Source organism: Chelonia mydas, chromosome 3, assembly GCF_015237465.2.
Source record: "Chelonia mydas isolate rCheMyd1 chromosome 3, rCheMyd1.pri.v2, whole genome shotgun sequence".
Taxonomy (NCBI): Eukaryota; Metazoa; Chordata; order Testudines; family Cheloniidae; genus Chelonia; species Chelonia mydas.
The window spans coordinates 29,908,600-30,030,495 of record NC_057851.1 but is presented as its reverse complement, the minus strand read 5'-3'; the positions used below and the strand labels follow the sequence as shown (position 1 = coordinate 30,030,495).

The window sequence follows — 121,896 nt, the reverse complement described above, 5'->3', positions numbered from 1 at the left end:
CTGCAATGGTGGCTGGTGCCGCACTCTGATGTGCAGGGTGGAGAATCTCCTGTTTTTTTTCTGAAACAGCCAAATTACAGAATTAATCAAAGATAAAAGGGTAAAAGCAAAGAAGTATATCTCAAACTGTTTATAAAAGATGAGTTTACAGCGAAGAGAAAGATAGCTGATTCTACAGGTACGAGATTCAATGTTGCTGGTATGGGCACTAATAAGGAACTGAAGCAGGGTCATGACTGAGCCTTTGCACGGAAGCATAAGGAGGCACAGGGTGGATGCATGGCCTCAATGTAACTGCTATTCAAAAATGTGTTCATGTGTGTATTTTTGCTATCAGAATTGGGCTGCATGCCCAAAGTCCTGTTCAATATTTTCACTAATGACTTGGATAATGGGGTGTTGAATGTACTTATAAAAGTGGCAGAGGACACCAAGCTGGGAAGGGTTGAAAGCATGTTGCAGGACAGGATTAGAATTCAAAAGACTTTGACAAATTAGAGAATTGCTCTGAATTCAAAAAGATGAAATTCAATAAAGACAAGTGCAAAGTACTACTTTTAGGGGGAAAAAATCAAATGCACATTAAAAAATGGAGACTAACCAGCTAAGCAGCAGTACTGTTGAAAAGGATGAGGGGGTTATAGTGGATCACAAATTGAACATGAGTCAACAATATGATGAAGTTGCAAAAAAGGCTAATACCATGTGCAGTGAGTGCATTAACAGGATTGTTGTATGTAAGATTCTGCAGGTAACTGTCCTGCACTACGCAGCACTGGTGAGGTCTCATCTGGACCACCGTATCTTCAAGCATGTTAAAGGCTGTTATAAAGAGGACAGTGATCAGTTGTTCTCCATGCTTACAGAAGGTAGGACAAGAAGTAAGGGGCTTAACCTACAGGAACAGAGATTTAGGTGGGCTATTAGGAAAAACTTGCTAACTATAAGGGTAGTTAAGCTCTGCAATAGGTTTCCAAGGGAGGTTGTGGAATCTCCCTTATTGGAGGACTTTTAAGAACAACTTAGACAAACAGCTGCCAGAGACATCTGGTCACCCCAGTCTAGGTTTAGGTGGTACTCCTTCAGTGCAGGGGGCTAGACTGGATGACCTTGCAAGATCCCTTCCAATCCTACATGTCTGTAAGTCTGTGTAATGCAAACTCTCCCCTGAAGGGTTTCTAATCTACCTCCCCCCGCAACCCTGTCGCAGGTAGAAAGAGCATCTTTGACTGGGAAGCCATCGGCAGTGCAATAGGCCGTGAAAAGGGCTCATGAGCATTGCTTCCCCTGTGGGTGCAAACGCCAAGCACGGGGCAAGGGGCGGCTGCCAGCAGGAATCCCTGGCAATGCACTCAGCCCCGTGAGGGGGAGGCAGGGGCGATGCCTGGGCTCACCTGGGGGGCTGGTGCCCGGGCCTAGCTGCGCCCCACAGCGGCTGCCCCTTGGGGGGCGGGACGCTGACCCCTGTGGCGCCGGCTCGCGGGTCCCCCCCGTGAGAGGAACGGGTGCCGCCAAGGCGGGCGGTTGGGGCGGGGCGGGCGCGGCCCTGAGAGGGCGGTGAGGGGCCGGCGGGACGCAGCGGAGGGCGGGCCCGGGGGCGGAAGTCCGGCGGGCTCCCGCCTGTGGCCGGGGCAAGGCGTCGACGGCGGGGATGGCGCTGCGCAGCCCGCTGGTGTCCTGGCCCCGCATCGTGCTCTTCGGGGACTCCATCACCGAGGTACCGGGGCTGGCGGCCTCCCCCGCCCGTTCCCGCCACGCCGGGCGAGGGGGCCGGGCCTGGCGCAGGGCGGAGCTCGGAGGCTGCCGGGCCCGCTCCGCTGTGGGGTTCCCCGTGGCACTGACCAGCCGCAGCCCCAAGGGAGCCTGTGCCCCTGGCCCCATCGCCGTGTCCTGTAATCCGTACGGGCCTTTACACATCCCTGTCCACCCCCCCACACACACACACACCCACCCAATGGCCCCCTGTGGCCGTGTCCACACACCCACAATGGCCCCAAACACCCTCCCACACCCACAATGGCCCCAAACACCCTCCCACACACACAATGGCCCCATACACCTGGTGCCCCGTGTCCCATACAACCCCCCCCCACACCCAGTGGACCTGTGCACCTCTTGTCCATATCCCATACACACACCCCCCATCTAATGGCCCATACACCTCATATTCGTGTCCCATAGATGTCCCCCCACACACACCTACTGGCTCCATGGGTGCCAGGTTTGTATTGTTTTTGTTGGTGTCCAGAATGGGTCCAGCAGAGCCAGCCCAGCCATCAGACATAGCAGGCAACCACCCCACGATTTGGGGGGGGGTGGCTGTGCTTTAGGGGGATGTGGGGTCCAGGGCGGCCTGGTGGGGGGGCTGGCACCAGCGAGCAGCCCATCCCACCCGGCTGACTCCTGGCATCATTGCGGGGGGGTGGAGGCAGAAGCTGGAATGAGGCAGGGCAGGGGCTTGGGGGAAGGGGTGGCCTGGGTGCAGAGAGGGAGCACAGCAGGGATGGAAAGAGGGGCTTGGGGAAAGGGGTGGAGTGGGTGAGGGGGAGGAAGAGGCAGGGCAGGCTGGGGCAAGGTTGCTCGCTGCTGCCAGTGCCAGGTGCCCTGCTAACCCTCCAGGCTTCCTTGGAGCACACATGCCCCCCCAGAGTCTCCTGCACACCACAAAACAGATCAGGAGGTGTGGGGAGGGCTGCCGGTGGGTTGGAGGAAGCTGTTAGGGGGCTGCTGACGTATTACTGTGGCTCTTTGGCAATGTACATTGGTAAATTCTGGCTCCTTCTCAGGCTCAGGTTGGCCACCCCTGGCCTTGAGTATGTAGACTATAACCAATGTGCTCGTGCCCATGTCTGTTCTGCCTGGTAGCGTTTTCAGAGGCTACAAGCTCTCTGTATCGCTGTTGGCCTTAACTAGCAAATACAGCATTATTGAATACCACTATAGACTAGACCAAGCAAATTATTTGCCTTTTGTGTTCTGTCTATATTAACCACAAGATTAAGCACGTGTAGCGCCAATGTAAAACTGTAATTTTATCCACAGCATCACTGGTAGTTACTGTCAGTGGTTTGTCAGATTAGAATTGCTTCTCACCCAGGTGCAAGGCGAATATGTTTTCATTCGGGTCGGAATTTTCAGTGAAGCATTGGCCTGGGCTGTGTGTTAGATTGAACACCTGCCATTGGTTAAGGTTATTTTTTACTTTAAAAGAAAAAAATTTATACATATGTAATTGAGAGGGAGTTATGTTCTGATCACAAATCAGCCTGGCTACTGAATAGTTGTAGTTATGGCTCCCTGAACATGGCCCTCTAGGGGGCTGTGGGCAAAGTATTTTAGCTGCTGGTAGAATGTGCAGGGAGAATTCTGCTTTACCGTAAGAATCACTATAGTTCACATGTTGGGGCTGCAGTACATGTGGCCGTTGATGGTGTGGGTCCTCAGTGTTTATTTCTGGTTCAGTCTTCAATTATATAACTTTCCATCCAGGATTCTGTTATGAGCACTGCTTCATAGTTAAAACCAATATCGAGAGCTAGGTTTTAACAGGGAAAACAGGAAATCAGAGCTGCTTTCTACCCTCAGACAGGGTGAGGGTACATTTATCTGAGGTCAGAATTCAGTTCCTGATCCTTACCTACCCACTGAGTTTTTGTTCATTAGAGAAAGCATTTTAGAATCTGCATGCATGGTGGTACATTATGAGTGGATTTAGTCCCGCCTTGCAGCAATTCTGTAAGTTCACATGCTGGAAGTAGTTAACTGACAATGTCGCAGTCAGGAAAAATATGATTGGGACCAGAAAGAGAGCCGCAAAACAATACATTCTAATTGACCTAACTGCCTGATCAATAAAGGCATAAGTGGCAACCTGGCTCCTTACATATAAGCTGAACCGAACATACATGTAACAACCTACTGTGTACTCAAACTGATAATGAATGAATCACTATCCTAATTAGTAATGATTGTCTACTTGTGTCCAATTTGCCTGTGTTATCAGCTGGTAATTACTGTTTGGCTGTAAATTAAAGCTAATTAAAATTAGTTTAATATATAAAAGGATTTTACAGCCTAATGCAAAGAGATGTTTTCATTTTTTTAAATTTAAAGTTTGTTGTTTATTTCCATGCAAATTTTGAAAGGCAAAATGATGTGAGAATCAAAGTGAAAGGCCATAAACGGAAATGCAAGTGAACACTTGTCAAATTGAGCAGTAAAAAGTAAACAAATGACAAATAATAAAAACTAAAGGTGATTCTTTTGGTTTTAATCATCTAAGAAGTCATTAATAAAAGGTATAGAGGTTTGGGAGCATTTTTAAAAGATTCTTTAACAGTTGCGAGTGTCTCTTTAATTATGAGCAGGGGTGGCCAACCTGTGGCTCCAGAGCCACATGCGAGTCTTCAGAAGATAATATGCGGCTCCTGCTAGGAGCCGACTGTGGGGGGAAAATGGTGGATGCTCAGCACCCACTGGCAGCCCTATTAGTCGTCCCCCCCAGTGCCTCCTTCCTGCCCGCCCGCAACCCCGCAATCAGCACCTCCTCCTCTCTCCCCCGTGTCTCCTGCCCACTTCGAGCAGCTGTTTCATGGCACTGAGGCGGCGCTGGAAGGGGATGAGAGAGGATGTGGTCTGCAGCCTCACCCCTCCCTCCCCCAGCTTTTGAAGAGGTGGGGTGGAGGTGGGCACTGGGGAAAGCGGTGGAGTGGGGGGCAGGGACTGGGGAAAGGGGTGGAGTGAGGGGGCGGGGCCTGGGACAGAGCCAGGGGTCCAGCACCCCCTGGCCGGCACAAGTATCTCCTTGAATAAAGCACACAGTGACTAGCTGGTGTGGAAATTTTTAATCGAAATTTTTCTTACACCATCTAACAATGGAAGGCAAGTGCAAACAGAAAAGAAAATACACTGATGAAAATCGATGCTTCCAACAGGAGTGGGAGAATAAATACTTTTTTGTTGAACATAATGGTAAGGCCATGTATCTTCTTTGCCAGACATGTATCTCTCAGTTCAAATCTTCAAACTTGCAGCGTCATTTTGCTTTGAGCCATGCACATATGGATCAAGAAGTCCCACAAGGTGCTGAACACCGCACTTTAAAACTGAAAACTTCGAAAAAACAAACAGATGTAGAAGCCCAGTTCTTCACCAGATTTGCCAACCAATCGCAGACTGTAATGTTAGCCTCCTATTATGTGGCCTGGCACATAGCCTGGGCGAAAAAGCCCTACTCTGAAGGCGAGGTTGTAAAAACGTGCCTCACTGATGTGATTTCAATCCTGTCACCAGAGAACAAGAATCTACAGAAGAAAATTTCTGGCCTGCAGCTTTCACGCCACACAATAGAACGCAGAATCTCCAACCTGAACAGTGACATCAAATCGCAACTGCACGTGCAACTTCAGCAGTGTGAGTATTTGATCATCACTCTCAATGAGTCGTTCCATACACAGGATAAACCTCAGTTATTGGTATTTGTCCACACTGTGTCTGACAACTGTGTTGTAAGGGAAGAACTCCTCGATATGATGTCACTAAAGGACAGAACTCGTGGATGAGATCTAAAGGAGGTTGGTAGTTGATGTTGGTAGTTGTGAAAAGCCATTTGCCTTTACAGAATCTCACTGCCATTGCAACAGATGGGTCTCCATCCATGTGGGGATCTGTGAATGGATTAGTAGGGCTTTGTAAGATTGACAAGAGCTTTCCTGAATTTTGGACATTTCACTTTATTATTCATCAGGAACAACTGGTATCTAAAAATCTCAAATTTGATCACATCATGAAACCTGTCTTGCACATTGTGAATTTCATTCTCTCAAATGCACTCAATCACAGACAGATTCAAAATCTAATTGAAGAACTGGATGAAGACGACTCCCCTGCCAATTTCCCATTTCACTGCGCAGTTCGATGGCTCTTGAGAGGTAAAGTTATTTCCCATTTTTTCGAACTCCCGGAACCAGTACAGTACTGCAGTTGTTTCACAGACAAACGCTTGAGGGAGAACTGACACACTTTCCCTCAACATCACAACATCAAACCAGATCAAAAGAGAATGCAGCAGAACCCCTAAAATGGAGCACAACTAGATATGCGAGTGTGACTAAAGATCTTAAGGACAGTTTTGAGGAAAGATTCCAGGATTTGCAGCAGAAAAGACCTCAAATCAGATTTCTGACTGAACCTTTTAGTGCTGAAGCCAATTGTCTGAACCCCCCTTTGGTCACTGACAAAGCAACATCCCAGATGGAAATAATAGAACTTTTGAAAGATGAGAGATTAAAATCTGTTCAGAAGTCAGAGGGGACCCTTACTTTCTGGAAATCTGTACCAAAGGATAAATGCCGCAACATCAGAGGTGCAGCCCTAAAATTAATCTCAATGTTTGCCTTGACCTATCTTTGTGAGCCTGTTTTCTCGACACTCAAACATGTGAAATCCAAGCACCAATCCATTTTGACAGACAGCCACTTAAGAGAATTGCTATATGTGAGCACAACTGAACACAAACCAACTTCAAGGGAATTGTTGAAAGCAAAGATTGACAGAAGTCCCTCTAAGTAAAAGATTAAGTTGTTATCGTTAACTATACATTATTAATGTATAATAAATATGCATTATCAACTTATATAATGATTATGTGTGTGCATATATATATATACACACCTACACACACACACATATATAATCATTACATATTACTGTGGCTCTTTGGCAATGTACATTGGTAAATTTTGGCTCCTGCTCAGGCTTGCCACCCCTGAAGTATGAGGTAACAGATGCATAGTTCATTTATACGAGCTGCTCTGCAAACTGAAATTAAAGCTACAGGTCCACATTTAGAAATGATCAGAAAAAATCCTTGGCATCAATCAGTCACTTGTTACACACCTAGTTGATTTACTTATGTATGGCTTGATCCTACACAGTTCTTTGGCCCACAGCCTGAAATTAGTGATAGTTTGACTGTGGAAGGACAGTGCGATGTGCACTTCTCCTGTACTGTTCCCTAATGCGGTAACAAAATGTGTGGGGATTGGGCAGGGCCAACAGCAGCCTCAGGGACACACTAATGGCCTACCTTTTAGAAGATAAGAGAGGCCACATAAAAATAAAGGGCCGTTAAATTTGGTGGGTGAGGAGAAAGGACAATAAAAAATGCAGGAAGTAGAGTGACATGCTAAATTGTAATCCTAGATATGTTTTAGTTAATATCTAAACTGTGTCCCTTTCATTTAGTTTTCCTTTCAGGACAATGGTTGGGGAGTGTTGCTTGCTCAGAAATTGGTCAGGTGAGACTTGTCGAAGTTTGTATTTTAAATGTAATGTTTAGGATGAAAGAAGGCCAAGCAGTTTTTCTGTAGTAAATTATTTTAGCTTTTTTTAAAAATCAGCATTTACTTACTTATATTTGGAATTGTAAAAGGATCATATGGAATGCCTCAGTACTTTCTCTTTCAATATCTGTAAATCCTTATTAAAGGCTATTGCAAAGGTTGAGTAAATACTCTCTGATTCTGCAGTCAGAGCCATGCATATGGATCTTTGTGGCCATGTGAATCAGATTGCAGGATTGGCACCTATATATTTAGACAAACTCTACACATATACTTTATACAAACACTACATATATATTTAATTATCCCACTTGTCTACTGTGTAATCTAGTTGATTTTAGAGGGGTAGAGAGCCTTAAGGCAGGTATCCAGATGGAATGTTTTGAAATTTCTAAAATTTTGCTCTGTGAGGGGGATTTTCTTCTTGTTGTATGTGTTTGTTTCAGAAAATGTGATGTTTTAAATCGAGGACTGTCAGGTTACAATACCAGATGGGCTAACATAGTTCTTCCCAGATTGATCAGCAAAAGTTCTAATGTTGAAAATACTATTGCAATTACCATCTTCTTTGGTGCTAATGACAGTACTTTAAAAGGTAGGTTAATTTTCATTTTTTCTCTCTCAATTGTTCTCTTAAAACAAGTTTTAAGAAGTGTAATATGTCAGAGATTACCAAACAGAGTGGGACACAAAAGGATTAACATTTCTCCTGGTCCTGCTCTATCAGTTTTTTTTTTTAAATGTGTTTACTACATTACTGTACTGTTAATCATTTAAATCTCATGTGTACTTTTGGTTTTTGTTGCTCTTTCTCTGGCCAAATATTCATGTGTGAGACTATGGAGGAAATTTTCAAAAAGGCACAAATGGCTCTTAAGTGTCTAACACCCTTGGGACTTTCAGTTGGAGTTAGGTGCCTAACTCCCATTTGTGCCTTTGGAAATAGCCTTGTAATCCACTGGCTGATGGAAATTGTAGTCAGAATGTGAGAAAAGACAACAGAATGCCTTTCAGCCTCTGTTAAAGGTATGTATACTAATAAATATAAATATTCTGAGGATAATTATAAAGTCAACAGTTGGGACCAGCCCTCTGTAGGGTCCATGAACTTTTTGCAGCAATAAATTATTGTGGACTATTGTATTCTGTCCGCACATAGCATTCGTCTGTTTTCTCTCTAATGTTAGTGTGTTTTTTTTACTTTATTTTGTAACCCATTGTTCCATGATGACACTTATAGGGAGTGCTTAATCTCAGTCCTAAACTTCTCAACATTTCTTGTCTACTTGTACTGAATTGGCACTGTATGTATGACTTGAAATTTTTGTTTTAAATGTTTTTGGACATATTTTATGATGTCTTTTTCTGTTAATATTGAAAAATCCATTGTTTTTTCAGGCTATACTCAGGGCTTGTCTATAGGGAGCAGAAATGCATGCTATGGGAATGTGATTTCTAAAGCACGCTAATGTGTTGTGCACTAATTGGACTATACAGTATTATGTTAAAACACACTAGGGAACTTTTAGTGCACACCAACAGGGTCTACAGGGACAAACTGGTGTGTAATACATTTGTCCACTTTACAAATCACATCTTGTTGTGTGCATTGCTGCTCCATGTAGACAAGCCCTAAGAAGATAAATCTGCTAAATCTTTGTAATCATTTGATTTTCTATTAGGGAAGTGTACAAAAAAAAAAGAATTAATTACTCTGTTAGTGACCTTGGATCATTTTCTTTACAACATATTCCTCATTTATCAGGTTAAGCAGCAATATCCCACCTCATGCTTTATTTCTGAAAAGTACAGTTCTGAGATCAAGAAAATGTGTCTCTGTCTGAGGAAAAAACAAAAAAAAGTTTAATGCCATATCAGCTTCGCCCTGTACTGTTCAAGTCACCTTCTCTTCAGTTATTTTAAGTGGATAGGAAATTATTTACAGTACTTGCAGTTTTTCCTCTGTCTGGCTCTTATACCTTGGATTTTGCTGTATATCATTTTCCCACCACATCTGATGAATTCATGAATCATGTAGAACTTTATATTGAAAAGAAGCAAATTATCCACATTTGTATGCTGTGTAAATAAGTATTGTGTATAATTTACAATGGGCATCTTGGTTTTATATGAACAGTTGTTTCTTCCCTAAACAGATGTGAATTCCGACCAACACATTCCACTGAAGGAATATGCTGATAATTTAAAAAGCATGATACAATATCTGAAGTCCATAGATATTACTGAGGACAAAATTATTTTGATAACACCACCCCCTCTCTATGAACCAGCTTGGGAAAAAGAGTGCATTGCCAAAGGTAAAAGGAATTCTCCCAGTTTGGGGATTAAAAACAAGTAGAAAGGTTGTCAGTGTGGGTGTCCAAGTTGCTGACCTCCAGACTGACAAAGGATTTGCTCGGTATTTGTGCCAAACTGCACGTTTATTGTCTGAGCCAATGGAAAGAAGCTGCTGGTAGGTCTGCTAAACATCTGTGGAATATCCATGTGGACAAGCCGATAGCTAATTAATAACATTCTTTTAAAACTGCAGTTTTCATTGGGCTATTCATTAATGTAATTGGTAGGAAAAGCTGCACTTTAAAAACTTAGGGTTTGTCTCAGAACATTTTTTATTTATATAAAAGATGGTGACTGGATAATATTTAAGCTCTGGGCTCCTGTATTATTACATTATAGATGGTGTAGTCTGACCATGCTGTGCCTTAACACCCTTTGCAAAGCAGCCTCCAAAGTGGGTAGCAATGCAGCACGGTACACCTTGGATCATTTTCTTGCTGTTACAACATATTCCTCATTTATCAGGTTAAGCAGCAATATCCCACCTCATGCTTTATTTCTGAAAAGTACAGTTCTGAGATCAAGAAAATGTGTCTCTGAGGAAAAAACAAAAAAAAGTTTAATGCCTTATCAGCTTCTCCCTGTACTGTTCAAGTCACTCTTACAATGGAGACATAACACTGCCTAGTTCCTAGTGGGGAGCCTTCCTGACCTCAGCTGGTGTCAATTGTCATAGCTTCACTGACATCAGCTTTTACAGTTTGCACCAGCTGAATGGCTGCCCCCAGGTGCTCATATGTGTTTGGACAGCCTGTGCAGTGTCAAGGTATTTGCACTTCAAAAATAATCCTGACAATGTTATTAGTCCATTCCTTGATGGAAATGGTAGAATTATCCATCATAATGCAAAAAAGACAGAAGTGTTCAATAAATATTTGTTCTGTATTTGGGAAAAAAACAGATGATATCGTCTCATATAGGGTGATAACACTCTTTCCAGTCCACTGGTGTCTCTAGAAGATGTTAGAATCCACTAAAGTTAGACAGTTTTAAATTAGCAGGGCCAGATAGCTGGCTCTTTTAAAATTCTTGGATGCAAGTTAAGGACCAGTAATGTTGTGGACCAGTAATATTGATTTTCAATAAGTCTTGGAGCAATGGGGAAGTTTCAGAAGACTGGAAGAAAGCTAATGTTGTGCCAGTTTTTAAAAAGAATAAATAGAATGACCCAAGTAATTTTAGACCTGTCAGCCTGACATTGATACCAAGCAAAATAGTGGAGCAACAGATATAGGAGTCAATAAAGAATTAAAGGAGGGTAATGTAATTAATGCAAATGCGTTTATGGAGAATAGAGCCTGTCAGACTAACTTGGTATTAGATTATAGTTTGGTTGATAAAGGTAATAGTGATGACATAATATACTTAGATACCTGTAAGGCATTTGACGTAGTACTGCACGACATTTTGGTTAAAAAACTAGAATGATAAAAAATTGACATGGCACACATTAAACTGATGGATTTCACTGATTCAGATTAAGTGGAAGGGGTAACATCTTGGAGGTGGTCACTTGAAATGCAGGGGGCAGTTGGGGGTTAGATTGTTAGAGGGAAGTTTCATTGCATTGAAACAGGAGCTCGACTATAGGTTAATTGGTGCTCAAGGCACATGGAGCATCAATTTCTGTACAGTTGCATCTGACATGGGGCAACTGATTTCTAATAAATTTGCACTTTATATATACTCTTATCCCAGGTTTCAGTGGTAGCTGTGTTAGTCTGTATCAGCAAAAAAATAAAATAAACCGAGGAGTCCTTGTGGCACCTTAGAGGCTAACAGATTTATTTGGGCATAAACTTTCGTGGGCTAGAACCCACTTCATCAGATGTATGAAGTAAAAAATACAGGAGCAGGTATAAATACATGAAAGGACATGGATTGCTTTACCAAGTGTTAGATCAGACTAATGAGATAAATCAATTAACAGCAGGATACCAAGGGAGGAGAAATAACTTTTGAAGTGGTAAGAGAGTGGCCCATTACAGACAGTTGACAAGAGGGTGTGAGTAACAGTAGGGAGAAATTAGTATTGGGGAAATTACGTTTAGGTTTTGTAATGAGCCAACCACTCCCACTCTTTATGCAGGCCTAATCTGATGGCATCTAGTTTGCAAATTAATTCCAGTTCCTCAGCTTCACGTTGAAGTCTGTTTTTGAAGTTTTTTTGTTGAAGAATTGCCACTTTGAGGTCTGTTAATTGATTTATCTTGTTAGACTGACCTAACACTTGGTAAAGCAACCCACATCCTTTCATGTATTTATACCTGCTCCTGTATCTTTTACTTCATACATCTGATGAAGTGGGTTCTAGCCCATGAAAGCTTATGCCCAAATAAATTTGTTAGTCTCTTAGGTGCCCCAAGGACTCCTCGGTTTTTTTTTACTCTTATCCCAGGATCTCAAAACATTTTACCTAGACAGATAAGTAGTTTGCTTTAGTTTCTCCTCTGTAAAATAAGGCTAAGAGAAGTCCCGTGTCACCCAGAACACAGATGGACAGGCTTGTGATTAGACATCACCTCTCTTAACTCTCTTCTATCTGTTGGGGGCATAGGAGCATTGGAAGTTGTAAATACGTTATGCGGATAAGATGTACATAGGTGTTGGACAAAAAGCACTGGCTAAAGGCAAGCCTAACACAGAACAGAGGTGCTATGCTATGTTCTTACACAGCTCTGCCACTGCTTCTTAATTCTCACCAGCCACACTTCGTCTGAACCAAAGTTTATTTTCAAATTAATCTCAAAAAACAGCAAGCTACAACAGAAGGCTTTTAAGGAGACGGATTTAGCTCCCACTTGCTTTAAAATTTACAAGGTTCAAATTTTAGTTTGAAATGGTTTAACATTCAATGAAAATCACATACAGTAGATAGTGACATAGTCTGATTTAATTCCTGTGTTCTAGTTCATTTAATATTTTCTTAACTTCCAATAGGTGACAAATTAAACCGCTTCAATTCTACCACCGGAGAATATGCCAAGGCATGTGTTCAAGTAGCTAGCGATTGTGGGACTGAGGCTCTTGATCTGTGGACACTTATGCAAAAGAATAATCAGGTATGAGGTTCAGAAAAGAAGTTTGTGAAAATGCTGAAGTGTCTTGTGTAAAGCAATAGTTAGTACAGAGCTTGGGGAGGAACTGAATTGTCAATCTTGAAAAATAAAACAAGAAATCATGGGTTATAGTTTACCCTATTTGGGAGGAAACATGAATCCAGAATACTTCATGCTGGGCTAGGAAAACACTTAAGGTGATTTGTGTAAATACAACTGAATATTGTGTTTGGTTATCAGACAATAATATATGACTGCTCTAAATATAAGTAGTATGCCACTTCGCTGGAACTTCCTTTCTAAAGGCAGTCAGCAGTTGCATCGCAATATACTTTGTAAGAATATTTGCATAAGTCGCCTTCCTGAAGTGCAACTGGCTGACCATCACCAGAAGCTGAATTTAGGCCAGATTTTAAAGAAGTGCAGTGCACCCAGCAGCTCTTATTCTGACACTTTGAGCTCTTGAAAATCTGCCTCTGTTTTCCATCTGCTGAGCTTTTTTGAAAGTCTGATCATTTACTTTGATCACATTTGAGCTCTTTTGAAAAACTTGACCCTAGCAGGTAATTCAAGTTTGGCAAAGTAGATCTTTTGAGACAAATAGAGTAGATTCAATATTTTGGTTGCCCCGGTTCATCAATTGATAATTTTCTTATGGGTATCAGTGACATAAGAAATACAGTACATTTACCTGTCTTTCTATCCTTTCATAATCTTCGAAAAGTTTCTTAGAACTGAGATTGATTAAAAACTACATTTTGTGACTACAGTTTATCGCATGGTATTATGAAATTAGCTATTATGATCTTATATTTTTTGTTTCTTAAAGATTTATTTAAATTAACTTCCCCCCTCCCCCCATAGGACTTTTCTTCCTATCTATCGGATGGACTTCATTTATCAGTAGTGGGAAATAATTTTTTAGCAGCTCAGCTTTGGTCTCTGCTGGAGAAGAAGATTTCCACATTACCTATGCTGTTTCCTTACTGGCGTGACGTAGATAATCAGAATCCTGAAGTTAGCCTTCGTGGGAAATCCTGATCAGTAACATATTGACCAAGTCTGTTGATGGACAGGAGAAAATGTGTATTCAGCAAAATACTCCTAGTGTTTTTCTTAGAGAAAAGATAGTATTGATGCAAGTTCTCTCTCAAATGTTATGGTTTATGGAAAAATAAAGTTACCTTTAGACATTCCATGGTATGTTTTAAATAGGTTAATACAATTTTGTCAATGACTGAACGTATTAAAGCTCTGTTGGACAGTTGATTTCAAGTGTAAATTTCTGACCTTTGCCAACACAAACCAACATGCGGCTTCAATATTGTCATTATTACTGACAAAGGTTTTTAAAACTTTCACTAATGTGGAGTACAGGACATGTGCTCAAGGACTGTCAAAAACCTCCCTCAGCTTTGAATGGGCAAATTTCAAATTTTGAATTCTTTGTTCCTTTGGTTAGGAACCTCCCAGTCATGAGAGATTCTAAATATTTCAAATCATAGAGCACCAGCATCTACTACCTGCCAGAGTTTTCCACAAGCTCTGTCACTTCTTAATTGAGGTTGTGAAGCTAAGCAGCATTCAGCATGACTAAGTGTGTCATTAATACGAAATAATCCCAGCTCCTAGTGTCAAAGAATTTTAACATGTGGTGCTGCAAGCCAGGATTTAGGAAGCTGAAAATAATACAGCTGTAATGGGAACTTAAAGGACTTCAGGCTTTGGCTCATAGCAAAGACACACTTTCAGTAGTTTGAACATAAAAAGTACTTTACCTGGCTACGTCTTTAGCAGGATTGGTTTAGACCTCCAGTGTAATTGAAGGGATTTAGGTCAGAAATTACTTCCTGTGCTCTATGCATCCTTTTTTATACCTTGGGTGTTCTATCAATCAGTACACCCTAGTGTTAGTTAATGTTAGATCCTAATCACAATTGCTTGCTTGATCTACTACTCAACAAAAAAGATTGTCATTGCCTGAGGCAGGGTTCCCAAACTTTTTTCCTTGAGGCCCACCTGTGTAGCTGCAATAGGCACTCTGGCCCCCTGCTGCCTCCCTGGGCTCCCCACCCATCACCCATCCCTAGCTGCCCCCCATTGCCCAAGCACCTTGCTGTCTCTCCTCCGCTTTGCCCTGAGCTCCCTTCCAGGGCCTTGCACCCCAGGCCCGCCCCGCTCCTTGCCTCTTAACCACCTTGTCCGGAGAGTGGAGCCTGCTGTATGGGCACCAGCACTGAAGGCAGTGCTGCTGCCGGCAGCGGCGCAGCAATACGGATGGCATGCTAAGTATTTACATGCCGCACTTACTCCTATGCTGCTACTGGTGTTGGCACTGCTTTCAGAGTGGGGCACCCAACCAGCAGCCGCCACTCAATGGCTGAGCCTGCAGTCCAGGGACACCCCTTGGCCATACACCTCTATGGGAAGGGGGGGAACCTAGGGCGCACCTGTGAGTTCCGCAGGGGAAAGCCCTGCTGCATGTGCCTCCCTGCCAGGCTGGCAGCCTTGGCCCCCCAAGATAGCCAGGGGCTCCAGCCTCAGCCCCCCAAATAGCCACGGCTCATGGGGTGCAGCAGCAGGCAGTGGGAATGGCCATGAAACCTCCAGCCATCCTGGGAGCTGCCACTTCTAGGGTCGGCCCTGTCTCCTCACCCACTGCCTGGCAGCTCTGCTTCACCCTCTGCCACCCACCAGGGGCACTGTGTTCCTCCGGCCCTGGGCGGGGGCTGTTGCTGGCTGCCAGTCTGCCAACATAGTTTGGGGTGGCAAACCCCTCCCCCATACCCTCTCCTCAGCTCTGCCCATGGCAGACCACCCAGGACTGTGTCACACCCCATTTTTGGGCCACAGCCTAGGAACTCCTGGTTTAAGGTGATTCCACATCCTAATGAAGGGATTTCAAAACCACCAGTAATCACTGAATGAATGGTCAGCTCTGCATTCTCCAGAAGTAGCCCAGCCTGACCTAGTCAGAATGTAATTCCTTCAGTCATGCACCCTGAGGTATGGCACACACAAAACGGGGGTGAAAGACTTGCTCTTGGAAGTGCATAGAGCAGTGGTTCTCACTTTTTTTTTTGCGGACCACTTGAAAATTGCTGAGGGTCTCAGCGGACCACTTAATGATCTTTCCAAATGTTGTTTGTACCGTTAGCTAACTATTGTAAAGCGCTTGGGATAAAAGCGCTACATTAAAAAAACAATAAATAGATAAATTCTACAAATAAAAGCACACAACTCCTATTTTAATATCAGTCATCTTACCTCTCTAATGCGATGGACGTGCCCTCTCTCCCCCACCGCGGCAGCCCCCGAGCTGGGGCTGGGAAGCAGGACCATCTCTCCCCGGCAGCTGCAGCCTTGGAGTTGGGGAAAGTTGCCTCTTTCTCTGGCCACTGCAGCCCTGCACATCCCAATTCCTCCCATCCCCTCTTCTCACCCCACTGCCCCCTCCTACCTACCCCCTATTCCCCTGCAAGGCCACCTCACCTTACACATGCATCTTCTCCAGGGTCCAGGCACCTAATTAGTGGAGCCATGCTTGCGTGGCTCCACTAATTAGGTGGGAGGCCCTTCATTCTCTCGTGCAGCTGACCAGGCGCGCACCTTAGAAGGAACTACCTGTGGACCACCTGAATGGTGCTCACGGAGCACTGGTGGTCCACCGACCACAGTTTGAGAACCTCTGGCTTAGAGGGTTTAGATAAACGGGACCAAATGCCCACTCAAGAACCCTTACTCAAACTAGCTAGTTCCTTGCTGGAAATGAGCTGCTTTAATTTGTGTAGTCTAGGGTGAAAATATTCTATTTGCTTATGTGTCTCTAGAATTCAAGCAACAACCCCAAAATCACAGCAAAATTTAGAGATCCATTCCATTATCAACTCAGATCAGATACCTCAATTATTGTTCCCTTTGGGTCAAAAGGGGCTTGGCTAGAATGCAAATGATTGCTATCTGGAAGACACCTGAGGCCTAAACAAGCCTTGGGTTTGTCATCATTGCTATTAGTATTTAAAAAAAAAAAAAAAAAACCTTCAGTTTCCACATGCACAGGGATTCAGTCCTGCTGCTATTTATAAGCACAAATGCATTAGTTGCAGAAGTTATGGAATTTTTCACACACAAGTGAAGGTAGTAAGAAACATACTCAAAAATAAGAACGATCACTGGTTTTGTGCTGAAGGAATGGAGCAAAGTGTATCAAGATTGGAGCATGACGTTTTGCTGCTTACTAAAGATTTTGATTGAGGAGCACTAGTGTCTTAGGTAAAAATCCTATCTGTGAGAACTGGCAAGTCTTAGTTTCAATGAAAGAGTCATCATCCTATAAAAAGCTTTTATTATTCCGTTGTACTGAAAGTTAAATTTAACTCAAACAAATTTTATGGCTACACAAATCAAATCCAAAAACCAGTGTAACTAAAATAATGATTAGTTAGATATGAATACCATAAGGCACAAGTTCAAGTATTAGTGTAACAAGTATCCTGGGAAACACACAATTCTTTTGTCACAGGTTTGGTTAACTGCCATCAAATATTAAAAATACAAGTTCTCCCATAGTTAAGCTTTCCTGGCTGATGAACACATCTGCTTTCCAGTGGACATTTAAAACAGCTGCAAAACCATTCTAAACAAAGTTTATATAAATTAAAGTTACATTATGACATGATTATGGCGTAAGATAGATGAAGAGCGAACATCTTTCTGTAGGACCCAAGCAGTAAATAGTTGCCCTATGATTCTACTGTGACAGTCCATCTGTTAATACATACGAAAATAACTTTCATGTAACATTCATAGCAAACAGATTACACTATTCACATCTCTGCCTTTGGAAATAAGCTTATCAACTTAAAGGGGCACCACTCCATTAAGTTATAGGCTTTTTATATTACACTACTATAATACCCTCTTGGAAACCGTACAATTAAAAAGGTTTCCTTATTAATTTTGTCCTTTCATATTTGGCAAACCTTGATTTTTATCAGTATTTAGAAATGAGCTGAAATTAATCAGTGTTATTCATCAGTATCTGTGCAACTAAGAGTAGTATTTTTCACACAAACTGCTACTCTAGCAAGAGCTCATAAATTATATGTGGGTCCTATGAGTGGCTTTTCTTTTTAAAATTTCTTGGCAACAGTGTTATGTATATAAAAAAGTTGAATCACAGAAACCACTTCAGACTGAAACAACCATTGTAAAGGTCAAAACCTAAACTAATTAGGTCAAAATCTAAACTGTGTGTCCTTTCAACATAAGCAGCTGTTCTTTTCTTTCCACTCCCCCAGGCAGAGGTCTGTAATTATAAGGTGTTCTTTCAAGAAATGCTTCATTCAGAATGGGAAGACTTATACAAAAGCTATTTTTCAGCAATGTGGGTTATAAAATGTAGGGAAAAAAAATAATTGTGCGATTAAATTCAGATCTCAGCATCGGGGACCATTTTCAATGAACTATACGTGTGGCTTCCATTGATTTTAAAGGAAGTTTTAGAACTGAAACCCAGAGTAACTCTCAACGCGTATCACTTCATTGTATTTATCAGACTGTTTAAAATACAATTTGTACCTATCTCACTGCTCTGATCTTTGTTTGCAAATAAAATAATTGTATACTGTTTAGGATACCTAAACTGCTACATGCTCTAGTCTATGCAGAAAACTCACTACAGTTTGTTTTTTTAAAAACACCCAAAACCATGATTTTGTCTATCTGTGTTGTTCCAACTACAAAAAGTTGAGTTATAAAAATGCTAATATACACAACCTAATATTCAGCAGGATGTACCACTTTACACCACAGGTTGAAGGAAATAGTAAAGGTTAAGAAACTAGAAAAACCAAATCCAAAAGCTTCAAAACAAGCTAGTTTTAGTCTGGATGTTTTTCTTTGTTTTAAAAAGATGTAATTGTCTAATAAGCTAAGGAAGGTCATACACATGACCAGCATCTGCAGTAGGTCACTTCCTTATTTCCCCAGTCTTCCATCCCATCACAAAATATATCTCTATCTATCTATCTGTATTTATATAAACAAAATGGTTTTAGATCAAATCGATGAACATTTATTTTGCACACAGTCATGAGGTTGGAAGGCAGCGAGATGCTAGCATTCGGTTTCTTTGCTGTCCACTCGATTTTGGCGCTGTAGTTTAAAAGATGATGCTTTCTCACTCCTAGTGACAGGATGATCTGTAAGATCCTCAAAAGATTTAGCAGCTGAACTGCTATTTGGGAAAGGGTCCTTCTCAAAACAATCTTCATCAACATGAGAGTCAGTACTTGGGTCCTCCTGAATAGTGTCCATCCTTTGGTGGTCCAGTTTTGGTGCTGCAGCTACTACGGGCACTGCTGTGGTGGGCTGCAGGGGCTGGTGTCGGCTTGTCGACTGCGCGGTCGGAAAGGGCTTGACAATTCGAACAGACGCTGAGTCCATACTGCTGAGCATCTCAACATTCTGCAAGACACAACAGCTCAGTCAGGTGGGGGTTGGGGGGGATTTTTTTCTAATTTGGAATTCAACTTTTTTTCGCTGTCCTTTCACAAGGAGAGCAGACCAAACACCACATTCCTTTTGGGGTTTGGCTACTTGGGGAGGAGAAAGTTACAGTAATTCATAAATAAAAGTTGTCACCTGATGGCTTTGGGGAGCCTTCCAGAAAGAAGAGAAGCTTTAAAATTCAAGGCAAGACATTCTGATGTGACCTTACACTTGTCAAGTCTAAACCCAAACAGTTGGCCTTTTGTCTAGTTCAGCTGATCATTCTCGTATGTTATAAATTATGATGTGCTGGCACTGACTTTTAGAAGACTGGCTAAGTTAAACATCCTTACAGGGTGTCGTGGTTTGTGCAGGTTCTAGTCTGCTGCCACTCCTGTTCAATGTGAGGCAATTCAGGGCGGTGGGGTGAGCTGGTGTGTCTCCAATATGCAGTTTATGCCTATTTCACTGGAGCCAATTAATGCAACTACAAAGACTGACAGAAGTGATGCCAAATGCCCTCAGTTGATAGAATATGCCCCACCTTTTGTTAGTCAAGTTTACAATCTAGGGGGTTATCTTTGTATCTTAACTGTTCTGGTGTGTCCAGGGGCAGCCGTGGCTGCAGATTTATAGATGATTATCTAGATTGACCTCCTGCATAACACAGGCCACAGGACCTCCCTGAATTAAATCCTGCTTCAAGTCCAATAGCTGTAGCAGGAACAGCAGCATATCTTTTAGAAAAAATATGCAATCCTAATTTAAAGATTTCCAGTTACGGAGATGCTACCACAACCCCTGGTAAACTGTTCCAATGGTTAATAAAGAGGGAGGGGGCACAGAGAGGTGAAGAGATTTGCCCAAGGTCACACTGTAGATCAGCAGTAGAGTCAGGAAGAGAACCCAGATATCCAAGTCCTTGTCCAGTACCCTACGCACCGGCCATGAGTGCTTTTGATTTACTTTGGTTTAGACAAAAGATCGCGCCCTTGCAGTCTTGAGAGTGCAAGGTCACAATGTGTGCTACTGGGGCTGCAATTTAAGACCACTCCAATGGCAGTTGGTGCAGAATGTATCGCTTGTTAGGCAGTGTTTCTTGCAGGGGGCACATTACACCTCTGCTGTGCCATTGTACCAGCTTCTAAAGTGTCTCCAGAAAGAAGTTAAGGTACAAAGATGAGACGATTTTGGCGATGTTGTCTGAGACCGGCCGCTTTCACTATATGATACTTTGGCAGTTGAGATGCTCAAGCTAATAGCACCTTGGTTTACGTATAAGTGGGGCTAGAGGCAGGGATTTCTCAGTACGGAGTCCTTGATTCTGGCATATGCTTCCCCCACTGGTTTACAAGATCTCACATTTATTGACCCTCAGGATCATAGAATCATAGAATATCAGGGTTGGAAGGGACCCCAGAAGGTCATCTAGTCCAACCCCCTGCTCAAAGCAGGACCAAGTCCCAGTTAAATCATCCCAGCCAGGGCTTTGTCAAGCCTGACCTTAAAAACCTGTAAGGAAGGAGATTCTACCACCTCCCTAGGTAACGCATGGATCATTCTTCAAGGCCTCTTCTGCAGGTTAAATGAGTGGTGAAGAGGGTTTTTGTTGCATCTGGGAGGGTTCTAATGTTAACAGATCAGGTTGTCTGTTCGTTTTATTAATGAAGATTGTACATACGCCCAAAGCACTGAACATGTACATTTAATTACACTGAAATAAAAATGAAAGAGTCTTGGAATGGGCTACAACTATATAGGTACTTATATGGCCTGCTTCACCACAGTATGAACTAGCAGGAAGTGTCACTGCCTGAAAAGTGACAGATCCTTCAGCCCTGTGACAGAAATTCCAGTGACCAACTGGAAGCAGCCCAAGGATCACAGTGTGAGAATCTACAGTTTCAGCTGGAATATCCAGCTGCTAAAAGGATATTCTGTTACTAAAAGGCCACTTTGCAAGGAATAACTAATTCACTAGGTAGAGACTTTTCTGCAACTGCTGAAGTCATCAGATTAATACTTCTGCCTCTGGAAACTCAGTTTTATTTGCATCACTTGGCCTAGGGACAAGTGTTCAGTGGTTGAAACTTGCTGAGCACACACCCAGACAGGAACTTGAATGCAGACACTTGTCACAGGACACACAGCTTTGCAGAACAAAGCAGCTTCCTGCATAAGATGCCCTGGCCAGTGCTCGGGAGCGAGTGCACCTTCAGCGAGTTAAAGACGTCACCACTCACAGACGCAAAAAGCAAAAGCCACAATATTTCATTTAAGCAAAACTAACATTCCCTCTAGAAGAAAAAAACTCAACCACAAAACACCCAACTTCTGTTTCATCTGGCAGAGTTTCTGTGCAGAAGACACCATGGCTGGCTTTCATTTCTTTGAGGATTATTCCAAAAATGTCTATCAAGATCATTCTTTCTAATAAACATTACATTTCAAAGCTGTTAACATACAGTTAAAACAATTACTGCTCCTTGAAAGCAGCAAACTTACACTCGGACAAAATAGAGATTTTGTGTTCTCTTCATACTGCTTATCCAATTTTTTGTCCTATAAAGGAAACAAACCGAACAGTCAGTCCTATATTGTTTGCGGACCAGATGAAGACACATTCTTTTCCCCTCACAGCCCATTACACTCCCAGCCTTGAACTGCAGCCAGCTGATTCCCCTTCCATAGATAGCCAATATTACCTCAGCAGGGAAGAGAAAAAGTAGTAGAGAGAGGCTCCTTTGCAATTAACACATGCAGTGACTCCTGTACAAGAAACCATCCTTATTAGAGAACCTCCCACCTGGAGATACTATGTCAAAGTATCCATGAGTAGGGCTCCTAGGCACCACAAGAATACAAATCTCCTCCTCCTCCTCCTCCTCCCCCCCAACACAACCGAGTTGAGTACTGTTTAAGCAACTGATTTTTGTTGGTTCCTCGAGTGGTCAATTAAACCTGTAAATGTATCTGAAATACTAGAAAGGCTTGCAGCAAAACGTATACTTCTACAGTATTCACTGCTGCTTCCTCATAATAAGTGCAAATGCCCATTTCTGGGGGTTGTTTAATTAATTCCCTGCTGACGGCCAAGTTATTTCTCCCAGAGTGGGCTGACTTTCAGCGGTTCTGCTCTCTAATGTAAGCTAAAGGATTCTTAGGAAACTGTTGTTTTGGAGACTGAGGGCAGACTTTGCCACACCTGATGTGATCTGACAGACTCAGGGTTAAATTATTCTGTTTGCTACAACAGGCAACTTCCGCTTCTCTCCTGAGGATAGAGCCTGACTCCAAGCACAGTGTCAGCACTCGAAGTGAGGATCATCATCATCTATTATGTAATTCTAAGCAGCACTAGCTAGCCAAAATAAACAACCCCAAATTAACGTTTATCCACTGATGCAATCTTCTAATGTTAATAGGAAGTGTTTTGGTAACATTAGGGTTCATTACAAAGGGCCCTACAGAAGTTCGTGGAATGTTAAGTCCCAAATAGTAACAGTTTTACCTTCATGGGCTCTTATCTGCTAAAAACTTACCCCCTGGATCTTTGCCATTACATGTACGAATAAGTTCCGTCTACAATATGATCAAACTGTTCAGTCACCTTAAAGTAGGTTTACTCACCACAAAATGGACAAGAATACTGAGAGGAATCCAAAATAGCAAGGAAAACACAAGTACGGAGCCCACTATATTGTCTGCAAGGAATTTCCCTGTAAACAAGTCCAAACCAATTAGTTATATGCCAAAGACAACATACAAACCCTGCTTATGTACATAAATATAGGTCCTGATTCTGCCATCTTTACTCATGACGAACCCTACTAAAGGATTGGGCCCATATAAAATATCTGTTCAGAAACGTAAACCTCAAAGATGCTTAAAGTCACAAATCCTTTTCTCTGCCTCCTTTAACTCTTTAGTACTAGATGTTGCACAATATTTCACATTAGCAGGCTGGGATCCAGGTGCGCTTAGTTCTCCAAGGCAAATCTTTCATGACAGTGAGCCCCCTCTCATGCCAATTCACAACTCTGACCTCATGGGGTAAACAACAATTCACATGCCTACTCTAATACTATGCTTACTCCCAAATATCAAGAGACACACAATACTTCTGTTTGAAGTTACTAAGTAGTTTTAATATTATCATCTGGAAAACTGCACAGTTCTTAGATCTTATAAGACTTTAGTTCAGAAGACTGAAAGCCATTTAATTACCCTGCAGATAATATGGCATTTACCTTGAATTTACACTGTCTGTTACCCTATCATTACAGAATCCTGTAATTGATATCTTTTGATATGGTTACAACACAGTGAGGAGAGCTGTTATACCAGGACATAACTCCATGCTTTGTGTTGTAAGGTGCAAGATTAGTAACAACATACATTCAGCCACCTGAGGAGTGTGTGGATTCAGTATTACCCCCACCTTGCAGTGCATTACTTTACACTGTGATATTTATTAACTGAAAATTCCGCATGTCTGCCTTGAAATCCCTCTTTAAAGATCCATTTAACTGTGCTGCCTATAAGCAAGTCACCTATTGTTACTCCTTTTCCTCTGACTTCTGTCTACTGATTGGTCTTTAAATTAAAGGCTTCTTGGAGCAGAACCATCCTTCTTAAATGCTTGGAAAGTGCCTGGCAAATAATAACAATAGAGCAGGAAATGCAAGAATACTAACTGTAGCTTTAAAGATTTAGAAGGTGACATCAATATTTTCAGTTCTAACACGATGCACTAAGTTACATTAGAAAGACAACTTCTACCCAGTCCCACCTTCCGAGATATGAACAGTGATTTGTGGGAGGTCAAGCCACCCATGAGTCCCTACCTGGCCCGCACACAGTAAGAACAGTCAGCCGCCAATCTGATTCTTTGCACAGTGCCTTCAGGGTAGAAGTAACTGGGAATGTAGGTGCCTCAGCAAATTAAAAAAAAAAACAGTTGGATTACTTAACTTACCAAAAGTATTGATACTAAGCTGATCGATGAAATCCCAAAATCGTTCAATCACATCCTGCACTTGCTTCTCACATTTGCCCTGCAAAAGCAAACATTTATTTCAAAGAATGATCTTATATTACTTAAACCTTAACCATCCTGGTTGCAGAGCATGGAAAGGATGTAATATGAAACAACTACACAGTCAAAATGTATTTTGCATAGTTTATGGACATGTATTTACACCATTTTTCAATGACCGTGGTCCATTTCTGACTAGCTACAGTGACTGCTCTGAGGAAAGTCTCTGTTTTGATTTGCTTGTCTAAAAAGAGCTCTTAGAATCTAATTGTAACTTAAATCCATTAAAGCAGAGCAGTGTTTGACTGAGGTTTGTTAGTGCCTGTTCAAAGCTTAGGAGGCCTAGGAGGGTTAAATTTTCAAAAGTGACTTTGGCACTAGACAGCCTAATTCTCACTGAAAGTCAATGGGTCTAAAGAGCTTAGGCACCTAAGTCTCCTTGGAAAACGTTACCCCTTGAATTCTAGAACAATATGTAGTATTTATATACTCAGATCTTTGCATCATATGCATCTCCACCCATTTCCTCTCCAAAAACAGCTACTACATATGTATAGGGAGATTTCACTGTTCAGCAGCAGGTTAGGTCTTGGGCTATTCTGTTGTTGCAACTGACTTGGGAGAGGAAATGGGTGGTGACAAATTCCTCATTTGCTCATCTGTTTATCAATCCCCTCCACTGAAGCATCAAGCCATTGCCATCCTTACAGGGGAATGAAAACTCGTGTTGTTGGTCTTTTGAGGAAAAGCCAGGCCATGTTTGTGAAACTATTTAAAAAACAAAAACAAAACAAAAAAAAGGGGGACCTGATGCTGAGCACCCAGCTTTCCTAATGCCCTCGGGAAATGAGGGCACTCAGCTTTGTTTTTTGGTTTTTTTTCAGATCAGGAGCTTAAGCAAAAAAATATTGTTTCAAAATATTGAAAAAAACAAAAAACAAATAAAAGTACTCCAGAAGTCCAATGACTAACTTTTTCAACGACTGCTTCACAAACTTTAAATGGGATTCCCTGGGGCCCCTTCAGGTGTTGTATATTACTCCTGACCGTTACTCCTATGTTGGTTTCTTCGCTTTCCATAGTTTTTCTGTGTTACCAACCCTGATCCCCTCTACACACAGAGCTCACTCACAAAGTCACTTATTTTCTTTCTATTCAAACCACAGGCATGGTGAATCTTATCTCATCAGCTCCATTGATAAAGAAGCTCTGCTCTTGAAATACAAGGGTCATTAAAATGGGCTTCGCATTAAAAAATAAATAAATAAAAATCAAAACTCCAGTGTTACCCGTCTATATGGCAGGGTCCAAGAATGCAGAAACCCCTTGCACAGGGATTGCTTTCACGGATGTCACTGGGGAGTTTGTGCAACAACTGCAGAATCAATCCCACAACATGCAATGCTTAGGGAAAAACCAGGGCTGGCTTTTGGTAGTGTTACACTGTCAGCGGCACCATTACATCAGAGCAGTGCACAAGAGAAAGTCAATCCGGTACAAGTAAGAAGGGCATTTATGGAGATGCATGGTGCCCTGTACAAGGGATTTCCCCCTCCACTGCCCCTGAAAAAATGAGATTTCATTTCAGTGGCAAAAGGGCTGTTCAGCAGAACGGGTCTAGGGCTACTCTAATGTATGAACAAGCAAGAGGAAACCGGTTATATGAAGGGGAACGGCTCCTGGTGTTTTAGCTAGAAAGCCTAGTCCGTAAATAGAATGCTTGGGGCATCTGGCTCCCAGTAACACTCACATTCATGTCACAGAATCCCACAGTGCAGGGCTTTCCTTTCCTTAAGTACAGGAACTGCTGGGTAGCATCAACATACGGACTGCACTTGCCATACTCGTCCCGGCAGCAAACCTTGCAGGAATTGTCCGTTTCTAAAATAAAAGCAGCAAACTATTTTCCCCCTGACTCTTGTGGTTATTTTCAATCCATAAAAAGAGTTTCTGAGCACGGAGGGGATTGATTCCTGGTCCCCTTGATGACCATGCCCCTTCCCAACAAACAGTGTGTGGAACGGAGGATTGTGTAGTCTCTAGCCACACAAAGAAGCTTCTTGAGCTGCTCAGAATACACAGAGCCTGAAGCTTGGCAAGATGTTCCATGCAGCAGAGTGGGGGAAACACAGGAAGCTCTAGCCTTTTTCTGTTCAGCTCTGGAAGTTAAATTACTGCAGCCTTCAGCTGTCAAGGGCAGGTGAAGGGTTTCAAAGGCATCTGAGCCCTGGTTCATATCGATGTGCAAATGACATTTTAAAAGCTTCCTACTGGCCTTGTCAAACTTCTGAGCAGGCATCTGGAGATAGGAAGAGCAGCCACAGCCTGAACAATGAGGGAAGAGGTGCAGGGGTCTGAGCTACAGTGATTCTTTGATCTTTGCCCCTGGATTGTACAGAGCCTGGAAAGAGGGAGAGGAAAGTGGGCGTGGGTGTGTGGGTGGGGGGGAATGTATTTCTAAGAGTCTGTAACAGACACATGCATGAGGGAATTCCTCCTGTCACTAGCCCCTTTGTCTAGAACAGAGGCACATGTGGCAGTCGCTGATGGGCTGGGAAGAGCTGGCTGGTCACATAGTGCTATCTTTCCTTCTGGTTTCCAACTGCTACATCACATTAACGGCCTTTGATGGATCACTGGGCATGTCTACACTGCAAAAAAACCCCGCAGCACTGATTCTCAGAGCCCAGGTCAACTCACAAGATTCAGGTTGCAGGGTTTAAAACAGCAGTGTAGATGTCCAGTCTTGGGCTGGTGCACAGAATCTGAGACCCCACCCCTCTCACGGGAGCTCAGACTCCAGCCCTAGCCTGAATGTCTATACTGTAATTTTATAGCCCCGCAACCGAGCCCATGTCAGCTGATCTGGGCCAGCCACTGCTGGGCCATGGGGTCATTTACTGCAGTGTAGACATACCCTTAGTTACTTTCCTCAAGTGCTCTTTCTGTGTAGGCAACTGGTGTAGCTGGCACAGGATATGGCTTCTGCTGCAGCCCTCGGCTGGATCTGCACTGGCAATTCTGTTCTCAGTGCAGCTGGAGAAGCAGCCTCCCAGCTGCCTGTCAGACTTTCCTTCCCCAGCCTGCCTTGCTGAGGCCGAGGGGAAGTGTAGACATCTCTACCGCCCAGAGAGCCCCAGCCTATCAGCTTTATCTATAACCCTGTCTGTTTGCTGCTCTGATGGCTCCAGCCCAGATGTCAGAGCAGCTTCCTCAGCCCCTCCCCAAACAGGATACGAAATCAAGGGCTGAAAGACAAAAACTTCAGCCTGTGACTTTTTGAGGTGTGTGTTTGTTTGTTTGTCTGAAATCCTGATCTGGGGTCCAAGGGCCCATCCACTGATAACCTGTAACCTAGAGGAGAGCTGTGCTAACTGTGATCAGCAGGGCCTTAACAAGAGATGTCGCTTGGGGAAGCTGGCAATCCCGTTTTGCTCACCGTTACAGGCACACGATTGCAGGCTCTTCTCCCTCATGCAGAATGGAACACATTCTCCATCTTTGCACTTGCCCAAATCCACGCAGACCGTGTCATCTGGCGCATTCCCAGGGGGCGGACAATCACTGCTGTTCCCTACAGGCACATGCATTTAGAAAGGATGACTGCATTACTATACACAGGGTTGGTAAAGGCACACATCATTCTCCCTGTGCTGGAGAGGAGACTGAGCCACAGATGCTCATTATATTGTGACTCCCAATAGTCGATTCTTGGAGCGAGACTCTGGTCACCCTCAGTGGGCTACTGCCAAGCACCCTGAGGAGCAGCAGTACATCTGGCAGATGTCTAGAAGGAAGGGGACCATAGGCGGAAGGGGAATGAAAGAACTGGCTCACAGCATTCAGATACTGCGATAATTCTTAATTAGACAAAATGCACAAAATGGTGGGCAGCCCTGTCAGGATTAGCCAGCCTTCAGCCAGGAAAGGCGACTGTCTGGGCTGATTCCTCATCTTGAAGCAGAGTTGCTATCAGATGCTGGAAGAGGCAGAAAAGGGAAGTGAGCAGCTAGTGGGGAAGCAGAGGTTAAAGCAAAGTTACCCCGCCATAGCAAGATTCAGGAGCACACTTCATGCCTCACAATGACGCTTTTTTCTTTTCTTTATTTTTTTTTTTAATTTTAATTGAACTCTAAAAGTGAACATACAAGTTGCATAAAAGGTAGCAAAAGCTAGTAAAATGGACCCTGACTCTGCAGCATTCAGTTGCACATGTAAGGAAATGTAACAATGGCATACCAGTGCAATAGGACTCTCCTTTGCAAGTAGCATTTATGGCTTCCTGGCATTTCTTCTGAGCGCTTTCAAACTGGCAACCTTTACAACAGGGGCTGTTCCGATCACTGTGAGAAGAGTGGAGGGAGAGGATGAATATTAAGCTACTCAAGAAATAAATGACTCAAAAACATTAAGAGTGTGGCAAACCCATGGAAGCACATATACTTCTCCTATTAGAGCTCTGCCTATCAGATATACTTGTCCCCCATTTTCTGAAGTGTGCTGAAGAATGGGTTACATAAGCACATGTACTATATTACACATGGAGAGGGAGAGTGGGCCCCTCGACAAGGCACTGGACAGACTCAGGACATATGGGTTCTTTTCCTGCCTCTGCCACTGACCTGCTGGGTGACCCTGGTCAAGTCCCTTCACATCTCTCTGTGCCTGTTTCCCTTCCCACCCTTTGTCAGTCTTGTCTAGTTGGACTATGCTTTTCAGGACAAGGACCATTTCTTACGGTGTGTGTACAGCATGTAATACAAGGCACCCTAAGCACTACTGCAATGCAAATGTTTAAAAATCCACATTTGTAACTCCATGCTAGGAAAGGACTAAACATTCATGTCTCATCCAAAACCAAAATGACTAAAGCACAATTCCTCCAGAATAAATGGGAGCAGATCTGGACTCTGTGTGCAGATTGGACAGTAAAGACAGACCTCAGTTACCACAGTCACTGTCCAGCTTGCACACTAGGTGTTGCTAGGGTCTTGGATAACATATGACCATGGATTTAGACTGCCTTGCAATGCACATGCAGAAGGGGCAATGTTAAGGTTGCACAGGGAAACTTAATACTGGCACTTTCTGACTTTTGAGTGCTGCAATTGACATCTTTTTTTTGGTATAGAATTTACCATTACACTGCATTGATGTGCAGTTCCTAGCAAAGCAATGGAACAAAGTAGTCTCAATACTACTGCATGAATTTACACCAAGACTACCAAGTAATGGCATGCACCAAAGCTCTCTCCTGGAGTCCTTAACTCTCTCAAGGCTCATCTGCCCAGTAGAGAAAGTCTCAAAGTACTGGAGCCAGGGTCCAGAAGAGTGCATTTTGCTGCACTGCAAACAAGTTTTTGACCCAGCCCCATATTCCCTTCCCCTCCCAACCAAGGCTGTGGCTTTAACATCTCTTACCTGCACCTGGCATTTTGTTTCAGTTTACAGTCAGCAGAGCAGCAGGGATCAGCATGCCTGTGCAAAAGGCCAGGATCGCATTCCTCACCTTCATCCACTCTCGAGTTCCCACATACTTGGTTGTTGCGCTCTTTGAAACATTCCTGGGCCTTGCTCTGAATGGTCTTACAGATGGATTGTTTACTGCAGCTTGAGAACATCTAAAGAATCATGAGCGGAAAGTGCAGCACTGAGAAGGAATGCATCATTCCCTTTCACCAGAATACATCCAAGACTGACACCACCACCTACCTAACCAATTCTGATGTTTTAAGAAACATTTATTCCATTTACAATGCCACTGTGATATCTTGGGAAAACGTAACACAGAAAATAGTAGCTTGTGTTGAAAAACTGCTTTGTTGCATTGTGATTAACACATATCTGAACACATATGCACAGCGCTGCATGACCAACTCTTGGGAGGGGTGCCAAACCCAACCCTTCTGCCAGCATTGGGGGTTCAGGTGGAGCAATACATCCTAAGAAATAGTCACGAAGTTGCAAAAATGGGGACAGACTTTTCTGACCCTGGTTGTAAGCTTCTGCAGAGCTGCTAGTAACCTTAGGCTAATCATTCACTTGATATCTCAGTTTCTCCATTTGTAAAATAGGGATAATACCAAGTCCTCAAGGGTGTTATGACGTTTATAAGATGAATGGAGACGAGTATGTATTAACTTAGTGATTGGGCTAACCACTAGAGAGAGACATGACGGCAGTGAACAACTTACTATTTAGAAGCCTGTGTTCTGGTGCTAAAGATCCAAGCTGGATTCCTTCTGATAACAGTGATATCAGTAAGTGTAGGCAGCCACAGTCTGTTACAAAATATCACCCTAGTAGGGCTTGAATGCCTGTAGATCTCAGGGATTTGGGAGGAACTTATTTAACACTGGGACTAATAACAGTTAATGAGTATGTCTCCCTCTAGTGGCTGTTCCAGCAATTAACCACCTATTAAATACAGGCTAAAGGAGTGCACTTTAGCTAAGCAGACAGGGACTTGTGCTTTTGGGGTGGAAGGTTCTGGGTCAGTCTTTGTTGATTGTACTGATGTCTGTGGTGGGATAGTGGAAGTTAAAGTAAATTTACCTTATTGTTTTCATGATCGCCACTCACAGCAATTGGATACATAACATATTTCCCTCCTTGGTCTTCAGTGGGGGCACATTCCGGCAGACTGTCAGGATCATGCTCTGCTCCAAAGTTGTGTCCCAGTTCATGAGTAGTAACCAAGTCTGCTTCCTTGTTCGATACCAAAAAAACACATCTAAAGTCAATATCAACATGCAGTGGGGGTCTAAGTAATTCCAAATCATTAGATCTTTAGAGATACCCTTAATTAGGAAACAGTTCTTTGGTTAAACGTAAGTGCTAAACTGAAGTCAGGGCCTGTAAAATTACCAAACTCTTGAGAGGCAACTGCTAGAGCAGGGTTCAGATGTTGCAAGGGCATATAAGAGCTCAACATTTGACACGGTGAAGTCATTTAAGTCTAAGATTAACAAAATATTTTCTAAAGAAACCTCATGCCACAAAAATCACGCGTGTCACATTTTCATTTAATTCCCCTGGCAATTTGCCTTATTTTTATTGAATAGACAGCGGCTGTTAAGAGCCTTAACTAACTAAACTCACATTCAACTGGTTTGGTGCTAGAAAAAAGCCTAGAAATAATACAGGGTAGGGCTGTCAAGCGATTAAAATAATTAATCCCAATTAATTGAGCTGTTAAACAATAATAGAATACCATTTAAATATTTTTGGATATTTTCTACATTTTCAAATATATTGATTTCAATTACAACACAGAATAGAAAGTGTACAGTGATCACTTTATATTTCTTTTTATTACAAATATTTGCATTGTAAAAAACAAAAGAAATAATATTTTTCAATTCCCCCATTACAAGTACTATAGTGCAATCTCTATCATTAAAGTTGAATTTACAAATGTAGAATTATGTATATAAAAAACTGCATCCAAAATAAAACAATGTAAAACTTTAGAGCCTATAAGTCCACTCAGTCCTACCTCTTGTTCAGCCAATCGCTCAGATTGACTGAACAAATTTGTTTACATTCTCAGGAGATAATGCTGCCCGCTTCTTGTTTACAATGTAACCTGAAAGTGAAAACAGGCATTCACATGGCACTGCTGTAGCTCGCCTCACAAGATGCACTAAAGATTCACATGTCCCTTCATGCTTCAACCACCATTCCAGAGGACATGCTGATGACGGGTTCTGCTAGATAATGATCCAAAGCAGTGCAGACTGACACCAATTCATTTTTATCATCTGAGTCAAATGCCATCGGCAGGTGGTCAGTTCTCTTTTTTGATGGTTTGGGTTCTGTAGTTTCCGGATCAGAGTCTTGCTCTTTTAAGACTTCTGAAAACATGGTCCACACCTCGTCCCTCTCAGATTTTGGAAGGCACTTCAGACTCTTAAACCTTGGGTCGAGTGCTGTAGCTATCTTTAGAAATCTCACATTGGTACCGTCTTTGTATTTTGTCAAATGTGCAGTGAAAGTGCTCTTGAAATGAACAACATGTGCTAGGTCGTCATTCGAGACTGATGTAACATGAAATATATGACAGAATGCGGGTAAAACAGAGCAGGAGACATACAATTCTCCCCCAAGGAGTTCAGTCACAAATTTAGTTAATGCATTATTTTTTTAACGAGTGTCAGCTGGAACGGTGGCTGAAGCATGAAGGGGCATATGAATGTTTAGCATATCTGGCACGTAAATACCTTGCAATGCTGCTATGAAATGCCTGTTCTCACTTTCAGGTGATGTTGTAAATAAGAAGTGGGGCAGCATTATCTCCCGTAAAATATAAACAAACTTGTTTGTCTGAGCAATTGGCTGAACAAGAGTAGGACTGGGTGGACTTGTAGGCTCAAGTTTTACATTGGGTTGCTGTTATTTTTTTTAGTGCAGTTATGTAACAAAAAAACCTACATTTGTGAGTTGCACTTTCACGATAGAGACTGAATTACAGTACTTGTATGACATGAATTGAAAAATGCTATTTCTTTTATTCATCATTTTTACAGTGCAAATATTGGTAATAAAGAATAATATAAAGTGCCCACTGCACTCTTTGTATTCTGTGTTGTAATTGAAATCCATATATTTGAAAAAGAAGAAAAACATCCAAAAACATTTAATACATTTCAATTGGTATTCTATTGTTTAACAGTGTGATTAAAACTGTGACTAATTTTTTTTAATTATGATTACTTTTTTTGAGTTAATCACGTAAGTTAACTGCAATTAATCCACAGCCCTAACATAGGGTGGATTTCCAAAAGCCAAGAAGCAAGGCAGGACTCACTCAATATAAGTCTCCAAACCTGCTACTGGAAACCCTCCCTTTCCACCTCCCTCCCCCCAGCCTGTGCTTCCGATGTGACCTCCCCTCACTTGACCAGTAGGGCAAGTCAGAAACTCAGACTGACAAGGATACCAACAAAGAAACAATAGCTAAGTGCAGGGAAGATGGGCTGGACACAGCACGCCAGGGAAGGGGAAGCTAGGAAGTGGGCAGGAGAGAGAAGTTTGGCAGAATAGCTTTAACTTGTGCTACTCCACAGACATAGGAAGTTTTGAACACTGCAATGACAAGCCAAACTGGAGCTGGAACACTGGCACACATGCCTATGCATTACAGCACATATGGAGTGAAACATTTGAGCACTCCTTAGAGACCATGTGTGTGCTTGGTGGTATTTACTGTGTGAGTTTTAGTGCTCTTGGAAGCAAGGGATAGTCTGAGCAGACACCGTGCAAGATGCTCCACATAACGCTGATCTGTAATGTCCTGCCGTGCCAAGCCCTGGACTCATCTGCATGAACTGTGCCAACCAGTCTGGTGGTTTGGTGACTGAGATAGGAAGAGGCCAAACTCAATTTCATTTGTAACAAAGACAGAACTCTAATTCAGAAGCGAAAGACTAATGCGCTAGACAGTAGTGACAGCTAGAGCCCTATTAAAGCACTCCTCTAAGTTAGAGGTTCCATGACTACTTTTCTTTTTAACCTCTGAGAAGTTTAATTCTTCTTGAGAGTGTCTGTCAAGTATCAGCCCAGAGTAATTCTGATACCAATTATAAACGTCCTTTAAAATCAGGGTTTAACTAAGCAGTATTAAAGTCAGCATAAGAAAATATTTTACCCAAATGCAAAACTTTAGCAATTACTATACACATTATAATACTGAGACTGGTGGTGCTGGAACTAGGGGTGTTGGGGGTACTGCCACACCCCCTGGCTTGAAGCAGTATTGTAATAACAAACACCAGCTACATGGTTTCCATCATCAGCACCCCTACTATAAAAACTGTTCCAGCACCCCGACAAACTCCTAATGCTTTCAAAATTTGATGAATTCTGCATCCACGCCTCTCAATATTTACCACCAAACAGATGATGAACAAAAGATGTAAGACTGAAAAAAGCCCAGACAGTTTACATTAAGGGTAAGGCTAACAACTAACAGCCCAGTTCTACAAATAGTTACTCCTTCATGTAATACCACCAAACTCAGTTGTTTGCATGATTGGCCCATATGCCAGTGCAGTTTGAAGCTATTCTGTACCCATCCATTTTCTGAAGAGCAAAAACAAGACAGAGGACTTGGATTTAGGATCCAACTCAAGTCTGGTGATACGCCTGCACTGTGTAGCCCTGCAGGTAAAAATAGATTTCGTTTTGCTCAAGCCACAAAATGAAGCACATTGTAGAACAGTGGTCGATCCTGGAGACTCTCCCAGTCAATCACGATCTGTGGTGGTGTAGCGGGGCTGCCACTGAGGTAGGCTCCCTGCCTGTCCGGCCCCACGCCGCTCCCAGAATCAGCCAGTAGGCCTCTGCCGGGGGGGCCAGTCTGCACGCAGCTCCTGCCTGCAAGCACCGCCCCCCCCAGCTCCCATTGGCCAAGAACAAGGAACTGTGGCCAGTGGGAGCTATAGGGGCAGTGCCTACAGAGAGGGGCAGCGCGCAGAGCCTTCTGGGAGAGGCATGGGGCCGAGGCAGGCAGGCAACCTGACTTAGCCCTGTTGCGCCACCAACCGGGAGCCACTCGAGGTAAGTGCCACCCGGCGGGAGCCCGCACCCCATAACCTCTCCTGCACCCCCTAACCCCTCCTGCACACCAAACACCATCCCTGACCCCCCTCAAAGCCAGCACCCCATACCTCCTCCTGCACCATGCACCCCCTGCCCCAGAGCTGACCCCCGCTCCCAGAGCCAGCATCCCGTACCTCCTCCTGCACCCCAACACTGCCCCAGCCCAGAGCCCCCTTCTGCACCCAAACTCAGACCCCTAATCATTTTTGTTGCCCTTCGCTGGACTCTTTCCAATTTATCCACATCCTTCTTGTAGTGTGGGGCCCAAAACTGGACACAGTACTCCAGATGAGGCCTCACCAGTGTCGAATAGAGGGGAACGATCACGTCCCTCGATCTGCTCGCTATGCCCCTACTTATACATCCCAAAATGCCATTGGCCTTCTTGGCAACAAGGGCACACTGCTGACTCATATCCATCTTCTCGTCCACTGTCACCCCTAGGTCCTTTTCCGCAGAACTGCTGCCTAGCCATTCGGTCCCTAGTCTGTAGCGGTGCATTGGGTTCTTCCGTCCTAAGTGCAGGACCCTGCACTTATCCTTATTGAACCTCATCAGATTTCTTTTGGCCCAATCCTCCAATTTGTCTAGGTCCTTCTGTATCCTATCCCTCCCCTCCAGCGTATCTACCACTCCTCCCAGTTTAGTATCATCCGCAAATTTGCTGAGAGTGCAATCCACACCATCCTCCCTCCCAGAGCTTGCACTCCTCACCCCCTCCTGCACCCTCATCCCCTGTCCCAGGCTCAGCCTGGAGCCCCCTCCCACATTCCGAACCCCTCAGCCCCAGCCCAGAGCCTGTACCCCCTTCTGAGCCCCAACCCCCTGCCCCAGCCCAGTGAAAGTGAGTGAGGGTGGGGGAGGGAAATGAAGTGAGTGGGGTGGGACTTCGGGGAAGGAGAGGGGCAGATCCTGGGTTGCCCTTAAATTCAAAAAGTGATCTTGGGCATAAAAAGGTTGGAGAACTCTGTTGCAGAAGTATAAAAGGCCAGAGATGCATAATTTTTCTTACAACAATCAGCAGTTCAACTTTATTCCACTGCCAATCTACTAGTTTAGTCTTCAGGGTTATTTTGATTTTGGGGGTGGTTCTAAGCACACATTTGGTACGAATTTAGTGCTCTCATCTTTGGAGACATATAGTCTTATTTATCAATAGAAGAGGTCAGCACAATCAGAGGCAGAATGTTTCCTTCTCACTGCTCCACCAGTGTGTCTGATTAGTTCCATCTCCAGAGCCATTCAGTCCTGGCTTTCTCTGTCAACAAGGATGACAATTACGATGGCATTTTTTGCACCACAGATACCTGTCCGTAGGGACCTGGACTGAGAGCGAACGATTCTTTTCAGAGAGGCATCTAAGAGCCATTCATCTCACGGTAGTTTTTGCACTGAAGACTAACAGCAAAGCACATGTTTAACAAATACGTTCTGTATATCCACATTCACCTTACAGTACCTTTGTGAGGATAGTTTTGCCATAGTTCTTTGTGCTGGTTAAGCCGCTGTTCAAATAGATGTTTTTTTTGGCAGCTTGACTATAATAAGCTATAGAAAGGAAGATGAAAGAAAGTGAAATTCCTCATATAGCACAAGAAAAGTAACCGGGCGTTCTACAGACTTTTGTTTGTTTGTTTGTTTTTTAAAGAGAAAACCATGTTTAGGAAAACTGAAGATTCTCCCCAGTCTTTTTCTTTGACCTTGTAAATAAAGGATTATAACATTACAGCACTCACAGGCTTATAAATGAGTCCCCTTTCCCCAATTTTTGCAATGGGGAATCTGCAGTCAGAACTTAATAAATGCATGCATTAAAGACTGCGAGGCATTCAGATACTCAAGTAATGAGGGCCATATAAGTACTTAAGAGACAGATGTTGGATTCCCCCTCCCATTGCCAAATTTGGCAGGCCACACCTGTTCAGAGCTGCATCTTTCCAGAGCAGCACATGAAGATTTTCGCTGCTCCAAATGGGACCATGATGGCTTTCACTCAAACTATGAATTCAAGAAACCGAATTGTTTTACCCTATCCTATTCCTCTTTTTGTATGCAGCCTAGGACGCAGCCTTCAGTTCCATTCCTAACTCAGTCACTAGGGAATATTTAAGTGACACGCACTGTGCCCCGTTCAATCCTTCTACGATTTTCATAACAAAGAACAGATATTCAACCCACAACTAGAGGTCAGACAGTGTGTGTGTGTGTGGGGGGGGGGAAATCTTACCCTTTGGGCAAATGCCACCATGTGTGTTAGGCCTGGGAGATCCAACATAAGCTAGTCCAAGTGTTCCCATATCGAAATCCTGGTATGTAAAGAGATGAGCAAGGCACACGTGAGCTGCTTTCTCAGCTATATCAAAGCTAAATTGCTAAAAGGAAAAAAAACAAGTGTTAGAAAAATCTGTAATATGTACGGTGAAGAAATTCAAAGATGAAAAAATCATTTAACAAGCCAGGTATTTTCCAGCTCCAGTTTCTATTACACTAAATGAAGAAATCTGCTCCATCCCCAGATCAGAGTCGGATAGTCCCTTCATATATTCTAGCACTTAGTCTGGCCTAGTTTTAAATATCACCTCCTGCCAGAGTATAATCTACAGTGTTAAGATTCTCATTCATCAGCAACATCTCAAGGAAAGAAAAAACTATTATAAGGCCCATCTTTCAAAACAGCAAATTCTTGGTAACAGCCAGCATTACAAGATTTCACTACAGAATGCCTTTAATGACAGTAGGAATTTGCTGCTCCCATTCATGCTGCTGAAAAGGAGCAGAGCTGAATCCATACTCCAATGTTCTCCTTAGCTTCTCTGTTCAATGTAGGTGGTGACCCAGGGCACACTTTCACTTGTGTTTCAGCAATTTATTGAATCATTTTTCTGGCGTCCCAAAACATGCTAGATTATACTTCAGAAGAACAAGTATGGGAAGGAGCGCACAATCTTGTGTTGAAATGGCACTACCAACGAGGACAACAGATAGGTGAGGATAAGATCACAGGGATCCTCAGTAAGGCATGTCTACTTCTGGATGGTTGGTGTTTTCTGTTGATTCTCTTTCTTCCCCTAGAAGAACCTTGTAAGCATCATTGCAGAAGCAGGTTTTAAGAGGGATCTGAATGAGTCAACAATGCACATGCCTAACAAGTAGCTTCATAATCTTACTGCTAGCCCTGCTCTACCTCCCGTCTTTCCCATTTATAACCCCCTTCTGATGGAGTCATGTCAATAAAGTTGTGTGATCTTCTGGGAAGGGGACATGTCTTTATACTTTTGCAAGATGACTAGTGCATTCTGGGGGAACTCCAAATATAACACATTTTAACTTTACTAAAACAAATAAAACCTGTATGCTATCCAGAAAGGCCAAGACATTTGGTAAATCTGGTCAACTGGATGGCAACTTAGAAGACGAAATAGCATGGAGAATTTCAACATGTATGAAAGAACCAAGTTCAACTATACAGCCACACATTAAATTAGTATCTGGGCACTTCGCAAATATCAGTTTTCCTTTGTTGTGAGGTAGGAAAGTATTGTTAGCCCAATATTACAGGTAAGAAAATGAGACACAAAGATCAAATGTCTTGAGCCAGGTCATGCAGGGAGTCTGTGGCAGAGCCAGGAATGAACCCAGGCCTCCTGGGTCTCATGCCAGTGCTTTAATCACAGGGCTGCCTTCCTATCTCAATAACGATATGATCATTTCTATTTGTTTTGCACTTAATAATTGTATTCTGGAAGTAGATACTTTTTATAATGAAGCCTCTTGCCGTGAGCCTGGGTAGAAATATCCTAGTTTTGTATTCTTGTGATAACTACACATTGTGAAGAGGAAGAAAAGCAGTTTCATTTGCAATCAGAGACTGATCTTGGATGGCAAATAAGTAATTCTTGTATTTTCTTTTTAGATGGGACATTTTGTTTGAGAAACACAGCTTTACCTCCAGCAGTGTCTTCACCTCCCAAGCATCCTTCTCTTCATTTGGCTGATTTTTTGCCATGTTATAATGTTTTTCCCCAGGCTTCACAAGACTTGATTCATTGTGGACAATAATCTATATTCAAGGGTATAATATAATTAGAATAAGGAACTGTAAACAATTCAACAAGCTGAAGAAATAGGCAGTGAAACACCAAGTGCTGCAATTTTAAATTAAAATGTTTAGTCAAGGGAAATTTTTCACCCTCCTAAACGATGGCAAAAGCGCCTCATTAAAATGCCATCCTATTCATAGATTTAAACTTACAAATTCCTAATGGTGAACTCTTGACCTCTTAATTAAGATGATGCCATACACTTTGACCCATACAAATATAATTACACCTAAACATACTAGCATCCTTACACTTAAGGATGTTAAGTAGCACATCACAAGTTTCCATTAAGATATTCGTTTCCCACTAAGATATTCATTACTCAGTCATAAAAATTCAGGGTTCAAATCTGGTAGAAAAGATCCCCAGTGCACCTCTGATTTTATTTAACCAAAGCAAATTTACAAGGATACCTATCTTTTAGGAATCTAGATGCGAAAAAAGAAAAACTGAAAAGTTTTATGACTAAAAGCACATTTGTCATATTTAGGCTTTTCTGACTAAAGAGGTAGTTAGCTTGCAGTGTGGCATATGTTTAGTTATGTTATAGTAAACGGGAGTAACACTGCTTTTAGAGTTTATGCTGTAAATAATGGCCATCAGAACTTTTATTACTCAAGATGACGACAAGAAAAGAACATAGCTTGACTCTCAGCTCCCAAAAAGAACTTTAAGAGCTGGTTGATGGAAATAGCTTGTAAACTGCATTTGATATGGAAATCATCAACACACAAAGCCGGGCCCCAGAGAACCATTTTTACAGTCACTTTTCCAAATAAAAATGCATTTTACATTTGAGATAAGTCCCAAAAGATTCCAGGAATTGAGAATTAAGGTTCCAGCAACAACATAAAACCTACTTTATAGCATTTTTGCCTCATCTTTTGTCACGTGATTACTAAGGCTGCTGAGGTCACAAGTAATTTCCCACAAAGTCATGGAAGGGGGAAAACATGGGGGACCCCCCCAACTCTGTTTCCACCCTTAGAGAAAACTGCAGCCACCTAAGACAACATTGCCTGGTTGGCTGAAGGAAACAACGTGCTGACTACCTGATTGCATTGACCTTCCCAATTGTGGCCCGTTTCCACACCCGACATTTTCAGGCTTTGGGCACGGTACTTTGAGATTAGCAAACAGAGAACTGTGTCAAAACAGCCCTTCCCCCCCAGGTTTGAACATCTAGTTAGGTTATGCTTAAAGCGGCACTCTGAGACCAGATTTGTCTAAGTTAGGCAAGACCACAAGTAACCAGGTCAAAAAAAGTGAGCCAGATGTCATGACTCCTTATGAAAAATCCTCTGCTTCAGCGTACACAACACAGCATGCATGCCCTCTGTAAAACCCACTTTTATCATGCCTACAAGAAATTAGCCCACTAAGATTTCCATTTATTTTAAATACATTATTCCACCACTCGGAGCTCTAATTTTCAAGAGTTACTACATAAACTCATTGTTGTCACCCATCTCCTCCAACCCCCACAGTTGCTTGTTACCCCCAGCACCATTCATTACATCATGTCTGAAATTAATTGCTACTTTTCAGAGGAGGAATTGTGGCTTTTTATCTGTATTGTGGGTCACTTTGAACGCTCTGGGCTCTGTCAGACAAACACCAGCACTACTGGGATATGTGACAATATTTGAACAATAGTATGTTTATGGAAGAACCATACATTTTTCAAATTTAGCAGAAACAAAAAAAAAAGTTCTCCAACAGAGATCAAGTGTGCCAAGTCTCAGCCTGAAATCTTCTCCAACAGCTGTAAGTGTCTGATAAAAGATGGGCCAAAACAAACTTAGCTATGAAAATCCCTAGCATGATGCTTTTAAGGGGTTACTTATTATGATGGAAGTAAACAATTTAATAAGTTTTGATTATTGGTATTCTGATTATTTGTATTCTGATTCCAGACGCCACCCTCCAAATGCATTATATATGTCTTTTTTAAAAAATCAGAACTTATAACATCCAGAACATGCTCTAATGCCAAAGATTCACAACCCTTTGCATTGAATCCGTGAATACCTGCTCTATTTGTATGCCGTATCCTTTCAAGTTTCCGTTGTCCCAAGAGGTATTTCGATAGATGTCATCCACTCTGTCTATTAATTCAATCTATGCATGGAAGGGGAAAATAAACCATTATTTAGATCCAAATTTTTATCGTGTAACATAGTCCAAAATATCCAAAAAAAGTTGCAGCATATGTATCTATGAACACTCATTTCAAGTCAAAACTGCACCTCACAAAACACAATGGACAAATGTATTGTTCCAAAAACATCAGAGCAGTGTGGTCCAAGGTGTTTTACAATGTTTTCCTGAACGTTTTCCATCGTCAAACTATAGCAGACTCTGCCATTTACCATTATTTTGTATAGTGCAGTGGAAAAGCAACATAAGGTTAAGAATAAATCATCCTGGTAAATACTTTATGCGTATGGTAGCATTCCACTATCGCCTTTTTAAAAAAACTAGTACAGTACTGAGCGATCCTGGTGTTCAGGCTCTCTCTGCTGTCCAATAAGCTATTGCTGTCCTCCTCACTACATTTGGTGCTGGGGCTCCAGAGCATCTGCTCCTCTCTCCTGGCTCTTTTGTTTTTTATAGCCCAGGCCACCCCTTCCAAGCAACATCCTCCATCCAGAAATTTGCATGTCTGTTTATACTGAACAGCACCTCCAAATTCACTCAGGATGAATAGCAGGGTTGTTGGCTGGTTTTGGGATTAGGAGGGTAGGGGAAGAATAGAATCAAGGGGGGGTTCAAATTCTTCTAACAGTAAAACTGAAAAAAGAAACACCTAGCGATAGGGATACTTGAAATGTCCCTCTCTTCCTCCTAGCCGAGTTTAGATTTTAACGCATTTTGTTTGTAAACAGTTATAATGTCATTCTTTAAGATCCATTTAACCAAATTTTGCTGACATATTAGAAGCAGATGTTTCCCTATTCATAGAGACTGTTCCAAGCGGGCTTCTTCTAGAGAAATAGACTTCTTCCCCACACATAAGGCCAGCCCATTTGTAATCGCATGTGTCATTTATTTTGGCCACAGAAGGAATCAAAGAAGCTAACAGGAGCAGACCTTTCCTCCTGCACACATTATCTAAGCATTTCTACAGCACCTATCTTTAAAAAGAACAAAGAGGATCTGGGGAATTATAGAACAGTCAGCCTAACTGGAAAAGATATCATAACTAATATTTGTAAGCACTTAGAGGAGAGCAGAGTTATAGGGAATGGCCAGCATGAATTTATCAAGAGCAAATCATGTCAAACCAACCTCATTTCCTTCTCTGACAGGGTTACTGGCCTAGCAGATAGGGGGAAGCCATAGATGTGATTTATCTTCAGTAAAGCTTTTGACACTCTCATAAGCAAACTAGGAAAATGTGGTCTAGATGAAACTACTACGAAGTGGGTGCACAACTGGTTGAAAAACTTTACTCAGAGAGTAATTATCCATGGTTCACTGTCATACTGGGATTACATATCAAGTGGAGTTCTGCAGGGGTCTGTACTGGGTTCCATACTATTCAATATTTTCATTAATGACTTGAGTAACGGAATGGAGAGTTTGCTTATAAAATTTGTGAATGACACCAAGCTGGATGGGGTGGCAAGAACTTTGGAGGACAGGATTAGAATTCAAAATGACTTTGACAAACTGGAGAAATAGAAACTTGATTCTATTTCATCCTGAAATCAACAAAAATCAATAAAGACTAAACAAAATGGGGAGTAGTACTGCAGATCTGGATGTTACAGTGGATCAGAAAATTAAATATGAGCCAACAATGTGATGCAATTGTGAAAAAGGCTAATATAATTCGGGAGTGTATTAATAGGAGTTTTGCATGGTAATCAGTTTCTCTTCATGTCCACTGAAGGTAGGACCAGTAATAATAGGCTTAATCTGCAGCAAGGAAGATTTAGGTTAGATTATAGTTAGCAAGCTTTTCCTAATACGGATAGTTAAGCACTAGAATAGGCTTCCAAGGAGCATTGGGGAATTCCTGTCACTGGAAGTTTTTAAGAACAGGTTAGACAAGCAAGTGCCAGGGGTGATCTAAGTATATTTGGTGCTGCTTCAGCGCAGGAGAATGGATTAGATGACCTCTCGAGGTTCCTTAGGGCCCTCCATTTCTATTATTCTATCTAGGCACCATTCATGGATTATAAAAACAGTGAGGACTGTCCAGAAGGTCAGTACACGGAACTTGAGTGGATCCATTAGTAATAAGGAGCCAGTCTAGGTTGCAAAGCCTGGACACTAACATGTTCTCTCTCATCTCACAGCATCTTTAGTCTCAGGTAGAGCAAGTTACAACAGTTCAGCCTAAAGGTGACATTTGTCTGTTCTACTTACCTTAACTACAAAGTCGCAAATGGCAACTCCATACTAAGCTACTGTGATATTATCTGAAAGAATGTGCTAATTGTGCACTAAGACCGAGGGGAGAATATGGTACATTCTGTAATATACTAGCAGCCAGCCAGCCAGCCAGTTAGGCAGGTAAGAAATGTTAGAAGTTACACACTTTGTACAGTAATGATAGTTCTTTGAGATGGGTGTCCCTATGGGTGCTCCACTCTAGGTGTGCTTGTGTCCCTGTACTGCTGATCGGAGAACTTTGGTTGCAGTGTCTATTAGGCTCGCAGATGCGCTGTCTCCCCTTGTGCCCCGCCACGAAGCTAGTCAATGTGCACTGGCTAACCCCCCCTCAGTTCCTTCTCTACTGCAGAATCATTGACAAGAACTCCAAAGTAGAGGGGAGGTGGGTGGGTTGTGGAGCACCCATAGGGGCACACATCTCAAAGACCCATTGTTACTACACAAGGCGTGTAACTTCTTCAAGTAGTGTCCTTCTGGGTGCTCTACTGCAGGTGACTCCCGAGCAGCATCCCCACAGGAGAGCTGGGACTTTGGAGTCGGGTCAGTTACAGATGACAGCACAGTCGAGCCGAAGATGGCACTGGAGGCGGAGTCCCCAGTGATCACATAATGTTCTGTGAAAGTGTCGACTGACGCCCATGTCACCACTCTACAGATCTCGGAGACAGGGACATTCTTGAAAAGGCAATGGATGAGGAGATCGACCTTGTGGAGTGTATACAAATAGTATCGGGAGGGGTTATACTGCTAACTTGGTAACATTGTCTGATGCAGCTGGAGACCCACTTGAAGAGTCTTTGGGCTGATACTGCTGAGCCCTTCAATCTTTCCGCAATAGAGAGGAAAAGTCTTGGGGACTTCCTGAAAAATCTTCATCCTGTCCAGATAGAAGGCTCGGACTCTCCTGACACCTAGACCCTGACCCTGTTGTGTCAGTGAGGCTTGGGATAAAAGGTTGGAAGGTAAAGTATTGATTCATGTGAAATAGGGAGATTACCCTGGGAGTGACTTTCACGTGTGGTCTGAATGCGAGCTTGTCACGAAAGAATACCACGTGGGGGGGGGATGTGCCATCAGAGCCGCTAATTCTCCTAGCTGAGGTGATTGCCATCAGGAAGGCTGTTTTCACTGAGAGCTATGTAAGCAAACAGGTGGCCGTGGGTTCAAAGGGAGGCCTAGAAGTCAGTCCTTTCAAATACCAGGTTGAGGTCCCATGTGGGAGTAGGAAGTCGAGGTTAGGGGAAGAGGTTAACTATACCCTTGAGGAATCTTTTGATGGTTGGGTATGACTGCACTGAATATCCCTCTACTGGTTGGTTGAAGGCTGTTATAGCCACTAGGTGCGCTCAGAGAGCCCTGATCTTTTTAGGGTCAGTGCATAGTCTAAGATATGAGGAAGAGTCATGGAGTTGGAGGCAGCGTTTGGCTGATATTTGTAGGCTGTTTGGAATGGTCTCTACGAGTGTGGCCAGGGAGAGAAATCTGTTTTGAGGTAGGACAGCTCTGGCCTGTAGCAAGTTGAGGTCAGCCCCTATGAATTCCAGGTGTTGTACTGGATTTTTGGGCATTGATCTGTAAACCCAGTTCTACAATGCATTTGTTTACAGGTTTGGTGATTTGGTGAACCTCTTGGAGAGACCAGGCTCTGAGGAGGCAGTTGCCCAGATAAAAGTAAATTATGATCCATAGGGAGTGTAAGTGTGCAGCCACTACTGAGAGAACCTTGGAAAATATTCTCAGGGCCGATAATAGACTGAAGCTGAGTACCCTGTACTGGTAATGGTCTTGTCCTAGAATGAATCTGAGAAATCATCTGAGAGTCAGTAGAATTGAAATATGAAAATAGGGGTCCTGAAGGTTAAGAGCCGAAAACCAGTCTCCCTGTTCCAACCCTGGAATGATCGTTGCTAGAGTGACCATCTTGAATTTTTGAGCTTTGACAAACTTATTGAGAGCTCTGAGGTCTAGTATAGGTCTCCAACCTCCTTTCCTCTTGGGTATTGGGAAATAGCAAGAGTAAAATTCTTTACTCCGTAGATGTAGTTCTAGCTGAAGGAGACTACCTACCTCTGGTTGTAGTAAACTCTTGTGAGAAGGGTTCCTGAAGCGGGACAGGGAAGGTTGTTGTGGAGGGGGCAAGGAGGTAAAATGGATAGAGTACCCTTTGTGAATGATCTCAAGGACCCATTGGTCCGACGTTGCACGTTTCCAGGTGCTGTTGAACACTGCCAACTGGTGGCCAAATGGGTGGATCGTGGTGGTTGGTTGTAGCAGTCGCGGGAAGTGGTCTATTGATGCCTCGACCAACATGGTAAAATTTGTTATTGGACATAGATGGCTAGGATGAGGAAGGCTGCGGGCCAAATGGTTTACACCTCGAAAATTTATCCTTTTTCTTCTGCAGCTCATAGTAGTATTGACCTGGATATTGGGAGGTGTGTGGTTTGTGCTGCGGCAGTGGACTAAACTTCCTCTTTTGCCCTGGCATGTAGATGCCCAGCGAATGGAGAGTGGCTCAAGAATCTTTCAGGATGTGAAAAGAAGCATCAGTCTTTACCGCGAAGAGTTAAGACCTTCCCTTTGAAGGCACTAGATGGCTGACTGTACCTCCTTCGGGAAGCCCAAGAGACAGAGCCATGATGCACGTCACATCATTACTGCCGTGGAGATGGACCTCACCACTGTATTGGCTGCATCGAGGGCAGATTGTAGCATTGTTTTTGCTACTAACTGTCCCTCCTGAATAACGGATTTGAATTGATCACAGCTGCTCAATAAAATTGTTCGGTTTCAAATAATTTATGTAGTCTTATTTCGCTGTCAGGACTTGGTATTTGGTGATTTGAAACTGAAGTGTGGCAGAGGAGTACACCTTCATCCCCAAAAAAATCCAAAACACTTCCAGTCCCTATCGTAGAGAGTGGGGGATTCCCACTCATCAGTGGGAATTAACAGCGTCCACCACGATGAAGTTGGGTGGATGGTGGGAGAAGAGGAACTCAGTCTCCCATGCTGGGACATAATATTTTCTGTCTGCTCACCTGCAGGTCAGTGCCACCGATGTTGGGGTCTGCCAGATGGTTCTTGCTGGGTCCAGAATGGCTTTGTTAATGGATAGGGTGATCTTTGAGGAAAAGGATGAGTGGAGTATGTCAAGACGACAATGGTGGGTGTCCTTGACTTCTTCTAGTGATATTTGGAGAGTGTCCGCCACTCTTTGGCCAGGTCCTGGAAGAGGCAAAAGTAATTTGCCAGAGATGGAGGAGAATGCATGACGGCCTCATCCAGGGAGGAGGAGGATATGGTCCTTGGGGTCACTTCTTGCTCAACAGTTCTCTTATGTTCCTCCATGATTTCTTCCGGAGGTTCCAAAGCTCTGGAAGCTGCGGCTGAAGGGATGTGCCTCAAGGGTTCTTGGATGGGACTGGAAGCTTGAGAGGCATGGTGGCAATATGCAGCCCAAGGGTCCCAGTATAGTCACTGGAGTGCTGGTGACATAGAGGTCAGTGATGGTTCCCAAGGGTGGTGAGGCCATGAGGGTATGCTCGAGGACCCTGTTGTTACCAGCTACTGTAAAGGAGCCTGGGAGTACTGTCGTGCCAGCTCATCAGGTTTGCTATGCAAGCCCTGACTGAACAGCGGGAGAGCATGTGAGGGCAGTGGGGAAGACTCCCATGGCGGTTGAAGACTCGCTGCAGAGGTTCCAGCACTGAGGAGATGAGACTCCAGTACATCCGATACATGGAGATCCCTAAAGTCTCAGAATACTGGCGGTACCAACTGACTTGATGCCGGGGGGAATGGAGATCTTGTCCATATCGGTCGCTCTCGTGCTGAATGAGGCATCAATGGTGGTACTGATGTAGTATTGCATACCAGCAGTATCTTTTTAAAGGAGTGCTTACTCCTATCCTTATCCCTTAGTGCCGTTGACTTGATGCCCATGCCCATCGGGTACATGGACTTGTCAACAGTACATGCCACAGAGGACTTTCATGAGTCATGGGTACTGGTCTGAGAAGGTCTTGGTGCCGAGAGTACCAAGGATACAGAGCACCCTGAAAAGTGTTTGTGGCTATCTCGGGGCTCAATGTAGGGACTTCCCGCTCTCTTTTTCAAGGATAAGTAAGAGGGGTCAGTGGGGCTTATTTCTTCAACCCATAGCTTTTAGATATTGAGGGCTGTGTGGAAGACTCACGTCTGCCAGGTGACTCGTGGTGTGGATCTGGAGAGCCGCCTCCATGAAAATAATCTTCTGTCTGAGCTCTCTGTCTTTATGAGACCAGGGTCTATAAGCTGGCAGAGATCACACTGTTGTCGAATGTGGCCTTCCCCAAGGCAACAAATGCACGGGCAGTGCTTGTCTGGGACAGGGATAGCCTCTTTGCAAGAGAGGAACTTCTTGAAGCCCGATGAACCAGACATACCCCATTGGGGGAAGGGTCCCCAACGAGGGGGGAAAAAGTGGGGAAAAAAAATACCGTATATACTCATTCATAAGCTGAATATTTTTGGTAAAAAAAAATGGACGCATCAAAGAGCGGGGGTCAGCTTACAAATGGGTCTACACCAAAATTTGATGATTTTAAACTCAATGAACTCATTGAGTTGAATATCTAATACATTTTCGTTTTGTTTACCTGGAGCGTCTGAAGGCATGGAGCCCCTCAGTTCCCTCTGCCTGCGGTTTGCCGTTCCCAGCCAATGGGAACTGCGGGAAGTAGCACCACTTCCCGCAGCTCCCATTGGCTGGGAACGGCAAACCACGGCCACTGGGAGCTGAGGGGCTCCATGCCTGCGAACGCTCCAGGTAAACAAAACGTCCCGACCCGCCAGCAGCTTACCCTGATGGGGCTTGTCATAAATATAAAGGGAAGGGTAAACCCCTGTAAAATCCCTCCTGGCCAGAGGAAATCTCCTCTCACCTGTAAAGGGTTAAGAAGCTAAAAGTAACCTCGCTGGCACCTGACCAAAATGACCAATGAGGAGACAAGATAATTTCAAAAGCTGGGAGGAGGGAGAGAAACAAAGGGTATGTGTGTCTGTCTATATTTTGTCTTTGCCGGGGATAGACCAGGAATGAAGCCTTAGAACTTTTAGTAAGTAATCTAGCTAGGTACGTGTTAGATTATGATTTCTTTAAATGGCTGAGAAAAGAATTGTGCTGAATAGAATAACTATTTCTGTCTGTGTATCTTTTTTGTAACTTAAGGTTTTGCCTAGAGGGGTTCTCTATGTTTTGAATCTAATTACCCTGTAAAGTATTTACCATCCTGATTTTACAGGGGGGATTTTTTTTTATTTCTATTTACTTCTATTTCTATTAAAAGTCTTCTTGTAAGAAAACTGAATGCTTTTTCATTGTTCTCAGATCCAAGGGTTTGGGTCTGTGGTCACCTATGCAAATTGGTGAGGCTTTTTATCCAACATTTCCCTGGAAAGGGGGGGTGCAAGTGTTGGGAGGATTGTTCATTGTTCTTAAGATCCAAGGGTCTGGGTCTGTAGTCACCTAGGCAAATTGGTGAGGCTTTTTACCAAACCTTGTCCAGGAAGTGGGGTGCAAGGTTTTGGGAAGTATTTTGGGGGGAAAGACGTGTCCAAACAGCTCTTCCCCAGTAACCAGTATTTGTTTGGTGGTGGTAGCGGCCAATCCAAGGACAAAGGGTGGAATATTTTGTACCTTGGGGAAGTTTTGACCTAAGCTGGTAAAGATAAGCTTAGGAGGTTTTTTTCATGCAGGTCCCCACATCTGTACCCTAGAGTTCAGAGTGGGGGAGGAATATATAAATATGACATGGTGGCAGAGTGGTGGGATTAACCTGAAATCATTTTGAGATCCAGTTGAGATTTTTTTGAATTAGAAATACAGATTTTAAAAAGAGATTTTTTTTTCCTTTGGAAAGGAAGTCCAGAAAGCAGCTTGTTTTTCTCTGCTTTGTGGCCAAGCAGAGACAAAAGGGGATTATCTTTGTGAATTGCAGGTTTTCTTTGCCTGGAGGCAGGGTACTTAACTCCTGCAGGGAAATTCACAGTCTTCCAACCCAGAGTTTTTTGTTTCTCTAAAAGTAAATAGAAGGAGGGGTGTTCTACCCATTTGCCTGGAGACAAAAGTGGCAAGGGTTTTTTTTTTTATTTTGATTTTTTACAAGGAGCACAAGTTTAAAAAGGAAACTTGGTTTTTCTTTGGGCTGGGTAAACAGGTTTCAAAGTAGCTGAAAGTTTTTGCTTTGATTTGGGCCCAGAGCAGAGACAAGGGAATTGTTTTTTTTTTTTTTTTTTTTTTTTGTAGGCTGACAATCACTATCAGAGAATAGGTATTCTATTCCAGCACAGCAAAATTTTACAGCCAAGTTTTTTTTGTTTGTTTATTTCTAAACCTCGGGTGTAAAGTTAGTTAAAAACAGAGAGGTTAGAATGACAAAATCTGCGGCTCGACTACGGCTGGAATTAGCCAGATTTCAGGCTGAGGAAAGACAAAGGGAACATGAAAGACAGATAGAACTCATGCGGCTGAAGAAGGAGGAGAAGGAACAAGAAAGGGAGGCAGCGAAAGAGGCAGCGAAAGAGGCAGAACAACACCAAGCGGCTGCTCACAGGAGAGCTATGGAAGCAAGGGACAAAGAGCTGGAGGAGAAGGAAAAAGAGAGGAAGTATGTGGAGGAGATAGAGAAGATAAAGGCTCAGGAGAATATCCCAACAAACCCTAGCTATCCTTCTCCAAGTACCACTTCCCATCCCAGAAAGTTCCCCACCTACAAAGCAGGCGATGATACTGAGGCCTTCCTAGAAAACTTCGAAAGGGCCTGCCTTGGGTACAACATCTCTACTGACCAATACATGGTAGAGCTGAGGCCGCAGCTCAGTGGACCCTTAGCTGAGGTGGCAGCTGAAATGCCTAAAGAACACATGAACAAGTATGAACTGTTTAAATCCAAGGCGAGAGTCAGAATGGGGATAACACCCGAGCAGTCTCGTCGGAGGTTCAGAGCCCTAAGGTGGAAACCAGATGTGTCATTTACCCGACATGCCTACCACATTGTGAAGCATTGGGAGGCCTGGATATCCGGAGCAAGTGTTGAATCTCCAGTAAATTTGCCCTTCCTAATGCAAATGGAACAATTCTTAGAGGGTGTTCCTGAGGAAATAGAAAGATACATCCTAGATGGGAAGCCCAAAACTGTAATCGAGGCAGGAGAGATTGGAGCCAGATGGGTGGAGGTGGCAGAGAAGAAGAAAACTGGTCGCAGTTGGAGCGGAGACCAGAAGGGACAACCCCAGACCACACCCTATTACCGGGGGCCGCCCAAAGCCCCACCTACCTCCCAAAGAACCCTCCAGACCCCTTATCGTCCCTCCACCCCGTTCTCCAGCAACCCTCCTCGCCCCAGTGACCAGTCAGCTGGACGATGTTTTAAATGTAACGAGCTGGGGCATGTAAAGGCCAACTGCCCCAAGAACCCCAACAGATTACAGTTCATTGCACCGGAATCGCACCAGAGGTCCACAGGCCCAGATACCTCCCAGATACCCTTGGAGCGGAGGGAAACTGTGAGTGTGGGCGGGAAGAAGGTCACCGCGTGGAGGGACACCGGAGCACAAGTGTCAGCTATCCATGCTTCCTTAGTGGACCCCAGTTTAATCAACCCAGAGATCCAAGTGACGATTCAACCCTTCAAGTCCAACTCTTTCGATTTGCCTACAGCCAAGTTGCCTGTCCAGTACAAGGGCTGGTCCGGAACGTGGACTTTTGCAGTCTATGATGATTATCCCATCCCCCTGCTGTTGGGGGAAGACTTGGCCAATCATGTGAAGCAGGCCAAGAGGGTGGGAACGGTCACCCGCAGCCAGGCTAACCAAGCCGTGAGGCCTAGCTCTGTTCCGGAAACTTCTATCAGGACCCGGTCAGAGGTGATGGATCCGGACCCCAGACCAATGTCTGCAACAGCAGTAGTGGATCCAGTCCCAGAGACCCAGACGGAACCAGTCCCAGAACCGGAACCAGCCGAACAACCAACACCAGACCCATTGCCAGCACTGAATCCAGTACTTGCAACCTCAACACCAGAGGGCCCCACCGACCCTGAACCGACAGCAGCCGATAACCCGACACAAGAGGCTCAGCCGGAGCCTGAATCCCAACATAGTTCACCAGCGGAGAGCGGTTCACAGTCAACAGAAACAGCCCCATCCCCTATATCGCTTCCAGAGGGACCAAGCCTAGGTCCACAATCCAATAAGGAACTGATGTCTCCAGCATCAAGGGAACAGTTCCAGACCGAACAGGAAGCAGATGAAAGCCTCCAGAGAGCTTGGACGGCGGCACAGAGCCACCCACCGCCTCTCAGCTCTTCTAATCGATCCAGGTTTGTTGTAGAAAGAGGACTTTTATACAAGGAAACTCTTTCTGGTGGACACCAGGAAGACTGGCATCCTCAGAGACAGTTGGTAGTTCCAACTAAATACCGGGCCAAGCTCTTGAGCTTAGCCCATGATCACCCTAGTGGCCATGCTGGGGTGAACAGGACCAAAGACCGTTTGGGGGGGTCATTCCACTGGGAGGGAATGGGCAAGGATGTTTCTACCTATGTCCAGTCTTGTGAGGTGTGCCAAAGAGTGGGAAAGCCCCAAGACCAGGTCAAAGCCCCTCTCCAGCCACTCCCCATCATTGAAGTTCCATTTCAGCGAGTAGCTGTGGATATTCTGGGTCCTTTTCCGAAAAAGACACCCAGAGGAAAGCAGTACATACTGACTTTCATGGATTTTGCCACCCGATGGCCGGAAGCAGTAGCTCTAAGCAACACCAGGGCTAAAAGTGTGTGCCAGGCACTAGCAGACATTTTTGCCAGGGTAGGTTGGCCCTCCGACATCCTCACAGATGCAGGGACTAATTTCCTGGCAGGAACTATGAAAAACCTTTGGGAAGCTCATGGGGTAAATCACTTGGTTGCCACTCCTTACCACCATCAAACAAATGGCATGGTGGAGAAGTTTAATGGAACTTTGGGGGCCATGATACGTAAATTCGTAAATGAGCACTCCAATGATTGGGACCTAGTGTTGCAGCAGTTGCTCTTTGCCTACAGAGCTGTACCACACCCCAGTTTAGGGTTTTCCCCATTTGAACTTGTATATGGCCGTGAGGTTAAGGGGCCATTGCAGTTGGTGAAGCAGCAATGGGAGGGATTTACACCTTCTCCAGGAACTAACATTCTGGACTTTGTAACCAACCTACAAAACACCCTCCGAACCTCTTTAGCCCTTGCTAAAGAAAACTTACAGGATGCTCAAAAAGAGCAAAAAGCCTGGTATGATAAACATGCCAGAGAGCGTTCCTTCAAAGTAGGGGACCAGGTCATGGTCTTAAAGGCGCTCCAGGCCCATAAAATGGAAGCATCGTGGGAAGGGCCATTCACGGTCCAGGAGCGCCTGGGAGCTGTTAATTATCTCATAGCATTCCCCACCTCCAACCGAAAGCCTAAGGTGTACCATATTAATTCTCTAAAGCCCTTTTATTCCAGAGAATTAAAGGTTTGTCAGTTTACAGCCCAGGGAGGAGACGACGCTGAGTGGCCTGAAGGTGTCTACTACGAAGGGAAATGTGCTGGTGGTGTGGAAGAGGTGAACCTCTCCATGACCCTTGGGCGTATGCAGCGACAGCAGATCCAGGAGCTGTGCACTAGCTACGCGCCAACGTTCTCAGCCACCCCAGGACTGACTGAACGGGCATACCACTCCATTGACACAGGTAATGCTCGCCCAATTAGAGTCCAACCTTACCGGGTGTCTCCTCAAGCTAAAACTGCTATAGAACGGGAGATCCGGGATATGTTACAGATGGGTGTAATCCGCCCCTCTGAAAGTGCATGGGCATCTCCAGTGGTTCTAGTTCCCAAACCAGATGGGGAAATACGTTTTTGCGTGGACTACCGTAAGCTAAATGCTGTAACTCGCCCAGACAACTATCCAATGCCACGCACAGATGAACTATTAGAGAAACTGGGACGGGCCCAGTTCATCTCTACCTTGGACTTAACCAAGGGGTACTGGCAGGTACCGCTAGATGAATCTGCCAAGGAAAGGTCAGCCTTCACCACACATCTCGGCCTGTATGAATTTAATGTACTCCCTTTCGGGCTGCGAAATGCACCCGCCACCTTCCAAAGACTTGTAGATGGTCTCCTAGCAGGATTAGGAGAATATGCAGTCGCCTACCTTGACGATGTGGCCATATTTTCGGATTCCTGGGCAGACCACCTGGAACATCTACAAAAAGTCCTTGAGCGCATAAGGGAGGCAGGACTAACTGTTAAGGCTAAGAAGTGTCAAATAGGCCTAAACAGAGTGACTTACCTTGGACACCAGGTGGGTCAAGGAACTATCAGCCCCCTACAGGCCAAAGTGGATGCTATCCAAAAGTGGCCTGTCCCAAAGTCAAAGAAACAGGTTCAATCCTTCTTAGGCTTGGCCGGTTATTACAGACGATTTGTACCGCACTACAGCCAAATCGCCGCCCCACTGACAGACCTAACCAAAAAGAAACAGCCAAATGCGGTTCAGTGGACCGAAAAGTGTCAGAAGGCCTTTAACAAGCTTAAAGCGACACTCATGTCTGACCCTGTACTAAGGGCCCCAGACTTTGACAAACCGTTCCTAGTAACCACAGATGCGTCCGAGCGTGGTGTGGGAGCAGTTTTAATGCAGAAAGGACCTGATCAAGAATTCCACCCTGTAGTGTTTCTCAGCAAAAAACTGTCTGAGAGGGAAAGCCACTGGTCAGTCACTGAAAAAGAATGTTACGCCATTGTCTACGCTCTGGAAAAGCTACGCCCATATGTTTGGGGACGGCGTTTCCACCTGCAAACCGACCATGCTGCACTGAAGTGGCTTCACACGGTCAAAGAAAATAGCAAAAAACTTCTTCGGTGGAGTTTAGCTCTCCAAGATTTTGATTTTGACATCCAACACATCTCAGGAGCTTCTAACAAAGTGGCTGATGCACTCTCCCGTGAAAGTTTCCCAGAATCAACTGGTTAAAATCGTCCTTGAGATGTAGAAAATATTGTTAGTCTTTATGTACTTGGTAGTATATTTAGAGATGCATGTGTCTTATTAACTCTGTTTTTCCTAGAGCTCCAGGAAGAAATCCCAGCCAGTGTTTCACCCTAGCTGAGATTTGGGGGGCGTGTCATAAATATAAAGGGAAGGGTAAACCCCTGTAAAATCCCTCCTGGCCAGAGGAAATCTCCTCTCACCTGTAAAGGGTTAAGAAGCTAAAGGTAACCTCGCTGGCACCTGACCAAAATGACCAATGAGGAGACAAGATAATTTCAAAAGCTGGGAGGAGGGAGAGAAACAAAGGGTATGTGTGTCTGTCTATATTTTGTCTTTGCCGGGGATAGACCAGGAATGAAGCCTTAGAACTTTTAGTAAGTAATCTAGCTAGGTACGTGTTAGATTATGATTTCTTTAAATGGCTGAGAAAAGAATTGTGCTGAATAGAATAACTATTTCTGTCTGTGTATCTTTTTTGTAACTTAAGGTTTTGCCTAGAGGGGTTCTCTATGTTTTGAATCTAATTACCCTGTAAAGTATTTACCATCCTGATTTTACAGGGGGGATTTTTTTTTATTTCTATTTACTTCTATTTCTATTAAAAGTCTTCTTGTAAGAAAACTGAATGCTTTTTCATTGTTCTCAGATCCAAGGGTTTGGGTCTGTGGTCACCTATGCAAATTGGTGAGGCTTTTTATCCAACATTTCCCTGGAAAGGGGGGGTGCAAGTGTTGGGAGGATTGTTCATTGTTCTTAAGATCCAAGGGTCTGGGTCTGTAGTCACCTAGGCAAATTGGTGAGGCTTTTTACCAAACCTTGTCCAGGAAGTGGGGTGCAAGGTTTTGGGAAGTATTTTGGGGGGAAAGACGTGTCCAAACAGCTCTTCCCCAGTAACCAGTATTTGTTTGGTGGTGGTAGCGGCCAATCCAAGGACAAAGGGTGGAATATTTTGTACCTTGGGGAAGTTTTGACCTAAGCTGGTAAAGATAAGCTTAGGAGGTTTTTTTCATGCAGGTCCCCACATCTGTACCCTAGAGTTCAGAGTGGGGGAGGAACCTTGACAGGGCTGGAAGCCAAAGTTTGCCAACCCCTGAAATATAGGGTCGGCTTATGAAAGGGTCATACAGTTTTTACCATTTTTACTTAGCCATCTTGGGGGGTCGACTTATAAACGAACTGGCTTATGATTGCGTATATACGGTAGTCTTTTTTTATTTTATTTTTTAAATTTTCAGGGGAAAAAGATAAGAAAAAGGGAAAAGGCTACAACTACAACTCAGAACTAGGGGGCTAACTACAGAGATGCAAATCAAAAGTAATGGTCCCAATAGACTGCAAATAGCTCCGTCTCTAGCCAGGGGCAGTTGAGAAGGAACTGAGGGGGGTTAGCCAGCGCACACTCACTAGCTTTGTGACAGGGCATGAAGGGAGACAGCACATGTGCGGGCCTAACAGACGCTGCTACCGAAGTTCTCCGGTCAGCAGCACAGAGACGCAAGCTCGACACTACTCAAAGAAGAATCATCTGTTGCACTCATGTTTATTCATACAATGAACGTGGGTGATCTTATTTTGATATTTCTTTAAGAACTGCATATTTTTCTTATCACAGAGGTTTATCAGGTTCTTCCTGATATTTCTGGCTGGTTAGAAGGGAGAGATGTTCTAGATTTGCTATAAATAACTATGCAGTAGGCTGGCTGTGAACTACTTATCCTTTTGGACAGAAGTGTTACACAATTGGAAAAATATCCTGTACTCAAATAGTCACTGTTAGTAGATTTTAAATGAAGAGCTTCACACTAAACAAGCCAAACAACAACATAAATTAATGCATCTATATGATTCTAGAAACTTAAAGTTAAAAAAGACAATTCTTAGAGAAAATCTTAATATGTAACCCAATTGGGGGGACGGGGATGAAAGAAGTTAGAAGAGCTGCTTAAAAATATTCTGCTCAAAGATTTATTTAATTGCAGCATTAGCCACCAGTGCAAAATAATTTCTTTTAAAAAAAACCTTAATTTAACACCCCTTCAGGTAAACCGCACTCAGAGTTCACCATTAAATACAGCATTGGATAACATATAGGTCATGATAGCTTTCTAACTACTATAGCAGCAGCTTCCAGCTGCAGTGCATCTGCTTGCGTGACTTCTTCTAGCAAACAATAACAGACTGTCATGTACTTACGAGGTAATTAATAGTTGTGCTTTCCTCCCCACGGCCCATATACTTGAAGAAGCGATGATCTGCCACCACTAATATCTTGCATGTGTTCTTGGAATGGTCTGCAATGGCTCTTTTCTCCCGAAGGATGTTCACTGATTTGAATGTTTAAGTGAAATCAAATACATGAGAGACACACATTCCTTGACAATTTATAACATCTTTAGTTTCAATTTAATAACGTGATTAGGTTTTCGGGGGTTTTTTTTGAGTAACCCCTCTGAAAGCATAAAAAGTCCTCCTAATACTCCTCCAACCTATTTGTTCTAGGAAAGTAGTGGAGAACAGTGAAACTGTACAGTGAAACTGTACAGTGAAAGAGCAAGTAAAACTAGCTTTATTTCTCCAGCCAGTCTACTAAGCCTTTCACATCACTTCCCCCTTAACCAAACCTCCCATCTACATCCCCTGTGTTCTACCAACCTCCCTGCTGACAGAGAAGGGCTAGATCCAACTCTACACAGAGTCAATCATGGCTCAAAAGACGCTCTAGAGAAGAGCACTAGATGCCATACAGCCTCTCTTTGTACATCATAAAGAGACAAAAGCAAGGCACAATCCCATAAAACCATTTTCAGGTCACCTTTAAAGCAAAACGGGTTAACTATTAAGTCATTGTAAAGGTGAGGGACTTGTATTGGTCAGTTCTGTGCTTTGGAGGAGCACAATGTCCTTTCTGAGCATCCTCCTTCCCCCAAATTGGTAAAGACCTTTGGTGGTGTGTTTGCCCTCCCCTGCCACGATGAGTTTTAAAAGTTATAAAGTGATAAGAGAGAGACAGCAAAGTAGACAGTTTTCCAGACATGAAAGCCTCATGGCCAGATACTAGTCTTACATTACTACGTAGCTATATGAATAGGTTTCAAACATTTCATTCTAAATAGCAGGATGCTCACCTTCATCTAAATGGCTGCCCTCTAGACCTTCGGGCAGTAATTCTTCCTCCTCATGTTTTAAATAGCCACATACTTTGGGGGACTGTAACCGTGAGAAATCCTTAATATCTTCAGATTTGTAGACCAAGAGTCTTTCGTCTTGAGTATTATCTATATACCTCCAAAGTGGCTAAAAGTAATACAAGAAATGCAAGTGATTTAGGTATAGTGTGCATGCAAGGGCTTCTAGGATTATACATATTAAATAAATATGGCCAAAAAGTCCCACTAAAAATAGCCACAGCTGTGTACATAGAACTTAGGGCCACATCCCACCTACTTTACTCTCACAAATAGTTCTACTGATTTCAGGAGGACTATTTGCATGAACAGAACAAGCAGGATTCAACCCCTTATATTGAGAAATGGTCAACAGATAAAATAGACAGACATCAAGAATTCTTAGACCTCCTTAACTGCTCCTCCTTAACGGCAAAGCAGCAGCAGCAGCCATCTACATCTTCATCAAAAGGAGGGGGACTACACAGTTACTTTTGAAGCCTTAAAACAGCACTTTCAAAAAAGTTTATTTGGAAGAAAAGAAAGCTGAGAGGTCTCTTCTCCCATGATGGTCCTAAGAAGTGCAGGGTTGGGTACAGGTAGGAAATTTACTACTTAGAACCCTGCCTCATTCAGTACAAGCCATAACAGATAATATGGAATACATCTGTTTATATTTGCATATTTCATGACTCCGCAGGTACTTCATGTGCAAGTTCAGCCCCCCTTCCCAGTAGCACACTGTGAGATTAAAACCCCTTTTAGTAACAATACATTAGTGAGCCTGCATAAAGTATAGTTTGTTAAACCCTCATAATTCAGCCAAATTAATCCCAAATTTTCACAGGACATATTGAGGAAAAAAGAAAAATGTGTTAAAAAATCAGTAATCTAATTTGGGACCACAAACACTAAAATGTCTTAATCATAATCACATGGTGTCACTGCAGGGCAATGTTAAGGTTGTTTGGCTGCCCTAACTGTGCACTTCTCTACCTTAACATGATAGGATTTCTTTCAAGTTTAACTTTAACAGTGAATTCATGGGTTTATAAACTCTTGGTTTTGAGATAACGACAATATCCTTAGAATGTGTTTTACCCCAATTTACTAATATGTATGGTCAGCCTCCACTCTTAACATAGTTTTTGTCTGGAAATATACTGCATAGAAACAATTCTTTATGGTAGTATTTAATAGTCTATTTGTGAGATATTTATAGATATTCCCAGCTTTCTGTTAGACGCTCAAAACAGTACAAGAATGATAAAAAACAAGAATGAAATACTAGATTTTCAAACTAACCCTGGAGAAAAAAAAAAAGTTTAAGAAGTGCCAAATCCAAAATGTAAAAAGCTCCCCAAGTTCCTTCTTATGTAGGAAGACAGGCACAGTATCTTACTCTAGAAGACATTGGTTTGTTGCTAATGTTACAAATGTTACCCATCTTACTTTTTAAAAGCTTTTTCTTGTTTGTCAGATATAAATCTTTACTATGGAGGTGAAAAGCCTCAGAGCTTTAGCAAATGTTCTTTTACATTTAGATGCAGAAATAACTTATCAAGGCTCATCTCTAAGAATCTGACAAACTTTTATTGTAAGGTGTAACTGGAATGACACCAGAAATATATATAGATGCAGAGAAGTCTATATAAGGAATAAGTTTATATTAAAAGAATGAAATTAAAATTTAGTATTCTGAAGTAAATTTAGTCAGTCCATATTACATAGATGACGGGTTACATTGCTGTTCTTCAACCACTTTTCCTTGGTTGACACAAATGTCATTTTAACTGACATATCTTAAGAGGGCACTAGGAGCATAAAGAGTATAAAAAGAATGTACTTAATTTTGACACCTCCTACTTCTGCATTAGTGAACAAAGCAAACAGCATATTAGAAAACATTCATTGTTCAAAAATGCTTCCCCAATACAAAAAACAAAACTTTAAAGTAGGTACTCACTCTTCTGCATAAATTAATCCAAGACAGTAATTCCTAAGGTGGTTTTACCAGATGCCCTGGACCTTGTAGTTACCCCACACTTTTAAAGTGCTGGCATTACACACACTGAGCAAACAGTGAGCTAGAAGGAATTCATGCACATCAAAGGATTCCACTGAGGATAGGGTTTATTGATTATTGTGGAAGAAAACGAACTCCATTCTCAGGTTGGAAGCAACAAAATCAGAGACAGCTTTATTCGAGCAATTGCAAGGGAAGAATACAGTTGGCAGAGAACATCTCTGCCTCAGTTTCTTCAAAGTACAAGCAATATCGCACAAGCATTTATACATTTTAGTGGCATGCATTAATTAAAAACATCTGCAATTTGTTTATGTTATGTCCTGCCCATTCCTGTATTTTCTCACTTCTGTTCTCAAAACATCGCTATCTCAAGGCTGGGTCACGCTGACTATTCTGCTATTTCCCACTAGCTTCTGACGTGAGCCCTGCTTCTACAGGTCTCGCGATATTAGGCTAAGACTTAGCACAACAGTTGTTCTGTCTCCAACACTTAAATGGCTGCACTTAAACCCTCTCTTTCTTTCCCTACTTCCAAACTATGTTCAAGTGGTTTGAAGTACAGTAGAACCTCAGAGTTACGAACTGACCAGTCAACCACACTCCTCATTTGGAACCGGAAGTACACAATCAGGCAGCAGCAGCGACCAAAAAAAATAAAATAAAATATAACGCAAATACAGTATAATACTGTTAAATGTAAACTACTAAAAAAAAAAAGGAAAGCAGCACTTTTTTTCATCATAGTTAAGTTTCAAAGCTGTATAAGTCAGTGTTCAGTTGTAAAATTTTGAAAGAACCACCATAACGTTTTGTTCAGAGTTACGAACAACCTCCATTCCTAAGGTGTTCATAACTCTGAGGTTCTACTGTAACGACAAGTTGTTTGTTACACCATCAGATTGCCAAGATGCCTGTATGGCCATACTTTCAGTATTCCTGTGGTGTAGTCTACACATTTAATGGCTCACAAATTTTAATAAGGGAACATTCTGCTCTCCTAGAAACAATTTTTCTCACTGTATATGTATTTACATAAACATGCCACTTTCAGTATGGAACAACAATCTGTTGCTTCTGCCAGTGCTTAGAACCATGCATGTTTTTGATACAACTGTGTGGAAAAGTAACACTTACAAAAATCAGTCAGACCCCATCCCTCCAAAAAATGTTTTTTCAGCTACAGACGTGTAGGGGGCTGGGGTGGCAACAGGGAAATAGTATTGTTTTTCATCAAAGATGTTCCTATTGTCGCAATCTTGTTTTCAACAGCAAAAACAGTACCTCTACATTGTATTCTTCGCCATCAGTGTTGATTCTTACAGTAAAGTCTTCATCAGCTATGTGCGCTATAACCTTGGAATTATGTTCACCTTTAAATGTAGAAAAGAAAAGGTAAGCTAACTGATGTGACAACTGACTGATCCATTTAGCAAATGGCATCTCCTCTTCTTAAATCAACACTGCTTTCTCTGTAAATACCAGAGAGTAGTTTTCACTCTAAAGCCAGACTATTTCCCTGTGCTATGCTATCAGGAATTCCAGGGAGACATGTTAAAACACAGTCTCCAATTCTGTAAAAGTTATATGCACTAGGATGCTATTTATTTTTTTTATTTTTTTGCAAAGGTGGTCCAGGGTGTCCCAGGGGATTAGTAATACGATATGGAGCCTTTTACCAACATAAACAATTATCAATCACCATATTCAATGGAGGTGCCAAGGTTTGGAGACTGGGCAACACTCTCACCCAGAAGAGGTGTCTATCCAGACCTGATTTGAGGCATTTTATCATGATAGCGAGGCTGCACTGCCACTAGCTGGGCTGCTCCCGTTTTGTAAAGAGGACTTCAGTTCCTAGTACTGTAAAATCCAGGCTCTCAATGGGAATTAAAGTCAACACTCATTTTTAAAAGAGCAGACGCCACAGTGGCCATAGTGTGTATTTTTGTAAAATACATCTTGATGATTTTCAAAGCCAGATTGTAAACCCTTACTTATCTCAGTACCTGCAGCACCAGCCTCACAAAGTTGTCAAGAAAATTGACCAGCGCAGGAACAAAATCTACCATGTTGACCACGCTTGAGGAAAATGAAAAAGCAATGACACACGATTCACCGTGGGCCAGCAGATTTTGACGCTGTGCTACTCCCCAACAATGATGTGTAGTCTAGCCCATACTAACCAACTACATGTCCAGTGAAGAATTCTTGCCATTGTACAGGATACTCCTTTTCCTTGCCTTTACCATCCACTATTAGTGCTTGAAAGTTTTCAGAAAAGTGTTCAGCCGTTGACGTTAGGTATAATTTAAAGTGCCTGTAAAATAATTTACTTCCATTTAGTTTTAAGTGAACCACACAGAAGGAAACAGACATCAGCTTCTTGTTCTACTGAAACCTCTTTTATGTTAGACGAGGATGACTCTTCAATTAATAAGATACAAAAATATGTGTTATTTCTCAGAATTACTTATGACAGTACTTTTTAAGAGCCATTTATAACCTTTGTAAAGTAGTCAGAATGTTTATTAACATGAAAAAAACTTTTTCTTTTTTTTTTTTTAAAGTTAATCTTGCCAAAAGGTATTCAAACAAGGCTAATTTCTTCTGCATTGCTGGTCTTTGGCGAAAGCCAGACCAGAAGATTTAACAAAACAGGTCAATGGTAAGTAATAAGATATACCCCAATGATCTCATTTCCTGAAATATGTCCAGAAAACCTTGACAAAACTTGGCATCTGTAGCCCTTAATGGAAAATCTACAGCACATGGAGTTTTATCTTGTCTGCCACCGGTGTAACAGATTTTGGGGCACATATCAGCAATTATCCTTGGGATAGAACTGGCAGTATTTTGAAGTGTTTGTTACAATGGAAGTGGAAAAGGGACAAGGTATCAAGCAATATAAAATAGGAAATGGCAGATTTTTATCTATTTATTCTATTATTTTGCTCTCATTCATGTTCTGTACCTCCTACCTCAGATGGAGGTAAAAAACATGCATACCAACTTATGTGATGCTTTATATCATGATAAGTAGTAGTTCTCTATTTCTGGAGGGGTTGGGGGAGGGGAAGGCACTTGGAAAGAGGTGAGATGAGACTGCCTGACTGAATATGACCAGTCTACACATTTTAGCAGGAGATGATTCTCGCTGCATTTCAAGTTCAGAATTTCAGTGTTTAGAAAGCTATGAGTGATTTTTCCTTGGATGGTCAAATTACTATCCCCAGCGCCCTTGTTCCTGGCCTCATGCCATCTCTCTTCTCCCCGCGCCCCCCGCATCTTTTGATCAAACTCCAGTCCCCACCAGAGCCCAGAATGTCTTCCCAACATTTCTGTAACAAACTGAGAAATGCTTTGTGGAATGGGGACGTCTACACACAATGTGAGCAAGTGGACTAAGTCCCCATAAACACCAACTCTCAGGCAGCACAACATGGTAGCCACAGACCAAAATACACAAGGAGACTTTCAAGAAATGTAAGGGAGGCAAGCCAGAATTTGAAGAAAAAGCAGGATCCAACCCAATTAATGAAAAACTAAGGTCAACAATAAAATGAAGGCAATCTCAATCACTGCTTCTTTAACAGAGAAATACAATATAGTTAGTCTTCCATTCTCTTTGTCTCTGTGAAGCAAATCACATAACCATGCATACCGCTGACCCATAAGAATTAGCCAATCATGACAGCAAATGCAACAGGCATTTCTGTTTTGGCACTTATACAGTATTCATTTCAAAAGATTAAAAAAAAAAATCACATAGAATAGAAGAATAATATTAAACCAGTATTTGCCAGTGATGATTTCATTACCTACGCAAGGCTGAAAAACTTAAGAGTCTCTCTATATGCGTTTCTGGCTGGAGGTCCCTTTTCCTTAATGAGTGTTGCTGGATATTCGACAGAGAGAGGATGTCATAATCTGAGAGCACGGATTCAAGCCTCTCTGAAATAGATATGGAGACAGTTTATAAGAGTTTCAAGAGGAAAATACACATTAAAATTAAACAAATATTATAGCATCCAGCTGTAACATACATTACAGATGTTCCAAACTCTGCAATCCACTTTAATTTTATAATAATTATAGGGCATTCCTGTAAAGGTGGTTTTTATACAGTCAGTGAGATGTTACAGTATGTGACAGGCACAGATAAATTCTCAGTTAATGAAATGTATTCTAGTGGGAAACTTTTTAGCCCACAGCTAGCGTCACAGTTTTACTGTGACCCAAGCAATAATTTTTTAAATTGCTGTTGCGTTGCATATGCACTCTCCCATCCATTGAATCAGTTCAATAGCTTCTACTCTTCTCTGGAGTGGGCCAGAATAATTCATCAGGTCCCTGTGTCATCTAATACAGTCGTTATCAACCGGGGGTACATGTACCCCTGGCAGTACTCAAAAGTCTTCCAGAGGGTGCTCATCTAGATCAGTGTTTCTCAACCTGGGAGCTGCAGCCCTCAGTGGGGGGTGGGGTGGAGTGGGGGGGGTGTTTACAGGATGGATTTAGGCAGGGTTGCAAGTGCATGGCCGGCATTAGGGGGTGGCAAGGCTTCGGCTTCAGACAAGCCTCAGAAGTGAAAAAGACGCTCAAGTATCACACTGAAATGTAAGTAAAATATTTATATTCCAATTGATTTAATTTATAATTATATGGTAAAAATGATAAAGTAAGCAATTTTTCAGTAATAGTAGGTTGTGACACTTTTGTATTTGTATGTCTGATTTGTTAGCAAATAGTTTTTAAGCGAGGTGAAACTTGGGGTATGGAAGACAAATCAGACTCCTAAAAGGGGTAGAGTACTCTGGAAAGGTTGAGAACCACTGATCTAATACATCCCAAACAGTCTTCTGTTCTCCTCCTCCTTTTGGTGGAGGGCAGAAAATTTTCTCAAATGAATGTGTTTTCTTCAGGCATTCCCTTTCCCCCCACAACTTCCTGCAATAGTTAGAGAATGGATGGCCCTGCACTGGGACTCCAGAAATTTGAGAGGAAATCCAAGCTCTGCCACAGACTTCCAGTGTAACCTTGGGCAAATCACTTAGGGCCCACTGGGAGTTAGGTGCTTTTGAAAAACCCATTAGGTTCTATCTGCATTTTCAGGTGCCTAGGTACCTTTAGAAATGTGGCTTTAGTCTCTCTGTACCTCTGCTCCCCATATGCAAAATGTAGAAAATACTTCCTTTGATTTCTCTATTTATACGATAAGCTCTTCAAGTGGACAAATAACAGGGTACACAATAAAAGTATATAAAATAATGATCTAGAGAAGGGAGAATAGGAAATTCTGTTCTTCCTGTCTATAGCACAGAACAAGGGGATGTTCAATGAAATTAAAAGATGGAAAATTCAAAACCGATAAAAGGAAATACTTTTTCACAGAACACGCGATTCAGTTGTGGAACTTACTGCCAAAGAATGTTGCTGAGATCAAGAAGTTAAGATTTCAAAAGTGATTGGATATTTATACAGAGATCAATAATATCCAGAGCTATAATTAATGATAATTTTGAAGGGATATTAAACCCCATGCTTCAGGGCTTATCCTAACCTCTAACAGAGATCAGGAGGAGACCCATCAGGGGCAGATTATCCGACATCTACTACCCTGGTGTTCTTACACCTTCCTCTGAAACACCTGGTGTTGGTACTTGTCAGAGACAGGCTAGATGGACCTTGGGTCTGAACCAGTGTGGCAGTTCCACATACCTCAATATGGATACATTCAATGCCTAGGCACAGTGGGACCCCTTCTCTTCCCCCACACCCAAGCTGGAGTCTCTAAGTGCTACTGTAATATTTATTTATTTTACAGTAGAACTCTGATAGCCACACTAATGGCCCAACCACAAAACCACAGTCTTAAGAAATTGCTTATCTAAAGATTCTAAGATTTCTAATTTTACAGGCCTGTTAGTTAAATAGGCAACACTGCTAGCCAACTGATTTTTCCTGAGCTCTTAGGTAATCGGTTAAGACTGTCAGCTTGAAAAAAATGAATTAGGAGCAGCTTCAGGAACCACACTTGACCCTCAGTGTCTTCTCCCCCGCCCTCCATCAACATATGTCCCTGGGCCGCAGATGCAGAGCAACAACTACAGTGTAGCATTGTAACTGGAAAGAAGGGGGGACACTCAGACTTAATCGTCAAGGAAGGTGAACCAATCTCTGTGTGTACTGGGTCAGAGGGAGCTTCAGGAATCTAATATGGGGGAAATTAGGGCAGGGACCACTCCCTCCTTCTGGCACTGCACAAGAAACCCTGGCAGGGGCACAGACACCTCCACCCCCAAACCCAACTGAAATATGGAATACCTGTGTTTTGTTGCATCATGAACAGATCAGTGATTCTCAAGCAATTCCATACTTAGACCCCCGACACCATCCCACGTTCCCATTTAGCAATATGAGAAAGGCCATGTGGTTGCATCTTCCTAACAACTGTTTGCCATTCGCAGATTTAAAGAACCCACAACAGATTATAATGGTTTTCAAGTAGAAAAACCTGTTAAGGATGTTTTCTCACCTGTGCAAAACTGGTTTAGGTGATTCACATGGCCGCAGTTAACTTATTTCCAAATGCAAAACTGGTTTGATTCGCACAATGAGAAAAAAATCCTTAAAGTCAAATTTCATACTTCAAAACCATTTTAATCGGTTGCTTAGGGTGCAGTAAGCAATAAAACATAGGTGTTCCACAATTCAGTCATTTGTCACACATCTAGATGGCTCCTGTCACACACTGAACTCACTGAAGGCTGAGAGGTATGGGATTCTGCCTTCCTTTTGACACTCGTTGCCCTATGTCAGCTTCTCATATGCAGCAGTTTGGGGAAAATTAAAAACTAGCAGAGGGAGCAATTAGATCACCCAATGAGTCTTTTCCATCTCTAGATTCTGTGCAGTAAATCTCAGCCTCTTTCAATGATCTCAGCTAAGGAGAATAGTCTCTTTTGTTAGGCAAATGGCTTCAAGAGGCCAGCCCCCATCTTCTCTGGTAGCATCTCTGGAGTTACCTTATTGACACACAAGGAAATATTAAAAGAAACTAGGACTGTAGAGTTGATATAGTAGTTGAATAATAAGACTTAGAGATATGTAAAGTAATAAATGACACAACCTGCTACTTTGACACTCCTACTACATGAACAAGAAGGCATTTGTTAACTTAAATGCAAACACATTTACAATGGATAAAAAAAAATATTTCTTGCAATATATGAGACATGCTGCTGCCAGGTATTATTCAGTCAATTAGCTCAGATATCAAAAGGGAAAAAAAGAATCCAACAGTATCTGCTAAACACTGGTGCCAGAATCCTTATCTGTAAAATATGTTTAAAAATCTACAGACAAGAGAAACTCCAGTTCCTTGTTTATCCAACCTTTGTTAAAGATGAACTGTAAGCAGTTCAACAAAATAAACTCCAATCCTGCACCAGGGTCCAACTGTACAGAACTCAGTAAAAGGATTGAGACCACAGTAAGCAAATGTATTTTGGCCAAGTTTAACCATCTCTTCCGCCTTCATTCTCCACTAGCCTTCCACTGCCTTTAACATGGTCAGCCCTTCCAACTCCTCCATCCCCAGCTTCTCTCCTCTGGGCTTCCATGAACTGTGCTGGCATCTTCCCTTTCTGCTCCCTTGTAGTTTCTTTCCAAGGCTCTACCTTCTCTTTCTGATAGAGTCCAGCTTGGCTCAATCCGTGGCCCTCTTCTATTCTTCCTCTGTAATCTCTCCTTGGGAAGTGTCATACACTCCTCTGGTTTCAGCTATGAACACATTTATACTGATGAGTCCCAAATCTATAACCCAACCCCCGGACTCTCTCCCTCTATATAGTTCCACATCTATAACTCACTTTCTCTTTCCTTTGATATTTTGCTGCCACAAAGATGACTACAATCCCCAAGGCCCTCTCCCCAAAACTGAAACCACCACCACACTTATCTCCCATGTTCATCACTTTGAGGTCACCTTTGATTCTGCCCTCTCTCTCCTCTTTAATATCCACACCATGTGGGACATTAGGCAGGTTAAAATATTTTTATTTCAATGGGGTTAAGACTTTGCAGATCCCACTTGAGCACAGACAAACATTTTCTTTTTAAAAAAAGTTACATGTTAACAAGCACTGCATCAGATCTAATATATGATCATAGAACTATGGTCTTTATTATTGCAGGGGCCGCACATCCTTAATCAGAAGTGGAGGTAACTACATATTTTTAGAAAAGAGAAGGATGTCCAATGTTCAGCTACCAATTAAAGTGCTACTAACATCTTTCAACTCCCTTAATTTCTATGATTAACAAAATAAGTTCCCATATCCAATTTATAACCCCGAAAGCAATAAATAAAATGTAGCAAAAAAAAAAAAAAAATCAAGTCAGCCATTTTATAAACATGCTTTTGAATTCTATCACTTACACATAAAGGTCAAACTTGTCAAAAAACAGAATTTTAACCTAGATGTAATTAACATTTTTAAAATCCCACCTAGGGTTATCTAATGGTACATAAACTCTAGTCAAATCACAAGGTCTGTCAGTATTAAAATATGTACTTTCAAGGAATTTTTGAAAAATCCTAAACACACAAGAGTATCAAATGAGAGCCTCTAGGACTAAATTACTATAATTTCTAATTTTTTCAGTGCCTCAATTTAATTGATTATTCTACCTGAATTCTGAGTATATTCTCCTAGGATAAAAACCCCCAGGTACTCTTTAGTTGCACCTTTAAACAGTAGCAATGTTTTGATAAAAGACCTAATTTCATTCCAAATATAATTCATGATCTGAAATCTGAATCCAATCCAGGAAACACAAATGAAAGTCTTTGATACAAGTTAAGTGACTGTATAGGTGACACAAAACACCACTGCATCACAACACCACTTCACCTGGTCTTATATTGAGAATGGTAACAACCCATTAATAAGCCGTCCAGTTAGATATACAAATGGATTTCACAGATGAGGTAGTAACATAGCGAGGCCTTTGAGAAGCATGCTCATGAACATTCATAACAGAGTATACTGTTATTAGAAAGCCATTAACTAGGGATAAGTCATACAACACAGCTAAGAGGTGTCATTATCAGACTCACACTAGGTCCCCTTAAGCTATCGTGCTAAAAATAGCAGTATAGACACTATAGCACGGGCGACAGCACAGGCTAGCTGCCTGAGTTCAGATGGACTTGGACTCAGGTGGCTAGCTCAAACCACCTCCAGGGTCACAATGTCCACACCACTATTTTTAGTATGCTAGCTCAAGCTGAGATAGTGCACTGGGAACCACACCTCCAAGCTGCAGTGTAGACATACCCTAAACAAGTTTGGAAAGAAAGCTCCCTTGTGGGTTGTTTCATAATTGTTCATTACAGATGCTCTCGCGCCTTCCTCTGGTACGTCTGGTGCTGACCTCTGTTAGAAAGGGGACACCAGGCTAGATAGACCAATGGTCTTACCTAGGGTTGCCAGTTTCGGTTGGATGTATTCACAGACATACAGACTGCAGAACAAATTTGCAGACCAAATTTGCATCGTCTGTGGCATGCTGAATGATGGCGTAATGGGAGGAGAACATGTGCATCAATGACCAGGTCACTGCTTTACAAATGTCCAGAATAGGGATCTGCGCTAATGCTGCTGAGGATGCTTGAGACCTTGTGCAATGAGCAGTCAAGTTAGCTGGTGGCAAAACACCTGCCTGATTATAACAAGGCCGTATACATGAAAATACATAAAGTGATCCAGGACGAAATTGTTTGTGAAGAGATTGGGAGACCCTTAATCCTGTCAAATACAGCTAACAACAGTTGGGTGGACCTTTGGAATTTTTTAGTTTTCTCTATGTAGAAAGCTAGGGCTTGCCTAACATCCAATGAGTGAAGACATTCATTCCTATTTGCGTGTGGCTTCGTGTAGAAGACAGGTAGGTGTATTGCCTGATTGCTATGAAATTAGAAAACCACTTTTTGGAGGAAACTGGGGTGAGGATGTAAATACACTTTGCCTTTAAAGAAAACTGTATGGAGGCTCTGATGTGAGGGCACAGAGCTTGAAGATCCTTCTGACCAAAGTGATGGCCACTAAGAAAACCATTTTCTGGGAGGGGTATACTAAAGAGCAAGTTGCCAAAAGTTCAGACGTTGGTCCCATAAGTTTTTGAAAAGACCAACTTCAGTTCCCAGCGGGAACAGACTCTATTACTTGAGGGTATAACCTTTCTAGGCCTTTGAGGAATTGGACAGACATGTCATTTGAAAAAATGGACCAATTCTTCACCAGAGAATGAAAGTGATATCGCTGCAAGGTGAACCTTGATAGAGGAAAGGAGTACTTGTGGCACCTTAGAGACTAACAAATTTATTAGAGCATAAGCCATCCGATGAAGTGAGCTGTAGCTCACGAAAGCTTATGCTCTAATAAATTTGTTAGTCTCTACGGTGCCACAAGTACTCCTTTTCTTTTTACGGATACAGACTAACATGGCTGCTACTCTGAAACTTGATAGAGGAGATTGCTAAGCCTTCTTGTTTCAGTGCAATAGATATTCAAGTATGTTTTGTGTGGATGTACGCATGGGCGAAACTTCGTGTTGGGACACCCATAGAGAAAACCCACCTCCATTCTGAGAAGTAAGTAGCACTAGTGGAGGGCTTTCTACAACTTAGGAGGATCTAATGAACTTGTGCTGAGCAAGTCTGCTCTCTGGCAGTTAGCCATGGAGCTTCCAGGCTGCCAGATGAAGGGAGCTCAGGTTCAGGTGAAGCAGCCAACCATGGTCCCAGGAAACAGCTCTGGGTGCAACCACAGCAAGATTGCAGTCGCCACAGAGATCTAGTAGAGTGGAGAACCAGTTTTTGGTGAGCCCATGCTCGAGCTATCAGAATAATCCGGTCCCTCTTGATCTTTTGCACTGCTCTGTGCATGAGCAGAAAAGGGGGGAAAAGCATAATTAAGATATCCCATCAAAGGTAGTAGGAAGGCATCTGTGATACCTGGACTGTGGCCTCGTAGGGAGTAGAACTGGTGACACTTTCTCTTCTACCTGTTCGCAAATAGGTCTATCCAGGGAGCTCCCCACTGCTGGAAAATGTCTCTTACCACATCTGGATGAAGGGACCACTCGTGGTGACTGGAGAAAGACCTGCTGAGGCAATCTGCCAGCATGGGATCCAGGGAGGGGATAATAGATGCCAGGGTAACCATGCTGAACTTTATTTTGTTAAGATAGTTATTGAGCTGACGCAGCTCTAAAATCGTTCTGAGAGCTCCCTTGGCTTTTGGGATTATGAAATAACATGAGTAGAATCCCTTCCCTCTTAAATTCTGCAGAACCTCTTCCATGGCTCCCACCAAAAGAGAGATTGAACCTCCTGGGGCAGAAGTTCTTCATGAGAGGGGTCCCTGAAGAGGGAGGATCAGAAGGAGGGGAAGAAATAAACAGGAGGGTGTATCCCACTTCCTTCATGCTTAATATCCAACTGTCCACAGTGATATGGGACCAAATACTGAGGAAATGAGAAAGGCAGTTTGCAAATAAAGGAGACACAGGGTCTGGCATCACAGGAATTGGTATAGCCTCCTCGAGTGTCCCATCAAAATGCCTGCTTAGAACCGCCTAGATGTCTGTGTAGGGCAGGCATTGATGCTGAGATAGAAGGAAGTGATGGCCTATGCCTAAAACCCCTGCTTCTCTTTCTCTGCAGATCCTGACGCGGAGTTGGGGCAGAGTATCAGATGGGCTGTTGAGGTCCGTAGTGCTTCTTTGAAGGAGCTGGTGTGTACAACCCAATGGACTTAAGGGTTGCCGTGGAGTCTTTTAGACCATGAAGCTTTGCATCAGTCTGCTCTAAAAAGAGCAAAGCTCCTTCGAAAGGTAGGTCCTGAAGGGTTTGTTGGACCTCCTGCAGGATTCCAAGCACTGTAGCCATGAACTGCTGCACTTGTAATGAGGCCCTTGCCACTGATTTTCTCTCGTCCACAAGAGAGAAGAATTCTTGTCTAATCTCTTGTGGAAGCAAGTCCTTGAATTTCCCGTCCCACGTGTTAAAATCATACCTGTCCTGCAGCACCTGCTGGTTTGCAATTCTGAGTTATAACCGCCCGGTAGAATAAACTTCCCTACGGAACAAGTCTAATTTGAGTCTTTTGCATTTTGGGTTGCAACCTGATGACCCTGTCTTTCTCATTGGCAGCAAATACCAGCAGGGATCCTGGGGGGTAATGGGTGCACAGGAACTCATAACCCTAGCTAGGAACAAAGTACTTTCATTTGGCCCTTTTTGATCTTTTGTGGGGGAAGGGATGCAGGGATCTGCCAAAAGGTCTTAACAAGGCCCATAATGGCCTCACTGAGAGGCAGAGCTACTTTTGAAGGGCCTGCAGTGGCTAAAATGTCAACTAGGCTATGGGAAGATTCTTTCACTATTTCCACCTGTATGCCCAGATTCAAGGCCACCGTCTTCAACAACTCTTGGTGAGCCTTATAGTCATTCAGGGAGGCAACATGCCCCGTCCTGAGACTGCCTCATCGAGGGAGGAGATTGCCAGCATTGGCCGCAGAAGCTCTGCCTCTCTATCTGCCTCAGGAGGATCCCATTGAGGTGGCTCTTGTAGCTTGGTACTGGGCTCGGTACCGGAGTCCATGGTTGGGGTGCTACTCCATGGGATGATATCACCCTTCTTTTCGAGGCCACCAAATAGGAGTGCCTGGAATAAGCCCTGGAAACTGGGGAAAATTCCTACAGGTTCCAAAAGGGCTACTGGACCAGCGTAGGTCCCCAGTGACCTGGCCATGCACTCAATGGTAGTCTTGTGCCCAGGTCCACTGAAGGATAGACATGCCTGGAGGAGTAGTGAGAATGGTTCCTATCTCTGTCCAGTGACCACAGTGTTGCTGTTCCCACCGGTGCCAGAGACCAGTGCCACGGTGGAGACACTCACACCGAGGCAAGCATAGCCAGTTTCCCTTTTGACGGTACTGAAGGGCATGGTACCGAACAATTATACAATCCAGCAGGGTCCCTCCTGTTCGCTGGCACCGATAACTTCAACTCTTGAACTGTCGATCATACCAGTACCAACAGAGTGAGGTCTCTGACAGCGGCAAACACCTCCGATATGGTCAGTACCAAGACAGTATCGATACCACACCGCGCTGCAGATGTAAATGGCTCTTCCAGTACCAGACTCGACGGTGCTTGCGTCAGCAGTGCCGAGTTCTGCAGTACCAAGGCAGAGGGGTGCATTCGTTTAGATTTCACTCTACTCTGATCCCCATGCCTGGCCATCTTTGGGACCAAGGATTGCCCCCTCTCGGCCACCTGTTTCTTATGCCTTTTCCTAGGTACTGGGGATGGTGATAGGTGCCAGGATTCCGGTATGGTAGGAGGAGCACTTTTTACTGATGCCGTGGCACTAAGTGCAGAGTCTGACTGAACTAGGTCAGATGGAGGTCTCAGAGACACCTCCATGAGCAAAAACTTCAGCCTGGCCTCCCAGTCCTTCTCCATGCGAGGCTTAAAGCCCTGCAGATCTGGCAATGGTCCCCAGTGTGAGCTTTTCCTAGACATTTCAGGCAGCTTGAGTGTGGGTCGCTCAGAGGCATAGCTTTGTTGCAGGAGGCGCAGGGCTTAAAGCCTGGTGACCAAGGCATGCTTTGGCACGGGGAATGGACAAAAACTCTCCTAAAACATAAAGTGACAGAACTTCACTACAATTAACTAAAACTGACTACAACTAACTAACTATGTACAGAAAGAAGAAGATGACAACCACTGAGAGAGCTTGCAAAAGCACGGATAGTAGTTCCAGTGACCATCCCAGGTGGTAAGAAGGAACTGAGGGGTTTGTGGGGTCCGCTGGGCGCTTCATACCAGCACTGTTGGCTTGGGGCAGTAGAGGGCTCTCAAGCCGCCTGACAGGTAACACTGGCGGGGTGGGGGGAAGGGGGAGAACGGACAAGGAGTACTTGTGGCACCTTAGAGACTAACAAATTTATTTGGGCATAAGCTTTCGTGGGTTAAAACCCACTTCATCGGATGCATGCAGTGGGAAATTTCCAGCATCTGTGCTCAGGGCATGCACACACCTGGAGTTGAATGCACATGTGTAATCACTCAAAGAGGCAAACAAAAGTTCCTAAACTTTCAATTAGATCCCAGACCAGTGTAGACAGGGCTTCACATTACTATAAAATTCCACCTCCGGAGGTTATTTTTATTGATTTTGCTAACAGGAAATACTATAGGGATCTTTTCTTGATGGGGTTCCTGCTAGAGACTGCAAAAACACTGGTCTGCTCTCTGGACACTGTGAATGTTACTCTGAAAGCATAAACTTCCCCAGTAGCAGTTTAATTAATTAAAAATAGCCAAAAATCATTCAGAGGTTTTGTAAGAAGTGTAAGTATTACCTCACTCACAACATCCTTCAACTTTTCTCCCCCATTCAGAACACCAATAATGTCCCAAACAGTCAACACCGATGAGCAACATATATTCAGTTTAATACAGTAGGTGTCAGAAATCAGTCTGCCTGTTATCAGTAGACTATGATACAACACAGTAATTTCTGAACACTGCATCCAGTCAATTCCAAAATTTCAGGGAATGTTCTAGGCATCAATGGACAGAACCCTATTGATATTTGGTGAAAAAGGTGAAAGTTAGAAATGGTGGATACACAGAAACCCTTGAATTTGCTGAGCAGAGCTCTCAGCTTTAGCCACCTTAGTAATTGTCTACAGATCAAAGAAATGGTTGATAGCAGCCATTAACATATTTCAGCATAATACCCCTCATTTTAGCTCTACCTATCTTTCCAATACAGTTTAAAAACACTGACAACCTGAAAGAGAATGAGACAAAGGTCATGTTTATGTGAGGAGTAACTATACCACCAAAACTGGGCTTTTGGCAGTAGAGTTTATTCCAGGCCCTCTTCCCCCCCGGAACAAAATAAGCTATAGCAATATCCCAGTTTTGGTATAACTACATTAACATTAGGGGCATCTATCAGCGGTTTTGTGGGTCAGGGATCACATCTCTTCACATCCCTGACCAACACTATGCCATCAGAAGCCTATAGTGTAAACGGGGGGACGGGGAGAGAGAGAATAAGAATGGTGGGGGTTCAATGGAGGAACACATATCACTCCTAACATGCTGGGAGGGGCAATGGAATCCCTGAAACATAAGGGGATAGGAAAGGCACAAAGGGAGGTTGTGGGGGAGACTGAAGAGATGGACACAATGAACCCCTGATGTGTGCAGTGAGTGTGTTTTACAGAAGCAATAAGGTGTGGGACCCCCAAGTCAAAAGTTAGTCAAGAACCAAGTTCTGTATGACAGAGGAGTTCCTTGAGATTTCATTGGTTGATGCTTCGAAGACTTTCTTGAAAAAGAAAGTTGTGATAAACTTAGATACACAATCTGTAAATCAATAAAGACTTTTCCAGACAACCAAGGCTATACAACTCCTTTACATCAATATCCTACTGAAATTAAATGTTTGATGTTAAGTTCTTTGGGCCACAGCCATACCTGATAAACTGCATTAAAGTTACACCAGGAATGAATCTGGATCTTAATGTTTAATAGAGGTTCACATTTGGGACAGAAGTTTACATTTGTCTAACCCCCACCCATCCCAACCTTCCCCCAAAGGTGGGTCATATTTGTTGTGCTTCCTGCATACACAAGATAAACTCCACAGCAGCAGCAATGTAAAGCTGTTTCTGTGAGCTATTAACGGCGGCAGCAGCATCAGTCGTCTGCTGCCACTACTGTATGAGGAGTGGAGCAGGAAAGAGGAGAGAAACAAACCATCATGGAGAATAAAATCTCAGATTTGTTTTGGATTGCTCACAACTCAGGCTGGAGTTGTAACAGAGGAAAGAAAGTCTTGCCATAGGGGAACACACTCAACTTGAAACCTAATCAACTGTTTTTTTAAGTGTCAGAAGTAATTTTAAGTACTCTGACTCTGAGTCCCCAATCAACTATTGTGATTTTACAAACATTTACTTACTTTTGAAAATCCCCTCCACCCAACATTGTGAGAGACACACAGTCAAACAAACAAACATCTGGCCAAACAGTAAAACACACCAAACAACCAACAACAAAATCCACAAAGTTATTGAATTACTAAGACCTTACCTACATGGGAAAGTTTTTCAGTATGTTTTTCTGCTAGACCTATACCAAAAGAGTGCATCCACACCACTTGGCTTATGTCAACTTAAGCTACTTCCAATGCAAATCATAGCACAGAGCTGTGTGGATACATTTTTGAAATAGTAGAATTCTGGGACTTTGGGTCATATTAACAAACTCCCATGACGGCTGATAATTCATCTGGTTTTAGTGATTCAGTGACATTTTCAAACTGCTGTCAGGCAGCATGGGTAGTACCACATCCTGAGAGTAATTAATATGAACAGGGTGCCACAGATGCATTCGCAGTCATGCGGATGGATGGCTTTGTTTGAGTTGGGAGACAGCCTTCAGCACAGCTGCCATGATGCCGTGCAGATACTGCTAGAGGAGGAGGTCGTCAAACAGTTACTTCTGCACAACATCTGCCTGAAGCAGCTTCACTCAGTGAAGTTCAGCCAGCACCGACTGATGGAACAGGTGCTACAGAAATGGGCTGACCAGCAGTACTGGCACAACTTCTGAATATAAAAGGCTGCTTTCCTCAAGACCAACGCAAAGCTCACCCTAGAGCTGCAGTGGCAGAACACCCACATGAGTGTTCCCTTCAGCATGGAGAAGCACGTGGAACCATCTGGAAGCTCACCATCCCCAACTGCTAACAGTCAGTACCTGACCAGTTTAATGGTGGTAGATCAGCTGTCAGGGCTGTTGTCACAGAGGTTTGTGCCGCTATTAAAAGGGTGCTGCTGCGTTGGGTCATAAAGCTGGGCAACACACAGGAGATTATGGATGGATTTGCATGTTGGGGGTTTCTGAATTATATAAAGGGCCACTGATGGGACCCATGTCTATTATTTGCCCCCGCTGCTCCAGGCCTCAGAATTTATCAACCACAGTGCTGTTCCATAGTGCTACGAGATCTGGCTGATCACTGTGGTAGGTTCACCAACATTAATGTGGTGGTGATCTGGAAAGCTTGACGACACCAGGATCTTTAAAAACTCACTCATTTTATGCAATGAAAAAATGGAACTTTTGCTCCCAAGACCACTGTGGATTTGAATGGTGTTGCAACTCCTATCATTCTGGAAGTCTCAGCTTACTTTCTGTTTCCCTGGCTTATGAAGCCCTTTACTGGGCACTTGGATAGGAGAAAGAAGTGGTTTAACTATATCCTGAATAGCCGCAGAACAGTGGATTGTGCACATTTGGATGACTAAAGGGAAGGGGGAGGAGGTTCATAACAAGGCCAGATGATTCTGAGAAGCACCTGCCTCATGTTATAGCTGCTTGCTGTTGTGCAGAACATCTGTGGGAGCAAGGGAGAGTGTCTCACACCAAGGTCTGAGAGGCAGAGGTGAAGAGACTTGCTGAACTTTATAAACAGCCAAAAAGGATGCATCTGCAAAATGACCTAACTCGTCAGGGAAACACTGTGCTCGTACTTTGATGTCAGGATGCAGTAGAGGAAAAGGAATGTAATGTAACCAAGGAAATAAATAAAGTGAATACACTTTGTGTGGCACTTTTATGGAACTGTATCTCAACAAAATCTTTCAGCAAAATTGTAATTAATAAAAAAAATATTTGATTTAACAACATAGCACAAAGTTAAAGCCAATGGAAATGAGGCACTCAGGCCCAAAAAGCTGATGCACACATCATTGTGCAGATGAGGTAACAAAAGTATGTAGGTGAATGTGTAGCTGATCTCCTTGTTTTGGGGGTGTTTGTTTTTTGGGGTACACATGGAATGGAACGGAACTGTGGGAAGGGCCTCTCTCGTGTACTTGGTGGAGTAAAAGGGTGTCCTAATCTCCTATGTTTTTGACAGGTTGCAGGACATGGTTATGTTGGTGTCCTGGGCATGGGGAAAGAGCAACACCATTCTCCAGAAAGTTGGTCTGTTTCTGTATCACATCCAGTATCTTTTCCCGAAGGTCCCTTTCTCTGTCAATGTATTCCCTTGACTGCTCGCTGACATTCTCTCTCATTCTGATACTAGAGCATGAAATTTTCTCTCCATTTTTCTGTCTTTATGCCCTTCTGCTCGGATGCTGTCATGAGGTCAGCAAACATATCCTCCATCATCCTCTCTCCCTTCTTGTCTGCCAAGCCTTCGGACACTGATAATGCCCCTCTCCATTAGGGTTCTGACATGTACAGTGTCTAGCACCTGATGAGTGCCTCACATTCACACACTACAATACCATGCAAGTATTTATTGTCCTATTACTAGTTTCATGTCAATGGTGATAAAATGTGGCTTTTCTTCCCTCCTCAATTTTAGCATACTCTTCTTCTACTTTTACCAGTCTGGAGTACTTTTGGAGATGGCAAGATGTTTTCCACCTTATTTCTCCCTTACACAGGACCAATATTGGAAGGAGGGCGTCCCAAAGGGCTGGTTATTAACTCTATATGCACATCTCCAGGCTGTCCTTACACTGGAGGATGTTATCCTAAGGTCGGGGTAGTCAACAGGTGGCCCGCAGGCCAAATCCGGACCACCAGACGCTTTTGAACGGACCCCCAAAATCTTATTTACTTATTATCATTCTTGTTTTCTATGGAGTTGATGTGTGTTATTTTCTATGGAGGAGTCTGGATCTTGACTATACCTTGACCAAGAAATTTGGACCCTGACAAAAAATAATTGACTACCCCTGCCCTAAGGCATGTTCTCAAGAGGAGGGTCCTGTTCAAAAAAGCAATGGGCAAACCTGAAAGATATGCAGCACTTCTATTAACAAGGATGGTGCCCCACATCTGGAACAGGGGTAAAAGAAAAACACTATCTATAGGGGATGCCCAAGTAAGCTTCATTGCCTTGCAACATGTATTCAACACAGAGCAAGATCTCTCTCTTTAATTCTATTTTATAATGCTTGCCGATCAGTACAAAGTACATTGTAAGATTGTTTTTCAGTCAAGGGTATGAACCCTTTTTTCTGGAAAGGGATTAACAGCGCTGTGGGGCTGAATGAAAATAACCATGATCATCTGTAACTTGTGTATCCACAAATGCCTTATCTCTGCACATTATGTAGCCTCATTTGGACAATTCACATCATATTCTAATGCGTGTTTAATAATGTAAAGGTGATCAGCAGCTCAGGGCACTGATCAAACTGTGACCCAAAGTACTTTGTTTTTTTTAATTGTTTTTTCTCTTTCTGTATCTGCTGCTACAGTTCCTCCCATGAAATGTGTATGGTTTTTTAACTGCTGTGGTGCCACTACCTTGAGCAGGGAGGGGGGCCCATAGTTGACTGGGAGGGAGAAGAAGCACGTTTGGTCCATGGTTGTGGGATTTGGTATTTCAGTGAAATAAACTCTTGCACTTCTGAGGCTGTTGCTATTTTGAACACATGGGAGGTGGGGGGGAGGGCAGGGAAGATGAGACAATAAAAGCTAAGTAGGCAGAAAGGCACATCTGTCCATTCATATATAGCTCACATCTGCCCAGCGTTGCAGTGCCCAGCCAGTATCCAGAACAAAGTTGTTTAAATTTCCGTATTCAGCTAGTACCAGGACAGTTTACAGTGGAGTCGCAACTTACGCGGGGGTTAGGTTCTAAAGTCAGCGCATAAGGCTAAAATCAAGAATAGTCAAAATTACCTTTGAAAATCCCTTAAATCGCCCATAAAGTATACTGTACATGGTTTTGTGTATACAACCCTGTACACAGTAATGTATAAATGTATAATGTACAGTATATAATAAAGAGTACATATGCAAAACATAATTTTACAGTACCGTATTTTTAATTACAGGGGGTAATTACAGAGGGTCGTCAGGGCTTGATGTCGATCCAGGAGACGGAGGTGACGGACAGCTTGGGTGATGGAGAATGACTCGTAGACGAAGTGGTCGGCTCTGGTTCAGCTCAAGAAGTTGATTGCATAGGCTCATCTGCTGCTGGTTGTTTTTCCTTGAAAAACATGGTGATTGGCAACTGTCGCTGTTGTCTCTTGAGATGCTCAAACATTTCTTGATACCGTCTCAAATTGCCCATAATACTACGTGAGATTTTGAGGCTTCATTCCATAGAGGGATTGTATTCAGAAATTAAATCATTCTTCATTGGCAGATGCAGCTTCACCAGTAGTCTGCACGTTTTTGAGGTTGAAGCAGTTCCTAAAACTGTTAAGCCAACCTTGGCTGGCTTTGAATTCTTCCTCCTCAGAAGGCTGTCCCTCTTCGGCGGGAGGTTTCAACAGCGTGTAGAGGCTAAGAGCCTTTTCTCGCAACGTGTTGCCATCGATAGGCACACGTTTACGGTTCATGTCTTCCAGCCATAAGTTTAATGCCTTTTCAGTCTTTACTAAAGTCTTATCACGCACCTGGCTCGTCACCTTAGCAGTTATTGGAGCACTTGATGTCAAGGCTTGACGAATTTCTCTCTCTCGAATCTTGATGGCACGGATGCTAGATCTGTTGCAGCCATATTTACGCGCCATGTTGGAGACCGACATACCGTCTCTCAGTAAGTCCAACACAGCCAGTTTTTCCTCCAGCGTTGGAATAGATCACTGTTTTTTCAGTTGAGCACAGATGAAGTAGTTGGTTTGCATTTAGGGGCCATGTTGTATGAAAAAAACGTATCTTTAAATACTAGAATCACACACAGCGTGGCAAGATGCTTACACTATGAGAGATATGCAGGAACTGAGACCGACTGAGGGAACAGCAGATTCACATCTCCCATCTCACACTCACTCCGGGGCATACGCTCATTGAGTGGAATGGTGGACAGAATCGCCCGCACTATTTACACGTATCTTGTTATTTTTCTTGCCGAGCGCATATAGTTGAATTCGTGTAAGTTAAATGCGCATATGATGTGACTCACCAGTATTGCAATACAACACATAATACTAACTAATTGAGATCCCCTCTGCAATACTATCAGGCGGGCTCCCTGCCTGGGTCTCGGGGCCTATCTCCAATGCAGTCTCTACTTGGGGTCAATCTCTAGCTCAGGGTTAGGTATGCCAAAGAGATCTTGGTTGTCTGAAGGAACCTCTTTCTTGCTGGGTTCTGAAGTTGGCTGGGTGCCCTATAAACTGCCACAATTTAGCAGAATTCGACAGTGGCCTACTTGCAAAAATCCAATCCAGTTCCTCATTCTATCCACATGTACTGGGAACATTAACGGAGATTTATTTTTGTGTCTGCTGAGAAATGAGTTCTTCTACGAAACAGAAATTGATACGTGAAAGATTCTGACTGGGCAAACACTGCGGCACTTCTGAAGTGTAATAAAAATAGTCTAGAACATATGAAAGTACATACAGTGTTGGAAAGAGCTTGAAATTCGTTTAATGAAAGGGAAAACAATTGATCCTTAAGAAATGTATCTTACTGAAGACTAAAAAAAGTACTGGTGAAATGTTTTGATGCACCTGATTTCAATCATGCAGTCATTTGCAGAAAGAAATCTTACTTTCCATTGTTCTTCTGGCTCAGAGAATTTATACAAGCCAAACAGTGGAAACTTCTTGAAAGAAGTGGATCAAGTAATGGAACAACATGTAGGATGTGTTCAAAGGGGTATGACCCAGACTCACTATTTAGGGAAAAGACATTTAGAATGAATTGATTGAATAAGTCAGCAAGACATTGCGGCAGAAAATAGTGTAAAGTGAAGGATTCAAAATATTACTCTATCATTTTAGACTGCAACCCCAAGGTTATCCATCAAGAACCGATGTATGTAATCATTAGAACAGTTGCAGTTGACAGAAAGCCAGAAATTAAAGAACCATTCCTACGTCATGCATGAAATAATTGGTCTCAGTTTCTCAAACATAATTTTAGAAAAGCTTGACAACTGCAGAGATCATTCCTATGATAATGGGGCAAACAGGCAAGGCATTCAAGCTTGACTGCTACACACAAAAGAATACCCAAGCTGTTTATGTTCCTTGTGGGTCGCATACATTGCATTTGGTTATTGTAGATGCTAAAAAATCATCACACGATGGTGCTAGTTTCCTGGGATACCTTCAGAAACTCTACAATTATTTTCTGCTACCACACAGCATTGGGGTGTTTTGTGCCATCAAGTTAATGTGAAGTTGAAATCTTGAAATGAAACAAAATGGGAAAGCTGAGTTAAAAAAGCAATAAGATTAAAAGCTGCTGAAGTCACAAGGAGGCTCTGTTGGAGGTAAGAGAAACATACTGAGGTCATGGCAAAAACAGAGCCTTGGATGAGCAAATTGGATCATACCGTTTACTGATATGCTCAATTGTGTGGAAAGACATTTTGATTAACATCAATCATTTCAGCAAGCTTCTACAATCCTCTTCTGTGCAAACTGATCTGGCTACAAATGTGCTAGAAAGCACTTCTGATGTATTATAGGTAAAATGGATTTGCTGGTGCTCAAATAAAAGCCAAGAAGATCTGTGAGCAAATGAATACACCGCACATCTCAAAGAGAAACATCTTACAAGTGCAAAACCTCCCCACTTTACCTATGAAACACCTGACAAACTATATGAAGACATACTTAATCAGTGAGAGGCCAATTTTTTATTTTTTATTTTTAAACAGAGCAGTGGATTCAGCCATCACATCAGTTGAAAACATATTTCAAACTATGAGAAGTGTGAAAGACGAGTTTGGACTTTTTTGGGATTTGAAACAGACAACTGAAAAGCCTAAGGAATTGTTAAGCAAATGCTGCAATAACTTACAAAACAATTCGAGCTCCAAACATAAATTAGATTGCAGATTCTTTTTCAATAAATTGTAACATGCAGTTTGCTTCCAAAGAAAATGACACTTTTTGAAGTTCTCTCCTTTATACATGAAAGCCAAATTAAAGAGATATATCCCAAGCTTTGGATCACACTGAGAGTTGATGGAAGATTCGCAGCCATGGCAGCATCTTCTGAGAATAGTTTTTCAAAGTTAGAGCTGATAAAAACGTTCTTGTGATCATCAACAGCTCAGGATTGTCTGTCTGGATTGGCAATTATAAACATGAATAATGATTTAGGAAGAGACCAGACACACCATGACATAACTAATGACTTTGCCTCAGAAAAGTGTAGGAGAAAAAGCTTTCAATGAAGGCAAGGTGCCGTTTTTTGTATTTTAGTATTACCCCCAAAATACCATTCATCTTATTTAATATGGACTTTTAACAAGTGTATTAGTATGTGTTGTGTTGGTTTTTGTTTGTTTGTTTGTAGAAATAATGCAATTTGTATTTTAGCGAGGAGCAAGGGGGGACCCCAAAATATTCCTTTTTAGGGCCCTCACTGGGCTAGCAACAGCTCTGAGGACATAGCTGTTATATGGACTTGTGGTATGTGAACTTGTCATGAGCTGGAATCACTAAGGGGAACATTTAAATAAGGAGGCATTACCCAGTCCAGATGACCTTGGAGCAGTGGAGGGCACACAGTTAACAGACAAGCTGGTCTAGGTGTGAAGCAATATAATGTGTGATATAAATAGGAGCACTGCCTGAAACAGTACAGTACACTCAAAATACATACACACAATCCTTATGCTGGTGTAACTCATTTCATAACAGTTATATCACTTCCAAAGCAAATTAAAATGAGATAATATGCCAGATAAACTGAAAAAATAACTTGTGTCCACACAAGAGAGTTTGTCAGAAAAACTAAAGTTATACCAAAAAACAAAACAAAGCTTTCCTGTGTAAAAAAAGCTTAAGTCAATCTCATACTTATTATCTGTAATAGCAATTGGTACAAAAATTCAGATAAATATGAAACCATCTTCTCCTCGGGTCATAATTATTTTTATAGGCATGGTGACAGACAGGTTGAAGGAAAGCAAAAGCTACATATGAAAATAATTTGAATGAGTACCTTGCTCTTATTCTTCTGCTAACCTGCATGATGTTTGCAATTTGTAATGACTAACAAAGCATATATAATTTAAGAAAAATATTAAACCTACTTGTAACTACTTCCTATTGTATGCATTATTCAAAATCAGTGAGCCTGTTCAAAGCAATAAAAACAATGATGGGTAACTCAGAAGGAGTAATATGTTTGAAAAGTTTCAGTTCTCTGTAAGGACAGTCACTGACAAACTATATCTCAGTCCCATAAACAATTATCCACACAAGTAGTGCCATCGAAGTCACTGGGATTACTTTTGTGAGGAAGGGTCGTAGGGATGAGCCCTATACTCTCAGCATCCCACAAGGAAGGTGGAATTTGGCTGCTCCATGACACTTTTATGAAGCCAGTTTTTAGATAACAGTTTACTGGTTTTTGAGTACTGATTTGTTAAAGGACTTTTAAATGTTCTCCTTCCAGGCAGTTTTTTCATAGGAACATAGGAATTGCCACCTTGGATCAGACCCAAGGCCCATCTAGTCCAATAATCTCTCTCTCATAGTGGTCAGTGCCAGATGCATTAGAGCAGTGTTTCCCAAACTTGGGAAGCCGCTTGTTCAGTGAAAGCCCCTGGCGGGCCGGGCCGGTTTGTTTACCTGCCGCGTCCGCAGGTTCGGCCGATCGCGGCTCCCACTGGCCGCGGTTCGCTGTGCCCGGCCAATGGGGCTGCGGGAAGCAGCGCGGGCCGAGGGACATACTGGCCGCTGCTTCCCGCAGCCCCCATTGGCCAGGCACAGCGAACCGCGGCCAGTGGGAGCCGCGATCGGCCGAACCTGCGGACGCGGCAGGTAAACAAACCGGCCCGGCCCGCCAGGGGCTTTCCCTGAACAAACAGCGTCCCAAGTTTGGGAAACACTGCATTAGAGGTAGGTGTAAGAACCCTCTAGTAGGAGTAGCTGTGGGATAATCTCTCCCCCACTGCCCCCGACACATACCCCGCCCCTCACATACTGGTGAGTTAGGCAATGTCTACAGCTCAGGTAGGCATACCTGTATTAGCTGTATTCTAGCTAGCACAGTTAAAATAGTAACAAACATGTGGCGACACTGGACAGGTTACCAACATGAGTACGTACGTACCCAGGGTTCCAGGTGATCTTCTACAGTCCACACTACTGCCAGTGCCGCCCTGTCTTCACTGATATCTTTAGCCATGCTAGCTAAATTAAGTGCAGTAATGTCTTCCTGAGCTGCAACCACAGCTTCAATTGTATATCTACTGCAGCGTAAACATAGCCTTTGAAATTGGCCTATGCCCTGAAGCACAATATTCTTTACGAACATTCTGTTGTCATTAATTAAGACAATTCTCAATATTCTTGAATTCATACAAATATCCAAAATGTTTTACAACCTGAAGTGAAGAACTTAACAATGACTTCCTGTAGTAATAGGTTCTGCAGTCTAATCGCATGTTGTGTGCAAAAGTATTTCCTTGTATCAGTTTTGAAATTTCCACCTTTTTATTTCATTGAATGTCCACTTGTTATTCTGTCATGAGACAGGAATTCCTAATCTACTTTTCCTGTACCAATCATTATTTTAAATTTTATCTGGTCTTCTTTCTACAGTAAACAATCCCCAACTTTTCAATCTCTCTTCATAGGCGTGTGTGGCCTTGCTCAGATAACGTAATTTACCCTGCACTTCTGTTCCCCCCGCATTTCTGTAAAATGGCGATAGTAGCTCTTCCCTGCCTCACAATGGGGTAGTGAGGAAAAACTCACTATTGCTTGTGAGGTGCTGAAAGGCTACGAAGCGAAACAGAACATTGAGAATCATTAAGAAAGGGATAGATAATAAGACAGAAAATATCATATGGTCTCTATATAAATCCATGGTACGCCCAAATCTTGAACACTGCGTGCAGGTGTGGTCGCCCCATCTCAAAAAAGATATACTGGAATTGGAAAAAGTTCAGAAAGGGACAACAAAAATGATTAGGGGCATTGATCATCTGCCATATTAGGAGAGATTAATAAGACCGGGACTTTTCAGCTTGGAAAAGAGACGACTAAGGGGGGATATGAGAGGTCTATAAAATAATGACTGGTGTGGAGAAAGTAAATAAGGAAGTGTTATTTACTCCTTCTCATAACACAAGAACTAAAGGTCACCAAACAAAATTACTAGGCAGCAGATTTAAACACACAAAAGGAAGTATTTTTTCACACAGTGCACAGACAACCTGTGGAATTCCTTGCAAGAGGATGTTGTGAAGGCCAAGACTATAACAGGGTTCAGAAAAGAACACATAAATTCATGGAGGATAGGTCCATCAATGGTTACTAGCTAAGATGGGCGGGGATGGTGTCCCTAGCCTCCGTTTGCCAGAAGCTGAGAATGGGAGACAGGGGATGGATCACTTTATTACCACCTGTTCTGTACATTCCCCTCAGGGACACCTGGCTTTGGCCACTGTCGGAAGACAGGATACTGGATCTTTGGTCTTGACCCAGTATGGCTCTTGACCCAGTATAGCCGCTCTTATGTACGGCAATTAGAGCCATGTAAACACCCTCTGTATGGCGTGCCCACCCATTAAAGTAGGCATTAGTAACAAATATGAAGCGTGCACAGTGGCTATTGTGATAGCAAGAGGTATGCATGAATTGATTTCTCTCAATGCAGAGGAGACATTCACTTTCATGGAGGCTTCATTAATGATGAAGTTTCCCACCTGGCAGCTTAAGTTGTCTGCTATGAATGGATAGTCCTACAAACACTGACCATTTAACAGTACTGGTTAAAGAATCAGTGTCATGGAGATAGATCCCAAAGTTAAGTTTTGTTTAAACACAATGTCTAATTTGGTGGAAAATTGATATTTTGTTTAAATGTAGTAAACTCAGTTTTGAATTTAAACATTTGATTTGGAATAGAGACACCATCAAAACAACAGTCAGGAATTTGCTTTCTGTTTGTAGCGTTCGTCACTAGTCCGCCGAAGCTACCATAATAAACATGATTAATAACACCACAAAGTCTGTGGCAGAGCCAGGAACTGCCCCCAAACATCCTGAGAACCAGTCCAGTTCTTCCTTGCCCAGTCCCCAACAGGGTGAGTTTATGTACATATGTACACAAGCACAAACACCCCAGCCCAAAATACATCGATCTCTCCTCCCCTTCCCCCCAGCAGTGGTCTCTTGCACAATTCTTCCCTCCCTCACTCCCAAACAATGATCTCTCCTATCCTCTACCCCATACTGTGATCACTCCTCCCCTTCCCCATACTGTGATCACTCCTTCCCTTATCTCCCCCCCCCCCCCCAAACTACAGTCACTCCTCCCCTTACCTGTCCCCATACTATGGTCATTCCTCCCCTTATTCCCCACAAACTATGGTCACTCCTCCTCCCCCTCCTCCCTCCCCAGCAGTAGTCTCCCCTCCCACACAGTGTGACCATTCCTCCCCCCTCCCCCGGCAGTGGTCTCTCCCGCCCCGCCCCCCCTACTGATCACTCCTCTCCTTACCCACCCCTCATGCTAGGTCATTCCTTCCCCCCCCTCCATAGAGTGACCACCCCTCCCTTTCTCCCCGCCCCCCCAGCGGTGGTCACGCCTCCCCTTGTCGTCATCCCCCGCCCCCAGCAGTGATAACTTCTCCCCCCCTCCCGCAACAGAAGTCTCCCCGCCTCACTTTCCCCTCCCCCCAACCAGCGGTCAGTCCCCTCCCCCAAGCCCTGCCCCCCCCCTTACCGAGGCGCTGCTCCGCGGGGCGCGGCGGGTGTCTGAGCGCCCCGAGTGCGGGCGCCCGCAGCAGCAGCAGGAGCGCAGGGACCAGCGCACAGAGCCGGAGCCTCATGGTCCGAGCGTGGCTCCCGCTCACATCGGTCCGGGAAGCCTCCTCTGCACCCCCTGACAGGCTCCGCCGCAAGGCGCCTCCCTCCGCTCTCCGCCGGCTGCTACAGTGCGCCCGACCCGCCGCCCCCAGCGCCCACACCCGGAAACCCAGCTGCTCGCGGAGCATTGTGGGGGCGGCGGGGCCGCCGCCATCTTGTTCCCGGGTCGGGTCGGGGGGCGAGCCCGGCGTGGGCGGGGAGCGGGTCGCAGCCCCCGCCAGGGCCGGGCCGCGCGCGGGGGAATCTGACGCCGACGGGAAGGGGACACCCCGCCAGCCAGCGAGGGAGCGAGGCCGCTGCCGGCCCCAGCCCGGAGAGAGCGGCTGACTCAAGGGGGATCCGGTCCCTCCTCCCGTGGGAGGAGCCTCACCCCCGAGTGCCTCGGCGTCCGCGCCGCAGCCCTGGCGCCGAGCCCCGCGCTGGCCCCCGACGCGCCCCTTTCGGGGGGAGGCTCCGACCGGGCACAAAATGAGCTGCCGGCGTCACGGCGGGCGGCTCGGTTTCAGGGACCCCAACAGTGTGGTTGTGCTCCCGAGGGCTAGCGCGCCGTGCCCTCTGCGGGGCCCGGGTCGCGGTGCGTGTTGCTGGGCATATTGTGCCTAGACCAAGGGGCCCTGATTGAGGCCTGTAGGCGCTGCCCAATATAAATAAATAACCATATATAATGTGTTAAGTCTCTTCCCAAGTCATGGTCCAGTATTGGGGTTAAAACATGTTGGTGTCATCTGCACTGCAAGCCTCAATCAGGATTTGGGGACATAGGACCTGCTCTACTAGATGGGAACAACAGTCCATCTAGTCTGGTACCACCTCTCCAGCAGTGATGAGTAGGATGGGATGTGGGGTAAAAAATGAAAGCCAAGGGACAGGAGGGCAATATGATAGCGTGCTGCCTTCCAGGAGCCAAGACATGATGTCATGCTAACATGGGATAGACTTCTGAAGTCAATGAGGAAGGATCCATTGGTGATAGTTAAGGATACGATTCTGTCACGGATTCCGTGTCGTTCTGGGACCTCCCTCCCACTCTGCCTTGAAGCCGTGGGGACTCGACTCCAGCTAGTGGCCTGGAGTTCTGGCCCACTGGCAGCTGGGGTGGCGCTCAGTTCACCCTGTGAGGGAAGGTCATGTGCTGGGGCTGGCTGGGGCACGGGATTGGACAAGCAGCACTGGGGCCAGTTCACCTTGGGGAGGGAGACAGCGGCCTGGAAGTGGCCAGCTCAGCCCAGCACTGGGGGCCAGCCCGGAGCCTCAGGCAGAAGGGGCGGGGCCGGCAGGCTATCCTCCCTGAGGGGGGGCTTCCCACCCAGTGCCCATGAAGTCTTTGTGTGTGTGTCTCCTATCACCTTCGTAATTAATCTCTGAGTAGAATCATAGGACATTGATTTGGTCTAAGTTTGGACAATAAAACTGAATAAAAGAGACTGTGGGCTCTCCTTTGCAAGCTGGGGAGAAGCCCTGCCTTGCTAAAAGGGTGCAAATAGAAGAGAGGGAAGAATTATTTAGGGCAGTGGTGGGCAACCTGCGGCTTGCACGCGGCCCGTCAGGATAATCCACTGGCAGGCCGCGAGACTGTTTACATTGACCATCCGCAGGCATGGCCGCCTGCAGCCGCCAATTGGAGCTGCGGGGGGCCATGCCTGCAGACAGTCAATGTAAATAAACTGTCTCGTGGCCCGCCAGCAGATTACCCTGACAGGCTGCAGGTTGCCCACCAATGATTTAGGGTATGTCTACACTACAAAATTATATCGACCTAAGTTACCTCGACGTACAGCCACCACAGTAATTAAATCAGTTCTGCATGTCCACATTACACTCCTTGTGCTGGCGTCCTCACCAGGAGCACTTGCACCAATTGAACTGCCAGTGTAGGGCATTGTGGGAAGGCTTCTGAAAGCCAGCAACAGTCAATGTAAGCAATGGCGTGTCTACACTGACACTGCGTTGACCTAAGCACTACGCCTTTCTTGGAGGTGGAGTTATTAAATTGGCATAGCAGGCATGTTACATCGGTGGGAGCAACATTTTAGTGTAATCACTTACAGAGTTAGGTCATAAGCTCCCTTGCATCAACCTATCTCTGTAGTGTAGACCAGGGCATGAGTACCTGAGTAGTACGTGATGAGTGTATAAATTGGAGTAGTAGAATGAAACTAAGGGAAAATATAGGATGAATAGTAGGAAAAACAACACAATTTAATTAGTTGTTTTCCTATCTAAAAAAATGCAAGGCTGCATAATAATCTTCATGGGGAAGTGGTAGAACTCCCATTGTATATGACTTCTGAAACTAGACTGGACAAAGCATTAGGTAGTGTCCTGTAAGGAACAATCCTGTACTCCCAGGAAGATGGACTGAATGAGCTCATTGGCATAGGTGCTGGAACTAGCAGTGCTGGGGCCCCTGGGTTGAAGTGGTTTCCATTATATACAGGGTATACAATTTGGTTCAATGGCTCTCAGCACCCCCACTATAAAAATTGTTCCAAGACCCCTGCTCACTGGTCTTTTCCATTTTAACTTCTGTGATATTCTACAAAGTATTCTACCCCTACATTGATTTAGGAATTTCTCAAAACAAAATCACTCATATAGGGAAGGCTTCACGTTTGCACAACATAAGGGAAAATTGGACACAGTGCTGAGAACAATTTTAGAGAATTAAAGTATATGATGAGATTAGCAGGTCAGTATATTCACATCTCATAAATATAAAGGGAAGGGTAAACACCTTTAAAATCCCTCCTGGCCAGAGGAAATACCCTTTCACTGGTAAAGGGTTAAGAAGCTAGGATAACCTCGCTGGCACCTGACCAAAATGACCAATGAGGAGACAAGATACTTTCAAAACTGGACGGGGGGAGAAAGAAATGTTCTCTCTGTCTGTGTGATGCTTTTCCCGGGAACAGAAAAGGAATGGATTCTTAGAACTTTGTAAGTAATCTAGCTAGATATGCATTAGATTCTGTTTTGTTTAAATAGCTGATAAAATAAGCTGTGATGAATGGAATGGATATTCCTGCTTTTGTGTCTTTTTGTAACTTAAGGTTTTGCCTAGAGGGATTCTCTATGTTTTGAATCTGATTACCCTGTAAGGTATTTACCATCCTGATTTTACAGAGGTGATTCTTTTGTTTTTTCTTCAATTAAAATTCTTCTTTTAAGAACCTGATTGCTTCTTCATTGTTCTTAAGATCTAAGGGTTTGTGTCTGTGTTCACCTATGCAAATTGGTGAGGATTTTTATTAAGCCTTCCCCAGGGAAGGGGGTGTAGGGTTTGGGAGGCTTTTGGGGGGAAAGACGTTTCCAAGCAGGCTCTTTCCCTGTTATATATTTGTTAGATGCTTGGTGGTGGCAGCAGTAAAGTCCAAGGGCAAAAAGTAAAATAGTTTGTACCTTGGGGAAGTTTTAACCTAAGCTGGTAAAAATAAGCTTAGGGGGTTTTCATGCAGGTCCCCACATCTGTACCCTAGAGTTCAGATTGGGGAAGGAACCTTGACAACATCTCTTGATTGTATTAGACAAGTTCAGTCCTTCTCTTTATTGATCTGGACTTGGCCTACTATGGACTAATGAGATCTGGAGTCTCTGTAAACTAGCAATCCCTAATTGCTAAAGGATACACAAGGAAGTTTTCCAGAATGTGTCTGTTTCTTTCCTGCGTCCTCTTCTGCTCTCCTCATTACTGAAAGTAAAGACTCTAAAGCTAATGGAGTTACAAAGTTATAGTAAAACCTGGAAACTTGAGTTACCTTCTTGTTAACTAGTACTTCCCTCGATCCTGTTTTCCTGAACATTATAAGTGGTCCAACATTTTACAATGTTAATTTTGCACTATTTGGGGTATTGTTTCTATAAGGATATATATACTCGTTTCCCCTCAGTTTCCTCCTCTCTGACCAGCAAGACAGAAATTTGGTCATAATCCATTAAATCTACTTATTCCTTATTTTCTAACCCCAGAGGACTTCCATGATCTTCGAGGACCAAGTTGATGCATTGCAACTGGCTTACCTAGCCTACCAAGGCAAGCCTGAAACACCAGTACTACTATAATACATGCAGGAGCACAGAGAAGTGGGCTGATGTGACAGGGCTACTAAAAATAACAGCCTGAAATTGTGACTTGAAGAAAATATAGTGATGCTTCTGGGAAGTTTGACTGAAACTATAGCCACATGCTCTACAGCGTCTTCAAAGCTCTTCTGAATTAATCTGCCTGGAGAGTAAGTACATTACTGTGAAGTTATTGTCCCGCTAGGATCTTTTCAAGGGACAAAGTAATTCTTAATGTCCATACTTGTTGTCCTAAGGAGGTCCCTATTTTCCACATCAACCAGAAGACAATGCTGCCATCGTTCTGTCTGTTCCTTTCCTACTCCAAAGAAAGATGACTGCACCTTTGTTTAGAAGGCCATAAATATATACAGTAATTAGCAAGGACCAACGCCTCTCTCTGTCCGATAGACTTTTGTGCTGCTGGGAATTTATTAAAAAAGCCTGACTTCCCAAAGCTGTTAGAGCAGATCAAGTATTAAAGACATCTACCATTTAGGGGTTAAAGGCAGGTCTAGTCCAGGAGTGCTGGAGCAGTTTTTATAGTGGGGGTGCTGCTGATGGAAACCATATATTTGGTGTTTGTTATTATTACTTCAAATCAGGGGGTGCAGCAGCACCCCTAGTTCCAGCACCACTGGTCCAGGCTTGAGTTTTCCAGGCTTGTTCTCCTGTTTGGCAGTGATGTAAATTTAAAAAGCTTGAGATTTGTCCTAGAACTCCCTTTCACACCTTCTTTGCAGACATCCCTTAGAACATGGTTCATGTTTTGACTGTCCTCCTTCCAGCCTTATTTAGATCTTGACCCTGATGTCATGAACACCACAGGGCATTTTGCCATTGATTTCAATGGGAGCAGGATTGGGCCCTTAATAAACATTGCCTTAGAAGGCTCTGTGGTCAGGGATAGTATGCAAGGATGAAATATACATATTTTACCTGATAATTATAATTTTATTATTCCAACTATCCTAAGGTCAAATGTTATATATATTAAAATATAGTAAACCAACACATCTCCCCCTCTGTTAGAGGGATCTGTCTGTTTTTTGGGGGGGTTTCTGCTAGCACAAATTTGTGGTCATTCTTTTTGTGGCTGCAAATGCTTTAAAACAGAAAAGGACTGAAAATTATTTTCATGATTTTTTGAATATATTCCAGTGGTTTCTTTTACCCCTAGGACAGACATCAGTGCCACTGGAAAATGTTTACACTCTTGGCACCAATGCCCTTGCCTTCAAGGTGACATCACCAGAGTTTTGATTGGTTCTATTTTCTCTGCAAGAAGAATATTCCTATCATCTGAGATAATGTGGAAGGAAACAGAATCTAATTATCAGGAAAGACATACGTACCTCTTCTGGATGAAAGCCTTTGAGCAGGCTAATGTATCTTCAGAAGATGTTGATGATGATCTGAAGACCAACAAGGAGCTATGGAAAGAGATATGTGGGCTAGGCACCAGCTGTACTGTTTTGAGGTATGGGGAGAGGAGGGAATTAACTGATAGCCACTACACTCCAGCAATCCATATGAAACCTGGCAACGAGGCATCGGAACATGGGACTGTTGAATTGCAAAAAGCATTAGCAAAGAACTTAATTGATGGATTTGCTCACATGAAGATATCAAAAGAGCTCAGGAATCTACCCTACACAGCATGTTTTTGCCATTTATTATGTTTCCAGCACATGACTGAAAGTATAATGGAAGCTTTATAAACAGCAAATGCAGCCTTATAGGCCAAATCCTGAAATCTTTACTCATTGACTTCCCCGAGACTTCAGAAGTGAGGTTTATTTGCGTGAGTAGGGTTGCAGGGATGAACTCTTGAATTTTTTTCCCAACAGGATGCACTGACAAAATGGGATGTAAGTGTAAATGGAGACTTAAAAATGCCATGAAAAATTCATTTATTGAATGGTAGGCAACCTAGATTGCTAAGAAAAAGAAAAGAGTGAGCTAAAAAAGGGCTCTGTCAGAATGGAGGCATGTTAAAGTTTCATAACGTACTAGTGAAAAGATACCAGAATTGTTGAGGCTGTGAATTAAAAACCTCTGAAGTGAGGAGAGATTTCCAATATGGAATATAGATTGTCAGTCTTAGAGTTCTGTGTTTTATGTTATTCTTTGTTAGAGTTATAGTAGATTTTGTAAACTCAAATATACTATTACAAAGTCTTTAATGGTAACTTTAAAACAATTGTTTTAAGATGCTAGTCAGCATGCTACCTTTTCCACATAACTGAGATTCTACTCTAATGGTTGTAGATTTCTTTTTAAGTTAAATAAATTCTTAATGATTGTAAGAACACACAAATAAAAAGGAATACGGACCAAATAGAATGTGAGTACAACATATTACAACAAATCTGAGAACAAAAAGGGGAAAAGTAAGCTTAAAATATGGAAGGAAAAACATAAATTAATATGAAAAAGAAAGATATAAGATGCAACTAACTGGCTGAGGTAGGGCAGGAAGCAGGAGCCAAAACCTTATGCTCCTTGCTAAGGGCCCAATTCTGCATGCCCTGCTCAGACCTGAGTTCTTATCAATTAGTAGGACTACTTAAGTGAAAAAGAACTACGGAACATAAGGACTGCAGAATGGTGTCCTCAGTTTTTACACTGCGATCCATGGGAGTTTGCCTAAATAAGGACTTATGCCCCAATCCTGCAAGCAACTCCATTCGGATGGACTGTGGTCTCTCCATGAATGTATGCTGTATACTTGAAGCGGCTGAAGAGATCCACCTGTGCCGAGTTCTGTGCAGGATCGGGGCCTTAGTCTGGGCTTAAAAAATATTCTGCTGTGCTGGTGTGAACAGGCTGCAGGGGAATACACCTGCACAAGAGGCCAGCTGCACAGCAGGATTTGTGCCTCTCAATCCAACATGGGTAACAAGTATAATAGTCCAGGGGAGGCTAAGCCTTCCCAACCCAGGCCAAGTCCCTGCCCTCACTCCCCCTCTCCTCTGAAGCCGGCAGGGTCTCAGCTCCAGCAGGTAGCCTGGAGCTTGGGGGCTCTGCCAGCTGGCAGCTCTGGCTGGCGGGTGGCTTGGGCCAGTGCTCAGGCTGGCTGACGCAGCTGGGACGGCCTGGCCAGCATCCCGAGGCAGCTGAGATGGGCGGGCTGGTGCTTGGGTTGGCTGACGTGGCTGGGGCAGGCTGGCCAGCAGCATGGGGCTCGGGGCTGTTCATCCACGGCTCCTCTGGCCATGGGGGAACGCTCAGGGCCCAGCAGGCAAGGGGGGCGGAAGGAGTGGGGCAGGGCATTGGCGGAACCAGACCCTGGTAGCCCTAGAATTGGAGAAACACAAGCCACTTCTCCTCTGACCCTGTGTTGGCCCAGGGATGAATCTGTCACTGAGGCCTTGATTCTTCACTGTTTTCTACCTTGTGGAGTCATTCACATCTGAACAAAGTGAATGTCAACCAGAGCTATTCTGGCCTGGTAATAAATGGTGTAAATGACTGCACAAAGTGGGGAATCAGGACTCAGGGCCAAATCCTACTTGCCTTTCTTATACAAGTAGTCCTGTGGACTGCAATGGAGGGTCGCACCTGAGTAAGACAAACAGGACATAGTCCATTTTGAGGACTTCCTCAATAGTTTTGGGTGGTATCCTGACCCTATGGAAGTCAATGGCAAAACTCCCATTTTGACTTCAGTGGGGCCAACTTGTGTGTAAACCTTCTGCAGAAAGTCTCCACTCAGACATCTATTTCACTAAAGTTATTGATGTTCTGTCTTTATCACTTTTGTGAAATATATTTGTAGGGTTCCTTGCTTCCCCAGGTCTCCCTCTATTCCCCTTGCTCCTGGGAACCCAGTCTCTCTTTAAGTCTGTCCTTGTGACCCTAAGAGCTCCTCCATGCCAACTGGCAAAGGGTCACTGTTCTGTAACAGCAGTGCCTATCAGGCCTGACAAACTTGCTACACCTAACATTTTGCTGTCTTTGGATTTACCTAGCTGTTGTGTAAGATCTTAAATGGAAGACAGCATCATGCTGATCCTTAATATCATTGTGAAATGTGTCTACTGATCACATTAAAAAAATTATGACAATATATTGAAAATATATCCTCATAGTTTGTATCAAGCTGTTACTCTCCAGCAGAGGTGAAAAACCACTTTTGACAAACAAAGGGATGTATATTCACGGTCTGCCTAGGATTAAGCATTGTAAGCCAAACACAACGGGAGCTACAATTGCATTTCAAGTCAACAGGAGGATGTGAAGACAAGCGGGACCCAGCAGACAGGGGAACAAACAACGGGACAAGGGGGCTGTCCTTCTGATTCTGGGGTCAAAACAATGAGTTTTGGAAAATATAAGTGAAGCAAAAAGCCATTTTGGTAACTATTTACTGGGGAAACCACTGAAAGGCTTGGGGATAATCATGAAAAAGTGGATCCTCCTTTTGACTGAAAACCAGCAGCTCTATCAAAGACTAAATGCTTGGGAAAAGATCTACTTTATTAAATAGGGACAGTAACCATTACTAAGGGTAATTCGAGGATTATGTGTTATGGGTTTATTTTTTTTACATGTATAACCAGCTCTGTTTCCACTCATAATCCTTGGTCAGTATCTCTTAATCTTTCTTAATAAACTTATGATAGTTGGCACTATAAATGTATTTCAATGCTGTGTTGTTATAAAGGACCTGATCCTATGCTGCACCAGTCAAGCTGCGTGTACCCGGTCTCTTTGGGGACAGCCTACCTGGGAATTACGCTGAGTGTCCATTGACAGGGCTAGGTACTGCAGGGAGCACTGTGAGGACTTGGTGGCTGGTGCGTACCCAGCAGTAGTCTGCACATAGAGGGTGAGGTCTGCGGAGACCTAGAAGTCAGTGCTTGTGGGACCAAAGACTGGTGGTTTCAGGAAGCTGATCCACAGTAGGCACAGACAAGGCTGCTTCATGCTAAGGGCAGGTAGTGACGGGGTGCCTCTGTGACGTTGCACTCTATATGATTTTATAAAAATATGCTAATGAGTGTGAATATAACGTAACTGGAAAATGTTTCATGCAAAAGGTCTCTCGTAAGGTATCATTATAAAGCTTATAATCTACTGAGTGTGGTCATCCTATTTGCATAAATGTATCACTCTTGTATCTGAAACTAGAGATATGAAATATAATTCTGAGGGCCTATTGTAATTATGCAAAGTGTGGGTCATTAATGGTGGGTTGGAATCTTGATGGCTCCTATCAGCCAGGACAATTGACTGTGGATGGCTGTTTGCTTGCAGACCTTCCTGTGAGTCAAGCTGGAAGGAATGAAGGCTTGAGGGTCTCACAGGACATGTGACCATGTCACCTGGTACTGAAATCCATCTTAAACCTGGTGCTTTTCCATTTAGAAGGGGGGTGGGGACCCAGAGAGGGACAAAGAATTCCCGCCTTATGCAAAAGATATATAAATGGGTGGAACAGAACAAAGGAGGAGCCATCATGAGAAATCCCCTAGCTACTACCTGAGCTGGAACAAGGGCTGTACCAGGGGAAAGGTTTGTGCCCAGACTAGGAAGGTGTCCAGTCTGTGAAAGAAACTTATTGAAGCATCTCTGAGGGTGAGATTTTATCTGTATTCAATTTTATTACTGTACTAGGCTCAGATTTGTATGTTTTATTTTATTTTGCTTGGTAATTCACTTTGTTCTGTCTGTTACTACTTAGAATCACTTAAATCCTACTTTCTGTATTTAATAAAATCACTTTTTACTTATTAATTAACCCAGAGTATATAGTAGTACCGGGGGGGGGGCAAACAGTTGTGTATATTTCTCTATCAGTGTTATAGAGGGCAAACAATTTATGAGTTTACCCTGTATAAGCTTTATACAGGGTAAAACGGATTTATTTGGGGTTTGGACCTCATTGGGAGTTGGGCATCTGAGTGTTAAAGGCAGGAACACTTCTTAAGTTGCTTTCAGCTAAGTCTGCAGCTTTGGGGCCCGTGGTTCAGACCCTGGGTCTGTGTTGGAGCAGACTGGCGTGTCTGGCTCAGCAAGACAGGGTGCTGGAGTCTCAAGCTGGCAGGGAAAGCAGGGGCAGAAGTAGTCTTGGCACATCAGTTGGCAACCCCAAGGGGGTTTCTGTGATGAAACCCGTCACAGCCTCACAACCTGGGTGCCCCTGGGGAGCATCACAGGTCTCTTCTTCATCTTCTCCTACTCCCCCTTGCTTCCTTTCAATCTTTGATCTCTCATGATGTCTCCCTTTCTGTTCACTGGGATTTCCCTGACTTCCTTCTCTCGCAGGAGGGCTACTGCTTTGTCAGCTGAGGGTATGCGTGCAAGATTTAGGTCCTCTTTAATGTCTCCATTGTGTCAGCAATGTGCAAATGAGCTGGATCATTCACTGGGCTGCACTTAGGCCAGAAGCCACACTGGCCACACAGCAAATGAACCAGCTCAGCTTTGCAGGCAACTGGTAGCTAAAAGGAAGTTGGGGTGGTTCTAACACTGCTGGTAGCAGACTAGCACCACTGCAAACTAGTCATAGGTCCTCCCAAAAATCAGATGACCCTTAGATAAGTCACCTCCTGTGCCTTAGTTTCCCCATATTTGAAATGGGGATAATTATACTGATCTTTGTAAAGTGCTTTGAGATTTACAGATGAAAAGCGCTACATAAGAACAGCCGTACTGGGTCAGACCAAAGGTCCCTCTAGCCCAGTATACTGTTTTCTGACAGTGGCCAATGCCAAGTGCCCCAGAGAGAATGAACAGAATAGGTAATTGTTACAGACTTCAAAAGTCTCAAACGCCTGTCCTGGGTAGCTGCAGTGCTGTCCCTGAATAATTATTGACAAAATGAAAAGGAGTACTAGTGGCACCTTAGAGACTAACCAATTTATTTGAGCGGAATGCATCCGATGAAGTGAGCTCTGGCTCACGAAAGCTTACACTCAAATAAATTGGTTAGTCTCTAAGGTGCCACTAGTACTCCTTTTCTTTTTGCGAATACAGACTAACACGGCTGCTACTCTGAAAGCTATTGACAATGTCACTGCTAGTAATGTTTTCATTTTGTAGGTTACCTTTGCACTGAAAATAACTGACAGACAGACAGACACTTACAGGGTCCCAAAAATGTACCCTGTAGGTGTGAACTTTGCAAAGGCCCCAGTGGCCAGTCCGGAAAAACTCTTCCTTATTTCTTACAATCCTACCTTTCAGGATGGCTGTGAATTACAGGCAATTTGAGCAGGATGTTAACAATTGGATCTGGGGTAGGACTTCTGCACTCTTGTCACGGCTCTAAACCTCAGAACAATAGTACCTTATGCCTGACTCAGGAAACTAGTTTAGCTGAAAGCAAATTAAAAAGCTTTACCTTAGAAAATGTAATGTTCAATTTAATTTATATTTTCAGAAAATGCCTGTTATTTGAGACTGTGGTTAAGCAGACAGAGCTGTAATCAAAGAAGTCAAGAAACTCTTTTGAAGTTCCAGAGGAAATATGTGGCAAATGCAGTCAAGACTGAAGTTCAAAAGGAGTCTCTGCATTCAGTTCGTAACATTTAGACAAAAACATGGGGCCTGATTCTGACCTTATACCTTATAGTTTTACAGCTGTTTACCTTCAATTGTTACGTCTGATTTTCTGCAGTAACACCCCCATATGGGTAAACCCCGATTGCCTCTTTTGTGGCCTCAGAGGGACCTGGGTCAGTTCTGCCGTAGAGAAGGAGCATGGAAGGATTTAGGGATCTCCTACAGTGGATGTTATGGAGGAAGGGAAGGCGGTTACAAAAAAAACAAAACAAAAATGTCAAGCCATGTCACTTCCTACTGAGCTAACCTCTTAATCTTATTGTCACCCTGGAACCTTCTCCTTTTACTTTCTTGAGTGGTTATGATCTTAAAAAAGACCAAGCATGTTAACCACTTTTTTACATGGTTTGTCCTTGTCTATACTTGTAATCAAACTATGCTCAGCACTGGTTTAGCTACCCATCCCTCCATTGCTGACACCCATTATTAATGATGGCTTATTTGTATAGCATAAACTAGGTTTATTTGTCTGCCTCACAAACATAGCTGACAGAAAGAGGGGCTGGAGAATAGTTATACAGAATCAAGAGAGCCTTCACCTGCAGCAGATTCTGGACTAGAAATAAAGGCATATTCATAGTTTCCAAGAGTCATTTGACTAAGGAAAAAAGCAGACATGGGGGATAATTTTGTGACACTATCCCAAGGTCATTTGCTTATCTTTTGCATATGAGTTGGTGATCTCAGCCTAGCTTCTTGTGAACAGGTATCTATGTCACAAAACCACCACCATTCTCTTTACTAATTGACTCCTTTATTGGCTTCCTTCACCAGAAACACTGAAAGGCCATGGGACCAGATTCTGCTAGTCACACACAGGTTGAGTAGTACCTGACTCTAGTAGTAGTATCATAAAAGGAAATTAATAAGGGCAGCAGAATTTGGCCCATGGAAATTAAACTATCCTCTCACTCATCGAGATGTTCCTTCTAAGCCCCATGGTGGAGGCACATTGGTAGGGCCAGTGGAAGGAAGTCTGCATTGTCCCTTTACTTGGTCTGACTTTTCTGCCTCTAAAGAGGGTTTCACTTTCACAAACTCTAGCCTTACTAAAAAAATTAAGGTGGGGGGATCCAGTAACCCCATGTGATAGTCACTGTGTATAGTTATCAGACATACTCTGTCATTACCCTCAGCTGATATAAATGCAGGGCTCTTTAGCATTTAAAATTGTCAAGAAATTACTTGACTTTATTGGTATCAGAGTAATATTTAGTTCAAAGCATAAACCCCAAGAAACCAGCCCACCGAGAGCGGGATGAAGTGTACTGATATTTCACAAAGCGTAGCCAGCATAAATGTTCTGAGTTACCACAAGGTATAATTTGGAGTTCAAGAGCTTTAATGTGTTTCTAAGGTATCAATTTTTAAAGTATTTATATATAAATTTATTTTTATAAGCAACATGACCATTGATTATTTTGCTAAGTGGCTTTGAATGATGCTCTACTTGTGCTATGGGGCATATTTGGTGTGTGAGTGAGTCCTAGAGACATTTCTCTTTTTTTATTTAAAAAAAGAGAAATCTGAATCCTGCAGGGGATTGGCTGGCTCAGGTGACTTCACCTGTAAACTACTGGTTTGAAGCCAACCAGTTCAGTAGTAGCTGAAAGTAGCTGAAACCCTCAGCTAACTGTTGGGTAGCCAAAATGAAATGACTCGTGGTCCACCTCCCACACCAACAATTCACCCTTGCAATTGGCACTGATTGGTGCTTCTCTCAAACATGCTGTATCCCTTTAATTATATCTTCAGGGTGGAATAACTCTGTTCCCAGTGAAGTCAGTAGGAGCCTTACCTCTAGATGATTCTTATTTTTGTAGTCAGTTAAAACTCCTTCTAATGAGTTAATTTTGCAGTGGTGGGGTCACAGTCTGGGATTCAACCCAGACCACTGAGAGGCTGTGTCACTGCCTGCTCTGTAACCCAGGGTGGCTTAAATGCTCTGATGATGCAGCTCACAGCCCACACAATAAGAGGCCATGGACACGCATACAGTTCCACGAGCGTCCATGTGCTGTGCAGCCTGAGTTCAGTGCTCTCACCCCGTCAGCCTGCCTACAACATAACAGGCCTGCCGTAGTTTCCACCAGCCTTGGTTACTACTTGCAGTAGTGACTCCAATCCACTCCTATTTCTGAATTTCCTCAACATGGTCTGCCCTGAAATGTTCAACCCTGTCCTGGAACACGCAGAGGAGTAATAAGGCCCGTTGCTCTTTTAAAGAGACAAAAGCACAGCAGCTTGTTGCTTTACCTAGAGTTAGCAATCACTTCAATTCAAACACAGCACTGGGGTGGTTTAAAGTAAAACAAGTTTACTAACAAAAAAAAGAGGTTGTGAGTGAGTTCAAGCACAAGGGATAAAGACAAAAATGGTCACAAGCAATTAAAGTAAAATACACTTTCTAATGGCTAAGACCAACTTTACAAGCAACAGCCTTACTTCAAGCTAGGTTTTTTTTAACCACTCTTTTTCTTTTCCAGCTATGGCTGACTCTCTCTCTCTGTCAGGACCTTCCACAGAAGTACAAGTGTAAGGATTCCCTTGTCTTCCTAGGTGAAAAATCTTTGTCAAAGCAGGTTTCTCATATATATTCAGGTCCCAGAGACTTCAAACCCTGTAGCTGAAGAACCCATCTTTTTCTGCTTGCAAGAGCTCTGGCCCCTTGTGTCTGTCCAGTGATGGATGTCAAAATGGCTTCTTCTCTCTCCTTATATCTTCCCAAACTCATTGTTTTGTCCCCAGATTCAGGGTGATCGTGTGCTGTTCTTCCCTTTTTGTGGGCTTCCCATGCCCTGCTGATTTGTATGTCAATTAGGCTTCCATTGTTTTTGGTCACACCCTGCTTAATTTCATTGGAGATAACTGCCTTCCTTCCTGTCTGGGTGAAAACCTGTGTTTGGTCACTGACTTTAAAGCATAATATCAATGAATATTCATAATGCCTCACAGTTTTAATACATACATTTTACAGTGATATTAATCACCAGTGCATCATTAGCTTTCATAAAAGACCTTAACTGACACTTTTATAATACTGTATACAATCAGTTGATTCGATTACTTATCATTTCAGGGTCAGACTCCTTCTCTTGATAGTTAAGAGGCTAATCTCCCCCCATTTACTAGATTGATAGCATGTTTACATAAAAGGTAAACAAAGCCTTCATTTTCTCTGCATGATGACAAGGATGGCCAGCCAAGCAAATACACATTCCATTGTCTAGGGCAGACTCGGCTTATGGACTGATTGCCAAACACATGTTAAGAACATAGTTCAAGCACATATCCATTACTCTGCAAAAACGCCATACATAGATCATGCAAGAATATTAATGACCAGTGAGCTATTAGTTTTCCAAAGATGTCTTCAATGCCGCTTTTTAGATACAGATTATGACAAGTGTGTTAGATGTAATGAGTATGTCAGGCCTGACGAGAATTGAACTACCAATGGGCCTCACCTGTCTTATTACTCCTACATTTTCCCACTAGAGTCTTTTTGTTAATCCATTAGTCCAAGCTTTTTATAATTCCACTGGCAGATCTAAGAACCTTGCTGAGTCATCAAGTTCTAGGATCCTACCAGAAATGCAGAGCTATCCAGGCACCAGCCTAGGTGAGTTCTAAGAGTACAAAAGCATTTGAGGTGTCTGAGGCGCTGAGAATTAGGGACAGGGAGGCCTTACAGGGGAATGCCCTAAAACAGCTAAGTGCAGGGGAAAGCTTAGACTGAGGATGATGTTTCTCATTGTTTAAAACAACAATAAAAGCCAACTCCAGAAAATAGGTAAATTTGGATCATATGCAGTATATGAGTGCAGTATGAGGAGCAGGGTGGAAATATCACCTGAGTACAGTATCTTTGGGCTTCAAGATCACATTAAGAGTCAACAGTGATGGTTCTGCTAAGGCTATAAGTGCGGTTTTCTTATCCAATAAAGATCACTTTGATCCAATCTCTTTTTATACGTTTTATTTTGTATGTTTTAGGAAGAATTGGTTACTCATCCTATGCCATTACAATGGTTTTTTGAGATTTCCCCCCCCCCACCCATGGGTGCTCCACTCTAGGTGTGCTTGCACCCCCTGTGCCTTTGATCGGATATTTCTCATAGTGGTGTCCATTCAACCCGCGCATGCATGTTACTCAGTCTTGTGCTCCGTGCTGTTGTATACCCTTTTACCTAGGGAGGTGGTGGAATCTCCTTCCTTTGAGGTTTTTAAGGTCAGGCTTGACAAATCCCTGCCTGGGATGATTTAGTTGGGCATTGGTCCTGCTTTGAGCAGGGGGTTGGACTAGATGACCTCCTGAGGTCCCTTCCCACCCTGATATTCTATGATATAGCACTGTGCAGGCAAACTGCTCAGTTCCTTCTCTACCACAAAGCTCCATAGCAGAGAACTCCAAAGCCGAGGGGAAGGACAGCGAGTAGTGGATCATGCATAGAGGAACACAACTCGAAGAACCATAGTTACCGCACAGAGTGAGTAACCATTTTGAGTAGTAGCCCTATGTGTGCTCCACTCTAGAGGACTACTGAGCAGTTCCCTCAAAGGAAGAGGGGGGGGGGGGGCTTCAACGTTGAGTCCAGTTTCAAAGAAAATGTAGCCATGCCGAATGCAGCACTGGAAGCAGAGTAGTGAGTTATTGCATAATGCTTAGCAAGTGTGTGTATAGAGGCCCAAGTTGCAGTTCTATGTGAAGGGGAATGTGGCAAAGCAGAGGAACCACCCACCAGCACAGAAGGGGCTCAGGAGAGCCTTTAGGCCTAGCTAGTCCCACCCCATTGTACCCATGGCCAATGGCAGGCCTATAAAGGAGAGAAAAATAGGGGAGCCTGCCTCTGTTCAGGGTTGACTGGCAAAGAGGCAAGAGCTAGCTGCCTCCCTACCTGAAGGAAGGACCACTAGCCTGCCAGCTGAGGCAGCCCCCAGGGACCAAGTAGAGTCTTCCTGGTCAAAAGAGACTAAGAAAGAGGTCTAGGAGCACCTGGCCTGAGAGGAAACCGGGTGACTGAAGCATGGAGATCTTGTGGGAGTTCTGACCCAAACTTACAGTTGCCCCCATTGGAGGAAACTGGGACCACAGCAGGATGCTACCCAGGGTCCACAAGAGGACACTACTAAGAGGCAAGCCACCACAGGAACTTGGACTATAGGGACCATGCCCCAAACTAAAGGGGCCACAGTAGAAAGTAGTCCAGGGGAGTGAATGTAGACTCTCTGCTAGGAGGTCCCCTACTCAGTTGTGACTTACACAGGGACCAGGGCTGGGACCTGGTGGAATGGGAGGGCTTGGGTCTCCCTACTCCTCCTCCCCTAAATATTGAGGCACCTTGACCCCAGAAGCAGGAGCAGGAAGCCAGGTACTCTAACCACTAGACTGACTGGCCCTCCAAGCCCCCCCCTTGTTACAGGAACATTTTTGAGAAAGGCTGCAGAAGTAGAAATAGATCATGTAGAATGAATTTGTATGTCCGAGTGTGCTTGGCAATTACAAGATTGGTAGCAACAACTAATGCAATTAGATATACACTTGGAAAGTCTTTGTTTAGAGACTGCAGACATTTTCAATCTGTTTGCAATTGAGACAAATAATTTTGGAGTCTTTCTGAAAGGTTCAGTCCTGTCAACACAGAAGGCCACGGCTTTCCTGACATCAAGGGTGTGTAACAGCACCTCCTCTTTCTCCAGGTGAGATTTAGAGTGGAAGATTGGGAGGTGAATGGGATTGGTTAATATGGAACTCGGAAGGTATTTTTGGTAAAAATTTGAGTGTGATCGCAGTGTGACCTTGTCTTTGAGAAATATTGTGAAAGGGGGGTATGCCATAAGGGCCCATTCGTTCAAACTGAGATCTTGTAAGGTGTTTAAGAAGCAGAGTGAGGGCCCAAAGTGAAGTAGGATGCCCTCTGGAACCCTAGTTTTGAACCTTTGACTTCCACTCCCGTCCCTGTTATTCCTTAGTTGTCCCCATACTCAGTTGGATCCTGGGTCCAGCGGTTCCTCCCTCAAGGCTGGGGGAGGGACATTTTGACACGGGCAGACTTCTGCCTGCCCGCCTCCCAGAATTTCAATAAGGCTTGATTGGTAGAAAGACATTCCCAAGCCCCCTGGAGAACCACATCGTTGTTGGATGGGCAAATACGGAAATAGCATTCCAGTGGAGAACAGAAAAGCCGTGATGGCTGCCAAGTGGATTCCAATGGAACTCAGTGACAGCCCCAAGTCTTTTAGTTTTAGGATGTAGTCCAATATATCTGACAGTGATAAGGTTGTTGGTGGAACGTGTAAGATGTCCCATCAGCAGTCTAATCTTGTCCATTTTGGTAAGTGTAATGAGTAGATGACTTTCTGCTGTGTAACAGCACTGCTTTTACTTCCTCTGAAAGGTCATTTCTAATCCTGTGAACCATCAGCCAGCCATGCTTTAAGGCAAAGAACTCTAAGATTGGGCTGAATGATCTTCCTACTTTCTTGGGAGAGGAGATTAGGAGGGGCCTGGAGAGTGATTGGTGAGTAAACAGCTAGCTGAATCAGGTAAAGAAACCATGTTTGTCTGGTCCAGATGGTGACTATTAAAATAGCTCTGGCTTTGTCCTGTTTTATTTTGAGTAGAACTTTGGATATGAGAGGAATCAGGGGAACACAGATTAGACCCAATGACCACTGAAGGTGAAAGGCATTTCCCAAAGATCAGTGCCCCAGATTGTCTCTGGAGCAGAATTGGGTGCATTTCTTATTTGTCACCAAGGTGAACAGGTCTATTTGAGGAGTACCCTATTACCGAAATAAGTGGTGTAGTATGATGGAATCTGTTTCCCACCTGTGGTCTTGAGAGAACGGTTTGCCGAGTGTGTCCACAGTCACATTCTGTACTCCTGGAAGGTCAGCTGCTGTGATGACAATTTGATTGCATATACACCATGCAGGACATGTCTGTCATGACCTTTATGTGTTTGCCCCTAATAAGTGGTAGAAATCGAAGAAAGTAGTATCTGATGCCCTGAGTTCCAGAAGGTTGATGTGCAGAGTGGTTTCTTGAGACGTCCACCTGCCCTGGGCTATGTGGGTGTCTAGATATGCTCCCCCCACAAACAGGGATGCAGCCGTCCTTATAATAACCTCTGTGGAAGGGCAGGTGAAAGGGATTCCTGCACAAACCTTATGAGGATATTTCCATCAGTTGAGAGATTCCTTTATGAAGGTGGGTATGGAAAGTAGCATAGACAGACTATCAATTCAGTGAATAAATAGTCCTGAGCAACCCTTGAAGGCATCACATTTGCAGTCTTGCATGGTCTATAATGAACGTACCAGCTGCCATATGACCCAAGAGCTGAAGATAGTTCTTGACTGGGGTTTGAGGGCTGATCTGGATCATGTTGACTGTTCTGGAGAGGGCCACGAATCTGTGCATTGGGAGGTAGGCTCTTACCACTGTTAAACTGAGATGAGCTATGAATTCTAACTTTTGCACAGCGATCAAGGCGAATTTTTGAATGTTCAATTGTAGGCCTGCAGGTCTATGGATTCGCAAGTTGGCTACGAAGTTACCTCCAGAGAGCGGCCTTTCAGAAGCCAATCATCTAGGTAAAGGAACAGCAGAATTCCTTTTCTGCAGAGGTGTGCCACTACTACTGATATGTCTTTTGAAAAGACCCTTGGCCCTGAAGTTCTTTAACATGTGCAGAGATTCATCCATGTTGTCAGCAAACAATTTAGTACTATCAAAAGGGAGGGCCTTGATGGTATTTTGGACTTCCTTTGGAAATCCTGACAGCGGGAGCCAGGAGGCCCTCCTCATAACTACTGCTATAGAAATCAAATGGGTAGCAGTATCAGTAATGTTGAGGGAGGCTTACAGAGATGTTCTGGCGAGTAGCTGGCCTTCCACAATAAGTGCCTGGACTTGCTCTTTATGTTCTGCTGGTAGATGCTCAATAAATTAGTTCAGCTTGATATAATTTATATGATTGTATTTTGCCATTAAAGTCTGGTAGTTGGTGATTCTGAATTGCTAAGTAGGTACCAAATACAATTTTTTACCAAACAGGTAAAGACGCTTATGATCCTTGTCATAGGGCGTGGATTTAGTGTGGTGTTGCCTCCCACATTTGTTAACCACGTTGACAACCAAAGAGCTAGGAGAGGGATGAGAGAATAAAAATTCTGAGTCCTTAGATAGAACATAATATTTCTTATCTGCTCTCTTGCATGTAGTTGGAAATGTGGATGGGGTGTGCCGGATAACCTTTGTAAGGTCCAGTAGGGCCTCATTAACAGGCAAGGCAATGCATGCAGATGAAGTCATATGAAGGATGTCAAGCATCTTATGATGTGATTCTTTGACCTCCTCAAAAGGGATCTGCAAAGAATCTGCAGTTCTCTTGATAAGGTCCTGAAACTGCTTGAAATCATCTGCCAGAGATGAAGAGGTGGTAAAACCACTTCATCTGGGAATGAAGAACAGATGTTGAGTGGTAGAGAGACATCTTCATCAGCCTCAGCTCCTATTCCTCAAAAGTTTTTTCCTGAAGTTCCTATGTCCTAGAGAGGGAGGGGGGAGAAGGTTGTCTCTCTGTGGTGGGTGAGACTCTAGAGAGAATTGCTGGGGATATGCTGCCCAAGGGTCCCAGTATTGCCAAGAGGAGGTGCATATGGCATTGGTGGAGGCATACCAGCAAGATGGTAGTTGTGGCTGCCTCTCATGAGTGACACCAATCTCCTCAGGAGACCTCTGGAAAAGAGCCTAAATAGAGCCTATATAGGAATGAAGAGGAGAACCTTGCACCCCTATTTGGGAGACCAAGGCAAGATCTTCATCAAAACCCTCTTCCAAATCACTCTGTAGCAATGGAACATGTGAAGAAACATGGGGTGAACCACCCGAGAAATATGAGATTCCCTGAGGCAACAGATGCACCTGGAGTGTCTGTCACTCACTGAAATTGCCTCCTGGCGCAACAGGCAAAGTTTGAAACTGGGAGAACTGGGCATGCCCTTTCAGTAAAGAAAAAACTCCCAGGAGGGGAGAAACTATCTAAAAGCTACTACTACTAAGTACTAAATACTAACTACTACTAAGAACAGCTACTAAAAGAGCTAAGGGGACACATGTGACGTAAAACTCAACATGGATAAGTGCTAAGGCTCCTTCTCAGGCCCAGGAGGTTGAGAAGGAACAGATGGCGCACCACCCACGCAGTGCAGTATGCCCCATTGAAGAGTCATCCCCCTGTACACAGAGGGACATTCCAGTAGCGTAGAGCTCTTGTAGTGGCTCCCATGTCATAATTCTACCAGGCTACCAGTTCCGGGCGGGGGGGGAGGGAGGGAAGAGAAGGGGGAGAGGGGGAAGCAAAGAGTCAGGGGAAAAGGGTTATGACTGAAGATACCCTATGTCTTAGCAATCCCCATTTATTGTAACATCCCTCAGAGGCTGTTGGCGGCCAGCACAGAAACAGTGCTTCAGTGAAGACCTTTAATACTACAGTAGTGTCATCACTGAAGATAATATCAGGGCAGACTCCCATAATTGTTAAAAATCCCTTGAATATTTACGGTGAGATTGTGAAGCCCAATACAGCTGTTTTGTGCTGCTGTGCACAAAAGCCAGCTCAACCAGCTACCTAGTGAGTCTCCTGGGGTAGAACTGAGCTGGGACACCCACCCCTATGCTGCCACCAACCTACTCCTGGCCTGCAGGGCATGGTGGTGGTGTGGTATGGCCACAGTGCTCCTGCACTCCAAGAATCCCTGACTTCAGAACAGTTGTTTTGGGACCATCGCAGCAGGCATAATTTAGAGCATCCCTGAGCCTGCTACTGAAAGTTATGCAGAGCTCTTGTGAAGCTGAGGACCTATTCCTTAGTGTCTATGTGGCACCGATAGGCACATGGTTTTTAAGGTGTCAGCTAAAAGACTGACCCATGCACAGAAAATTGTATAGTGTTCTATTAATCGATGTCTGAAAAGGTGGCTGAGTCAAGCATAGCAGGGTCGCTGTTGCTTCTTTCTTATGCAATGAGCCTTCCATAACATTTTGAACGTTCAGTCATGTGCCTGCATGACTAGACACAGAATCATCAACTTTAATGGAAAAAGACAAATTAGGTCATCTACACCATCATCAGTGCCAGGGCAGGATTGCTCCCTAAAGGCAATCACTTCCCCCACTCAGTTATCTTTCCAGCAGCCTTTCACAAGACAGAAAGCAAGTTCAGGTTTCCACTGAATTTCAGAACTGGAAGTTTGGAGAACATCTACTTTTTTCAAATAAGTTACTGTGATAAAAGTGTTAATAGAGTTTAAAGAGCTAAACCCTCAAAACTAACTGAAATTTCAAATACATGAAGGAAAAAAATCCTAACCCTCCCTGGGTCAGAGGAATGTTTCAACAGGACTCTGTGTTAGTAAGAGATGTGTGTTTTTTTTTTTGGTGCAGTGTTTAGGAAAACCAGGGGGATACAGCCTCTCTCTGAGCCAGGAAATTGTTTCTGTGACTCAATGTTACCAGTCAAACAATAGGTTTCCTGCTACAGCACCCAGCAAGTATGCATGCTGTTCAGCAAGACACCAGCATTTGTGAGGCTATTAGCAGGTCCCCATCAGAAGACTCAGTGCTTGCTTAACCCTTTTGCCAGGGTGGTTAACAGCAGCAAAAAAGAGCTGAGGTCAATATAGCTTATGTTCCTCTTGACAAATAACTAAACTGGCTTGAACCCCACCCAGAAACTGGGAAAAAACTCTCTCTCTCTCTCCCTGCGTGCCTCTAACAGGCAGAGCTTTCCCTCTCACAACCACTCAGAGTAGGTACAAACAAGGAAAACTTTATTAGTGGAAAGAACAGTCAAACTTGAGAAAACACAACAATAGCATAACTATGCAAATAAAAAATAAAATACCCCCTCCTAGTAACACTGACAGTAGCCCATTTAACACCCTTCTCACCCACCAGTGAGAATGTCCTTAATCACACCGTCGCCTGCAGGACAATCTCACCAGTGCACCAAACCCCACTCATGGGTTGGGTCAGTAAATAGCAGCAGCCCCAGGGGCCATTTGGAGCTCAGTCACCAGTCCCAAGAGAGCCACTTACTTGGTCTCACCTGGAGGTACAACCTGACCCAACTTAGTGATTCAGTCTTGTTAAGTTTCTGGGTAGGCAGGGCTTAACTGGAGTCCACTCAGCTCTCCCATTGCCCTCTGCATTATCCTGCAGCATGAACTCCTCCCTCTCCATTGTTTCCCACTGCAAAATACTTAGTTTGTGTTATCCTTTGCCACAAAGTCCTCTGTACTCTCTCTTGCAGCAAAATCCTCACAGGAAATAAACTGAAAGCACTTAGAACCCTTGAGCAGAGTCCTAGCTGCCTAGAAATGAAAGCTTTGTGCCACCAGATCAGAAATCTTTCCCCGCTTTCAGCCTGTAAGGAGTCCACTGCCCCCCCTCCCTACAAAATACAAGTTCCTGTCTGCTTATGGTGACTTCCCAAGGGGTCACTAGAGGAATTGTGGGTAGGTAGTGTGTGCAAATGAAGCTAAGGTAGCACTTTTCCCTTTTCACCAATAGAGAGAGTAGAGCGCTCTTTCCAATGAAGTGAGCTGTAGCTCAGGAAAGCTTATGCTCAAATAAATTTGTTAGTCTCTAAGGTGCCACACATACTCCTTTTCTTTTTGCGAATACAGACTAACACGGCTGCTACTCAGAAACCTTTCCCCTATAGAAATTCTGACCATAAGGTTTACACTTACACTGTTTAATGGAAAAAAGAATTTGCTTCCCCCGACACCTCTTAGATGTGGCTATATAATTCTTGTTATGACTGGACAGGATACCCTCACCAGTCACCTGAATGACTAAGCAAATAGAACAAAGGAGGAACTGAAATACATAATTCATTTGTTCCCTCAAGAAAGCTCTAGAAACAACTCAGAACCAACTCATATGCTCTATTTTCTACTATGCATCAGATTTTGCTCTCAGTTACACAACTCCAGGGTAACTCCACTGAAGTCAGGGTAGAACAGTAATCTTTCTGTTAAGGAGCAGTTGATTCCAAAGGCTCTGAGGGAAGGACAGTCTCCTGTGGAATAGATTCAGATTCCCAAGATGGGAGTCTATTTAAATTTGGCTCTTCTCTGCAGACAAATAAATCATTGCATAGCTCTTATTAAAGTACTTAAACTTTTAAGTTTATTCAGGTGCCAAGGGGGTTAACTCCTTTTTGTAAATTATACTACTGTACATTGTTTTAAATGAAATTACCGAGATCCTATATTTTGTGCCATGACTGAGTGGTCCAGTCCAACTCCCAAAGAAGTCAATGGAAGTTTTTCCATCAAGTAATGGGAGTAGGAGCAGGTCTTCAGAGTGTAAGCTCTTTGGGACTACTCTTCCATCACAGAATGTCAACTGATTTTCTTGAAGTAATTCTAATAGCCAAGTCACAGGAAGGAAAGAGATAGGTGCCATCACTGGCAAAGGCAAATACTAGTACAGGGAAAAAAATAGCTTGTGATGAAATTATGATGCTGTTTTTTCTCTTGTGGTTCTTCTTTACACTTATGGAAGAAGATGGTTAATGAAACCATTTGATATGAAATCACAGTCTTCATTTTGATTTATTTCTAAATTTGTCATTAAATTTCTTTCATTGGTTGTAATGTCTACTAATTAATAATGCCCAGCTGTCCCTTCAGGTGAGTGTTTGGAATGTAGAATACCTGCTAATGATGGAGTATCAAGGTCCAGGATATTGACAGACTCTCTTATTTACATTCAAAAACTGTGAATTGCATTACATTTTAGGATTCAAGTGTTTTTTGTATAGTATTTTTTATATGCATGGGTGACTTTAATCTATTTGGAACCCAATTGAAGAGAGGCCATCTTTGCAGCAGGGGGCCCTTTCCCAGACAGAAGCAAATAAGCAAGAAATTCCTAGAGCAAACACTTCCTCCCTTCCCAAGGCAGCGCAACAAGCAGGAGACCACCTTTATACAGAGCAGTCTTCTGCAAAGAGATACAAAATGTGGGTGTATACAGGAAAAAGGCACCAATTTTTCGGGAGAACGGTGATGGGTGCTAAATTTCCTTGCAAGATAAACTACAGCATTGTTACAGAGCATCACATCTACCATCCAACACTGATGCATGGTACAACAAACAGGCAACCACGGTAAGAATACAAAAGATTTTGCGCCCTTTTCATTCATCCTCCTTGAATGTAAAGATTTTGCAAAAACGAAGTTGGCTACAATCACTAATCAACACAATACAGACCTATGCAGGAAGCCATCAGCATACAGAACACGCACTGAAATCAGCAAGAGTTGATAAGCAGAGGGTTTGCAATATTAAGCCCCATCTATGAAAACCTAGGACTGGTTTAGAAAAAGTAAATATACTCAAGTCTATACACAAGTCCTGTCATTCTTGAGAACTGCAGAACCTACAGAAGGTGCCTGGAATACTCTAGTCTAATGACAGGTTTCAGAGTAGCAGCCGTGTTAGTCTGTATTCGCAAAAAGAAAAGGAGTACTTGTGGCACTGTAGAGACTAACAAATTTATTTGAGCATAAGCTTTTGTGAGCTACAGCTCACTTCATCGGATGCATGCAGTCTAATGATTCATGGGAAACAGATGCCTTTCTGCTCAAGCCAACCTGAGAATAGAATGCTTACCAGGGACAGGCCTATAAATTGCTCAGGCCAGTGGAAATTCCCCCCCACCTGTGGAACACTTCTGGCTCTTGTGAGGGGCAACATTCTTCATTCAGGTGTGTATGACACTTCTCTAGTACTTTCTTACTGGTCCCCAGGAAACCACTTCAATGACCTTTGTTTAAATAATTTTAAAAGGTGTTATTTACCAGAGCTGCTTCCTGTACTGTATTTTTGGACCACAATCAACTACCCTGTCAGAGGTAGTGAGACACTCTTGATAAACCACAGAGTGCAAAGTATTTTATTTTTAAGGCTTGAAGAATGGATTGCTATACATTAAGATAGTTACACTTGTTTGACTTTTTACATTCTGATTGTGGAGGAAGATGTGTATCAGGACAACTCTACATGCCAGATTTAGGGCAATACATTTTACTAGTATTGTCCCACTTTTGAGAAAAGAATCCCCAATATCCTGGATGTTAACACTAAAATCAGGAATTTTAGAAACTGCAGGAAATTTCCCACCATCTCACAAAGCCACCATTCGGTGGCTTCTCCAGCTTCCTATACACCATCCATTTCTCATCTGGGAATGCAAAAGATTACAGTTGCAGTAATCCATGAGCAATGTCTCCCCAACCACAGCCGAGCAGGACAATCTTTAACCGCAAGTCCAGGCCTTTGAGGGTTGGTCTGCACTGCAATTAGGAGTGAGCCTCCCAGCCTGAGTATACAGACTTGTGGTAGTGGGGCTCAAACTAGCATGTTAACAAATCACAGTGTGTGTGTGTGTGTTGTGGCTGTTAACACTGAGCTCCAACCCAAGCCACAATATCCACACTGCTGTTTTCAGTGTGCTAGCTTAAGCCTTATTAGCATGAGTTTGTCTACATGAGCTGTGAGACTCCATCCCAGGTCCCTGGCAGGAAGATAGAGTACAGGTGGAGAGGAAAAGGAGGCAAGGTTAAAGGAGAGCTGGAAAATGATTGGGGAAAGGTGAATACAAGAACACAGAGTAATGGGGACAGAACGCTTGTAGAGAGGAAAAAGCACTAGATTTTGAACTCAGCTGATGAGAATAGGGGCTTATTGGACACAGCATTAATTAAAATACATGTAATGCTGAGGACGAGAGAAAAATAAAGACCACAAGCAGGAATACATATGGAGGGGAACAAGGATGGGAGAAAACAGCAATATGTTCTAGATGTGGAGTGAGCTATGTTAGCATCTTTATATTACCTTCTGCAAGCCACCCTAATGATGCTAAAGATCAACTGAGAATCCCCTCTGCCCTTACTCCTTTCTACTGACTGACACTGCACTCCGAGCCACTGTAGGGCTGTCCCTTAGCATGAAACTGACTAGCCACAGCATGATTTGTGGCAATCAGCTGCCAGACTCCCACCAAGAACAGTATTTACTAGAAAATCTGATGAAGTGAGCTGTAGCTCACGAAAGCTTACGCTCAAATAAATTTGTTAGTCTCTAAGGTGCCACTAGTACTCCTTTTCTTTTTGTGAATACAGACTAACACGGCTGCTACTCTGAAACCAGTATTTACTAGGAACTTCTTAACTCTCTTTCTCAGCTTTTTTAAAAGCTTGTACATCAGAATGTTTGCTATTAAGCCTAATAAGCATATAAATGTGTAATTGCTCATCTAAAAATAAATTACTTCTTACTTCATGCGCTAGCATAAAATCCTGCAAAACTGAAATCCAGATTGAACTACACAAATTAAGTCAGACGGATAAGGTCCACTATTTAAGCTGATGAATCATATCCCATACTTAATACACCTTTAATATTAAATATTTGAATAGAGTACTAAAATTGTTAACAAGATTTGAAAATGCCTATTCTATCAAATCCTCCAATGTGAATTTAATGCATTTATTCAGACCATACATTTGGAGACTGTTTGTATTGGTCCCAATTGTAGCAGAATAGTTTTGTTCCAGTCAAAAAACGCTCAAAAGGGATAGTAGAGCAGCTCAAACCTGACTGAGCTGGATTATAAAACAGCTTGGATGAAAGCAGCCTTCCGAGTTCCAAAACTCCGTAATTGTCTCCCAATACATACACTTAGAATATACAGTCAGCAGATTAGGTCACTGACATTTTGTAAAATAAAAATGATTTTTCAAATATTTTAATTCCTAATTGAGCAATTGTACTAGAGATGCGCAGTTATGCATGTGTGGTCTCGTTGGCAGTCAGTTCAGTGGAGACTGCTTTCATTCACCCTTTCCACACTCGATTTTTCCTCCTCCACCAGCACTTCTGGGACAAACAGCCCAAACATTTGTAAGTTTTGACAAAAACTTCCCAGCTAGTACATCTCCAATGCCGCAGCCACTGCAAGGGTCAGACATAGACCTTTAATAGTACAGTAGTGACAACACTAAAGATAAATTGCCATTTGTGCATAACAAGAGGAAAAAATAGCTATGTAGGGCAATGCTTCCCTGCTAAAACACTTTTCCCAAATACAACCCAATGAGAGGCTGTCTTCATTGCTTCTCCCAGATTCGTAATAATACCAAAGGGTCCAGCGCAGAAGCGATGAGCTGACTATAGTTTTTCAGGCCTGGGCTTCAAATGTTTTGGGAACTGAGCTTTGGCTCAAAAGTACAAGTTTGAGGGTTGTGAAGGAGACTTCAACATGGGAGCAACAAAAACAATAAGGAATTGACTGAGCAAAAGGAGACGAGATGATCGAAAGCTGTAACTTGTATTTGTCAGTAAAATACCATTTTTTGTAAGGAGCATATTTTTCAGAACTGCTGATCCAGATTGATCCCTCCATTGATCTGCGTGGAATTGCAGAATTTATAGTGGAACTCAATTTGGCTGAGTTTCTTTTACAGAACTGAAAGTTTTCATGTATAGAAACCTCAACTTTAAATACTTAATCACTATTGCCTGTAACTGACAAAGATTAGAGGAGGCACACTGATAGTTACCAATTTAAAGATTCTGCCACTGAAAGCCTTGGAGGACGATCTTTGCTAAGCTAGAGTCTCCACAGTAGAACACAGTTTGGCAAAAATCCAAAACTGGCACTTGTACCTCACCCTTCCCCTCACTGACATCATATTCATCTGAACACCAGCCGAAACTGTTATTGTGGCAGCCTTCATCAATCATGACATCTTCTATTCACACACAAAGGGGGAAGAGAGGAGAAGTAATTTCTGAAGTTGCAAGTCTAGGACTTCATTTGCAGACTGATGAACTTGAAGTTCCAATTCCACCAACACCAAATATTAGCAAACTTGCCAGTAGAAAAGCATTGGCTGCCAATCAATATATAGTTGTTCATGTTCCATCTCACAAGAAATAGGGCTGTTAAAATTGGTTTGGTTTAGTAAAGGGGTTGTCATAAATATAAAGGGACGGGTAAACCCCTTTAAAAAATCCCTCCTGGCCAGAGGAAAAATCCTCTCGCCTGTAAAGGGTTAAGAAGCTAAAGGTAACCTCGCTGGCACCTGACCAAAATGACCAACGAGGAGACAAGATACTTTCAAAAGCTGGGAGGAGGGAGAAAAACAAAGGGTCTGTGTGTCTGTCGGTATGCTGCTTTTGCCGGGGATAGAACAGGAATGGAGTCTTAGAACTTTTAGTAAGTAATCTAGCTAGGTATGCGTTAGATTATGATTTCTTTAAATGGCTGAGAAAAGAATTGTGCTGAATAGAATGACTATTTCTGTCTGTGTGTCTTTTTTGTAACTTAAGGTTTTGACTAGAGGGATTCTCTATGTTTTGAATCTAATTACCCTGTAAGGTATCTACCATCCTGATTTTACAGGGGTGATTCCTTTACTTCTATTTACTTCTATTTCTATTAAAAGTCTTCTTGTAAGAAAACTGAATGCTTTTTCATTGTCCTCAGATCCAAGGGTTTGGGTCTGTGGTCACCTATGCAAATTGGTGAGGATTTTTACCAAACCTTTCCCAGGAAGTGGGGTGCAAGGGTTGGGAGGATTTTGGGGGGAAAGAAGTGTCCAAACTACGTTTCCCAGTAAACCCAGTTAGAGTTTGGTGGTGGCAGCGGATATTCCAAGGACAAAGGATAAAATTAATTTGTACCTTGGGGAAGTTTTAACCTAAGCTGGTAAAAGTAAGCTTAGGAAGTTTTCGTGCAGGTCCCCACATCTGTACCCTAGAGTTCAGAGTGGGGGAGGAACCTTGACAGGGGTGTATTAGATGGAGAGGAATTTTGTGGGGTCTAGGACCCTGCAAGTAACATTTTAGATTCTTCTATGGCTATTATTTCCCCATTTCAGATACTGGTATTACTAGTGTTATGTTGCAGTCAGCAGATTCATTCAGTGTACTCCTGGAACTCTTGGCTGTTTCAGCCATTTCTTTGTTAATTTACATTTAGTTTTTTTCTACAAGTCAATATAAACACTTAATTCAAAGCTTGCTCTAGACAGCATATGCTGCTTTCAACTGTACACTGATGAAGGAAAGGCTGGTTCTGAGATGGCAAGCTTCCTGCTTGTTTTATCTACAGCTGGTTGTGTAATGAATAGCCAGCCACCGTGCCAGCAAAATGAATGGAATATTAAACGGAGTTAAAAAGAATAGCAAACATTTTGCTTGAAGTGAAAGATTTTGAAAGAAAGTAGTACGTGGCTGTTGAAAAGTTACTGAATTTTAACAAAGTTACTTCACCAAGTTCCTAAGGAATAAATTGAAAGCTTCCTTGTTTCTCTGCTAAAGTGTCTAAACAGCATAGACACCCAAATAGATCCAGGAGGAAAACAGTGGCTTAGAATAGAATAACTTTTCTAACCTTTTGTTTATAGTACTCATGTCACTACTTTGGCACAAAAACCCAGAAAATAAGAGCTCAACTTTCTTAGAATCCTAAGGAAAAGCTAATTGTTTCAATTTCTTAAACTATGTATTAGTGCACAAGTGTCATATAATAAACAGCATTCAGATGAATGAGGAAGGATGGTCTACAAATGAGTGTGGTGAAATGGAGCATGTTTGTTGGCTCTGCAGCTTTTAATGAAGTATATTTCCTACTTCTAATCTGTTTACAGTTATGGGGAGGTATTAACAGCTATCGAATATGAACTTAATAGTAGCTATACTCCCTTCTGGAATCTTGAATTATTTGTTGGTAGTTAAGGTCTAAGCTGTAACTTGCAGAACTGTCACCTCTTCATATGCAACCCATTAGAAGATAATTTGCAAAGCTTTGGAAGTCTATGGTCCACTCCTGATCTCACTGAATTGACTGTCAACTGGAGCATCATAGATCAGTTGCCATTGCTTGCATTTTTATACCTCCAAGACTACACCATTAATCCAAGATAGCAGAATACTAGTTATTACTAGAAAATGCTACATCAAAATGAGACATCAGTAAACTTTTGCCCTGTCGCATCAACATTATACTTAACTGCGGCAGAAACTAAGCAACAAGTGAAAACAGAACCACTGCATTTCATGTGGAAGCTATGACAAAACCTGTTCAGGATGCCATACAAGATCCATCTTAAGTATGCAGAATTTGCTATATAAGAACACACTTTTTTTTATAGTCAATAGATCAAAATCTTCTTTCTGTAATTATTTTGAATGATATACATGACTTGGGCAGATCAAGCCTCAAAAATTAGTGTACTCCATTTTTTTCTCGTGGGCTGGGCTATCTATATAATGAAGTTTCAAGAATACTCCCTCACTTATATGGGAACTCACTGAGAAAGGATGGGTTTCAGAGTAACAGCCGTGTTAGTCTGTATTCGCAAAAAGAAAAGGAGTACTTGTGGCACCTTAGAGACTAACCAATTTATTTGAGCATGAGCTTTTGTGAGCTACAGCTCACTTCATTGGATGCATACTGTGGAAACTGCAGAAGACATTATATACACAGAGACCATGAAACAATACCTCCTCCCACCCCACTCTCCTGCTGGTAATAGCTTATCTAAAGTGATCATCAAGTTGGGCCATTTCCAGCACAAATCCAGGTTTTCTCACCCTCCGCCCCCCCCCACCCCACAAACTCACTCTCCTGCTGGTAATAGCCCATCCAAAGTGACCACTCTCTTCACAATGTGTATGATAAACAAGGTGGGCCATTTCCTGCACAAATCCAGGTTCTCTCACCCCCTCTACCCCCTCCAAAAACCACACACACAAACTCACTCTCCTGCTGGTAATAGCCTATCCGAAGTGACCGCTCTCCCTACAACGTGCATGAAAATCAAGGTGGGCCACTTCCAGCACAAATACAGGTTTTCTCACCCCCCCCCCCTTTTTTCCAAAAAACACACACACACACACACACACACACACACACTCACTCTCCTGCTGGTAATAGCTTATCCAAAGTGACCACTCTCCCTACAATGTGCATGATAATCAAGGTGGGCCATTTCCAGCACAAATCCAGGTTTTCTCACCCCCCCACCCCCATACACACACAAACTCACTCTCCTGCTGGCAATAGCTCATCCAAACTGACCACTCTCCCCACAATGTGCATGACAATCAAGGTGGGCCATTTCCAGCATAAATCCAAGTTTAACCAGAACATCTGGGGGGAGGGGGTAGGAAAAAACAAGGGGAAATAGGCTACCTTGCATAATGACTTAGCCACTCCCAGTCTCTATTTAAGCCTAAATTAATAGTATCCAATTTGCAAATGAATTCCAATTCAGCAGTTTCTCGCTGGACTCTGGATTTGAAGTTTTTTTGTTGTAAGATAGCAACCTTCATGTCTGTGATTGCGTGACCAGAGAGATTGAAGTGTTCTCCGACTGGTTTATGAATGTTATAATTCTTGACATCTGATGTGTGTCCATTTATTCTTTTACGTAGAGACTGTCCAGTTTGACCAATGTACATGGCAGAGGGGCATTGCTGGCACATGATAGCATATATCACATTGGTGGATTTGCAGGTGAACGAGCCTCTGATAGCATGGCTGATGTTATTAGGCCCTGTGATGGTGTCCCCTGAATAGATATGTGGGCACAGTTGGCAACGGGCTTTGTTGCAAGGCTAGGTTCCTGGGTTAGTGGTTCTGTTGCGTGGTATGTGGTTGTTGGTGAGTATTTGCTTCAGGTTGGGGGGCTGTCTGTAGGCAAGGACTGGCCTGTCTCCCAAGATTTGTGAGAGTGTTGGGTCATCCTTCAGGATAGGTTGTAGATCCTTAATAATGCGTTGGAGGGGTTTTAGTTGGGGGCTGAAGGTGACGGCTAGTGGCGTTCTGTTATTTTCTTTGTTAGGCCTGTCCTGTAGTAGGTGACTTCTGGGAACTCTTCTGGCTCTATCAATCTGTTTCTTCACTTCCGCAAGTGGGTATTGTAGTTGTAAGAATGCTTGATAGAGATCTTGTAGGTGTTTGTCTCTCTCTGAGGGGTTGGAGCAAATGCGGTTGTATCGCAGAGCTTGGCTGTAGACGATGGATCGTGTGGTGTGGTCAGGGTGAAAGCTGGAGGCATGTAGGTAGGAATAGCGGTCAGTAGGTTTCCGGTATAGGGTGGTGTTTATGTGACCATCATTTATTAGCACTGTAGTGTCCAGGAAGTGGATCTCTTGTGTGGACTGGACCAGGCTGAGGTTGATGGTGGGATGGAAATTGTTGAAATCATGGTGGAATTCCTCAAGGGCTTCTTTTCCATGGGTCCAGATGATGAAGATGTCATCAATATAGCGCAAGTAGAGTAGGGGCGTTAGGGGACGAGAGCTGAGGAAGCGTTGTTCTAAATCAGCCATAAAAATGTTGGCATACCGTGGGGCCATGCGGGTACCCATAGCAGTGCCACTGATCTGAAGGTATACATTGTCCCCAAATGTAAAATAGTTATGGGTAAGGACAAAGTCACAAAGTTCAGCCACCAGGTTTGCCGTGACATTATCGGGGATACTGTTCCTGAGGGCTTGTAGTCCATCTTTGTGTGGAATGTTGGTGTAGAGGGCTTCTACATCCATAGTGGCCAGGATGGTGTTATCAGGAAGATCACCGATGGATTGTAGTTTCCTCAGGAAGTCAGTGGTGTCTGTTTTTGAATCGTATTACTGACCACATGAAAAATTGTTACTAACCTTTCCGTAACTATTCTTCTTTGAGATGTGTTGCTCATGTCCACTCCACGTGAGGCGTGCATGTGCTGTGTGCACCATTGCCAGAGATTTTTTCCCTCAGTGGCATGCATCGAGCTGGCTCTAGCACCCCCTGGTACCACATGCTTATGCACCAGCATAAGGAGCACTGCTGGCCCTGTATCCTCAAAGTTCCTTCTTTATGGTTAACTCCAATAGAGGGGAGGAGAGTGGATCATGGAATGGACATGAGCAAATATGGAATAGAAAAGGGCAAATATAGTGCCAATCTATAAAAAGGGAAATAAGGACAACCTGGGGAATTACAGACCAGTCAGCTTAACTTCTGTACCCGAAAAGATAATGGAGCAAATAATTATGCAATTTGCAAACATCTAGAAGATAAGGTGATAAGTAACAGTCAGCATAGATTTATCAAAAACAAATAATTTCAAACCAACCTGATAGGTTTCTTTGACAGGCAACAAGCCTTGTGGATGGGGGTTAGGGGGTAAATGTGGTATATCTTACTGTCTCACATGACAGTCTCATAAACAAACTAGGGAAATGCAACCTGGATGGAGCTACTATAAGGTGGGTTCAAAACTGATTGGAAAACCATGGTTCAGTTATGCTGGAAGGGCATAAGGAGTGGGGTCCTGCAGGGATCAGTTCTGGGTCGGTTCTGTTCAATAGCTTCATCAGGGATTTAGATAATGGCATAGAGTGTACACTTAAAGTTTGAGGACGATACCAAGCTGGGAGGGGTTGCAAGTGCTTTGGAGGATAAGATTAAAATTCAAAATGATCTGGACAAACTGGAGAAATGGTCTGAAGTAAACAGGATGAAATAAGGACAAATGCAAAGTACTCCACTTAGGAAGGAACAATCAGTTGCACACATACAAAATGGGAAATAACTGCCTAGGAAGGAGTA

At 43.2% G+C, this 121,896-nt stretch overlaps 2 protein-coding genes across 6 annotated transcripts; one reads left to right on the top strand and one right to left on the bottom strand.

The window, feature by feature from the left end:
• The first annotated feature begins 1,589 nt into the window (after window positions 1-1,589).
• IAH1 (isoamyl acetate hydrolyzing esterase 1 (putative)) lies at window positions 1,590-14,027 on the top strand. 5 transcript variants are annotated; one of them, XM_037894090.2, is made up of 6 exons: window positions 1,592-1,717; window positions 7,246-7,298; window positions 7,790-7,938; window positions 9,500-9,661; window positions 12,642-12,763; window positions 13,625-14,027. In XM_037894090.2, exons 1-6 carry the CDS (start codon window positions 1,652-1,654, stop codon window positions 13,799-13,801), a joined length of 729 nt encoding a protein of 242 aa, XP_037750018.1. In that variant the 5' UTR covers window positions 1,592-1,651; the 3' UTR covers window positions 13,802-14,027. The 5 variants fall into 5 exon arrangements, 4 of the variants coding, with proteins under 4 accessions (XP_043398214.1, XP_037750018.1, XP_043398213.1 ...); XM_043542277.1 differs by lacking the exon at window positions 1,592-1,717 and adding an exon at window positions 4,762-4,971; XM_043542279.1 differs by lacking the exon at window positions 7,246-7,298 and having other exon boundaries at window positions 1,590-1,717.
• Window positions 14,028-17,088: 3,061 nt separating this feature from the next.
• On the bottom strand, window positions 17,089-88,437 carry ADAM17 (ADAM metallopeptidase domain 17). Its single transcript, XM_037894089.2, has 19 exons — window positions 87,426-88,437; window positions 63,460-63,592; window positions 61,825-61,958; window positions 60,923-61,011; window positions 57,574-57,742; window positions 56,642-56,772; window positions 41,024-41,113; window positions 38,839-38,952; window positions 37,120-37,264; window positions 36,352-36,440; window positions 30,846-30,998; window positions 29,712-29,911; window positions 28,530-28,633; window positions 27,730-27,864; window positions 26,041-26,171; window positions 24,231-24,309; window positions 22,883-22,971; window positions 21,758-21,814; window positions 17,089-19,228 (listed from the first exon to the last, which is right to left on the bottom strand). The coding sequence occupies exons 1-19, from the start codon at window positions 87,694-87,696 to the stop codon at window positions 18,878-18,880; spliced, it is 2,664 nt and encodes an 887-aa protein (XP_037750017.1). The 5' UTR covers window positions 87,697-88,437; the 3' UTR covers window positions 17,089-18,877.
• Between the last annotated feature and the right edge of the window lie 33,459 nt (window positions 88,438-121,896).

Bases quoted from the DNA above. Each gene is read 5' to 3' on its own strand.
- ADAM17 (XM_037894089.2), bottom strand. From the start codon at position 87,696: ATGCTCCGCGAGCAGCTGGGTTTCCGGGTGTGGGCGCTGGGGGCGGCG. The intron at 57,743-60,922 runs GTACTGTTTTTG...TATTACTTTTAG, and splicing joins GCGAAGAATACAATGTAGAG to CCACTTTGGAGGTATATAGA. The intron at 27,865-28,529 runs GTATGCCATTGT...ATGTGCCTGTAG, and splicing joins AGGAGAGTCCTATTGCACTG to GGAACAGCAGTGATTGTCCG.
- IAH1 (XM_037894090.2), top strand. From the start codon at position 1,652: ATGGCGCTGCGCAGCCCGCTGGTGTCCTGGCCCCGCATCGTGCTCTTC. The intron at 1,718-7,245 runs GTACCGGGGCTG...CCTTTCATTTAG, and splicing joins TCGGGGACTCCATCACCGAG to TTTTCCTTTCAGGACAATGG. The intron at 12,764-13,624 runs GTATGAGGTTCA...CTCCCCCCATAG, and splicing joins TTATGCAAAAGAATAATCAG to GACTTTTCTTCCTATCTATC.